Source organism: Cololabis saira, chromosome 4 (assembly GCF_033807715.1).
Source record: "Cololabis saira isolate AMF1-May2022 chromosome 4, fColSai1.1, whole genome shotgun sequence".
Lineage (NCBI taxonomy): Eukaryota > Metazoa > Chordata > Actinopteri > Beloniformes > Belonidae > Cololabis > Cololabis saira.
Genome location: NC_084590.1, coordinates 29,184,173 through 29,300,472, shown reverse-complemented (window position 1 = coordinate 29,300,472; position 116,300 = coordinate 29,184,173). Strand labels below are relative to the sequence as shown.

Here is a 116,300-nt window from a genome sequence, read left to right as displayed (position 1 = left end):
ATCCCCCTGGGGTGCAAAACCAAAAACTAGCTGGAATGCGGTGACTCTTTCTGGTGATGAACAAGTTGCTGTTGATAAAATCTGCCTGTTTCATTGAGAAGAAAGTTTGACCACTTCTATAAAAGCTGAATTTCTTGTAGCTTGCTAGTTTGAATCATTCAGGAATGTGAACATGATGCCAAGGAAACAACAGCAGCTATCTCAGAAAAACAACTGCTCACTGTGAGAATCTGGGCAGTAAAGCAATTTTCATACAATGTGGAGTCCATCATTTTGCAGCCCATCTAGTATTACTTATTATTCAAAGACAGTTATCAATCTTCCCAGGACTGGGTGTCCCAACATGTTCACTCCAAGGTGAACATGTTCATATATGCATGTCCCATCATGGAAATGAACGTACACGACATGATTAGACAACTGTTGCCAAGAGACAGTCTCTTCTCTCCCAAAAAATGACATTTGTCCTTTATCACCACAAACAACTCATACTAAATGAGAAGCACAGTAGCAGAGGGGTGATAATAGGGTTTGTTTTGGTGCCGTGGGATTTGTCCGCTGGTTAAAGTTTGCTGAAACTACGTGCAACCAGCATTATACTCACAAAAGAACATAGAAAAAATCTGAAAAGTTTAAACTGAAGAGATATAGTGTGTGATCCTGCATAAAAATCCTAAAGAATTTATGATTTCTGGGCTGATATTAAAGTTGCTTTCGTCAACGAACCTTTATCACTTGAGCAAAACGAGACGAGACGCTATGAAAATGCTGGTCATGTGATGAAAACGATAATTAAATATATAGTGCAATATCGTAGATGAATAAAAACAAGACTGAAATGTAGATTGCAAAATAAAAACTTTGCTAAAATGTGTCTTCATTTTCGTTGACCAAAACGAGACGAGACGAAATGTTATAACATTTACTTACTTAATATACATTTTTTAAGGTGTTTCCTCTCGTTTAGTCGCTACTGCTGGGTGACGACACTTCCTCAATCCCAGTGGGGGCCCGCGGGGAATTAGATCCAGAAGACGCAGCTGCAGTGTTAGATACTGATGCCATTAACGTAGAGCTCTAGGTTCACGTCAATTAAAAAAAAAAGTTAAATAGAGAAAGGGACCGATGGCCGGCCACGCAGGTATCTTCTCTGGGGCTGGGAGAAAAAAAGAGACGATCTTTGGATACACTTTCGCTATATAGACGTGGAAAAGAAAACCAAATGTGTCATTGAAAAAGAAAAGGATGGGGAGAAATGTGGCCACAAAATCACAGGAAAAATATATATGTTGTAAACTCAAATTAGAGTTTCTTCTGTATCTGAAATTAATGTATTCTTGAGTCTATAAGGCAACAATAATATAATTAAAGCTGCAAGCAGCAATGAACGGGCCCTCGCACTCATGACCACCGTCCCCCATAAGCATATCAGACATGACACCACCCACGACTTTCTATGTCAAATCAGTCAAAAGTTATAGCAGAAAATAGGGCCAACCAATCAGAAGAAGGGGCGGGACTAATTCAGTCCAACGAAGGTTAAGGACTCAATACAGAGTCTGATGACACCACCCACGACTCTCTATGTCAAACCATTCAAAAGTTATAGCAGAAAATAGGGACAACCAATCAGAAGAAGGGGCGGGGCTAATTTTCACCAATTATGGACAAGGACTCAATACCGAGTCCGATGACACCACCCACGACTCTTTATGTCAAACCATTCAAAAGTTATGGCAGAGAGTATTATTCTAGGGGGCGCTGTTGAGCCATTTTGCCACGCCCATTCATGCAAACCATGAAATATCAAATTTATCGCCAGGCCTGGCTTGCATGCAAAATTTGGTGACTTTTGGGGAACTATCAAATATGGACCAATCAGATGAAGGGGAGGCGCGCGTTTTGGCGTCTAGCGTCGCCACGGTAACACTTTTGAAAGAGAAAAGTAATGCGCGCAGTTGCAGGATGGCGACGCCTATTTTGATGTATAACACACCTGGGTGCACGTTACGGTTCGGCCGTATTAACTGTCGAAGGAATGGCATAAATTGCTCCAAAATTACGCGATTAATTCAGAATGTTCAAAATGGCCGACTTCCTGTTTGGTTTCGGCCATGGCGCCAAGAGACTTTTCTTTAAGTTGCGACATGATACAGGTGTGTATCGATTTTCGTTTATGTACGTCAAACCGTATTATGGGGCTTGGGGCACAAAGTTTTTTCTGTCTGAAGAAATCAGATGAAGGGTGGGCGCGCTTTTTGACATCTAGCGTCGCCACGGTAACGCTTTTGAAAGAGAAAAGTAATGCGTGTTGTCGCAGGATGGAGACGCACATTCTGATGTATAACACACCTGGGTGCACGTTACGGTTCGGGCCGTATTAACTCCCGAAGGAATGGCATAAATTCCCCCAAAATGACACGATTAATTCAAAATGGCCGACTTCCTGTTCGGTTTCGGCCATGTCGCCAAGAGACTTTTCTTTAAGTTGCGCCATGATACAAGTGTGTCGCGATTTTCGTGCATGTACGTCAAACCGTATTGTGGGGCTTGAGGCACAAAGTTTTCCGGGGGGCGCTGTTGGGCCATTTTGCCACGCCCATTAATGTAAACCATTAAATATCAAATTTTTCGCCAGGCCTGACTTGCATGCAAAATTTGGTGACTTTTTGGGCACGTTTAGGGGGGCAAAAAGGCCCTCCTTTCGTCAGAAGAAAAAAAAAGAAAGAAAGAAAAAAAAAATCCTACAGATACAATAGGGCCTCGCACTGTAAGTGCTCGGGCCCTAATAATAAGATAACCTTGTTTGAATTGTTCGAAGAGTTTCTAACACTGGTGGGTTTCTCTTTATATGCAAAGTAACCTCGTATTCAGCAGGACAGCTGCTTTCATCTAGTCACGGAGTCAGCCTCTGTTTCGGCTAGACTACTTTAGATGTAGGGGTTGGATACAAATACACATACCATTTGTTGAGAGAAGACAATGGGAAGAAACAGATGTTTTAGCATTGGGGGGGTCTTATCTGTGATCTGGGTTGACACCCCAGGTGTGAGACCATCAAAGGAGATTTGGGGTTGGAGGTGTGACATGTTGGATGTCTTTCCCGCAGCTGGCTCCACCAATGGGATTCAGGTACAGAGAACACCTCCCTTTTTTAGTATAAATTCAACTGGACTGATGAAAACGTGCATTTCTCTCCTACCTTGTGGTCTGAAAGAATTGTACCTCCGGCTGGAAAAACATTGTGCTTGATATATTAAAAGCTTGTATTAACTTTGATTCTTTTCCACTAATTTTCTTATGGTTCGCCAGACAAACGAACACAGGATCTTTCACTACACTAAAATGCTCATGGACAATTCTGACTAAAATAAGACTAAAATGCTCAGACTTTTAGTTGACTGAAACTTGACATGAATAAAAGGAGTATGAACGCGACTAAAACTAATAAAAACTAAAATGATAGCTAGACCCAAAGACTAGACTAAAACTAAAATTGAAACAGGCTGCCAAAAACAACACTTGCTGAAAGTGCAATTTCATAAAATGTATACAGGAAAACGAATTAAAATATAACTAATTAAGGGTAAATCAATTGTGGGGGAAAAAAATCAACTCTTGAATTTGATGAAGCCCATTTCAAAAAAGATTTGATTGTTTAAAACTGTGCAACTGTCTAAAATCCCCTCTTCTTTAAAAAACAGTCCATACGTGTGAGAACCCTTGCAGAAGAATATTGTTTCATTCTTGTCTAATAAAGAATATGAGCTGCTCAATGCTGGTTCTTGTCTGATGTTTTTTTTTAGTTTTTTTAATGATGGACTAAAATGTTTTCTATTGGTGAAAGGACCGGACTGCAGGCATGTCAGCACCCAGATTCCGCAATCATCAAGCCATGCTTGCTGAAAGTTGCAGGTGGCCAGGGCTTAATAAGATTTCTGTTCATGCCTGGCGTTAAATGTGCACCCAAAATACATGTTCAGTGACTGGATCAGACCTTCCTGTTCCAAAAGCAAAAATAAACAAATACATTGCAGGTAATTTTTGCAGTATGATTTTTAATCAACAAAGGCAGCTGTTGAAAATAATTAAATTCACATCACAGGGGGGAAAAAAAGACCGGAAACAATAAGAGGATGTTCCTCAAAGCTTTTTCCAAACATTTTCAGCAAAGGATGTGTTCAGTACAATCCACCGAAGGGCTACGACAACGAAAACAAAAGCTTTGTTGAGTTGCCATTCACTTTAAAATCAAATGAGTAAACATCTAAGCAGATGGTGTCCCGGACCACATCCAGATACATCATGAGTGACTGGATTTAAACCAGCCGTGGAATGCTTTCAGACTTTGTCTTGACATTGACTAACCGTGAGTAGATTTCCTGGATGGGATGTATTTCAATGCAAATGTTATCTGAGATTCCTGCATTATATTATTGCCATGGTTTGGTTTTCTAGGACCCAAGTGCAGGAGACAGATGGAGGCCAGAGGCAGGAGTTATCAAAAACAAAAGGGATTTATTCCACAAAAAGGCAAAAACAAGGCTCTGCAGAGCAGGATCAAAAACCACAAGTAACAAGGAACAAAGCTTGGAGCACATGGAGGAGGGAACAGTACGGACCGACAGGGGACAAAGGAATGACAAGACAAGATATACTGAGGGGATAACGAGACATGACGAGACACAGGTGCGGACACAATCAGGGCAGATGGGACACAGGCGGGGCAAGACAGAAACTGAAGGCAGGGGGGAATGTCAACCTTGACAATTATATTCTGTAGATCAGTTGTTCTCAAAGTGTAATATGTATGCAAGCTCTCTCTAGTGGTACGTAATTGCTAGGATTTTATTTGTATTTTTTAATAAATATGAAGCAATCATAAATATATGTTTGTTTTGTATTGAGCCAATAAGGTCACTACCTGATTGGAGCATCAATACTGAAGATTGTTTTAATGCAGCACATTTGACCTTATTCATGATTGCATGACTGCAGTGTTGTATATTTGCATTCTTTAGTTAAATAAAGTAGGGTGAATAATAAATAATATTCATATTAGCAACATGAATATCTCATGTGTAAACTATAAGTGTCAGGATCTGAGTGTTTGTGTTTGAATCGGAGTCCCTATCCTGATTGGCCCCCTGCTGTGAGCAGCCCTGAGTGGAGCTCACCTGCTGGGTCATCAGCTGAGAAGATTTAAGGAGCTGCCGGATGATTACTCCACAAGGTCCTCAGCTGCACTCATATTTGGGAACAAGGAACTGGACCACCGCCCTGCGATGGCCTGGCGACCTGTCCAGGGTGAACCCCTGCCTAGCCTGTAATAAGCTGGGATAGGCTCCAGCAGACCCCTGTGACCCTGCAAAAGATAAAGCGGGTATAGAAAATGGATGGATGGATGGATCTGGACCACCTCACCCGGTTCAGCTCCTACACCTCATCTGCCTGTTCGCTCCAGCTTCAGGTTCAGCTTTTCTGGATCAACTGTAAGAGATAGTCTTATAGTCCTCTGATTGTCTCCGCCCGGATCCTTCTTACCCCACCGTCCCTCTGCAAACCCTCCAAGGAACTGTTAAGGGGCTTTCACATAGAGGGCGCACGCCGCCGGCTTTCCCATTCATTGTGTATGTGTTTGCGCGGCGGCAAAGTGCGCAAGAGACGCAGGCTGCCGCTGCGAATTGAAAATTTTTTAATTTCACCGTGCGCCATGTGAGGACATGTCGGCGGTGTCCAATAGGAGAGAAGGTGGTAGAGGGTGAAAAAATACTTGCAGGTTGTAGATCAGCAACGATCAACATGGAGGAAAGAATGATCTTCGCTGTGAGTCTGTGTGAGGAGCGGTGGAATACAAAACTGCAGGCCTATCGTGACATCAATAAAAGGGACAAAAGTGGAGAGAAATCTCCCAGAATTTGGACATACCTGGTGTGTTTAAAAGTGGTAGAAATGTGACATTCTTTTGCTCTTTTAACAATAAAATATTAGTTTAAAATAAAATATAGCATTTCCATGCCTCATATCAGGATCAATTGAATCATTTATCAATATATGGTTATGAAAAGACCACGTGTCAATACTTTTGTAAACTGAAGCACATACTTTACTACATGTCCAACTCATAAATCTAGATGACTGACATGAGCTAAAAAACAACAACATAGTTCAGAAAGGTTTTTTAATAAAATATGTTTTTAACTATTTACAGTGGATGACTTGAAGAAAAAATGGAAGAACTTGAGGGACAGATATATAAAAGAGAGGAAGGGAGGCCAGGCGTGCAGTTGCAGTGATGAAGCCTGAAGTTGGTTGATCCTGCTGAGGCTCCAACTCTCCCCAACAGGCTGTCAAACTGCTCCCTGTTCAGCCTGAAGTAGAAGCTCATCATGGAGCTGTAGCTCCCGAACGAGCCTGTATTCCCCCAAATTCTGTCATGAGGATTTCATGGACCCAGACACTCCTTGCTGCTGCTGCTCCTCTCCTCCTCCAAAGAAGAAGAACTAAAGCCAGGGCTTTTCTTTGAAGTAGGGACAGATGCATTTTGCAAACTGAGCTGTAGGCTACTGTACTGTACGCAGAGCCGAATTAAATAAATGGACTACACTAGGCAGACTGTGATTTTTGGGCCCCCCTCCATCGATGTTATTAGGGCCCGAGCACTTGCAGTGCGAAGGCCCTATTGTATCTGTAGGAATTTTTCTTTTTTCTTTCTTTATTTCTTCTGACGAAAGGAGGGCCTTTTTGCCCCCCTAAACGTCCCCAAAAAGTCACCAAATTTTGCATGCAAGTCAGGCCTGGCGAAAAATTTGATATTTAATGGTTTGCATTAATGGGCGTGGCAAAATGGCTCAACAGCGCCCCCTTGAAAACTTTGTGCCTCAAGCCTCACGATACGGTTTGACATACATGCACGAAAATCGGTACACACCTGTATCATGGGACAACTTAAACAAAATTCTCTTGGCGTCATGCCCGAAACCGAACAGGAAGTCGGCCATTTTGAATTAATCGTGTCACTTTGGCGCAATTTATGCCATTCCTTCGGCAGTTAATTCAGCCCGAACCGTAACGTGCACCCAGGTGTGTTATACATCAAAATGTGCGTCTCCCTCCTGCGACACCACACATTACTTTTCTCTTTCAAAAGCGTTACCGTGGAGACGCTAGACGCCAAAAAGCGCGCCCACCCTTCATCTGGTTGGTTCAGACAGAAAAAACTTCGCGCCTCAAGCCCCATAATACGGTTTGACGTACATGAACGAAAATCGGTACACTTCTGTATCATGTCGCATCTAAAAGAAAAGTCTCTTGGCGCCATGGCCGAAACCGAACAGGAAGTCGGCCATTTTGAACATTCTGAATTAATCGCGTAATTTTGGAGCAATATATGCCATTCCTTCAAGAGTTAATTCAGCCCGAACCGTATCGTGAACCCAGATGTGTTATACATCAAAATGTGCGTCTCCATCCTGCGACTACGTGCATTACTTTTCTCTTTCAAAAGTGTTACCGTGGCGACGCTAGACGCCAACAAGCGCACCCCCCCTTCATCTGATTGGTCCATATTTGATAGTTCCCCAAAAGGCACCAAATTTGGCATGCAAGCCAGGCCTGGCGATAAATTTGATATTTCATGGTTTGCATTAATGGGCGTGGCAAAATGGCTCAACAGCACCCCCCGGAAAACTTTGTGCCTCAAACCCCACAATACGGTTTGACGTACATGCACGAAAATCGCTACACACCTGTATCATGGCACAACTTAAAGAAAAGTCTCTTGGAGCCATGGCCGAAACCGAACATGATGTCGGCCATTTTGAATTAATCGTGTCATTTTGGTGAAATTTATGCCATTCCTTCGGCAGTTAATTCAGCCCGAACGGTAACGTGCACCCAGGTGTGTTATACATCAAAATGTGCGTCTCCATCCTGCGACACCACGCATTACTTTTCTCTTTCAGAAGTGTTACCGTGGCGACGCTAGACGCCAAAAGGCGCGCCCGCCCTTCATGTGATTGGTCCATATTTGATAGTTCTCCAAAAGTCACCAAATTTTGCACGCAGGCCAGACTTGGCGATAAATTTGATATTTCATGGTTTGCATTAATGGGCGTGGCCTAACGGCTCAACAGCGCCCCCTAGAATACTTTTATCTGCCATAACTTTTGAATGGTTTGACATAGGAAGTTGTGGGTGGTGTCATGGGACTCTGTAATGAGTCCTTAAGCTTCGTTGGCCTTAATTAGCCCCGCCCCTTCTTCTGATTGGTTGTCCCGATTTTCTGCTATAACTTTGGAATGGTTTGACATAGAGAGTCGTGGGTGGTGTCATCAGATTCTTTATGGAGTCCTTGACCTTCATTGGCCAGAATTAGCCCCGCCTCTTCTTCTGATTGGTTGTCCCTTTTTTCTGCTATAACTTTTTAATGGTTTGACATAGGAAGTCGTGGGTGGTGTCATGGGAATTTGTACTGAGTCCTTAAGCTTCGTTGGCCTTAATTAGCCCCGCCCCTTCTTCTGATTGGTTGTCCCGATTTTCTGCTATAACTTTGGAATGGTTTGACATAGAGAGTCGTGGGTGGTGTCATCAGATTCTGTATGGAGTCCTTGACCTTCATTGGCCTGAATTAGCCCCGCCCCTTCTTGTCATTGGTTGTCCCTTTTTTCTGCTATAACATTTTAATTGTTTGACATAGGAAGTCGTGGGTGGTGTCATGGGACTTTGTAATGAGTCCTTAAGCTTAGTTGGCCTTAATTAGCCCCGCCCCTTCTTCTGATTGGTTGTCCCGATTTTCTGCTATAACTTTTGAATGGTTTTGACATAGGAAGTCGTGGGTGGTGTCTTTTCTGAAATGCTTATGGGGGGCGGTGGCCGTGAGTGCGAGGGCCCGTTCATCGCTGCTTGCAGCTTTAATTTATGAATTGAAATCTTAAACTTACCAAAGTTACTAATAAAAGTTAATTCACATTTTACATAGCATAGTCATAGTCAAGTTGGTTCTTTGTATTCCAAAATAAGTCATGTGTTGTATATTAAACAGTCTATCAGACAATTTTGGGGTTTTTCGGGTCGGATCGGGTGTCTATATGCGCAATTTAAACTCTCCAATTAGCAAACTACTGGATACCTTTCCCTGCCTCATCATCTGGGCTTGCCTCGACGCGGGGCCCCACGGCTGCTTGAGACCCGGTCGGATCGGTGATTTTTGTAACAAATTTATCAAACGAGCCTTTCAGAGAGGCAATAAACTCTTCCATTCTCTTTCGTTTTTTTCTTTTTTCATCCCCTGATGGAAATTTCCTGAATCTGTCTCGTTCTCTCGACGTTGTGTGACAGTTTGTTCCACACTCCCCCCGTCTGGATCAGAGCAGCTTGTGTCTGCGCTTGGTCTGACGCAGTTGTATTGAACAACAGACACGCGCATCATTGCACATATATTTATTGATATGCACAGACTAGTACACATTTAGGTCTGTAATGGAACGTTACGTGACTGTTGATATTTATAAGGGAAAAAAGAAAAAAAAAAAACGGCCCATAGCGCGAGGCCCCTTGGGGCGCACGGTTCGCACACCCCTTGCAGCGGCCCTGTGCGTATTTATGCGTATATATATATGTATGTATACTAAATATAGTAATAATGCACATATATATGCCTTAGGTTTTTACCGGCATGATATCAACCATTAATATGTGTGCAAACAAAAAAAAAAAAAAATGTTTTTTTTTGTCCCTCTGTCTGGGCCCCTCCCCTGTCAATCGGGCCCTAGGCACATGCCTAGTTTGCCTTTGCATTAATCCGGCTCTCTGTACATCCAAACGAGTGAGAAAACGGCGCCAGACTGGAAAAACTTTTTTTCAGTCGCCAAGCAACTTGCAACAAATATGTACGCGATGCGCACATGCACGCCCTGCTCTGCGCCGAGTCTGTGCACACCCGGCGGTGTGCGCGGCGCAAACCGTGTTCTATGTGAAAGCCTCTTTAGCCCATTTTCCCCTGCCAAAACATTCTATACAATCACACTCATCTCAGTCCAGCCGTTAACCTGCCTCTCCTTTTGGATGAATCCCGGACCAGACTCAGACGGATAGCATCAAAAGTATTCTCATTTTAGTACATACTGAACATAAATTCCTTAATTTTCGTTCGTTCGTTTTTATTTATTTCGAACATGTATAAAAAAAAAATCAAGAAAAAAAGATAAGAGAAACAAATACAGGTGGGCATTCCACCACATAAAGAAAAAAAAATCCTTAATTTACCTCTGTCTCTGAGTGTGATTCTGCACATGAGTCAGATACATGTCAGGCGGAATCCCTACGCTGATTTCAACTCTGGCTGTAATGTGATACTTGGGAAGTCCTATATTTTCTACAGTGGGACCCATTGTAAAGGGGTTGACAACCACTGCTGTAGAGGAAGAAATGTTCAAAATGTTCTTACACTGAAGAACACTTTTTCACAAACTCGAGAGCCTCTGCCCGTCTTACACTTTTCCAGATGCTCTTTCACGGAAAAATAAGGGAAATCATAAAAATATTTAAAACACTTTACATGTTTGATTGTGAATAAACTATGAGATGTCTAATTCACTGCTTTCTGTTTCTATTTACACTTTATACAGAAATTTTGGGAGAAAAATAAAAGATTTCAGATGTTTCGTTTGCCCCTTCAAAATCTTGACTTCAGCTTGATTGAAATGTTGGGACCTTAAAAGAGCTGTATAGAAATGACAGCTTACAGTACTCCATACACTGAAACAGCACTGTAATAAAGACAGACTGATAACATCATTACATCCCAATCGGTTCAAATTATTCCTCCTGGAGTGGGTTCTGCAAGCTTTTGAATCATTCTGAGTACTTGTAGCCCCCAGGGCTCTGGAAGGATTGGCACTGGGAGCAGGCGGACAACATTTTCCTGATAAAGTCAGAAATTAAATCAGAAACATGGTGCTGAGGGATCATAACCTAAACAATACAAAAGGAGGGGGGCAAAGGAAATAGCACAAGAAGATTACATTTTAATTTCAGCTCCATTGTATTGTGAAGAATAACCACTTAACAGGCTTATGTTTAAATCCTCTATGTGGGGCCGTGGCTGTGTGCTTGCTTACAGTACATTTGTTAGTCTCAACTGCTGGATTTAAGCCTTAAATCATTGCATTTTCACAAAAAATATTCATTAAGTGAGATGGGATCCTGATGTTAAATCCTCAGTGAATATTTATGTAGTTTTATGTTGTGGTTATGTTCCCCACAAAAACGTTATAAAACAGTTAAATAAAGGACATCCAGCATTGAAAAAAAAGTAACACAATGCATTGATTTGGGCAAACTAAGCAACCAGGGAATAAAGAGAATTCATAATTGATAAGACTTAATCAGTATTTTAACTGATGAAAATTGGATTATATAGTAAGTAACTGAAAATGACATAATGTTAGAGACCATAATGTTAGGTCCATAAAAATGATATGTTTAACACCTACACTTTATTTATAACTTTATAGGGATATATTAGCCACAGATACATCTCATTGGCTGCTTTACAAGAGATAGTTGTTTTCTTTGTTTCTCAGCTTAAAAGAATGTGTCATGGCCTCCCAATAGCGGCCTCACTCTGATATTGTTTGCCAGAGGGCAAATGAAATCCAAAAGTCCTTTGAGAGGGTGGGTCCATCAGGCTGTGTCTCTGGGAATACCACATTCTTCAGCCATGGCCTGAAGGGACATGGTTAAACTGGCAAAACAACCTTTTTGCAGATTCTGTTGGTATTCGACAAAGACAAGAGGAAATTAAGTGATAAGAAAAAAAGAGAAAGAAAAATAAATCTTCTGAGCTTCTGTTAGGAACCTATTTGTATTCCTGTATTGGCTTATTTTTTAATGCATGAATGAAAATGCAAGTTTAGCTGAGTGATAAGAAGCACAAGCATACATTTGTGATTTTTTTTAGTATTGTAATCCGCATAAGCACTAAACTTGCATCAACCATAGCTTACATTAACATTTAATCACGATGTTTTGGTTTTGACTTTTTTATAGAGCATATAAAGCATTATAGAGAAAATATAGAGAAATATAGAGCATATTTTATGAACTGATTTTAAAGATATGTAATAGTAAACAATTGCCATATCCTCTACAAACAAAGGAGACCACCTTGTCAATAACAACTAATATTTCTATTCTACACTAAGTTGGCAGGAACCGTACAATAGACTATTTGACTAATTTGCCTCCCAAACTCAAAAATATGATAAGTTGTAAAAGTTCTTCAACATGTACTTCAAGTAGGAGACAGATCTAGACTGTAGGGAAGCTGGTGACATAGGCAGACTGTCAATGAAGCAATGCTGCTGTAAGTCATCCAGAATGAGGGATTGCCTTGTCTTGCTCCTCTAACGATGTACTTCCTGGAGATTGACATTGTTTTGGTAGCAGCATATACCTCTCAAAGAGCAGCTGTGCATCAATGATACCCTCACAGCAAGCCACCGAGGTCATGTTCAGTGGGGTTTTCCCATACTGTCACGGATGGGTGCTCTTTCACCCTCCACTGATACCAACTGGGATGGTCATTCTCATCTTTTCCACACAGAACCCGAAGCCAATATTTCCCAACACTAACTGATCTGACCACAAAATCATTTTGTGGAACTACATAGATTCCTCCTTGAATGGTACATTTTCAGGTTGCATTTCTCAGTTTCTGAGTTAATTCAGTCGTCATGGTTTCTCAAGGTACTTCCAAGCCTGTGTACTAAAGCGACAAAGTAACTCTTAAGGCAGCTACTTTTTTTCTCTTTCTCTATTTTTTTGTATTTTGTGCATTGAAGATACAAAGAAAAAAATGTTGAAAAAGAAATATGTAATTTCCAATTTCAACATAGATTGTGTTAACTAAACAATGTGTGAGCTTGACTGTGACATTACTGCTCACACCGCAACAGAGACTCTGGCTTTGGAAGTTATAACATCAAACCAAACAAATCAATGACGGACAAAAATGTTCCAAAGTATAAACACAATAGTGATCAGTTTAATCAACCAACTGCTGCTACCCTGGACAAAGAATATGTATTATGTCATGTGTTCAGTAAAATGGGTTTTTTTTTGTCTTAAAGTCAATTTAGTTTACTCACCTATTGTAAAGTCACATCAGTACTATCTGGAGGCACTTCACAGCAAAAGTTATGAAGTTCAATATTAGACAAAATGTTTACAGTACAATTCATCCTGCATTTTGATTCAGTTGGAAGTTTTTCAGACATTTTGAAACAGCGCAATCTTGAAGTGACAAATGCCTTGCTGCATCGCTCCAAGACAGCAACAAGATATATCAACCTCAAATATGTCACATGGCCAATATACCATCCATAGCGATCATATGATTGGTCTATTTGTCAATTGAATTTTGAAGCACAAATGCAGATCATTTCTAATATTTGTCTTTCTTTTCCCATGGCAGCGTTTTTGAGCTTTAAGGCTTTCTTGATCATATCAAGTATAAAGGGCTCCTCATTAAGTAAGCATACGATGAAAATGTTTACATGCGCCCATGTACACCCACTGAAATATTAATATGGCACTTAACACTGTATTGTAACTTCATTTATTGGAGATCTTTTGATATATATATATATATATATATATATATATATATATATATATATATATATATATATATATATATATATATATATATATATATATATATAAATATTTTATTTTTTACATACATTTCATAAAAACTCAAACAAGAGCAGCATGCATCACATTTCCATTGCAAGCATATAATCACAGTTAATATGTCAAGAAAACCTATGTACAGTACAACAAATAATGATAATAGCAATTAGAATAATATTGATGTAGATTTAATCATTTATAAAACTGAAAAATGCAGATATTGGCATTGCCACATTGTACAACAATTAAATCCTTTCTTTGACAGACATTCCGATCATTGATAGATAGATTTCAAGAATAAGAGCTGACGCTTCAGTTTTAACACTGCATCGAACACTGTATCTTTAACATTTTCTGAATCATCAAAACATAAAACACACACACAATAAATAGCAGTTTGCAGCTTCCGTGTGTGGTATTCACAGATGGTACTTTATGTAACAAGCACAATGATTTTAGAGAACAATGTTATTACTGTTTTTTTTCCCTCTCCACTGGTACAGACTTTTCTTGTTTTACATTCAATGATTTGGATAATAGTAATCCACAACAAATCACATACAGAGCCAACATGCCTTTTAAAGAAGACAATGTCAGTTTTTCAGTCACTTTACTCCGTAGCTCCGAGAAGCAGATTGCAGTTTCCCCATGTGGTGCATTTTTCCTTAACAGGATGAGGTATTTGCCGAAGACGGCCCAACCCTTTATTCCTCACTTCTCCCTCAGTCTGATCAGCGAGGGAGCTGTCCGCTTAGCAGTGCAAGATCTTAATGAAAGCTTTCCTGAACTCGATGTTAAAAGTGGTGTATATGATGGGATTTATAGCACTATTCACGTAGCCCAGCCAAGTGAAGGCGTTATACATCTCGGCAGGAACCTTGCATTTGGTGCAATGGGTGTTCAAGATATGTGTGATGAAAAATGGCAGCCAACATATGATGAACACACCTGAAAATATAAGAGAAAAAAATTGTATATTAGAGAAAGAAGAAGTGAGGAAAAGGGAAAAATAAATATACTGTGTATCAAACCCCCAATATGGGATGCAAATGAAGGAGCTGGCTCAACAATGAGAGTGATTTCTGTTTGTTGCATCACTGTCTGCTTTGCTTTTTAATCTCTATGCCGAGTCCTTCCGAAATATTTGAGCTGGAGATAAAAAGCACACGCACAGGCAACCAATTACCTGATTGGAGCATGCAAAATAAAGAAAGAATTGTTCATGACATGAATCCTTTGTGGTTAATTGAAACAGAAATAATTGCTTGGTTTTGATTGGATTGAACGAGGTTTGCTCCTGGTGGGATATTTTGATCACTGTATGTGTTTGTGCAAGCTGATAGGCTCTCATTTCAACTTTGCATATTCACTGAACAGCATCAAAATCAGAATCAGAACTTTCTTTTTTGCCAAGTTTTCTGCAGTTCTAATAAACAGAGAGATAAGTTTGAAGGGAAAAACATGTAAGAGGTCAGAAAATGTAAACAGAAATTTGCACAGGTGAAAAGCTACAATAGAAGAGGAATTTTAGTTGGTTTCTGAAATAATGCAAGTAATAAGATCCAACATACCAAGGACAATGGCTAACATCTGAGTCGCTTTCTTCTCCTTCTGCTGAGAGATCTTTCTCTTGCTCAGGGATTTCACTGAAGTCTGAGTCTTGCCATTAGGTAAGGCCTGTGTCTGAAAGGCTCTAGCTACGGCGGGTGCTGGATTAGCCAGGCTCTCCTTGGGATCTCCATTCCTTTCAGCTTTCTGGCCCTCCTCAGGGGGTGTAGGAGGTGTGGAAGTGGGGCTGGCGTTGGCCTTGTTAGGCATCAGCTGCTGGTGGCTGGTGGCCGGAGTGTCTCCAAGAGCACTCTGCATCTGTTGCCTTTGCTTCTGGCTGCTGCCACTGTTGTTCAGCTCATCCAGCTCCAGATCTTCCCCTTCATTGGCCACTTCTTTGATGAAAATCTGAGCGAGGTCAAGATGAGCAGCAAAACAGAGGTTCAGTTCATCATTTCTTGTTTGGATTAAAGGGTGTGATTTAAAATAACAAGTGATAAACATCCTACAAATTCTGATCCTTTAATTTATTTTCCTTCTAAATATTCAAACAGAAGCAAAAGGAAACATTTCAAGATATAGTTTCACACAGAAAATAATGAGATCTTTTTGAGAAAAACAAACACATTTTTTTTTTAGAAAAAAGAGCAAACAGACCACTTTCTTCTTGTTGACAGGAAAATTCCCATTAGATTTTACAATCATGGTGCACAACTTCACATCCTCTGGATGAGTACACTTATCCTGAAATGGAAACAGCTGTGTCAGGCAACGAGAGGGTACAATGTCAAAGTACCTGACAAATATAATGTCTAAGCACAGAAGCACAGGTCCCACTGCTCATGAGGTCAGATGAGATGACATACTGTAAATCTCAGGAACAGAAGGCTGTTTCCTAACAATATGAACTGCGGCTTCATACAAAACCCTGATCTGTTTAGCTGTATTATTGTTATTGTTATATTATTATGTGTATTATTTCACCAAAATGACTGTATAAGTATAACTGTATAGGTCTTTCACAGAAAGTACAATCACGGGCTGCTCGGTGGAGCAGTGGGTTAAGCAAAGTGGCTCATATACTGAAGCTACAGTCCTCCTGCAGCGGTCCTCCTGCAGCGGTCGCAGGTTCGAATCCCGGCCTGTGACCCTTTGCTGCATGTCATCCCCATTCTCTCTCTCCACCCCCTTCCTGTCTGTATACTTTGAATAGAGGGCCACTAGAGCCCAAAAAAATCTTTAAAAAAAAATATACAATTGCGTTGGTGAAATAATCTTAATAAATTACAACCTTTTTGGTTATATTGGAATTCTCCATAAAGATTCTGCTAACAATCTGTCAAAATACTGGGAGTGAAACCACTGTGATAGATGATACATTAACATGACTCATCTATGGCGCTTGATCATGAGGCCCCCCCACACACACACACACACACATCCATTGCCACTTGAGTTTCTCAATGACTGGAAAATCAATATCCCTTGAAGTAAAAGGTCATTTGGGCTTCATAATTTATGCAGCATGACAACGTTTGAGAGAAATATGTACTAGTTAATGTACTTTAAGATTAAGCAGTTCATCAACGTATGCACAAAAACACTGTCTAATAGTCTAAAGGTGTCAGTGAGAGCTGCACTTTCACTCTATGGTCTTGAATTATATATACTGTGTGTTTTAAAGAAAATCAATTCTCTCCTTTTTGTTTCCATTTTTTCTGTTATGTTCTTTTGCAGTGTAATATAATGGCTGTTAAAATACCATGCTTTCAGATTAATTCACTTCAAGGTTTGGATGTTAAGACTTACAAGTATGCTGACAAAACTTTACTCCAAAATGATGAAATACTACAAAAAAAAACAAAAAAACCCACGTACACACACAGCTTCCAGTACAACAAAGGGATAGATTGATTCTAGTATTGAATTGAATCCATAAAAGGGCTGGCTGTTAAACAACACCTGTATTGCAACAAATGCTCACCTTCAGTGAAGTGACCAAGTCAGTGTCAGCAGCCTGACGGACATGCTGCTTTGGTTTTGTGTTTACGCGCTTCCGTCGCTTCCTCAGGACCACATAAATCTGCACATAAACCAGCAGGGTAATGATGAAGGGCACGTAGAAGGACACAATGGAGGAGTATACCACAAAGGCTGGATTGGCGATCACACAGAGGGACTCATCACGAGTAGCTGCAAAGATAAGCAAAGAATGAATAAAAACTTCTGACTGCATGTTCCGTCCCAGCCACGTGAGGAACTCTTGTCTGGCTTGAACCAAGCCCTGGTCTTTGCAGTCCATCACTTGGAACGCAACCAGAATTGTAAACATATTTTTTTATTCCCCAACCTTGGAGGGCATTCATGCGATTTTCCTTTTTCATACCTCTTATCCTGTGAAATCCCATAAGCAAGCGTATGCTTATCTTATTGCTTATCCAGAAAATTGCATTATGGATTATATTTGGTGCCGAATGTGGAGATAATGGCCCGGTTTCCCAGATCAGTTAAGTAGCTCTTAACAGCGAAAGACTTCTTTCACAGGCTCTTTAAGAAGGTTTGAAAGAAGTCTTTCGCTGTTAAGAGCTACTTAACTGATCTGGGAAACCGGGCCAATATCATTCTAATTTTTACCCTCTGCATTGGGGCTTGACCTGATTATTGCACTATTTGGATATTTGTTTGTCTGCTAAATACATAGGAAATCAGGACACAATGGCTTTTGTTGGTGCAGTTTTCACCCGTGGGATTTAAATCAGTATTTAAAATGATCAAAACTATTGACTATTTCAAAATAAAGAGCATAAGATTAATTAAAAGGCTAAATCTACATGCTGAATCTCTGAACAAATCATTTAACTCAAATGCAAATGCGGTAACTCTGGTCTAGTCTTCCATAATGCTACATAATGTACATCTAGTCTATACACATGCACCAAAAATATGTGGTTATGTCTGTTAGAGCAAATTTGTTGGACTAATTTGACAAAACTCCAGACTTGCAGGATGTGGCTGCAGTGATTGATCATTCCATGCTTCCTGTATCATACACAGGGTACATTTTCAGCTATTGCTTGTTTGACAAGTCTAAAGACGAGATAAATCAATGTTACATTGAGTGACAGGATTCAGATTCAGATTCAGATTCAGAAAACTTTATTCATCCCCGAGGGGCAATTGCAGGACAACTGAGCAGCAAGACGTTGAAAATCTCAAATAGAACAAGAAATAAAATAGAATAAAAATGAACAGGGCATGTCTCCTTATATGTGAGCTACAGGAGCCGTTATGACACTCAGGCATTTTCTAGAAACCTCTGCATCAGAGCTGCTTTAACATTGATCCTCAACTTACATTCCTGTTTGTGGCACTAACAAGCTGAAGCCCAAACACAGTCAGTTTGATCCAGTTTGAAGCAGTAGTTTCTTGGCAGTTATCATCCCAATCACAACAACCAGTCTCCCATTTTTGTTCTTTTGTTTTTTTTGGCCACATATAAGGTTGGCAACGTAGCTTGTGTCTCCAACACATAAAATCTCGTTTTGGCATCTAGTAATTAGTGAAAATTACATTTTGATGAAATATAGTATTACAGTTTATGTTTTAACACCAAAGCCATAGTGTCTCCTGATGACACTAGGCCGATTGACTCACTTTTTAACTGTATTTTAGATATTAAGGCCTGGATGTCACAGAATTTTTTACAGCTAAACCAGGACAAGACTGAAGTACTAATCGTCCCAGAGAGATAAACCGGCCTCTAAACTAAATATATATGGAGTAAACCCGAGCAAAGAGGCAAGAAATCTAAGAGTCATACTTGACTCTGATTTTAATTTCAAATCACATGTACGCTGTGTCACAAAAACAGCATTTTATCATTTAAAAAATATTTCTAAGTTGAGGCCGTTTCTCTCTCTGAGCAACACGGAGAGACTAATGCACTAATGCCTTCATAACTAGCAGGATAGATTAATGCTCTTCTTACTGGTCTACCCAAGAATACCATAAATCAGCTGCAACTGGTTCAAAACGCTGCAGCACGACTTCTGACTCAGACCAGAAGGAGAGCACACATTAGGCCCATTTTAAAATCTTTACACTGGCTACGTGTTAGTTTTCGTGTCGATTTTAAAGTTCTTTTATTAGTTTATAAAGCGCTACATGGGCTTGCACCAGAGTATATTTCAGAGATGTTTTTATTCTATGAACCAGGAAGGCCCCTCAGATCCTCTGGCTCTTCCTTTTTAGCTGTTCCACAGAGTAGAACTAAAACATTTGGGGATGCTGCTTTTAGCCACTATGCTCCAAAACTGTGGAACAGCCTGCCGGAGGATCTGAGAGGAGCTGGAAATGTGGACATTTTTAAACGTAGACTAAAAACTCATCTCTTTGGTCTGGCTTTTATGTAGCATCAAATCTTATAGTTTTATTCTGTTTAACATTTTTTAGAGGTATTTGTTTTATTTATTTATCTATTTCTTGTAATGTTTTTATTATTATATTTTATTGTTGTGGACTGATTATTTTTTAGCCTTAATCCTTAAACTTTTATCATTGTTTCATTTTAATTAACTACCGTATATTGTATGTCAGTGTGCATTGGTCTCCCAGTTTTTATTTTTGTTTTTATTATGCTTATTTTTCAGTCAAAATGTCAAAGCACTTTGTATTTCATGTACCTGGATGAAAGGTGCTATACAAATAAAATTTGATTGATTGATTGATTGATTGAAAGTCCCCTGTGCGGTTTTTAATAACTGACTTAAACCAAGAAGTTTGCAATGTATAAACAGTGAAAAAACAACAAGTGGATCCAAAAATGGCATTTGAAAAGTCAGGGGTTTGAGCAGGAGTCCAGCTTAGTTTGACGGAAGTGTCTGTGTTTGCCATCCACGCCTCTGCCATCTGGATGTGATGTAACATGTGTGATGTGACATGTTTCATTATCAAGTTATTTGTCTTTTTCTCTTATGTAAAAAATACCCCAAGACTGTAGACATGAATGAGTTTAGTTTTTCTCAACTACTGTAAAGATAAAAAGGCATCATGTATGGACTAATCCAACAAAAAGAGTGGTATACTAATATTATAAAAAATGACTTGCTTCAGGGACTACTGTCGTAGATTGTTGGTAGGAAACAGAGCTGTAGACTGTGTATTTAACTCTTTCTTACCTGTGTTATTAAGGCCAAACAACAGGGGGCAGGATATGGCAAAAGACAGGACCCACACCACAGAGATCATGACTGTGACTCTTCTCTTGGAACTGTAGCGCGTGTTGTACAGCATTGGCATCGCGACTGCTGTGTATCTGGATGGGATCAAGAAGATAGAAAACATGCGTAATCTAAGACACCTGTCTGAAGATATCAGAGCTATTAGGTAAACTTTTTTTAATTATTCTTTTCTTCTTTCATGTCTTGATTTGACTCATCTTTGATTTTGATTCATAATAGTAATATCAAATGTATCTCTAACCTCTCTTTCAGTCTCTAAGTAGTTTAAACTACATCACAGTACAAAGCATGAAGCCTACGAATGTGTTAAACCAGAAATATTCTGTGTCCTTTGTGGTCAGGTCCTATTAGGTGTTGGACTGGCCCTTTGGAAGCAGTTATATGCTGCAGACTTACACCAAAATGAGATTTCGTAAATCGAGGGCGTATTATTTCCCCAGGTCTCTTGCTTGAAAGACCTTATCATTTAACCTTGCTACATTGCTTGACCTCATTAGTAGTTTGGCTGTATACCAGGGAATGCACAGATTTGTCCTGTATTGCATTCAGTAATTTCTGTGTTCTTCTCCTTGAAAAATATCCAACATAAAGTCATAGGTTGAGCTTTAGGCTATTTTGAAAGGATTCAGTCTTTAAAAAAGACGAAAAGGAAATCAGGATATAGTGATGGTGTTTTTTTTTTATGTTGTCATTGATTGTGCAACAGTTCTTGTTGCATATTAGGCTCTTCTTGCGCTCATCTGAAACAAGTAACAGGAACAAGAAATAAGGTGGGTTGAGGTTGCTGAAATATGTCAGGCATTTTTCTAAAATCTTGCAGCAGAATGAGAGAAGGCAGTACAGTTTCTTAGACTGCACTAAAAGCACATATTCGGAAAATTTGTGGACAGTTAGTATCGGGAAAATGTGTTTGAAATGTTGGGAGATGAAATGCAGTGAAAGCAGCTCCATTATGTGTAAATACCATTCATACCTACCTGCCTACCATCACACCTTCTGAAAATAACAGCAAATTGCTCTTTACTTAACTGCACACACATTGCACACAGATTGGCCCGACATTATCGGCTATTTTGCACTTTATATACCAGATGTCAGTCCACACTAGCCTTTCCTTTTTTAACTGTTTATTTATTTTTTTATTAACTTGAAGTACTGCATCTTTTAAGATTCTTGACCGTAGTAAATGCTGATGAATGACATGATAAGATTTGCTAGCCTGTAGCACGCTATAGAATGACAGGATGATTTTAACCGAGGTGAAGTCCAATTATTTCAACCATATTATGTATATACATTATGTATTGTGTTACATTTTTATTCCATTCATTTAACATAATTCAACATGATGTACGATTAATAACACATTTTTTGGAATTTCTATGAACTGTATTTGTCTCTTGCATGTTTGTAATACCTTCTGCAAAAGCGAAGTTTTGTTGTATGCACAACCAGGTTAAAATGCCAGTGTTGCATGTGCATCGAATAGGCACAACCTGATGATTTGTATTTTGGCTTATATGTTAACTGACTAGAGCATCTGAACCAGCTGGGTGACGTGCACAACATCCCATCTAGAGTTTTCAGTCTGTGGCCTGTTTTTCAAAGTAAAACATCAAGGAAGTGGTTCTCGTCAAAATGGAGTTAAAATAAAGTTTAAACATTTTCTCAGCAACAAAACACCTTTCATCCTTCATCAGTCTCGTGACTGATAGTCCATGTAGCCTATTACATATATCAAAGTTGGTTGGCACAGCATGACACAGTACTTTGAAGTATAAATGATGAAGCCTCAGAGAGCTGTGGATCAGATAAAAGGAGGCAGATTTATCTGTGAATGTTATCTGAAGTTTTACAAATCAGTCTCATATGGGTGGACAGTGAAATGTATTCAATCCAAGGAAAGCAATTCAAGATTCATTCACACTCGACCCTCTTGTGAATAGAAATCACAAGTACGCAGCAAGCTGCAACAAATCAGATGAATACTATCTAAATATAAATGTGGATGCCATCTCTCTCCTGCATGCTTGAAACATTAAAATATGCACAGAGTAGTCTGTAAGATTATTCATATTAACAGGATTTGCTCCAAATGCAAGACTCACATACGTTCTATCTCAAATCATATCAATAAAAATATCAATAAGAGCTCTAATTGCGTCAATACGTGGCCATGGTGGGCATTATATGGATTGAAATGGAAAATGCAACCAAGCAGAAATGTGTGTAGATTAAATGTGAGAGTTATATTCACGGAAAATATGGAAGATGTGATGTTTTTGGAATGATGTTGCATATTTTAGAAGTTAGAATCAAGTGATGAGTTTTAATACATGTAATGATGAAAGCTTCAGCTCTTTGTACTCCTCATGACTAAACAACTTCCCAATGTTTTTTTCTTCAATTCAATCCATCCATCCATCCATCCATCCATCCATCCATCCATCCATCCATCCATCCATCCATCCATCCATCCATCCATCCATCCATCCATCCATCCATCCATCCATCCATCCATCCATCCATCCATCCATCCATCCTTTGCAGGGTCACAGGGTTCTTGCGGAGCCTATTCCAGCTAATTACTAGCGAAAGGCAGGGTTTCACCCTGGACAGGTCGCCAGTCTGATGCAGGGCCACATATACAAACAGACAACCGTACACACTCGCACCTACGGAAAATTTAGAATAATCCATTAACATAGTTTGCATGTCTTTGGACTGTGGGAGGAAGCCGGAGTACCCGGAGGAAACCCACACAGGCACGGGGAGAACATGCAAACTCCACACAGAAAGACTCCAGCTGGGCCAGGGAGTAGAACCAGGAACTTTCTTGCTGTGAAGCCACCGTGCTGTCCAATTCAATTCCAATTAAATCAATTCAATTCAATTCAATTCAATTCAATTCAATTCTCTATAACCACTTATTCCTATTTTAGGGTCTTGGGGGTCAGCTGGAGGCTATCTCAGCTCTCCTTGGGCAAAAGGCAGGGCTACGCCCTGGACAGCTCGCCAGTCCATCACAGGAACAGAAGTAAACAATCGCATATACTCCCAGTCAATTTAGAATCATGAAGTACAAATCAAAATAAATATATTTTATTAATCATGAAGAGGAATCATATTGTGACAGCAATGTGTTGGTAAATCAGTAATCTAAATCTAAAGTCACAATTGGCTCTTTAGAAGTTTATACTGTATGTGTTGCAAGGAATAGCCTCCAGCGGTAGTCTGTATTGCAGCAAACCTGAATACGCCTGAATTATTTCTGCTGTTTTGTTGTTGTCTACCCACTACTCTGTTGCGAGGAGAATGTCCACTTTTGTCCATTACATTTGTCTTAAGCAACACTCTTCTTTGGATAAATGAGCTGTAGGGGCTAAAGCCCGGTCCCCAGCAAGGGGCACCGGTCTTTATACGTTTGTTTTATGTTTTGTCTTTGCTTTTTTCACTCACTGGCTCTGATACTCCTGCTTTAACAGATGGTTGCTGATGAAATTGCACTCTCTACCACAGACTAATAATAGATGTGCATCATCTCGCGGCAAACACTGAAAGAGCCTCCTCAAGAAAAATACCTTCTGTCATGCCTTTTATTGTAGACAGCCTAATTGCTGCATTTCCATTTGAGTCTATTGTTTAAGTGAGAACAAAGATATTTATAGTTTACCACCTCCACTCCTTCCTAGGAAGAAAACAGTCTTTGGCTTTTTTCTGGGTCCTCCCAAGCTCCAATTAGCCCACATCATGACCACAAAATGGTCCTCCAGTTCTCTCGACTCAGCATCCTATGAACCTCTCACATGCCATCACATTCAACAAAGTCATCTGAGTATCTCTGCAGATGACAGGACTCTGACTCGTACTGGAAGTCTGATGTGGGAAGAGTGAAGAGATTGCAGTACCCTGTGGTGCTCCTGTGCTTCTCACCACCCAGTTAAACATACAACCATTCAGTCACATAAACAGTAGTGTCTTCAGGTAGTCTTTTATCCGGGCAGTTGTCTTGGCATTGCTCTAGTATTTCCCACACATCAGTGCAGACTAAATAATCATAAATGCATTGAAGAAATCAAAGAACATGGTACCTAAAACATAATGCTTTTTCCAGATGACAGACTGAAATAGGTAGATGATTAACTCCAGCTCCAAAGGCCCCATAGGTAAACATAGGGTAAACCATAGGGTCCTGGAAGGTGTTTGTTAACTTATTTAGGTGGGGCATTAACAATCTCTTCTTGACTTCGGCAATTGTTCTGTCAACTGGTCGTTATGCATCAAGGACAGATGAATTTGATTTTTCTAGGTACTTAAACAAGCCTAATTGCTCCATTTAAGTCTATTGTTGGTGTCTCCCACAGCATTAGAACCTTCTCCTGTGTTAAGTTAAGGTTCAAGATGTGTTTTAGAAATCCCACAGCTGCAGCGAGCAGGCCTCTGGGACTGACAGTATCTGGACCTACGGCCTTGTTACAAATCAGTATCTCCAGCTGCTCCTTTATCTGACTGCTGGAGAAAAATGTACAGGATTACAATTCATGACTGAGGTGGAAGATTAAACTGTTGAGTTGTGACAGGGAAGCTGTAGGTCCAGGCGGGGAGGGTGGGAGGTCTGTGTGTGGGAAGGGGGAGGTGAGGCGGATGCAATGCTTCCTCCTAATGAAAAACACGTTTGGTTCATTGGCTCTGTGCAGACTTTCATCATTCTCATGCCTCTTCTTGAGGCCATGATCTACAGTGGGGAGAACAAGTATTTGATACACTGCCGATTTTGCAGGTTTTCCCACTTGCAAAGCATGTAGAAGTCTGTAATTTTTATCATAGGTACTCTTCAACTTTGAGTGACAGAATCTAAAAAAAAATCCAGAAAATCACATTGTATGAATTTTAAGTAATTAATTTGCATTTTATTGCATGACATAAGTATTTGATCACCAGTCAACCAGTAAGACTTCCGGCTCTCACAGACCTGTTAGTTCTTCTTTAAGAAGCCCTCCTGTTCTCCACTCATTACCTGTATTAACTGCATCTGTTTGAACTCGTTACCTGTATAAAAGACACCTGTCCACACACTCAATCAAACAAACTCCAACCTCTCCACAATGGCCAAGACCAGAGAGCTGTGTAAGGACATCAGGGATAAAATTGTAGACCTGCACAAGGCTGGGATGGGCTACAGGACAATAGGCAAGCAGCTTGGTGAGAAGGCAACAACTGTTGGCGCAATTATTAGAAAATGGAAGAAGTTCAAGATGACGGTCAATCTCCCTCAGTCTGGGGCTCCATGCAAAATCTCACCTGGTGGGGCATCAATGATCATGAGGAAGGTGAGGGATCAGCCCAGAACTACACGGCAGGACCTGGTCAATGACCTGAAGAGAGCTGGGACCACAGTCTCAAAGAAAACCATTAATAACACACTACGCCATCATGGATTAAAATCCTGCAGCGCACGCAAGGTCCCCCTGCTCAAGCCAGTGCATGTCAAGGCCCGTCTGAAGTTTGCCAATGACCATCTGGATGATCCAGAGGAGGAATGGGAGAAGGTCATGTGGTCTGATGAGACTAAAATAGAGCTTTTTGGTCTAAACTCCATTCGCCGTGTTTGGAGGAAGAAGAAGGATGAGTACAACCCCAAGAACACCATCCCAACCGTGAAGCATGGAGGTGGAAACATCATTCTTTGGGGATGCTTTTCTGCAAAGGGGACAGGACGACTGCACCGTATTGAGGGGAGGATCGATGGGGCCATGTATCGCGAGATCTTGGCCAACAACCTCCTTCCCTCAGTAAGAGCATTGAAGATGGGTCGTGGCTGGGTCTTCCAGCATGACAACGACCCGAAACACACAGCCAGGGCAACTAAGGAGTGGCTCCGTAAGAAGCATTTCAAGGTCCTGGAGTGGCCTAGCCAGTCTCCAGACCTGAACCCAATAGAAAATCTTTGGAGGGAGCTGAAAGTCCGTATTGCCCAGCGACAGCCCCGAAACCTGAAGGATCTGGAGAAGATCTGTATGGAGGAGTGGGCCAAAATCCCTGCTGCAGTGTGTGCAAACCTGGTCAAGAACTACAGGAAACGTCTGATCTCTGTAATTGCAAACAAAGGTTTCTGTACCAAATATTATGTTCTGTTTTTCTGATGTATCAAATACTTATGTCATGCAATAAAATGCAAATTAATTACTTAGAAATCATACAATGTGATTTTCTGGATTTTTTTTTAGATTCTGTCACTCACAGTTGAAGAGTACCTATGATAAAAATTACAGACTTCTACATGCTTTTCAAGTGGGAAAACCTGCAAAATCGGCAGTGTATCAAATACTTGTTCTCCCCACTGTATTTCAACATGACCCACACGTTATTCTGCTCGAGCTTGATCCAGCTCCTGCTTGGTGTGCAGTCTATTAACTTGACTTCAAACTATTTCAACCCCAATCCACACTCCCCTCTCACACTCTTTGTTTTTAACAGTTCTTTCACATCACTGGTGATCAAAAGATGGTATTATTACCATCTTTTGTTATTGATTCTCTCCAACTGCTTCTTGCAGCTGTGGTCTGATCACAGTCATGAATCTATGCTGTTCTAATAAATATGCCAATATTTGACAATTAGGAAACAAGCAACATCTGATTTTTAAACTTGCACATGTTAATTACATATTGATTTGATGGATCTTAAAAACAAAGATAAAATAAATTCAATTACAGTCCATGTGTAAAGTGTCACCTGTAGTGATGAAACAAATTCAACTTCCAACTGTATGTTTTTCAGATGCCTGAAAACCCCCCTGGCACTCATACTAGTCCAGCAAGACAAAGCAGTCATTAGGCTGCCAAAATATAATTACTTACAGGAGAAACATATCATCTCAACGTATTGGTTAGATTTATGGATTGTGGCGTGAATTAAAATACCAGACAATATTAATCCAATGAATTGGACAATAATGGCATAATGCTGTATTAAACAAGCAGATTATACCAAATTACAGTGCTTGTATAGTCAAAGCTTCCCAACAAGTGACTCTGAGAGTCACATTTGGTTTGAGTGAGTGTGAGTGAAAACAAGACAAGATTTAACAAACAACAGAGATCATATTGATTGTTTGAAGGTATTTATCCAAAGTTGTGTTGCAGTTTTCGATTAAATGTGGTGTTGCCAAGCATGTCATTTACTGTAACTCTATACTTACTTTGGAGCATATAAGACCCTCGTATGGAGTAGTTGTTTGCAATGTTGTAAAATAAATAATTACTGCTGAAAGTGTAATAGCAATTAAAGTCTAGACTGGACCACCTAGACAGTATTACAGACAGTGTATGTTATTTACCCCCTCAGCTTTTAGCAAATCAAACTGACTGTTTATTGACTTTATGTACCATACCAAAGTCGTGCCTCTGTAATAATGTTGATCCACAGTGCAAAAGGTTGTAGCATCCTAGAAAATGATCAAAAATTGAACTATAGCTACAATATCTTTCTTTTATTTTTTCATTCTAGTAACACTTGGAAATCTCAATTATGAGGAAAAGTAAAGAGTGGTAGAATTGGATTTGTCTTTTTCTGTTGAAAATGTTCAGTTAGCCAACAGAGGACTCAGTAATAAATTATGTTTGAATATATGAAGTTAAAGGAGCATGGGGCAGGATTGAGGCAGGATTTATGAAAAAAATTCGTATACGTTTTAAGTTTTCTAGTAATAATATCAGATGAAGCGTTCCAAACCAAAAAGAATGAGCCCTCTAGTGTATCTCTCCGTTGCCTTGAACAGGCTGTGTGCTGCAAAATGTGCTGCAATTCGGACTCCGAATTTCCCGCGCTGGGCTGCGGATGTGACGTCACATGACGCTGCATGTGCGTTCTCCCCGTTCTCCCGTGCCGGCGTCGCTGTTGGCTGCAGTACCCCCGACGGCCGTCGTGGTGAAGGGTGGCGCTAGAGAGTCTCATTTCTTATGAAGCTTATATGATGAAGCTTATATATGGAGATTAAGATTCTTTGCAGTGAGTTTCTATTCCCTGAGACTTGTCAAGATCTTCAGGCCAAACCTTTGACACGTATTAATAGTTTATATTCAACCAAGGTACCAAAAGCTATGAATACAAATTAATATCAGCTTGACAAGAGTCTACAATTATATGTTGGGAATTATCTTTTATCAGTCGCCAGTGGCACTGAATTTATAAGACACAGCCTTTTTTTGCAAGACAGTTGAGCTACTGCTAGTACTCACATATTAGTTTACTGCACAACCAGGTTATTAAATGAAACATCAGTGGCCCCAGGTCACATTATAGTGGTGAACAACAGATGTTCCTAACACTGGCGATTTGAAAGTTTGGAATCATCTAACGTGTTTTGTAGATTTTATTAAATTATCTTTTTCTCTGTGGTATGTACACAACATATTCACTTCTTTTCAAAAGGAAAAGGCTTTGGCACTTGAATGTTTTTAAGGATATATTTTATATCATTCTGTCAACCTTAAGGTTATAAATACTTTATAGCTCTTAGAATGGTTTGTTTTACTTTGACTCCTCAATGACTGAATGTGCAATCATTTTATGTTTTTTGTGTGTGTCTTTTCCTTTTCTTATTGGCTTGTGAAGACAATGTTTTAATGTACTGATTTTTTACATGCATAACTAAAATGTTAAAGCTAACACAGACATCACATTCCAGCATAATGTTAGGACTGGTCTTTTTTCTGGTGTATGTCTTTATCATTAGATAATTCACACTTTTTTTGTTTCAAAGCTGCTGAAGTTTGTTTTGTGGAGTTGTTTTGTAGAGTTCATGTTACCGTCCAACATCTGGTGGCCACTAATTAGGACATGTGTTTCCAGAATTCCAGATTACACACGATGCGAAATCTATTTCTGAAAATGTGATTTAGCCTGTAAAAAGACAGGTGGGCTTTGGTGTTCTCAACTGAAAACACAGCAATTCTCTGCTTATAAGAGGCAACCAGTTGCCATTTATTTCCATGCAGAAAGTGCAACAGACCAGATGGAAGCATCTGTGCTGAGGCAAACTCACCGGTCAATACTGATGGCACAAAGATTAAGGATGCTGGCTGTACACATCATCACATCGAGAGTGACAAAAATGTCACAGTGGATCTTGCTGAAACGCCACTCTCCCACAACCTGGAGGAAAAAACATGAGCAAATTGTTTACAGCAGCAATCAACAAAACAAAGTCACTATGTTTGTGTAGAAAAGCCAGCTTCTTGGCAACAAAGAGATCAATAACTGTCTTGAACTCATTGCATTATTGTGTTGTATCATGTCCATCCTGGTAAGGCAAGAAACAGGAAAAAACACTGAAAAACAACCATCTGAGGACGATACTGTATATAAGACCTGAAACTTAAAAAAAAACAAGAACCAAAAAAAAGAGTGTACAGGAAATATTTATTGCTAGAAAGGAATTGAAAGGGGAAAAAATAATTTAATTCAAACAACTGACAGGTGTCAACAGGTGATTTGGCACAAAATGCAGCATCCAGGAAAGGCTGACTCTTGAGGAGCAGAGATGGGCAGAAGATTTCCACTTTTGTTTAAAGATAATGCATAATTGATTTGCATATTTCTCCTTTATTTTATGACATTATTAAACAATTCAAGGAATCTGAAGGAATGCCAATGTGTATAGGGGAAGGATGCAAGTCTAAGATGGACAGAAGTGCTCCTCGCTTCCTCAGATGCCACTGCATCAATAACTGCTATTCATCAACAGCTGATATAACCACATGGACAAGTGCTTACTATAAGAAATCTTTCTTGAGTACTACAATAAATTCAAACACCTCTCTTGAAATGTTACTGTGCTTAAAAACCTAAAAAAAAACTCAAAACATCATGAAACAGTGGAAACATATACTGTAGTTAGGTTAATCAATTTTCCAGGTGTTGTCAAGAGGAAATCGGTATTGTGTGCTCCAGATGAAAAGGAACATCCGGATTATCAGCAACAAGACCAAATGCCATGGCATGGGATTGTATCAACCCACCGTATTTGACAAAGGTCATTTACACTTCTCTGATGTCAGCATTCATGTGGAGCATCATGTGCTGTCTGCAGAACAACATCTTTCTCAACGATGTTGAGAAGTTTTTCAGTTTTTGGCAAGTGCAGCTGACTCACAGCTAGAAGGTCCGGGATTCAATTCTCGCCGTGGGCGCTGAAGGCGTGTTTACTTCTCCCATGACTTCAGCGCCCACACCCTGGGTGGGGTTGGCGAAAGGGCCTTTCTGTGTGGAGTTTGCATGTTCTCCCCGTGTTCCCTTGGGTAGCTAATGTGAGCTACCCTCACAAAAACATGCACACAGTCCTGGGCTATACATGCCCCCTCTGGCCAGACGGGGTGCCAGATGGGGTGGGGGGGATCTGGCTGGAATAACGTGATCCTTCCACACGCTATATCCGGCCAGAGAAGCTCCACCCTGTCTGGTGAAAAGAAGCAGCCTGCTCACTCCTCAACTTGAATTGAGAATTGAGCTCAGTGTAGGGCCCTCTCGGGGTCGCCAGAGGTGAACAATGCCCAGGACTGACTTAGGTAGTAGCACTGGGTGAAAAAATATATATAAAAGAGAAAAAGAGTTTAAATTCACGTTCTTCACTCATGACACATGCATGGCTGTGGAAGAAAGCTATGGACATGGGACTCGTCTGTCTGCGGTCCTGCCATGTCACCAGTGGGACAAAGCTACAACAGCCTTGCGGAACTTAAGCCAATATTTTTCATAAACTTTCGGATAGAGGTAGGTTTTCTTTCATGAACCACTCACTTCAGAACCTTGTACCATATTTCTTCTAATGTCAGGGCTTTTCTTGGCTATTACAAAAGCATGAATTTAATTCTTCTTTAACCGTTCTCTGGTAGTGAACTCCAGGTCACTGTGCTGCTACATGACCCACTTGCTCTTGCGATGACATTTTCCTTTAAAATTCACTGGTGTAATTGAGAATCTACTATTGTAAAAATATTACGGTTATATCTGTTTTGAAATATAAAAATACTTTTACTATTGTAAAGACTATACACTTAATTAGGGTTTGAGAGAAAATGATTCATTAACATGCACACAGATCTGTAGCTCTAGACGACCTTCATCCAACTACGTGATTATAATTTATTTACATTGATATCTCAGTTGTTCCCTGTGGTTTGGTCAAGTCCCATGGTGAAAAAAAACATCATTAACTCTGACAGGTCTGATCAACTTGGTGGACACCAAATCCTACCTGCCTCCTACCCACAGCCATGTAAAGGTTAAGGGAGATTTGTGTGTCTCCTGCCTGTCTGAAGCTGATTAAACTTTGTCCCTGGGCTGTGCCTTCATGAAATTACGCTGGGTCATTGATGAGCTGCATAACCTGGTTGGTTTTGTTAACACTCCAGTGATTCTCCTCCACCTCACTGTAAGTTCACTGTTTTTCTACACTTTTGCAAATGTTATCGTCTTGTCAAGTCAATGTGATTGTACTGTTTTCAACACTAATTTTGTTTATTTCTATGAATTGTACTTATCAGCCTGTATATGAGAAGATACACTTAGCCCCTCTAGTGCAAGCATTTATTCTGAAAGTCGTCATGAGTGATGCAAGTTTAAAACAGCTTGGACATTGAAATATCAAGAAGCTAACGAAAACCTTAACGGCTGCACAACACAAATACAGACATAACAGTGCAAAGACATTTAAATAATATTAACCTTCTTTTTACCACATCTTGTTACACAGAAAATATTTATGCAAAAAAAAAAAGGACGACTCTGAAAGGTTGGCAGCACCCAATAAACATTTTGAATTGAGTGCGAAGCTCAAATTTTATGCCCAGGAAATGGTGGCTCAGGATGTAATTTGCAAAGCTGTTATCAGAACTACGGTAAGAATGACTGAGAGGCTTTAGAAAGTGGGAACTTGAAATCACAAGAAAATTACTCAAAACCAGCCAGCTCCTTCACACATCTGTCTTCTAGGTAATATGGTTAGAATTCATTGCATTCATGCAAAAAGTCAGAAAAATATAAAGCAACTGAACAATCAATCTTAACAAAGATACAATGTTTTTTTTCTCATTATGTAAAATGATGAATATGATTCATCCTGATATTCACTGCTATTTAGAGGAAATGACTATATTTCACCATAAACCTACAAAAATTAGTTTTACATTCACAGCTATACAGAACTTGACCTAAGCGGCCAGTGAATCAACACTAATGACAAATAGTGAATAAAATCACACCATTCTGTGTCAAATCTCTCTTTTCTGAAACATTAATTCCAAGAAGGGTTTCCGCCATTCATACGGCTGAATTATGGACTCGTCAAGTACAATAGAAAAGTACAAAATAGACAAATTTAAGGATATGACCAGGGAAAAATAAACTAACATAATGGAGGATAGGACATAGGTGGAGACACCTAAGACAGAAATCACTGACAGGGGGTGGGGTCAGGAAATTAGGCTCAAGGCGAAACAGAAGGGTTTAATAATCCCTCAGCTAAACGTTCAGAGTTTTCTTAAAGCCCGTTATTTTATTGAGTATCGTCTCATGTTGCTGCACTGGAGTTGTTAATAGTTAAAGGGGACCTATATGGCATCTAATCCCTATTTTAAACAGGCCTTGAATGTCTTAAAAACAAGCTTTTGATTGTTTTAGCTAAATAAATGAGAAATTCAGTCTCTGAGCCATGTCTTTATCATCACAGTCTCTAACCTCCTTCTCTATGCAGGATTCTGAGTGGGCGGGGCTATGATAATGAGGCACTGTGGTGATTGGCTGCCTGAATGACGCGATACACCGCTACGAAAAAATGGTGGAAGCTCCGGTCGGCGGAGTAAAGCCGGAATTATGGTTCTGCGTTAAATCGACGCAGAGCCTACGCCGTAGGGTACGCCGTAGGGTACGTGCTGTAGGCTCTGCGTTGGTGTAATGTGGAACCATAAATCAGCCTTTACACCGTGTCACTGCATGCGATGCAAGCGAGCGTCAACGACAAAATCAATTCCATTGCTTTATTTTATATTGGACTGTCCTAACTGGCTGCAGCAACGCAGCACTGCGCAGCACAATGCGGGGCACAGTTTTGAGCTGAACATTTGTCGGATGCAGGCTTCTATTTTCTTCCTGCCGCTCGCGTTGAAGCCGGAGACCACTTTATATATGTTAAAGCAAGAAAAAACGTGTTTTTCATCAGGAAAAACATATCAATTGGTTCAGCTGAAATTGAGGAATGTTCCTCAGAATCTTTTTCCTCCTGTTCTTCATCGCTTACCTCTTCAGTATCTGTCCCTTTTTATTAACCTGATACCCTCTTGTCTTCATCCTTCACACCACTTCTTGTTTCTAGTTTGTGTTCTTCCTCACTTGCTGCTCTGTTCCTCCCTCATTGGCCCTCCCTACATCTGAACCTTCTGAATTCTCCCCTGTTCTCTCTTCTTCATTATTATCCCTTTCTTCTGTTTGCTTCCCCTGGTTGCACCTTCCTTTTTTGCTACAATAACTTGTGATATTTCTGTTTTCAAATGTTGTCTTACAAGGAATGAAGCGCTTGAGGCCTAAACTCAGACCTCACCCGGCAACCAAAAATTTTTTTCTGATTGGCCGACAGGTTGGTAACTCAAGACAGCTGCTCTGATCTGTATGAGCGCTCAGCAGCACCACAGCCTGTACTGCCTTTGACTCGTTAGTGTAGATCCGCTTAATCCTGTACAGGTCTGCTGGAGCCTATCCCAGATCATGACAGGCAGAATGCAGAGATACACCCTGGACAGATCTCCAGTCTATCACAGGGCCACATACTGTAACCCTAACCCTTCTCTAAACCTGCATCAACTAAACCCAAGCTGTTGATTCCACAACCTCAACTATGATTGAGGTTAATCATCTCTGTATTAGTTACCTCAGGGCTGAAGTCCTTTTAATGGACCTCACAGCACAGACCATTTTTCTTTTTAGGCAAAAGGATGTAGCAACAAATATAAAAGATATGTGAAAAAAAAACCTTCATGGAGTTTGGCCAGTTTTTGTATTCCAGTCATTTCCTCCCTCAACAACCTAAAGATGGCAGGATCTGTGCAATAGCAGGGAGGCACTATTTCAATCCCACCACACTGTGTCCTCAGTTGATGATCAATAGAGGACAATCTGATGCTTAACAGGATTCTTGAGGCCCTCCACACCACCAACCTCTTAAGATACCAGCACACTAGTGCGATGTACGAATACATGCTCAAGACAAGCACCTACAGGCAAGTGTTTACCTTGCAAACATTCTCTGCATCATCAGCACTTTAAACATAAAGATAAAATTAAAGCTGCAAGCAGCGATGAACGGGCCCTCGCACCCTTGTGCACGTTCAGGCGTGCTGCAGTGGAAGCGCTTGTATGACTTGCAAATGTCCAGGCCTGGACATTTAGCGGATGACACTAGCCACGACTCTCTATATCAAACGATTCAAAAGTCATGGCAGAAAGTAGGAACTATCAGATATCGACCAATCAGATGAAGGGGCGGGGATAATTTGAACCAATTATGTTCAAGGACTCAAAACCATGTCCGATGACACCACCCACGACTCTGTATGTCATACCATTTAAAAGTTATGGCAGAAAGTAGAAACTATCAAATATCGACCAATCAGCTTTTTGGCGTCTATTGTCGCCACGGTAACGCTTTTGACTGAGAAAAGTAATGCGCATCGTCGCAGGATCGAGACGCACATTTTTCACGTTACGGTTCGGGCGAAGAAGCGGCTGAAGAAATGGCATAAATTGCACCAAAATTACGCGATTAATTCAAAATGGCCGACTTCTTGTTCGGTTTCGACCATGGCACCAAGAGACTTTTCTTTAAGTTGCGACATGATACGACTTTCGTGCATGTACGTCAAACCGTATGGTGGGGCTTGAGGCACAAAGTTTTCTACGGGGCGCTGTTGAGCCATTAGGCCACGCCCATTAATGCAAACCATTAAATATCACATTTTTCGCCAGGCCTGGCTTGCATGCAAAATTTGGTGACTTTTGGGGCACGTTTAGGGGGGCAAAAAGGCCCTAATTTCGTCGGAAGAAGGAGGAAAAAGAAAACAAGGAAAAAAAAAATCCTACAGATACAATAGGGCCTTCGCACCGCAAAGGCTGGATTATGGTTCTGCAACAAATCGACACCGAGCGGGCGCCGCAGCCCACGCCGTGCCTGACATGCACCTCCCACAAATTGTAACTATGTGGCTGTGGTTTGCTTGGTAGCAACACATTTCCGGTTCCGGTTCGTGAAGCAGTCGTGAACTTTCAGCGCTCTTTTCTTCGTGTATGTGTGATTTTTTTTGTTTTGTTTTTTTGCACAATAGTTATCCTTATCTCTTTGATTTACTGTGACAGGAAAAGTTGGATAAACCATTCAGGAAAAGATTGCACCCCCCTAGCGCTCGCGGGGGGTATTGCACCGCGGCAAAATGGAGTGTTGGAAAAATCCGGAGGGTTCACGACGGCGTCACGGCAGCGGCGTGTGCTCTGCGTTGGTGTAGCGCAGAACCATAATCCAGCCTTTAGTGTTCGGGCCCTAAATAAAGAGTGTTTGCAGAAATGCAGGATAGATGGATTTTGTATGTCACACCGTAACGACCATCTTTTATCTAATGCTAAAGCTTGGTTTTACGTCACTCTCTCCCCTTTTGTTTTGCTTTGTCTTTTTACAACTCTTGTAAAGTCTTTGTAGTAGCATAAAGGTGCACCCCAGCACCCTGTTCTAGGGAGTTTAGTTCTTATTTAGTTTTTATTTCATATAATATGGTGGAAGGACCTTTTCATCTTTGTTTTATTAGTATAATCGGAGACATACTACTATGTGACTCAACTGTTATTTTTGAGATGAGTGCATGACAATTGTGAACTGTCTGGATGAGGCACATGTTAACCACAAAAAACATAATAAAAAGAGAATAAAAAAAGATATAATATAAAGATCTTAAACTCAATAAAGACATAGTAAAAAATTGAAAAGGTGAGATAACAAATACACCTGTTCTATTTCACCCTTCTGTTTGTGAAACAAATTATTTGTCCATCTGGATCTTTGCATTGACCCTCAAAAAAGGATGTCATTGCATGACTGTGACCAAGCCGAAGACTTGGACTACTCAACATAACCTGGATAAAACCTGATTACTGAGTACTATGGGCTTCTTTGGAAAGTCAAATTACAAAATAAACACTGAGTAAGAACCTGGAAAATAAAAATCAATTCAGTTCGATGTCAGAAGAATCTGGAAGATCTAGCTTAGACTCATACCCTTGCCCTTTAAACAATGACATTTTTCTGGATTTACTGATTTAATGATATTATGCACACATGTTTTGTGTTTTTAAACATCACTTTAAATCTCAATCATTTTCTCTCACATGTGATGACACACTGGAAATAATTTTGGTCTTCAGAGAATTATGCACATCCCCAATCAGTTTTAATATCTTAACAAATAATGATTCCTCAACCAACAACCACTTTGAAATATTATTATTAGGGTCCGAGCACTGGCCCTATTGTATCTGTAGGAATTTTTTTCCTCCTTCTTCCGACGAAATGAGGGCCTTTTTGCCCCGCTAAACGTGCCCCAAAAGTCACCAAATTTTGCACGCAAGCCCTGGCGAAAAATTTGATTTTTTTTTTTTCCCCCATTTTATCACCCAGTGCTCCTACCTAACAGTCCTGGGCATTGCCATCCTCTACCAACCCCGGGAGGGCCCTGCACTGAGCTCAGGTCTCCTCCTTACCCTGCATTCACACTGAAAGCGCCACGGGCGTCATAGGCGTCTAGCTGCCATTCATTGTCTATGAAAAACGGGCGTCGAGAGGCGGCGGGGGCGGCTGGACCGGCGGGACAGGCGGGACCGGCGGGCGGCGGGCGCGGCGCGTCAATTTAAAAGTTGAAAAATCTGAACTTTATGCAAATGAGCAGCGGCGACGCCGAGGCGTCGTCCAATCACAGAACGGGATTCCCGAAGCGAGAACTCTCAATGCAGATTGTACTTTCAACGTACACTCATTCACATGCGTACAGGAGCAGAGCTGTGCACTAACAAACTTATTTTATCAGGAATTAATATATTTCATCCAGCAAAATGACATTTTGCTGGTTTGACTGCCGTTTTACCTGAACTGATCACGTGAAACATGTATCTGATGGGTGAGGAGCTGGATGGTCCCAACGATTTTATTTGCTACATTGATCCAACGAAAAATAATTAAAACCCGTGCTTATTAATCACAAAACACAGGTTAAACATCATGACCGCTCCGACCCGGTGTGTCAGTGATCAGCACAGACAGACTGCAGCTTCGCCTGAATTATGGTTCCGCGTTAAATCGACGGCGTAGCCGACGGCGTAGGGACGCGGTGCGGTGTGCGTCGCCGCGTACCCTACGCCGTCGGTTCTACGTTGGTGTGACGCGGAACCATAAATCAGCCTTCACCGGGAGCAAGTGCTCGCTGGGTTGATGTTGATCCGCGGACCAAACTTGTTAAGGAGCATCAAACTCACTCTTATCTGCGCGAAAATAACGCTAAAATATAAAGAAGGCGTCCCAAAGTGTGATCTATGGTGAAATAGGAAAATTAAGATGTGTACGCTATATGTGTAGGCTGTTCCCACTGTTCCCTTCAGTTCTGCAGCGCAGCTTGAAACCCCGCCCACCCCCGCCCCGCTGCAGGCACTGACGCTTTGTGTGTGAATGCACCAAGCGGCGAGATGCTGGCGTCGGGACGCCCGTGACGCTTTCAGTGTGAACGAGGGGTTAACCTGAGGAGTGAGCAGGCCGCATCTTTTCACCAGACAGGGTGAGGCTTCTCCGGCCGGACGTAGCGTGTGGAAAGAACACGTTATTCCGGCCGGATCCTCCCCACCGCATCTGGCACCCCAGTTGGCCAGAGTCGGCATGTATAGCCCAGGACTGTTGCATGTTTTTGTGAGGGTAGCTCACATTGCTACCCAAGGGAACACGGGGAGAACATGCAAACTCCACACAGAAAGGCCCTTTCGCCAACCCCACCCAGGGTGTGGGCACTGAAGTCATGGGGGAACTAACACGCACTTCAGCGCCCACAGCGTCCCCGGTGGGAAAAAAATTTGACATTTAATGGTTTGCATTAATGCAGTTTCTCAGTCAAAAGTGTTACTTTCTGCCATAACTTTTGAATGGTTTGACATAAAGACTCATGGGTGGTGTCATCGGACTCGGTTTTGGGTCGTTGAACATAATTGGTGCAAATTAGCCCCACCTCTTCTTCTGATTGGTCAATATTTGATAGTCCCTATTTTCAGCCATAACTTTTTAATGGTTTGAAATAGAGTCATGGGTGGTGTCACCTGACTCGGTTTTGACTCCTTCAGCTTAATTGGTGCAAATTAGCCCATCCCCTTCTTCTGATTGGTCGATATGTGATAGATCCTATTTTTTGCCATAACTTTTGAATGGTTTGATATAATAATAATAATGACTTGGATTTATATAGCGCCCTTCTAGGCACCCAGAGCGCTTTACAGAAATCATTATTCATCCATACACATTCTCTCTGGTGATGGTAAGCTACGTTTGTAGCCACAGCTGCCCTGGGGCAGACTGACGGAAGCGTGGCTGCCATATCGCGCCTAACGGCCCCTCCGACCACCACCAACATTCATACACATTCACACACATTCACACGAGGCAAGGTGGGTAAGGTGTCTTGCCCAAGGACACTACGGCAGCAAACTGGGACAGAGCGGGATTTGAACCGCTGACCTTCGGATCATTGGACGACCCGCTCTACCACCTGAGCTACTGCCGCCGAGAGTCGTGGCTGCTGTTATCGGTTAAATGTCCAGGCCTGAAGACATCTACATGCAAGTCATACAAGCGCTTCCACGGCAGCACGCCCGAACGTGCACAAGGGTGCGAGGGCCCGTTCATCTCCCTTCTCTCCTATTGGACGTGCCGAGATGTTGTCACAGTGCAGCAGGGTGAAATAAAAAAAATTTCGGGGCAGACACCACTGAGCTCGGCGGCAGAGCGGTCTGCTCTTGCGCCGTGGTAGCACATACACAATGAATGGGATCAGCGGCGGCGGTCTGCGCTTTGCGCCCTCTCTGTGAAAGGGGTTATAACCATTGTTGTTTTTCCCGGGATACGGAAGAGGAAACTCCTTTTGCGTTCATTTCTGACCAATGAGAGAACAGTTGGTTCGCGCATGGCATTTATTAACAGCTTAGAACCGCTACAGACGGTTGCCTTGTGAACACAAACGCCACAATCGATTATCGATTTAGCCCCTGAATTGGAACAAAACAAATGGGCCACAGGTCTGAAAGCACCCTAAGTATTATTGATCTTCCACACAAAATCATGACGGGGGACTTTCTGAGATAATCTTCCAGAATAATCACCAACATAACAGTAGAATATTTTTCTTTTTTTTTATTCATCCCGATGAATTCTCCCTAGCAACGGTCTCCTGGTCCCCAGCAGAGACTTTGGCCTCTTGACAGCAGTTACCAATATTTCTGAGGTAACTTTAAACACTGTAAATGTGGGAGCTGTCTTGCAATAAAAGAGTTGTTTACTTTTGAAGTTTGTACAAAAACTCTTAGTCCTCATAAAATCTAACTTTGACCAGATCACTGGAACCTACAGGCAATTATGCACTCTGAGTTAAGAGGCAGGCTGAAGCTTTGAGATAATGAGCATGTTCCACTCATTAAACTTGTGATCCATGCAGGCACAGCTCAGCCATTTAGTCTTGGCTGATTTTTTAGAGACCTGGGGCCTCATTTATAAAAGAGTGCATAGGATTCATACTAAAAGCGCTCAAAAGCCGAAAATGGCGTGCGCACAAAAAAATCCTGATTTATAAAACCGTGTGCACGCACATCTGCACGCAATGTTCGCTTTATAAATCACAGTCCAGCTGGAAGGTTGCGCACGTGAATTTGCCTCATATCCCGCCCTCTACACGCCCACTTAATACCCTAAATGGGCAATGCAAAGTACTTAATGACTGTATTTGCATATGAATGAGCCTGCCGATCAATGGTGTTTTGCATTCAAAAATCATGGAAGGGAAGACCAGAAACTGAAATTTCACGGAGACTGAGATCGAGGTGCTCGTGGATGAGGTGGAGGCCAGGAAAACAACATTTGGTGGTCACAGTAGTGGCGTCACTAATAAAAAGAAAGAGAGTGCGTGGCAGCACGTCGTTGCTGCTGTAAACGCTGTGAGTGTCACAGACAGATCTGTGGCAGAAATAAAAAAAAGAAGTGGTCCGATTTGAAGGTGGAGGCCAAGAGGAGAGTGGCCCGGCACCGTCAGAGCGTGTCTGCGACAGGTGGGGGCCAGTGCACACCGGAGCCCACATTGCTGGACACCAGAATAGCCTCCATCCTTGGGACGGCCAGCGTGTGTGGTGTAGTGTCGGAGAGACACTGATTTGGCGGAGACCACAGAGGAGAGCGGTAAGTACAGTTTTATCTGTTTATTAATATACATTTCAACAACAACTTGGGAAAAGGCACATTGGACTTATTTGTTATGTCCAGTTGGAAGCGGTGCGTGACGAGGAGGTTCCCGGCACGGCGTGTCCTGCACCGCGGCTGCAGCACCAGCAGCACCAGAGCGTCCTAAGCACATGGGGCACCTGGAAGTGGCCGACTGACTGATGCTGTGCTTCAAACACAGAGGGACACTGTTACGAAACCCCTGGTCAGGCCATGTACAGGTGTTGAGACCAAGGGTCACATAGCATCACATTTAAACCAAAAAGGAACCCAAGCATTAAAAGATGCAAATAATGGAGACAACACAGGGTTTTTAACTGGTGTGCTTGATTTTACTTACACTCCAGCAAGATATTTACAATATTTACAAGTGTACAAAGTAACAAAACAAAAGTATGGCACTGCCAGGGGACGTGGATGTTGCCAAAATAACAAATTAAGCAGCTAAGGATAAACACAGTTCTATCTAACTGTCTAATAAGGAAACAAAAGCCTGTCTGCCTAACTACACTAACCAGTGGGACAAAAATACAGTAGTGGCAACCATCCCTTACCTAATGTGACTAAACATAGATTCTACCTACGTGATGCCTGTGTATAGGGGCCCCCGTCTTACCTGTCCCAAGGCAGGGCATATACACCAGACTATGTAGCAGAACAATAACAGCAGGGTGTGCTTCTGGACTCTAGCAAGCAACCATCAACTTGCTGTGAGAGAGAGCCCGAAGGAACTGGCAATCAGCCCTTTTATAGGGCACAGGTGGAGTTGATTGGAGGAGGGTACAGATGGAGATGATTGGTGGAGGGTACAGGTGGAGATGATTGGTGGAGGGCAGACACAGGGAATCAGAGGCTGGCCAATGGGAGATGGGTGGTGAATGACTGCTTGTTATGGACCTCAGACCTGCAGAGAATGAGTGGTAGGGAGGGGAGGAGAAGGTGGAAGAGAAAGGCAGAGCCACAGAGAACCCTACCTCTGTGGCACGTAACACGCCCACAGACAACAACAAACTTACTCTTAAGTTTGTTCACGCGTATACAGTAGCCCTAACCACAAGCAAAACAAAAACTATTGTGACACTTAGACGCGGGACAACGCATCCGCCATCACGTTGTCTAAACCTTTCTTATGTCTTATGTCCAGGTTGTAGTTCTGGACGATGAGAGCCCATCGCATTAAGCGCTGGTTCTGATTATACATTCTGGACAAGAATGTTAGTGGGTTATGATCGGTGAATACGACGACAGGTACAGAGCTCGAGCCAACATAAACTTCAAAATGTTGCAAAGCCAGCATCAAGGCCAGGGCTTCCTTCTCAATGGTGGAATAATTAAGCTGTGGCTTAGTAAATTTTCGAGAGAAGAAACAGACGGGGTGATCAATTCCATCAGCATCCTCCTGAAGCAAAACAGCCCAAGCTCCCAAAGCACTTGCGTCTACCTCTAACTTGAAGGGCAGAGTAAAGTCTGGAGCAGCAAGCACTGGGGCACTGCAAAGCAAAGCCTTGGCCTTCTCAAAGGCCTGCTGACAATCTGAAGTCCAAGCAAACTGTTTAGCATCACTGAGCAAACTAGTTAGAGGAGCTATGATGGAGGAAAAGTTATGGCAGAACGAGCGATAGTAGCCAGCCATCCCAATAAAACGTTGCAGCTCACGTTTGTTCATTGGGGCTGGATAACCAACAATAGCCATAACCTTAGCATGCACAGTCCATACCTTTCCCAAGCCAACCTCCTTGCCCAAGTAAGTAATTGTTGCTTTTCCAAATTCACATTTGGCCAGGTTTGGTTTTCCTGTGATCTGACAGTGATGACAGGTTTTGCAAAACTGCGCAACAGAAGATCGTAACTTAGGCCAAAAGACTCATTAGCAAGTCATTTTCCACAAAATAGGCTATGGGTTTGCCCCTTGCAGCCACTGGGGAAACAGCCAATGCAAAGCAATGAGCTAAAGAGGGGTCAGTTTTCTGGGCAGCAATTATCTCGTTGCGAGTAACTGGAAGTTTAATGGAAGGCATATGGACAGACTGTGATTTTACCTTCGCTTGTGCCAGTTGAATGCTGGGGAAAAAGGTCAGTAGCAAGTGGAGTGGCCAAAATGGAGTCTGACAAGTTAACCGCCCCACTCTCCTTGCGTGCCTGAGCTTGTGTAAGCACACAGGCTGGAAATATACCTGGGTGGACATCTGAGCCACATGGCATAGCCATGGCATTGGGGTGTTCAACAATCTCCAGCCCCGGGCAAACCTTGTCACCTGCAATGTCGTTCCCCATAATGAGGTCTATACCAGGAACAGGCAAAGCAGGGCACACAGCTACCTTAAAGCAGCCAGAAACCATTTTTGTGTCAAGAAACACATTGTGTAGTGGAACTTTAATGAAACTCATATCAATTCCTAGAGCAATGCTGTGTGCACCAGAAAATGTTGCATCCGACAGAGGCAGCACATCATTTAACAGGAAGGACTGAGCCGCCCCAGTGTCTCTCAAAATATGAATCGGCTTCTTACTACCGGGGTCACCAACCAAGAACCCCTGCCCTCAAATGTGAAAGGCTTGAAGCCGTCACAGCATGTAGGAACCACACTGGTTGGAGTCTGCTCAGACACTGTCCTGACACAACCCATCGGTTTAGCATTAGCAGGTTTAGAGGAACCAGAATTATTTTTCTTCAACTGAAAACAATCCTTCTGGACATGGCCCTTAGTGTGGCAATAATAGCATTCCCTCTCCTCCTTAGCACCGGCAGGAGGGGCGGAGTTAGCCACACCAAAACCCTTACCTCGAGGCACCCCAAACACCTCCTTATGGGTCAACATGTACTCATCAGCAAAAATAGAGGCTTCATGAAGCTGAGAGACCTTCTTCTCATTCAAATAAACAACAAACAAACTCCTCTAAGAGTATTAGCTCTCGAAGTCCAGCAAAATCAGTGAGTTTGCTAGCAGCACACCACTTATCAAACCGTTCGCCCTTCTCTCTAGCAAACTCTACAAAAGTTTGAGTGGGACTTTTTTTGAAGTTTCGGAATTGCTGCCTGTAGGCTTCGGGTACAAGCTTGTAGGCTCTGAGTACAGCACACTTACACACATCATAATCAAGACTATCGGCAAGAGGCAATGAGGCTATTACATGTTGTGCTTTACCGGTTAGCTTGCATTGCAGCAGAGTGGACCAGTTCTCTTTTGGCCAATTAAGAACAGTCGCAAAGCGTTCAAAAGTATGAAAAAAAACATCCACTTCTGTTTCTCGGAAGGGAGGAAGTTCTATGTACCGAAATAAATCATATCTACCAGGTGGTGTTGGCGAGGCAGTGGAGGCGAGTGGACCATGGGTGCCAATTGAAGAGGCAGGCGCCGCCACAGTGGACGGAGAGACGAAGGCGGAGAAGGTGGATGGTGCCACAGGTTGGGGAGAGGACTCCAGTTCCAACTTACGCAGCCTTATGGCTGTCTCCAGTTGGAATTCCAGCTCTAGCCTGCGGATGGCAAGCTGTTGGTCATGTTCAGCTCTCTGAGCTCTTTCCGCAGCTTCTCAGAGTTCCTTTTTTCTCCTCCCGCTCTCTGTCGAGGCGAGCCAGACGCAACTTGAGCTTAGCGCCATCCAGGGACCCCGCTGGGGACGGTGAGTAAGCGTTAGGGCCCCCCTTTGGCAAGGTCGGCGGCGACCTTACCCTCTCCACTGTTTCCGGGGAGGCTGCACCAACCAGCCTAGCCTCCAGAGGGCCACCCAGAACACCCCTGTCCACTAACCCCTCCAGCACGACTGGTTTTAACTCCCTTTTAAGGGCTCCACTGTCAGTCACAATACCATAATGTTTGGCCACCGAAATCAGGGGACACTTCTCAAATGAATCACGGGAAGGGTTTGAGATGATTGGTGGAGGGTAGACACAGGGAATCAGAGGCTGGCCAATGGGAGATGGGTGGTGAATGACTGCTTGTTATGGACCTCAGACCTGCAGAGAATGAGTGGTAGGGAGGGGAGGAGAAGGTGGAAGAGAAAGGCAGAGCCACAGAGAACCCTACCTCTGTGGCACGTAACAGACGCGATCAACGCTATCAACAATGTGAAAAATGAACTGCAACAAATGCGTGCTGTGATGAAGCCCATGTGTGACGTAATGTCTTGACATTGCCGGCTCAATTAAAGAACATGTGAAGAAAATGTAACATACTTGTCTTCTTACAAATGCTGCATGACACCTCCACCTGCTTTTTAGAAGGCCGCTCCACAATAAAGCGCCCACGAGCTTGGGTGTACATGGATTTATAAGTCTGATATGTGATGACATTAAAAGTATGACATGAATCTGGCTTCATTTTACCACCTCACCGTCTGCGTCGCCAGTTCCCCATTTCTTCAAAATGTTCGTGCGCTAGGATCAAGGTTTGCGTAAAGATACGCACATTTTCCTGTTTTTTTTTTTTTTTAATTCCAACCTTTGCGTAGAAGGTGGCGTGCGCATCTTTCAAGCCCTGTTTTGTGCACACGCAAGCTTTATAAATGAGGCCCCTGTTCTGTGGAATTAATGTAAAGATTTGGAGCACCATAATGATACTTAAAATATGAACGCAAATATGTTTTTTTCTCCTTTTTTAAAGAAATCACCAGACAACTGCTTTAAAGTTCAAACATATGTGCTGCAACAGGCCAGATAAACAATGCCCCCTTCTTTAAATGTAATTTTCTTGCATGAGCTCTTTGAATCAATCACATTTTGCAAAATGCAAAACCTGTAGTAATTGATGGAAATGTAGCATTTAATCATAAAGGGCAAGGGCAGTGCTCTGCCTACTCCCTGTGGTTAAGTTTTGAACAGTAGTCTGTGCTTTAACATCAACACAAGAAGCTCAATTACAGACTTGGTCAGTGATACCACACAACAATAATAGTAAGTACAAAAATAGAGACTACATTTTTGCCAAACTGAAATGATTGTAGTTGCTTTCATTATTTAAAGATAGACACATTTGATATATGTCTCTGATCAATGAATTGTAATTTGTGGACTGTAAATAAAACGCCAAAAAAGTCACTATACTATTCAGATTATTTTAAAACTTGTAAATGTAATGATCCCAATTTTGTAACAATCTGAGACATCTTCATTGCCACTTTCACCATATCCTTTCAGATTGCAGGGATTTAAATCATCCCAGTTTCCTCTGTCTCCATTTGTTCCATTCAATATTATTGGAGGCCAGGCAGCATAAGATGGACACGCCACATTAGCGCCCCGCTCTTAATTCATGCTTGATAATCCAGTTTGACTGTGACAAACAGCTTGTGCGTAGATCACAGAAAAACGTTTTTAAGAAAACGTCCCTCCACCAGATTGTTGTCACTGGCCTGCTCAATTAAAAAAGATCAACACTGGAAGATTGCTCATTGCACAAAACGCTTAAATGAGAATGATTTCTGTTTAATTTTGGAGAATCAAGCACAGTGTGCCAGCAGACACGACAGCACAAGCATCTGCTTAGGCAAACAGTCCTCTCTTGACCTGAAAGGAGACATGTCTCATCCGTATGACCTCACTGCCAAAGCAAGTCACTGTGGGTAAATGCCACATTCATTAATCATCTTAGTTGCTTCAAAATGGGGTCCAAGTCCATAATAATGGTCAAATAATAAAAAGGCACCTTCTATGTCTTTTCCTAACCCTTTTCCTTGACGTCAGATTAAGACATCATGAAGACAGAAAACAACAGTGGCTGCAACAATCAGTCGGTCTGCCATGGTGAAGGTATGGTCCAGGGTATTTCATGTTCAAGAAAATATTAATGAAAGGATTGAAGCCAACTCGGTATTCAGTGTTGAATCAACTCTCAGTATGGCAGATATAGATATCTCTTTTGCAAAAAAACAAAGGACCAAAACATTTGATATAAACAATATGATTGAACTTGAGTGATTTTGTGTTCATTGTAACCTACGTTGAAATATGGAGAAAATAGTTTACACGCTTTTAACACTGCTTGATTCAGTGAATGAAGTGGTGGTGCATAAAGGCTCAGAAAGACAAAACAATTTTGACCAAATGTCTACAAGGACTGAGGCACATAGTATATAACAAAACAACAAATTAACAGACAAAGGGGCATAGAAAACCTGCCTGCCTCCGAGGTGATAAAGAGCACTTTTGTGCTCTATTGCTATGTGTGTATGTGTACAGCCATCAATGCAAAAATACAGAAAACACACCTGTCAAATTTATAGCCAGACTCAACTTTTTTTCTCATAGTATTTGAGAAAGAGTCCAGAATTCACCACGCTATAAATACGCCATATTTCAGCAGTTAAACCGTTAAATACTAACTCTTCTGCTATCAAACTAGGTTTCATGCTCCAGTTTGTGGCTTTGATACGTGCCTGATTACAATTCAGCTCCCACTTTTACAATATACTTTGATGTGCTCCCCCTCTGTGAATCCCTGCTGCCCACATAAACAGAGCGAGTATAGTTAGAAACAAACGCAGGATAAAAGTTGCATACTTCACAGATAAACAAGGTTAAGCCTGATAATAAATGCCTTTTTATTGCAAAGTTGTATCCATTTGTCTCTGTCTTTGCACACATATAACCAGTCATTTATTATTCTCAGCACACTTTGGGAGCCCTTTAATATCATTGCTGTAATATTAATGAATCAGTTAATCAGGCGTAATATGGCTTATCTTATGACAACAGCAGTCCCTAATAGCAGACTGACCTCCCTCACTAAGACATAGCTCTCCGTCACATCATAAACTGCACAGAAACACCAGCAGATTTGTCATCATGAAACATATTAAAGCATGTTATTGTTTTTTTTTTAAATATTTTTATCCTGATTTTTTCCCCATTTTATCACCCAGTGCTCCTACCTAAGTCACTTCTGGGCATTGCCATCCTTTACCAACCCTGGGAGGGCTCTACACTGAACTCAGGTCTCCTCCTTAACCTGAGCAGGCCGCTTCTTTTCACCAGACAGGGTGGGTCTTCTCCGGCCGGACGTAACGCGTGGAAGGATCACGTTATTCTGGCCAGATCCTCCCCACCCCATCTGGCGCCCCGGTTGGCCAGAGGGGGCATGTATAGCCCAGGACTGTTGCACGTGTTTGTGAAGGTAGCTCACATTAGCTACCTAAGGGAACATGGGGAGAACATGCAAACATGAGAATAAGCATGTTATTGTTTACTGTGTTTCATGACTTTTCTCTTTTTATTTCAAAAGAACTCTAGTGTGTTAGAGTCAGTAGTCATAGTTGCAGCTATAGAACAAGACTATAATAGTTAGTCTCAAATATAGCTTTGCGGTAGATATGCTGCTATAGGCTTATGCTGCAGGGGGGCACCGACATGATCCGCTGGGCGGTGCCTCTCACCCTTCTTCTCCTCTCATTTTCCCTTCCTCTCTTCTCCATTACCATTTTTATTTATTATAAATATCTCATAGCTATTATTTTTATCCATCGCTCCTGTAGTTTCTTGTGCCGGCCCCCCTTTTTTCTTTTTTGTGCATGTTTGCAGGCCGGAGCCTCGGGAGCTGCGTTCTGGCCTGCGGTCCCGGTCCCTCCCCCCATCCCCGGTCAGTCCATTGCTGCTTCCACCTGCCTACGTGGATGTCTGCTGTGTGCTGCTGACGCCCCCCCCCCCTCTGGTCATCCCGCTGCTGCTTCCACATGCCTGCCGTGTGCTGCTGACGTCCCCGACTCCCCCACTCTGGCCTTCGCAGGAGGGTCCCCCCTTATGAGCCTGGTCCTGCTCAAGGTTTCTTCCCTCCTAATGGGGAGTTTTTCCTTGCCACTGTTTGGCTTAAGGCTTTTCTTCCACTATGGGAGTTTTTACCTGCCATTGTTTATATAATAATTGCTCAGGGGTTTATGTTTATGTTTATGTTCATTTTCTGGATCTCTGGAAAGCGTCTAGAGACAACGGCCCAGTTTCCCAGATCAGTTAAGTAGCTCTTAACAGCGAAACACCTTTTTGCCCCCCTAAACGTGCCCCAAAAGTCACCAAATCTTGCACACAAACCAAGCCTGGCGAAAAATGTGATATTTAATGGTTTGAATTAATGGGCGTGGCCTAATGGCTCAACAGCGCCCCCTAGAAAACTTCGTGCCTCAAGCCCCACAATACGGTTTGACGTACCTGCACGGAAATCGGTACACACCTGTATCATTTCGCAACTTAAAGAAAAGTCTCTTGGCGCCATGGCTGAAACTAAACAGGAAGTCGGCCATTTTTAATTAACCGTGTAATTTTGGCGCAATTTATGCCACTTCTTCGGCCACTTCTTCGCCCGAACCGTAACGTGCACCCAGGTGTGTTATACATCAAAATGTGCGTCTCGATCCTGCGACGATGCGCATTACTTTTCTCAATCAAAAGCATTACCGTGACGATAGACGCCAAAAAGTGCGCCCCCCCCTTCATCTGATTGGTCCATATTTGATAGTCCCTACTTTGTGCAATAACTTTTGAATGGTTTGACATAAAGAGTCGTGGGTGGTGTCATCTGACTCAGTTTTGACTCCTTCACCTTAATTGGTGCAAATTAGCCCCGCCTCTTCTTCTGATTGGTCGATATGTGATAGTTCCTACTTTCTGAAGCCTGCCTGAAGACATCTACATGCAAGTCATACAAGCGCTTCCACTGCAGCACGCCTGAACGTGCACAAGGGTGTGAGGGCCCGTTCATCGCTGCTTGCAGCTTTAATTCATCTTTTAATTGGTCATTTTTTACATCTTATTTTTTCAACATTGTTAATGAACAGAGATGGATAACATGTGTGCTGCTAAAGGCTTATCAGGTTATTTATTTCTCTTCATACGTAGAAGACAAGTGCATTCAGATATTTACCTCTAAGTAGACGACCCAGGGCATAACCAGTGTGGCAACTAAAAGGTCAGCGACAGCCAAGCTGACAATCAAGTAGTTGGTGGTGGTCTGCAAAGCCTTTTCCCTGGACACAGCCATGCACACCAGCACATTGCCAAAGACGATGACAAAGATGAGCAGAGTAAGAAGCATGGCGTAGTAGTTGTAAGTGTGCCTCTGCTCTTGTTCTGTTTTGTTGAGGGTCCATGTTCCATTATCGTAGAAACTGTCATTGTAGGCATACTGGGTAAAGACATCCATTAGCTGTGAGGGATGGAGGCCAAGAAGGGGCCCTGCGAAACAGGCAAGACAGAAGACAGCATTTCAATGTTGTTGTATCTAATGACATTTTTACAAAAAGAAAAAGAAAAAAATATGACAGGATATTGCTTTGGGATAATGTATAATCCTGCAGTAATTGCTCACTAGAAGCAGCTTGTCAGTTGATCTCTTAAACCCTGCCCTATTGAGTAATTTGTAAAGTCTTTATTTCAAATTATAGTGCAGATAAACATGACAACCCAACCATCGTCAAAGAACTTAACAGAAAAATTAAAACATTAAAAGATAAAAAAATCATTTCTATTGTGATTGTTGGTAAGTTTGCATCACAGTAGCGTACTGAAGAAAGTTTTTCAGAACATCCATGCTTCTTTATGTGAATACAAAAGGCACAAAATGTACTATATTTTCTCATGTGTGGGTTACAATTTTCATCAGAAATAAACAACTGTGATCTTAAAACTTTAGCACTTTCAAACAAACACACACTCTGGAAACAGTTTGGGCATGAAGTGCTATTATTTAGCATTCCCCTTGAAAGTGCTTTCAGTAGAGAAAGAGAGAGATAGAGGAAAAAAATAAATCCAGCAACCTTGCGTGTATATTCTTCAAGGATTTATGTTGCCTCAGATTTGTCTCCTCATGTAATCTCAGACTGACAGATTTATGTTAAGCACAGGCTATGGAGGGGAGGGGGCAAACCATCTTTCCCAGGATTATTTTCCATCTTGTCACTGTATATTTGGTGTTGTTGCGCTGATGAATAAATGTGGGTCTGATCGGATGCGTTTTTGTCATGGATGTCAGGTGGGCTCTTTATTGTGCTCCTCAAGGCAGATGTCGTATTGGAGATGGCATTTTGTTTAGTTTGTCAATATTTGTCAAAGAAACCTCCTCATGAATGTCAAGACGTAAGGATTCCCAGCAGAGCGTTGCAATGTAATGGGACAATCAATATTTTCACTTCCCCTGTCAGTGGTTTTAATGTCGAGGCTGATCGGTGTATATTGACTCACTGCTTCTATCAGATCGCTGTGTGCCTGGGGGTTGTTTTTCTTCAAGGACCCATGTGTAAGATAGGCAGGTAGACATTACCAGGTCTCACACACAATAAATGAATCAACAACAATCAAGGATTAGTTTCAGTCCCTGTTCTCTGAACAACAAACAAACAAACAAACAAACAGGAAGCTATGATCACTTGGCAACTTTTGATCAAATAAAAGCATAAAGTATCTGAACTAAAATGAACTATAATGAGCTTGACTGGAAGCTTTAAACCTATCAAAGACTAATATTGACAGAAGTGCAGATAATATTGACAATATCATTTTTACGGCCGGCAGAGAACCCAAAAGCAGCACACAGAGCACAAAGTGGTAGTAGTCTGGTTCACTTTATTTCTCAACAGGAGCGAAGAGCAGGCAGGAATGCAGGACCGGGATCATGTAGGAATCAGCGTCAGGTTTGGAAGACAAGGTCAGGCACCGGGGAGCAGGAGACAAGGCAGAGTCCAGGAACAGGCAGGGATTGGCAACGGAAGGTCAGGGCAGAGAACGCTGGAGAGTCTTGCATGGCAAAGAAACAATCTGGCAGTTGGCAAAGAGGAGAGTGGAGCTTATATACCTTCTTGATTGCTGAGGAGTTGCAGCTAGGAGAGTAGGTGACTGGAGTGAGTGACGAGGTGGACGTGGCTGGCAGATGGGGTGAGCAGGAGAGAGGGGAGTGGAAAACCACTGAAGGCAGGTCAGAGCGGAGGACTGACCATGACAGAACCCCCCTCAAGGGACGTCCCAAAAAGCAACACCAAGCCAGGCAGGAGGAGGGGGCCAAGAGGAGGGCCTAATACTCCTCAGAGCCAGACCAGTCCATCATCTCAGCCGGGTGAGCGGAGGGGGTCAGGGGGAGGGAACTCTCGTTGTCCGAGGATGAGTCCTCGGAGGAGGAAGAGACCCCCTCCACCTCCGAGACGACCGACATGTAAGGGCACGATGGCCCAGGACGAGTAGCCCTAGCAGACGAGGTCGACCTGGAGGGTTGGTCAGGGTGTTCCCGATGGAAGTCTGCAATGAGACGAGGGCAGAGGATGCGACCAGAAGGGACCCATGACCTCTCCTCCGGACCATAGCCTTACCAGTCGACGAGGTATTGGAGCCCCCGGCTATGGCGGCGGGAGCGCAGCAGGCGATGAACAGTGTATGCTTGTCCTCCATCGATGAGTTGAGGAGGCGGTGGAGGAGGAGTGGCGGGCACCAGTGGGCTCCCCAAAACTGGCTTGACCTGAGAGACATGGAAGGTGGGGTGGATGTGCATGGTCCGGGGGAGTTGAAGTCTCACTGCGGCTGGGTTAATGACCTTCAGAATGGGGAAAGGGCCGATGAACCTGGGAGCCAACTTCCTGGATTCCACCCGGAGAGGGAGGTCCCCGGTGGAGAGCCAGACCTTCTGGCCAACCTGGTAGGTCGGTGCTTGAGTGCGACGCCGGTTGGCCGACAAGCAGTAGCGGTCCGAGGCTCGGAGAAGGGCTGCTCGGGCTTGGGTCCAGGTGCAGCAACAGCGATGGATGAAGGCACGGACAGAGGGGCAGATAATCTCTACCACAAGTGCCGGGAAGAGTGGGGGTTGGTACCCGTAGCAGCATTGAAAGGGGGAGAGACCGGTGGCTGAGTTGGTGATGGAGTTGTGGGCGTACTCGACCCACAGGAGTTGCTGGGACCAAGAAGAGTGGTTCCGTGACACCACACAGCGTAGTGCCGTCTCCATTTCTTGGTTCATGCGCTCCGTTTGGCCATTGGATTGGTGGTGAAACCCAGAGGACAGGCTAGCGGAGGCCCCAAGCTGAGCGCAGAACTCCCACCAGAAGATTGAGGTTACTGCGGACCCCGGTCGGAGACCACATCTATGGGAAGACCATGGAGACGGAAGATGTGGAGCAGGACCAGCTGAGAAGTCTCCTTGGCAGAGGGGAGTTTGGGAAGAGGAATGAAGTGTGCAATCTTGCAGAACCAGTCAACAACTGTGAGGATGACAGTGTTACCCCCAGAAGGGGGAAGACCAGTGACAAAGTCCAGGGAGATGTGGAACCACGGGCGCCGAGGCACCGGGGGAGCGGATGCAGAAGCCCAGAAGGGGACTGAAGAGAGGGCTTGTTCTGGTTGCAGACAGGACAGACATTGATGTACTCGCGAGTGTCCTCCTCCAGCATGGCCCACCAGAAGCGTTGCAGAACATCGCAAGTCCTCCGGATTCCAGGATGACAGGAAAGCTTGGAAGCGTGAGCCCACTGGAGGACATCTGATCTCAGACCTGGAGGAACAAAGAGACGGTTAGGGGGACAGGCGCTGGGACCAGGTGGGTTCTCTACGGCAGTTCTCACTCTCTCTCTTCCACCTCCCAGGTCAGGGAAGCAATCACACAGGGGGAAGGGAGGTTGGGGTCGGCCTCTTCCCTACACTCCTCCTCCCCAGGAACTGCCGCGACAAAGCATAAGCCTTGACATTCCGGGACCCGGGAGAGGGAGAAGTTGAAGAAAAGGTGAAGAAAAGGGACCATCGGGCCTGGCGGGAGTTTAGTCTCTTGGCGGTCCGGATGTACTCCAAATTTTTGTGCTCGGTCCACACCAGGAACAGTAGTTGGGTCTCCTCCAGCCAATGGCACCACTCCTCCAGGGCCAGCTTGACAACCAGCAGCTCCCGGTTGCCGATGTCGTAGTTCCTCTCAGCAGGGGACAGTTGTCCGGAGAAGAAGGCACAGGGATGGAGCTTCTGATCTGAAGCTGAGACAGGACGGCTCCCACGCCGATATCGGAGGCATCCACTTCCACAACGTACTGGCGGTCAGGATCAGGAACCTGAAGGATGGGCGCCGACGTGAAGAATGCCTTGAGGGTCTGGAAGGCCTCGTCAGCCGCAGGGGTCCAGCGGAAAGGCACCTTGGTGGATGTGAGGGCTGTGAGGGGGGCGGCAACAGTGCTGTAGTTGCGGATGAAGCGGCGGTAGAAATTGGCAAACCCCAGGTAATGTTGCAGGTGCTTGCGGGAGTCAGGGATGGGCCAGGACGTGACTGCCGAAAACTTGGACGGGTCCATCTGCAGGCTTCCCGGACCCACGATGTAACCCAAGAAGGAGACAGATGAGGCGTGAAATTCGCATTTCTCGGCTTTAACGTGGAGGGAGTTCTCGAGGAGGCGCTGGAGAACCACCTGAACATGATTGACGTGCTCCTCACGGGACTTGTAGAAGATAAGAATGTCGTCTAAGTACACGAATACAAAGCGGTTGAGCATGTCTCGGAGCACGTCATTAACCGGGGCTTGGAAGATGGGGGGGCGTTGGTGAGACCGAAGGGCATCACCAGGTATTCGTGGTGGGGGTGTTGAAGGCAGTCTTCCACTCGTCACCTTCCCGGATGCGGACCAGATGGTAGGCGTTGCGAAGATCCAGCTTGGTGAAGATGGTGGCCCCTTGGAGGAGCTCGAAGGCTGAGGAGACGAGGGGGAGTGGGTAGCGATTCTTGATGGTAATGTCGTTGAGACCCCGATAATCGATGCATGGCCTCAGTGTCTTGTCTTTCTTTTCGACAAAAAAGAAGCCTGCCCCCACAGGAGATGAAGAGGGCCGGATGATGCCTGCTGTCAGAGAGTCATTAATGTACAGTAGGCTTCCATATCTTCTTTTTCAGGGCGGGACAGAGAGTAGAGGCAGCCCTTGGGTGGCGTGGTGCCAGGCTGCAGGTCAATGGCACAGTCATATGGGCGATGAGGAGGCAGGGATGTGGCCTTGGCCTTGCTGAACACCCCTTGAAAGTCATGGTATTCGGAGGGAACCCCGGTCAGAGTAGGCGTGGTGCTGGAGCAGGCTGAGTGCTGGGGAACGCCGGTGTGTCTCAGGCAGATCTGGTGACAGGAAGGGCTCCACCCCAGTATGGTCCCCGCAGCCCAGTCAATGTGGGGGTTATGATGGCGGAGCCAGGGGTACCCCAGAAACAGAGGAATGCGGGGAGAGGACAGAACGTGGAATTGTATAGTCTCATGGTGGTTGCCTGAGAGTAGCATGGGTACCGGGATGGTCTGATGGGAAACTGATGGGAGTCCCCAGGAGGTGTCCATCGAGGGTGCGAGCAGGGACCGGACGAGGCAGGGGAATGTGTTCTATCCCCAACTGAAGTGCTAGCTCCTCATCAATGATGTTGGCATCAGCCTCAGAGTCGATGAATGTAGCTAAGGGATGGGACCTGTCAGAGAGGAGGAGACTGGAATGAAACACAGGTCTTTGATGGGGGACAGTCTTAGAAGAAGTTTGGCTCACCAGCATGTCCCCCCCTACTGATGAGCCCAGGCTTTTGCCGGACAGCGAGGGATGAAATGGCCGGCCCGACCACAGTATAGGCAGAGTTTAGCCTGTTGGCGTCGTTCCTTTTCCTCTGGGGAGAGACTGGTGCGACCCAGTTGCATGGGTTCAGGTTCCTCCACCCGGGCTCCAGCAAAGGAGGCGGCACCAGCAGCTGAGGTGGTTTCCCGTAGTCGTGCGGGAGGTTTCCCACTGACTGTTCCCCGTCTCCTCTCACGAAGTTGAGCCTGGATACGGAGGTCCACTCGGATGGCCAGCTCGATCAGTCTGTCAAGAGTTGGAGGGAAATTGTTAGACACTAGTTCGTCTTTAATGTAGTCAGCCAGACTGTGGAGGAAGGAGTCACGGAGGGCCGACTCATTCCAGCCACTCCGGTGGGCTCGAGTGCGAAAGTCAATGGAGAAGTCAGCCACCGTCTGATTCCCCTGTTGAAGGCTCAGCAGGTCACGAGCTGCGTCCGACCCAGAAGCTCCCAAACCTTGCGAAGCTCCTCGGACAATGCCTGGAAAGTGGCACAAGCCGGAGTCTGCCTCTCCCACTCCGCAGTCCCCCAGAGACGGGCACAGCCCGTGAGGTGATTGATGGTTCACTCTGGCTGCCTCAGTGGAGAACGTGAGGGGCTGGAGAGCGAACAGAATAGAGCAGTTCATGAAGAAGGGGTTACAGCCATCAGGATCCCCACCGTAACGCTTGGGTGCACCGACCCGAGGTTCGAGGACGAGTTCGGAAGGAGGTGGTGGTGTCGGAGGTTCAGGAGGTCCCGGCGTTGAAGCTGCCTGGGAAAGGGTGGATGACAGCTGCTGGATCTGGGTGAGGACGGCTGCCATCATGCCTTTGTGCCGCTGGAGATCCTTCTTGATCTTCTCAAAGCGGTCCCGTGGAGTCGGGGGGTGCGCTGGGTCCATGTCTGGCCAGATTGTTCTGTTACGGCCGGCAGAGAACCCAAAAGCAGCACACAGAGCACAAAGTGGTAGTAGTCTGGTTCACATTATTTCTCAACAAGGAGCGAAGAGCAGACAGGAATGCAGGACCGGGATCAAGCAGGAATCAGTGTCAGGTTCGGAAAACAAGGTCAGGCACCAGGGAGCAGGAGACAAGGCAGAGTCCAGGAACAGGCAGGGTCGGCAACGGGAGGTCAGGGCAGAGAACGCTGGAGAGCCTTGCATGGCAAAGAAACAATCTGGCAGTTGGCAAAGAGGAGAGTGGAGCTTATATACCTTCTTGATTGCTGAGGTGTTGCAGGTGGGAGAGTAGGTGACTGGAGTGAGTGACGAGGTGAGCGTGGCTGGCAGATGGGGTGAGCAGGAGAGAGGGGAGTGGAAAACCACTGAAGGCAGGTGTGAGCGGAGGACTGACAAGACAGTAATGCATGAAAGGTATGACAGTCTCTTTGTTTTGGGGGGCAAATAAACAGTGGTGATGTCTTCCCTTGACTGGCAGATCCTATTAGGAATGCCTATTTAGCGGTTTTGCACTGGGAAGAAAACACAAGAAAACAGGGCAGCTGAGAGGAAATATAGAAAAAACCACTATCCACTATGATATCTACAAAGATGCTTTAACTACCTACAACAAAACCATCCGCTTAGCAAGGAAGGATTACTTTTCTAAAATTCTCACAGAAAATTCAGGAAATTCCAGAGTTCTCTTCTCTACCATCGATAAACTGCTCAACACTGCCCCCAAGCCTCCACAGTCTTCAACAATTAAATGTGAAGAACTTGCACAGTTTTTTAACAACAAAATAACCTCCATCAGAACCAGCATTACTCATGATGGAAATAAAGCTGATTCTGGCAAACCGTGCAATGCAAACATGGGAAGGTTCACATGTATCACATTAGATTAGATCTGCAAAACTGTCTCTGAATGTAACTCCTCTCAGGCATTGATCCTGTTCCTACAGCATTCCTTAAGCGAGTGTTTAATAGTGTTTCAAGCCCTGTCCTAAACATCATAAACATATTCCTTAAGACTGGTGTCTTCCCAGATGCTTTTAAAACAGCAGTTGTAAAACCCTTGTTAAAAAAACCTAACTTGGATAGTGAGGTACTGGCAAACTATAGACCGATTTCCAACCTTCCTTTCATCAATAAGGTACTTGAAATGATAGTTTCAACTCAAATAAATGATTTTCTAGAAGAAAACAACATCCTAGAGGAATTTCAATCAGGGTTCAGAAAATATCACAGCACTGAAACCGCTCCCACTAAAATAATCAGCGACCTCAGACTGAACTCTGATGAGAATAAGGTCTCCATCCATGAGGTCTCCTGCTAGATCTCAGTGCAGCATTCGATACAATTGATCATGACATTCTAATCAATCGTCTTGAAAAGCTTGTTGGTCTCTCGGACATTGTGCTGAACTGGTTCAAAACGTACATCAGAGGGAGCAAATGCTATGTTAGACTAGGAGGCCATATGTCTGAGAAATATGACAACTACTATGGAGTTGCACAAGGAAGTTGCCTAGGTCCATTACTTTTTTCCCTTTACATGTTACCTCTGGGTGATATTATAAGAGAACACCATGTAGGTTTCCATAGCTATGCGGATGATACACAACTGTACATATCCACCGAACCAAATGATACAGCAGCTACAAACTCCATTACTAACTGCCTATCGGCAATACATAAATGGATGAGTAATAACTTCCTGAAACTAAATCAGAACAAAACTGAAATTCTAATCGCCCTCAAAACAAAAAGAGAAACATTAATTAAAAACCTAGGTGGATTAACTCCTTGGATTAAATCTGAGGTCACACGTCTTGGTGTTATCATAGACTCAGAATTGAATTTCAACTTCCATATAAACAAGGTGAGCAAAACTTCCTTCTTTCATCTCAGGAACATAGCAAAGGTAAAACCTTTTATAAATCAAAATGATGCTTAGAAGCTAATTCACGCCATCATATCTAGCTTACTATAATAACTGTAATGCACTTTTCACAGGTCTCAATAAGAAAATCACAGGGAGACTTCAGCTCATCCAAAACTCAACAAAACCAAAAAGAGAGAGCACATTAGTTCAGTCTTAGCTACCCTGCACTGGCTCCCTGTAACATTTAGAATTGACTTTAAGGTCCTGCTCCTTACATACAAAGCCCTAAATGGACACGGACCAAGCTACATCTCCAACATCCTAACAAAGTATGTTCCAAAAAGAACCCTGCGGTCATCAGCTGCTGGGTTATTAGAAGCTCCCAGAAACGGGGACCATCACATTTCATCGCGTCCATCGCCTGGGAGGAAGAAAACCAGAAGGCCAACGACCTAGACCTATCGTTGCAAAATTCGAACACTACAAGCAGAAGGAGCAGGTGAGGAACCGGGGACCCCAGCTACGCGGACCACCGTTTTTCGTGAACGACCAGTTCCCCCGGGTGATCCTGGACCGTCGCCGGGTCCTGTTCCCGATCCGGAGGAAGCTCATGGCGGAGGGAGCACGGGCAGTCATCACCGTGGACAAACTGTACATGAACGGACAACTGTAGCGCGACCCCAACACCACTCCCTGGCTCTTCTAAATAGCAATACAAATTTTCTTTTTTTCTTTCTCTCACTGATTGGTGGTTAGATTAGATATAGCTCCATAAACACTTTCGGCTCATATTAAATTAATAATCACTGCACTGTTCGTCTTGATAATTCACAGCACACACTGGTGATCATTTCTTTTCTTTTTATGATTAGAATTATTTCCCACCCCCCCACCTCACCCCCTTTTCCCATTTCTATCTTAAATTTTCCTTTTTTTCTTTTTCCCTATGTCCCATCCTCCTGCACTTTCTGTTAAACTGGTATGAATACACATGCCACACATATAGAATAACATGGCACGCACATATGCAACAATATATGTTGCATATGTGCGGGCTTCTTTTCCTCTCCTGCTCAAATTATTTGTCCTTGTATGATAAAATTACTGTGTTATCATTGTGCAAATAAATAAATAAAAAAATAAATAAATAAAAAAAAAATTGTCTAATTACAGGAGACTCATTTAGTTAAAGCTTCAATCGATACACTTGCAACGGCACAGCTTCCGCATGTGTTTTCGGCCTGTTACAACTCCAGACAAAGAGGGGTAGCAATTCTCATTAATAAGAGGGTCAATTTTACTGTAAAGGACACACACATTGACTCAGAGGGTAGATATATAATATTAGCTTTGCATATTCAAAATATGAATTTATGTATTTCTAATGTATATGGTCCAAATGTTGATGACTCCTCGTTTTTTCCTTCTTTTTTCACTTCACTTTCTGGTCACCTTCACCTTCACAGTCATCATCGGAGGAGACCTCAACTTGGTGTTGGACTCTGGAGTGGACAGGCTCAGTAACGCAGGCAGTCACAGGAGTTGGCAGTCCGCAAGTATTGTTAAGCGATATATGAATGATCTGGGTCTTTGCGATACATGGCGTTCTCTCCACCCAACTCTCAGGGATTATACTTTTTTCTCAGCTGTTCATCACTCATATTCTAGGTTAGATTATTTTTTAGTCAGTAGCTCTCTGATGAGAGATATTTCAGAATCCCAAATCCACCCAATTATTATTAGCGATCACGCACCAGTTTCTTTCACTCTGGGGAAGAGGGGGAGCGTATCATCCTCCAAAAATTGGAGATTTAATACATCATTGCTTAAGGACCCCGACTTTATTAATTTTTTCAAAAAAGAAGGGGACATACTTTTGCAAAATAACGATCAGCCGGAAATATCAGCGAGTGTTCTATGGGAAGCAGGAAAAGCAGTAATGCGAGGTAAAATAATTTCCTTTTCTTCAAGTAAGAAAAAGAAAGATAATTAAAAAAAAGGAATTAGAATGCGAAATTAAAACGTTAGAGGAGGCCTTCCAGACCTCTGCAGATGAACATATCCTTAATAGAATAAGGAAAACTAAGTAGAATTAAATAAAATAATTTACGCAAAAACGCAGTTTCTAGTACAAAGGCTTCGCCTGGAAATCTTTGCACACGCTAACAGATCGGGGAAATATTTAGCCAATCAATTAAAAGTAAACAAGGACAAATCAGGGGAAATTACACATGATCCCTGTTTAATAAATTCAGTTTTTAGAGACTTTTACTGCAAACTATATTCATCACAAATCGAACCATCTGACCAATCCATCGATCAGTTTCTGATCGATCGGAAAAATGAATCTGCCGAAGTTACACCAGGAGCAGGTTATGAATTTAGATTTGCCGCTTTAAATAGGAGAACTCCATGAAGCTCTTCAGCATATGCCTAATAATAAAGCTCCAGGCCCAGATGGCTTTCCAGCCGAATTCTATAAGGAATTATGGAGCATATTAGCACCAACATTTTATAAAATGACCCTAAATGTTAGCGAGAATAAAAGCTTACCCTTAAATATGAATTCTGCTAATATTAGTCTCTTATTAAAACCGGATAAGGATCCTTTGCTCCCATCGAGCTACCGCCCGATATCGTTGATAAATGTAGATGTTAAAATAATCAGCAAAGCTCTTACCAAACGTCTGAAAAGAATCACCCCTTCTATTATACATCCGGATCAAACGGGTTTCATTAAAGGTAGACATTCTTCTACTAACACTCGTAGATTACTTAATATTATAGATCAGTTGAGTATCAATAAACAGGAAACTACTATTATATCTTTAGACGGAGAAAAAGCATTCGATCGGGTAAATTAGAAATTTCTATTGGCAACTTTACACAAATCTGGTTTTGGCAAATCTTTTATTGACTGGATAAAGATATCATATAGCTCGCCCAAGGCACGTGTAAGGACAAATGATCAAATCTCAACAAGCTTTAACTTGCAAAGAGGTACCAGACAGGGTTGTCCTCTTTCTCCTTCCCTATTTGCAATATTTATTGAGCCTTTAGCCGCAGCTATTAGACAAAATCAAAATATTAAAGGTATACAATGCGAAACATTAGAGCACAAAATAAGTCTTTATGCGGATGACGTACTACTCTTCCTCCAGAATTCACAAACTTCACTATCACAGACAATTGCACTTATAGAGGGATTTTCATCTCTGTCTGACTATTCTATTAATTCGTCTAAATCCACAGTTTTGTTTGTTAACTGCAATTTTAGGAATACAGCCAATACTAAATTACAATCAGGGAACATTAGATATTTAGGCATAAATATCTCCCCTAGGCTGTCAGAGTTAATACAATTAAATTATGTTCAGCTTTTAAAGAAAATAGAAGATGATCTTTCCAGATGGAACTCTCTTCCCATTTCACTCATGGGAAGAATAGTCACCATCAAAATGATGGTTTTACCGAAAGTAAACTATTTTTTCTCAATGATACCATCCAAACCCCCTCCTTCTTGGTTTAAGTCATTGGATTCATATGTGTCAAAATGTCTGTGGAAGAATAAAACACCACGTATTAGCTTGAACACATTACAAAAATCCAAAGAATGTGGAGGTTTAGAGTTACCTAATTTCCAGTATTACTTCCTAGCGAATAAACTCCAGTATATTTTAAAATGGTCGAAAAATCATTCTTTAGATAGTCAATGGCTGGACTCAGAGCAAGTGTTTTGCAATGATCTGGAAATCTCGGAGTTACCATTTATTAGTCAAAGCATTAAACATCATAAATGTTTTAAAAGCATTAATATTAGCACAACTCTGACAGCCTGGTGGGAATTCTTTAAAGTAGCTAAAGTCTTACTTTTTCCATGTGACCGCACACCCATATGGAACAACCCAGATATCCTGAAAAATGATAAAAAGATGGTAAACTTTGCTCAATGGAGAGACCAAGGAATACGGTATCTGCAGCATGTAATCATAGGTGGACAGTTTGTACCTTTTGATACAATCACTGTTCAATATGGAATTAGCAGTAATACATTTTTAGAATACCAACAACTTAAGGCCATAAACTTTACAGGTTAGTGTCCAAAATAGACAACTCAGTCTCTCTGAGTGGGCGTGGGCGCCTTTCCAGGGCCAGCTTTGCTGGCCCTGCTTCCTGGCTTCGGCCTCCGCTCCCCCTCCTGCCCCCCCTACACGACTCATACGCACATAGGCGAAGGGGCGGGGGGTCCGGAGCATGGGGGACATTGTCCCGTGTGGCCTGGTACTCCCCGCCCCACGGTTTTAATAACACTGTAGACACTGCACATTAAACATTTAATAAATACATTTAACGATACTTAGCGTTTTGGAGGGGAGAGTCATTGTCAGTATGATACCCTGACCCCCCCCTCCCTGTTTACACACACACACACACACACACACACATAGCCACATATACATATACACGCACACCCACACATAGCCACTCAGACATATACATATACACACGCACATACACACACATAGCCACACATACACATACACACACAGCCACAGACATATACATGCACACATGCACACACACATACACACACATACACACACATAGCCACACATACATATACACACATACACACATACACATACCCACACAGACATATACATACACGCACGCACACACATAGACATACACATTGGCTTGTTCACCTGCATGCTTTATGTAAGTTAATCGCGGTAGCTTAGCTCAGATTGTGATTGGATCTCAAAATTTAGGACGGTTGCTGCTCAGGTTTTGGCCGGTTCCGTGTCGGTTTCGTGTTTCGTTTGTGGTTTTTGTTGCAGATTTCCAGTGCTCGACGTGTGCCTCCATGTGTTCTTGCTTCCTGGTTTAGCAGCGGATGTCACCCCCCTCCCCCCCCCCCCCCCCCCCCCAAAAAAAAAAACTGGGTTTGTATGTGTATATATATGTATGTGTATGCGTATGTATGCGTATACATATATATATATGTATATATATTAAATATAGTAACAATGCACATATATATGCGTTTTTACCAGCATGGTAAATAATGTGTGCAGACAAAGTAGCAAAAATAAAAAAAAGAAGCTACCAGAAACAGTCAAAAGAAGATCAGTGATGCAGCCTTTGTCAACTACGCCCCAAAACTATGAAACACACTGCCCAAAAACATCCTCTCCTCCTCCCTTCCTCTCTTCTCCGTTTCCATTTTTATTTATTATAAGTATCTCATAGCTATAATTTTTGTCCATCGTTCTTGTAGTTTCTTGTGCTGGCCCCCCTTTTTTCTCTTTTGTGCATGTTTGCAGGCCGGAGCTTCGGGAGCTGCGTGCTGGCCTGCGGAATTGAGTTGGTAGATATCTTCAAAAGACAACTTAAAACCTATCTCTTCACTCAAGCATTTAAGCATGAGATATCCGGGTGACAAACCACGCCTTAGTTGCCACTTTCCTTTTATCTATATATCATTGATTTTTACTTTCTGCATTACTTTTATACTTTTAAATGTTTTTATATGATCATTTCTATCTTGTACTCTTATTTTTATCTTTTTATTTTTCATTTGCCTACGACTCAGTGCAGTATTTTTACCTTTTTATATTCAATATTGCTTTTATCCTATCTTAGTAGTTGTTCTGTGGTGGAATTTGGAACTGAATTTTGCCAGGGTTATGTATTATATCACTGAACTTAAATATTTGTGTTTTTTGTTTTATTTGCTGTTGTTTGTTTCTCTATTTAGGGCCCGAGCACTTACAGTGCGAAGGCCCTTTGTATCTGTAGGAAGGAATTCTTTATTATTATTCTTCTGACGAAAGGAGGGCCTTTTTCCCCCCCTAAATTTGCCCCGAAAGTCACCAAATTTTGAATGCAAGCCAGTGCGTGTGAAACAAAAACGTACTGGTTATTACTTTGAGGTGAGGTCAAAAACAATATGGTATAGCCAAATTATGTTCAACAAAATTTAATTTTTTTGTTTTTTCTCTAGTAGTAGTAGATTTCTGAATTGTTTCATTGGTGAATGTCTTTTTTAAGGAGGGTTTTTCATAACTTTTTTTTTCATTAGATACCTGGGGTGCATGATAAGCATCACTTGAACTGACCCGCAGAAGCAATGCTGTTAACTCTTAACTTGCAAAAGCAACCACTTCTTCTTTTTTCATTAATACTTGTGTGGCCTTTGCAGCAACATACCTTTCATAAATAAAAATATTTATGAAAGCCTTGATTTTCTTTCTTTTTTGGGTTGTGGCTGTATACATCTAACTCAGAGTATATTTGGATGTCACATAAAGGAATGTTTTATACTTTGAAAGGGTTTTCATGCTTAATCTTTTATGAATGAGGACTATGCAATCCTGCATGTATACACATTTATCCAACCTACATGTCTCCCATTTTCTCTTTTTATTGCCCAGTACTTTGTGAAAATACCAAGAAACATTACTAACTGAAGGCAGAACAAAGTCTCAGAGCTGGGGTGCACTGAAGAAGGATTAAGTGTGAAGTACTAAAAGAAGAAGGAGAGGGAATCAGAGCGAGAGGAGCATGTTCCTGGTAAGATATGTAAGCATTGCTCTCAGGCACCAGTCTGCGTGTGCGCCCTGCAGATGCCCTATGCTGTCTAATCGTATTTTCTTACCCAATCTACTTCCTAATTTAGATTATTTGAAATGGTTCTCCCTGCTGACCTGGTAACTCGGTTATGATAAAAAGAAAGAAGAAGAAAATAATAACAAAGAATGTAAACCCTAGTGCTTGAGTATTTTTCTTCACATTTAGTGATCTGTGACCTGTATCTGGCCAACCTGGTTTATGATTATCAGATAGGTAAATCCGAAGTTGAAGTCAATGACCATTAAGTCCATGAATGTCTTTGGTACCAGGCAGGAAATTGACTGGTATTTATATGCTTTGTCACTTCTCCTTGCAGTGGTATGTACTGTTTCTAATTTACTGTTAAGAATTATTGGAGGGCTGAAAATGTGTTACACTTTGTGTGTAATTCAGAACAATCAACGTAAAACGTGCTTGTTCTACGTCTTTATCTTTGATATGATAAATAAATGCTAGTTGGTGAGGCAGGTAGACTTGGCTTTAGTTGCCTTGATCAATACCTTATAATTGCATGTGGTAATGGTATTGATTTGTATCAAATTTTTAGTATTATTGAAATTCACAATCACACACTTGAAGACATCTATATAGTAGATATACAGAACTTGAGGTGAATGGCAATCAGAAGTGCTCCCTTTCTGATTGCTGAACAATGCCACAGCTGCCCCATTCAGGCCAATCTTCACTCATGTCTAAAAAATGGCTTTTGTAGTGTTTGTTGTTCTAAGAGCTCAGAACATCAGAAAACAGTCCAGAAGCCAGAAATGAAACAAACCAAACGTTTTTCTAAGTTGTTACAAAATGACTGACTGAATTTTAGGCTCTAAAACTGGTGAAAGAAGATTTAAAAAACCCAGAAAAATTAGCAACTGGGGGCAAAAGAAAGTCGTTCATGCTGTTCTTTCAAGAAAAAGGTTTACTTTATCCAGTGTCCCCTGTGTTGCTTATGCAAGCATTGCGAGCGTGTGACAAACTTTGGTGTTTGTAGTTGTTTATCTTTAGATTGCCTTGATAGTAAAAGAAAAAAATGGAAAAGAAGCTGGAAGGTTAAGCTGCAAAGCCACATAGGCTTTGCACATTGCAAACATTTCCAAGAATATGTTAAAACAATCCTCTGGATAATCGCTAAATTGCCTGCTTTAAAGTGGCTATTTCGACATGCCAAAATGGCTGAAAATTCAGAATGCAAGTGGCTGCATACATCAGTCACCGACAGCCTAAGACAGAGCACTAAATCAAGTTTTCAGTCCGAATATCATGTCCTTGTCGACAGAGAACAGGGATTAGTGCGACTTCAGCCCCGGGATTAAGATCAAAAAGATATCATGCACATCATTTTGTAAAGGCAAACATATGGAGGTACTCAGTTTAAAGAGGGAAGTAAAATACACCCGAATTGTGTTGTAGGAAATGTGTATGATGCCAAGTGAGTTGACAGATGTCTAAAACTATAATTACAGTATAAGGTCTTGGTAGAGTTTTGGAGACAGCCTTGTGTTCATTTCCATGCAGCACATGCCTGCCACATGATTATTGTTTTTCTTTAAAGACTGTTTCCATTGTTCCCTTCAACAGACTGTTGACGGAGTGGAAACTGCGTTTCACCTGAGCAGAGCTGGGATAAGCTCCAGCAGGGCCCTGTGACCCTGCAAAGGAAGAAGTGGATATAGAGGCTGGATGGATGGATGGATGGATGGATGGATGGATGGACGGACGGACGGATCTTCTTGTATAGTTCACCTTATATTTATTTATCTATTTAGTTTCCCTGTTTTTTTCAGGCAATTTGAATACACACGAAATTGAAATGCAAATATAATCTGGTCCCAAGAGCAAAACTCTCAGACCAGGTATACTACAGCACGTGGCCCTCTGTCCAGTCTGGTATCATATATTTTGGTGTATTAGTTGTTTGTAACTCTGGGGCAGGAATAAAGGCTTAAAACAGAAACTTCAAGTACACATTATATCTTAGAAGTTGATGGATCACATCTATAGTGTCCACTATATTGAGAAAAAGTACATTCTTTCTGCATAAACAGAGGAAGCGCAGATAGCACCCTGCACGGTGGGTAATGCAAGATGTTAGAATGCACAGTATTATTTTACTTCTGCTCAATAAATAATATTTTAGATAAAAAGGTTTACATTCGTGTCTTTCTGAAATTTTCCATGGAAGACGATTGTATATACCATTCACGTTATCTGAGATCAGATAAAGATTTGATAGATGAAATAAACTTTATTAACATTGTACACAAAACAATATTGTCAGGGTGTAAATAAATTGGAGGCCTACTCTCCCAGAGCACAAATTGGCCTTTCCATATCTGCAAAGGTGATGATCAATACCAGTTTATCTGTAATTGTTTTTGCAGTACACCTATTTCCTGCTTTCAGAAAACACCTCTATGTCATTGTTGGCTGATTTCCAACAATCATAATTGCTTTGTGATGGTCGAACCGAAAAAATGGTGCCTGGAAAAAAAAGCAAATAACATCGCAGCACATTATTTTTGTCTTTGACCTTTCCTGCCTTTTTGCTGCTTCTTCTTGTTTGACTCTTAAATTTGTCTTTTTTTTTTAATCCTCTCTTTTAGGTCATAGTAAACAGCACCAGGCACCCATCATATTGCAATCCTCTGTACTATTACACTCCTAACTCCAACACTGCTCTGTGTCCTGTGGAGCATAAACAACAACAGTCAGTTAGCATTTGGTGAGAAAACTATATGAAAAAAAAGAAAAGAAAGAAGAAACGGAAATGTCCTTGAGGCATTCTTCACGTGCTTTCGCTCAAATAAATAAAGAAAATGTGAAGAGAATCATTTGAAAGCAGATCATTGTTGATTTAATTGTAAGAAAAAGATTGCATTATTATCATTAGAAGTCCAAAGTGTGATTCCACTTTAACTTCAGGACATTTCAGGCACTGTGTGTTTCCACGTTGGACATCAGTGCTGCCAGGAGAGCACTTTCACTTCACATCCTGTGCAATGAATATAAATGCCCACAGAAATACAATGAAATGCACATGCATGAACTGAAAATAGCATAATTGAAGTTCGTCTGTCGTAGCCGGTCTATCTTCATCTTGGTCTGCGGGTTTTGCTGTTTAAATTTGTGCCTCTCGTGTTTTCCTTTCAACACCAAAGTCACACATTAAAACAGAAACAAACCAAATCTTGCAGCATCAACAACTCAAATCCCACAGGATAAAAGCATTTTTCAAAGGTGTCTGGTGGTTGTAAAGAAGGACATCTTCTGTGCAACATACAGAGATCAGTGGGAGATGATGTTCTGAAAGTAGCTAACCTGCTCTTGTAGTTGCTACGGTTTCATGTTAATTTTTTTTCCTTTTCTGCAACAAAAATTCAGATGGTTTTGTCAGCCTTGTACATCTTTGCAAAGGGCTGACTTCTGTGCTCACAAGTACTATATTTAAGCACAAGTGAAATATAATTATAGTTTCTCCTTCAAAGATATATATATATATATATATATATATATATATATATATATATATATATGTGTGTGTGTGTATATATATATATATATATATATATATATATATATATGTATGTGTGTATATATATATATATGTATATATATATATATATATATATATATACATATATATATATATATATATATATATATATATATATATATATATATATATATATATATATATATACATACATATATATATATATATATATATATATATATATATAAGATGATCACCAGGTAGAATTTGTAAGCTCGAATACCATGTATGAGCTGGAATAAAGAGCGGATGGACAACATACCAGGCACATATGAACCTGCCATGAAAATGCCATGAAGGGGAAGCTTTAAAGCCAACAGACTCTCTCTTGTTTACTGCACACTAATAAGCTCTTTCTGTCTGACTGGTTGACATCTCCAGTCTCCTCTGCAAAGGAAAAACCAAAAACACGGGAGTGATAAAAAGAACTCCAACTGAAATACATGAACTAAAAAGCTATGTCATAAAATTAATCTTCACAGATGCTTGCATGCTCCACAGAGAAACTTGGTTACATAAAAAAAGGGGACAAAAATTCATGCTGTTAACTGACAACACAAAATGCAATTAAAAAGTAAGGCACTTGAAAATGATATGCCTGCTTTAAAAGGGCTCTCTTGGTTGCAAAACATTCACATACCATCCACAGAAAATAGAGATAACACACTCTCATTTACGCTGCCTTTTCTGGCTCTCTGTGCCGGCGAGTGTTAGAGCACAGTGGAGTAAAACTGTTCTTTAGAATCCCACATAGACGTCTTCATAAATATATTGGTTTCTATTTGTGTCCTTAAAGATTTACATTCTTTCTAGGCTTTAATCAAACACCTTGTGTGTTATTCCTCTCTGGTGAATTCATGAAATTCACACTGTGCCCAGATATTTGTTTTCAAAACACTTTTTGTTGTTTAATTTCTTTCAATCCAGGTGTCATTGTCATCTATTTCCATACAGCCTAACAACTTACAGTGATGCTTGATTTACAATGGTACATCATCACATAACTACTTCTGCTTTGGAGCTTTACAATAGTTGTACATTACCAAATGTGCAATGGTACAATTGTATCATCCATCTAATGTTTTGTCACCACATGGATACAGAGTTGTCCATCTACACATCACAATGAGTCTTAGAATCGAAGAAAGCAAACAGGTCAATATAAATATATAAATATATAAAATAAATAAGTAAGAAAATGCACAAAGGGAAATATAATTACAAACAAATGATTGTGTACAGCACACATGCAGAAAAGTATTGCTCTTCTCATTCAATATTTTGAGGGCATTTGATTTTTTAAGAACAAAACTTTTGATTTATGTGCCGCCTGCTCGCTGGCATAGTTGGCTCTTTAGTATTCAAATTGAAAAACAAGTCCAATTATGTCTAAAAGGCAACACTCAACTCTCAATCAAATCTGAAGCGCATATGGGCTCCAGTGTGGATCAATGAACACCGAAAAGACGCACAGATGCCCCAAAACTATTTTGTATTCAAGTCTTGCATGATTTTGATTCCTTTATATTCAGGCATAATATGGTGAAATGGCTCTATCACCCACTGAGTTAAACCTTCTCAAACCGACACCTGACACTATTGTATTCTGGTTAAATCTGACCAATTTTAAGTTTTTGCACTCTAAAATGCAGGTACAGTAAATTAAACTGTTTTAACGTTCCATGGCTTTGTTTACACCATTGCGGGGTTGGGGGCAGCTAGCACTGGCATGCCTGCCAGGGGATCTGAGGCAACCTGAGATGATGGAGTAGGATGGTGTAGTGCTGATGGTGATAGTCTCCATCTACTTTTAGTATTATTATGACCAATATTCTTGTTATTATTGTCAATGTTTTCATTGTTATTTTTGTTGTTGCGTTTTTATCATCACATTTTAGGTTGGTACACACCTGGTGTGTGTATTAATACTGTGTATGCACTACTACTGCTATAAATATGTAAGGGATAATGCCCGACAAAGTGTACATTAACATAAATATATGGACGATGCCGGGGCGCGAACCGTCCTCCGCTTTGCGTCAGTACCACGGCCCTTACCAAAAAACATAAATATTAAATCAGTTATTCATGCTTTAATGTATTTTCAGTTGAAATCATTAGTTTTATAACAAGCCACAGCTGAGCGGCTGATCGGACTACTTAATCTCTCGTCTGCAGCCATTGTAACCTGGTAAGTTACAAAGTTTTTTAACAAGCCATAACTCCTTGGTAACCTTGGTAACACCTGAGGGTTTGACTAATACCTGGAACAATCACTACCGTCCCATAAGGTCCTTATGCAATGGACATAGTGTTGACTTCTCCAGTAACTAGGACGGACCTGAGACGACTTAGCAGCGGGAGATATTCTAGTCTGCTCAGCTCCGCTTGGCTATTTTCTTTTCTCTCCTCTTCTGCATCCCAGTCATCAAAATTGTTAAATTCACCAAATAAATTAAAAGAAATGACAAAATCACTCATGTTGCCGTCTCGCGGTAGCCAGCTCTTCTTCTCTGACTCTCCGTTACCTGGCAGTTGATCCAGCGCAATGATATAAAGGGGCTTTCACATAGAGGGGGCAAAGCGGCAGCCACCGCCGGCTTTCCCATTCATTGTGTATGTGCTGCCGCCGCCCTTGCGCGGCAGGCAAGGGCGCAGCCGGCCGCAGCAAATTGAACATTTGTTAATTTCAACGTGCGCCCTGTGACGACATCTCAGCGGTGTCCAATAGGAGAGAAGGTGGTGGATGGTGAAAAAAAACTTGCAGGTTGTAGATCAGAGATGATCAACATGGAGGAAAGAATGATCTTGGCTGTGTGTCTGTGTGAGGAGCTGTGGAATACAAGAATGCAGGCCTATCGTGACATCAATAAAAAGGGACAAAAGTGGAGAGAAATCTCCCAAAATTTGGGCATATCAGGGCCTCATTTATAAAGCTTGCTTGCGCACAAAACAGGGCCTGAAAATGCGCAAGCCACCTTCTACGCAAAGGTTGGGATTTAAAAAGAAAAAACTAACCGAAAAATCTGCGTATCCCTACGCCAACCCTGGCCCTCCCGTAGGAACTTACTTAAGATATGGGGAACTGGCGACGCAGGCGGTGAGGTGGTGAAATGAAGCCAGATTCATGTCATACTCTTAATAATGTCATCACAAATCAGACTTTTTATCCAGATTTTACAGAACACTCCTGCAGAGATTTTACCAGCACCCTGTGATTTTACCGTTGACAATTTTAACAAAATACTCAAAACAACGCTGGACTCAGTGGCTCCGATTTTAACCAAAAGAATTAGCATAAAACCTACACCCCCATGGAGAACTGAGGAAATAAAGAAACTAAAAAGAAACTGCAGGAGTGCCGAAAGAAGAATTAAACAGTTTAACAGAAAATTAACAGTTCATCATGACATTTTTTGCCAACACCTTAAGTATTACAATAACAGTATTAAAAAAGCAAGAACCGCCCATTTCAAAAACCTAATTTTAAATAACAAAAACAATTCCAAATTCCTTTTCTCCACAATAGATTTTCTAACAAATGGAGTTTTGCCTTGGTTGATGCAGGGACACTTTGTAGAGTTTTCTCCAAGGTAAAGCCCACAACCTGCCTTTTAGACCCCATTCCCACACCGTTTTTTAAAACACTCTATGGATTCTTTGAGGAACAGCTTTTGTATTTGATCAACTGCTCTCTTCAGACGGGTGTCTTCCCCGCCGCCTTTAAAACGGCGGTGGTGAAGCCCCTTCTGAAGAAGAGACCCCAATGTTTTAAATAACTACCGGCCTGTATCCAACTTACCGTTTTTAAGTAAAATTTTAGAAAAACTTGTTTTTAATCAAGTGAATGAATTTTTAAACTCAACACACATTTTAGAGGCTCATCAGTCCGGTTTTAGGATGAACCACAGTACAGAGACAGCACTTTTAAAGATTTTAAATGACATCAGGTGCAATTTAGATAACCAAAAACTCACAGTCTTGGTTCTGCTGGATCTAACCGCCGCCTTCGATACAGTAGACCATCACATTTTATTAAACAGACTGAAGCACCTGGTCGGCCTCTCTGGTACTGTTCTTAAATGGTTCACGTCCTACCTCACTGATCGTAGTTTCTTTGTAAGTATGGATACATGTTCCTCAGGAACCTATAAGATAAGGTGTGGGGTTCCCCAAGGGTCAATTTTAGGTCCAACTCTTTTTAATCTGTACATGCTGCCCCTTGGGGATGTCATCAGGAGACACGGCATCAGCTTCCATAGTTACGCTGACGATACACAACTGTACATCGCCGTGTCTCCTGATGACACTGGGCCAATTGATGCCCTTTTTAACTGTATATTAGATATCAAGTCATGGATGGCAGCAAACTTCCTACAGCTCAACCAGGGCAAAACAGAGGTTTTACTCATCGGTCCCGAAGGACAGAGAGAGAAACTTTTACCAAAGTTACAGGATTTTAAACCCTCAAAATCAGTTAAAAATCTGGGCGTGATTTTTGACTCTGAGCTCACTTTTATTCCACATATTAAAAACATAACAAAGATCGGTTTTTACCATCTTAAGAACATAGCCAGGGTCCGCCCGTTTCTCTCTCAGGCTAGTACGGAGGTGCTAATGCATGCTTTTATCTCATGTCGTTTAGATTATTGTAACGCCCTGCTCTCTGGTCTTCCCAAAAAGAACATGTATAACCTACAATTATTACAGAACTCAGCCGCACGCGTGCTGACGAGGACCAGAGGGCGGAAGCACATTACACCTGTTTTAAAATTGCTGCATTGGCTCCCCGTGCACTTCAGGATCGATTCTAAGGTCCTTTTACTAGTTATTAAGTGTCTTAATGGTCTTGGGCCTTCTTATTTGTCTGCACTACTTTTACCCTATCGACCCTCACGGACCCTGAGGTCCTCCGGTGCCGGCCTTTTAACCATACCAAAAGTTAGAACCAGGACACACGGGGAGGCGGCATTCAGTTTTTATGGTCCCCGATTGTGGAACAGCCTCCCGGAGAACCTCAGGGCCGCAGAGACTGTTGATGTTTTTAAAAAGAGGCTCAAGACCCATCTCTTTAATCAGGCTTTTAACTGACTCATTTAACTCTTTTAAATTTCTTATGCTCACCCTTATTTTTATGGATCTTACTGCTCCGTTTTATATTTAGTTTATCCTTTTTTATCATATTGTATTTTTGTTTAATCTCATGTTTTATCTTAATATTTTAGTCGTTATTTATGGTCTATTTTAAACATTTTACTGTCTTATTCTTTTAGTTTTTAATGTCTTGCTTTCTAGACATACTTTTAGGATTTTATGTTATGTTATACTTTTTTAAACTCTTTTACTGTATTTTATCCTGCTTTCTTGCAGCTTTTAGCTCCAGTGTTTCCTCATGGGGAGCCTCCATGCTGGGAGTGACTCTGGCCTGCAGGGGGGTCGTCCTGGGGTTGGTTCTGGCCTGGATGGTTGTGGAGCTCTGCACCACGGCTTCATCACTGTGGTGTGGACTCCTCTATCCGTCCGGGCCGGGATGGTCTCTGTGCCCCCCCCCCCTTGTAGCTGCGGGCTATGAGACCTCCTGGCGTGGACGGCTCCCTGTTACCGTTTCCTCACCTGGATCCTCTGTGCCTAGCCATGTCTGCACCGTGTGTCTGTGTGTGTGTCTGTGTGTATAACCTAGGTGAATTGTAGTGTGCTTGTGTCTGCGGGGAGGGGGGCAGGGCATTAATAGGTTTTATGTTTATTTGTTTTTTGTTAAGCACTTTGTGTTGCATTATTTGTATGAGAAGTGCTATATAAATAAAGTTTGATTTGATTTGATGAGAAGAATATGAAATCATTCTCAAGAATCTTTTCTGAATTAAAAATAATTGGTGAAGGTACGAAGAATAAGAAGAGCCCCAAACAATGTTGCAATACGTCAAGTATGGATTAATTAGACTATAATATAATATCATGAGACAGGACTGATTAACTAAGAAAGAAACTCTTCTAATAATACCATAGGATTTCATAATTTTTTTGCATACATACTCAATATGTTTTCCCCAGGTCAATCTTTCATCCACTAGTACACCAAGAAATTTTACACCTGTGGTCTCTGTGAGCATCTCACCCTGTTAACAACTACTTTTATTGGAAATTAATGAGGTTAAGTCTACATGAAAAGTCATTAATCTCTTAATCTCATTTCTTCACCCATATATCTGTGGACATACACAGTATTTTAAAACAACAGAATTGCTAAAGTTTTTTTTTTTCCTTACTTTCCATTGTCAGACGATAAAACAAATGTGAAATACTGGATAAAGCGCAGCCCATTGAAGATTACCTGTTCACTATAATCAGCTCCAGCTCTGCTGAAATCAGAGTTGCATCCACTGCACACAGATAATTCAGTAAACGACACGCCCAATACAGCTCTCCGCCTGTCACTCAACACAGGACAGGGAGGAGCTTGTAACCATGGGAGCAAAAACCCTTACATCTAACAACACTTTTCAACTTTCAGTCGCTAGTTTTGTCCCTAAGCGTTTAGTCCTTAACTTCTGAAAAGTCGCTAAATATAGCTACAATCAACTGGAACCACTGTGTTGGAGAACCACCCTAAGCAGAAGAGGAGATTTGATTGGCTGGTATTAATGTTGCTCAGGTGTCCGTTTCACAAAGCAGGTTTGGTCTGTTAACCCTGAAATGAGGGAAACTCTGAGTTTTCCGTTTCATAAAGGGAGGTAAATTAAACCAGAGAGAGAGGGGTAACTCTAGCCTGTTTCACAAAGAGAGGTAACTTAAGCTCTCGGTCAGTTACCGTAGTAACAGGCTCTCTGAACCTAACCTGGTCGGGACCAGGTTTTCTTCAATAAAGCCTGAGTTTCTCTCTGTCTCCTCCCTCAGTGGCATCAATTCAGCCAATGGGCCTTTACGCGATACGCATCCGTTTTCTGCACCACGGACAGCAAGCGGCAGAGTTATTAAGAACAGAAAAAGCTTATCTGACAAACCCAATTTAACTCATTCGGTTCACTTTATTCACTATGTCAGTGCAACAATATCACAGGGACATCCGAGTTTAACTTCGAACAGTTAAAGTCCAAATGCAAAAAGGAGAGGGAGGGCGCAGAAGACAGAAAGAGAGAGAGTAAAAAAAGTCAAATATTTCCCTTAAACAGATTTATAAGAGGGTAGGGTGATTTGATATCTTACCTTAAAATGAACTTGCATAATTAATCAATCAGTGGCTAACAGCCTCGTTAATATCATCTGCTGCTGGGGCAACATTGGCCTTCTTTCTTTTTTTTTGTAACTTGCGTGGTTGTCTGCTTCCTTTTCATTTTTGTAAGTTAGTAACACTGCAGAGCGCGTTAAAAACGAGATTGATAGCGACCACTGTCTTCAGGGATGCTGGGACATCATATTTCAAGACACGAGGGGGGGATACAAGTGTTGGGAAAGATAATACCTAGTGAAATCCATCATGTTGTTCTGATATGCATTTGTAGTTATTTTATATGTATTAAGTAATAGGATAAATCAATACAAATAGACACAGAGTAATTCCATAAATGTATTAAAAAAAAAAACATTTACATTTTTCCCTGAAGCCGAGGTGTGTCAGCTGCCGTACCCAATTGACGGCCCTGATCTAAATGACAATAAAATTTCATTCAATACCATTCAACCACTGCTTTCATCTGTAATAATATAAGACAGTGTGCTTAAATGTTAAATGAATGCTGCATTCAAACTTACACATTGACTGCAGCAACTTTCTCCCACGCCAATTTTGCTGCTGCAGCTGTGGGTTTTTTTCCGAAATATGCTCTCATACTTGCCATACGCACGTATTAACACTTCTAACTCCAGTGGCGTGAAGTATGTGGATCTTCAGATGCAAACTAATGCTTCCTCAAAGGGATTTTTTAAATTGAAATGTTAAATAAAGTTTAATAAAAAGAAAAAAGTATGTGGATCTTATGTTGTCGCCGGTTGCCATGGTGAATCGTCGAATCGGGGCTCAATTGATGCTGGCTTTTTATAGTTGTGGCGCACGCGCTTAACTCCAGGTGAAACTACTTAGAGTTGAGTAAATTAACTCTAAACCGCTGTTCTGGAACCGAAAACTCTGAGTTTCCGATCTCAGAGTAGATCAACTAAGAGTTCGGGATTAGACTCAGAGTTTGTTTAACCTGCTTTGTGAAACGGACCCCTTATATGCTGACAACAGATGTACATACGCAAAACTTTTAACCCGTTTACATTCACTAACAAGGTAGGGGGAGGATAATGTTCCAGGACAACTTAACTGTTTCCAGGACATTTGACTTTTTTTTCCTTCACATTTCCATATGTTTTGTAGGACTAGAAAATGTACCAATCGTTTTTCCAGGTTTTCCAGGACGCATGTGAACCTTGAGTTAATCATAATCATAATCAGGTTTATTGGCCAAGTCAGATCAAACATGACGGGGAATTTGACTCGGTTATTTTCGCTCACTGTACAGTAAACAGACAAATGGCTCAACATATATACAATTTAAAAAAAAGTGAAAGGTGCAGGAGTATGAGGTAGACATGATTATTGAAAGGTGCATTGTTACAGCATATGATTGTGGTTATTATTATTAGGGCCCGAGCACTTACAGTGCGAAGGCCCTATTGTATCTGTAGGAATTGTTGTTTTTCTCGAGACTCATTAGCGCCACCTTCGCCACGACGGCCGTCGGGGGTACTGCAGCCAACAGCGAAGCCGGCACGGGAGAACGCGCATGCAGCGTCATTCGTCACACATCCGCAGGATAACGTGGGAAATTCGGGCCCGGAATTGCAGCACATTTTGCAGCACACAGCCTGTTCAGGGCAACGGAGAGATACGCTAGAGAGCTCATTCTTTTTGGTTTGGAACGCTACATCTGACATTATTACTAGAAAACTTAAAATGAATACACATTTTTTTCATAAATTCTGCCTCAATCCTGCCTCATGCTCCTTTAGTGGTTTGCATTAATGGGCGTGGCGCCCCCTAGAAAACTTTGTGCCTCAAGCCCCACAATGCGGTTTGACGTACACACACGAAAATCGGTACACACCTGTATCATGTCGCAACTTAAAGAAAAGTCTCTTGGCGCCATGGCCGAAACCGAACAGGAAGTCGGCCATTTTGAATTAATTGTGTAATTTTGGCGCAATTTATGCCATTTCTTCGGCCGCTTCTTCTCCCGAACTGTAACGTGCACCCAGGTGTGTTGTACATCAAAATATGCGTCCCGATCCTGCGACGATGGGCATTACTTTTTTCAGTCAAAAGCGTTACCATGGCGACCCTAGACCCGAAAAAGCGCGCCCCCAATTCATCTGATTGGTCCATATTTTCTAGTTCCTACCTTCTGCCATAACTTTTGAATGGTTTGACATAAAGAGTCGTGGGTGGTGTGATCTGACTCGGTGTTGAGTACCTGAACATAATTGGTGCAAATTAGCCCCGCCCCTTGTTCTCATTGGTCGATATTTGATAGTCCTTATTTTCTGCCATAACTTTTGAATGAATGGATGGGCAGCACGGTGGCTTAGTGGTTAGCACTGTTGCCTCACAGCAAGAAGGTCCCCGGTTCGACTCCCAGGCCCGGCAGGGGCCTTTCTGTGTGGAGTTTGCATGTTCTCCCCGTGCTTGCGTGGGTTTTCTCCGGGTACTCCGGCTTCCTCCCACAGTCCAAAAACATGCAGGTTAGGTTAATTGATGATTCTAAAAAATTGCCCGTAGGTGTGATTGTGAGCATGGTTTGTGTGTCTATTTGTGGCCCTGCGATGGACTGGTGACCTGTCCAGGGTGTAACCCCTGCCTCTCACCTAAAATGAGCTGGGATAGGCTCCAGCAGACCCCCGTGACCCCGCAAGGGATAAAGCGGGTAAGATAATGAATGAATGAATGAATGAATGAACTTTTGAATGGTTTGACAGAGTCGTGGGTGGTGTCATCTGACTCGGTTTTGAGTACTTGACCTTCATTGGCATGAATTAGCCCCGCCCCTTCTTCTGATTGGTCGATATTTGATAGATCCTATTTTCTGCCATAACTTTTGAATGGTTTGACATACAGTCGTGGGTGGTGTCATCGGACTTGGTTTTGACTCCTTCACCTTAATTGGTGCAAATTAGCCCCGCTCCTTTATCTGATTGGCCGATATTTGATAGTTTTCTGCCATAACTTTGGAATTGTTTGATATAGAGAGTCGTGGGTGGTGTCATCGGACTCGGTTTTGAGTCCTTGGCCACATTTGATGCAAATTAGCCCTGCCCTTTCCTCTGATCGGTCGATATTTGATAGTTCCTATTTTCTGCCATAACTTTTGAATGGTTTGACATAAAGAGTCATGGGTGGTGTCATTAGGGCCCGAGCACTTGCAGTGCGAAGGCCCTATTGTATTTGCAGGAATTCTTTGTATTATTATTTTTTTTTTTCATTATTATTATTATTTTTCTGACAAAAGGAAGGCCTTTTTGCCCCCCTAAACGTGCCCAAAAAGTCACCAAATTTTGCACGCAAACCAGGCCTGGCGAAAAATTTGATATTTTATGGTTTGCATTAATGGGAGTGGCAAAATGGCTCAACAGCGCCCCCCGGAAAACTTTGTGCCTCAAGCCCCACGATACGGTTTGTCGTACATGCACGAAAATCGGGACACACCTGTATCATGGGGCAACTTAAAGAAAAGTCTCTTGGCGTCATGCCCGAAACCGAACAGGAAGTCGGCCATTTTGAATTAATCGTGTCACTTTGGCGCAATTCATGCCATTCCTTCGGCAGTTAATACGGCCCGAACCATAACGTGCCCCCAAGTGTGTTATACATCAAAATGTGCGTCTCCATCCTGCGACAACACGCATTACTTTTCTCTTTTAAAAGCGTTACCGTGGCGACGCTAGATGCCAAAAAGCGCGCCCACCCTTCATCTGGTTGGTTCAGACCGAAAAAACTTTGCGCCTCAAGCCCCAGAATACGGTGTGACGTACATGAACGAAAATCGGTACACACCTGTATCATGTCGCAACTTAAAGAAAAGTCTCTTGGCGCCATGGCTGAAACCGAACAGAAAGTCGGCCATTTTGAACATTCTGAATTAATCACGTAATTTTGGAGCAATATATGCCATTCCTTCGAGAATTAATACGGCCCGAACCGTATCGTGAACCCAGATGTGTTATACGTACAAATGTGCGTCTCCATCCTGCGACTACACGCATTACTCTTCTCTTTCAAAAGTGTTACCGTGGCGACGCTAGACGCCAAAAAGCGTGCCCCCCCTTCATCTGATTGGTCCATATTTGATAGTTCCCCAAAAGGCACCAAAATTGGCATGCAAGCCAGGCCTGGCGATAAATTTGATATTTCATGGTTTGCATTAATGGGCGTGGCAAAATGGCTCAACAGCGCCCCCCGGGAAAACTTTGTGCCTCAAGCCCTACAATAGGGTTTGACGTACATGCACGAAAATCGCTACACACCTGTATCATGGCACAACTTAAAGAAAAGTCTCTTGGAGCCATGGCCGAAACCGAACAGGAAGTCGGCCATTTTGAAATCTGATTGGTCCATATTTGATAGTTCTCCAAAAGTCACCAAATTTGGCATGCAATACAGACTTGGCGATAAATTTGATATTTCATGGTTTGCATTAATGGGCGTGGCCTAACGGCTCAACAGCGCCCCCTAGAATACTTTTCTCTGCCATAACTTTTGAATGGTTTGACATAGGAAGTTGTGGGTGGTGTCATGGGACTCTGTATGGAGTCTTTGAGCTTCGTTGGCCTTAATTAGCCCCGCCCCTTCTTCTGATTGGTTGTCCCGATTTTCTGCTATAACTTTTGAATGGTTTGACATAGAGAGTCGTGGGTGGTGTCATCAGATTCTGTATGGAGTCCTTGAGCTTGGTTGGCCTTAATTAGCCCCGCCCCTTCTTCTGATTGGTTGTCCCGATTTTCTGCTATAACTTTGGAATGGTTTGACATAGAGAGTCGTGTCTGGTGTCATCAGATTCTTTATGGAGTCCTTGACCTTCATTGGCCTGAATTAGCCCCGCCCCTTCTTCTGATTGGTTGTCCCTTTTTTCTGCTATAACTTTTTAATGGTTTGACATAGGAAGTCGTGGGTGGTGTCATGGGACTCTGTAATGAGTTCTTAAGCTTCATTGGCCTGAATTAGCCCCGCCCCTTCTTCTGATTGGTTGTCCCTTTTTTCTGCTATAACTTTTGAATGGTTTGACATAGGAAGTCGTGGGTGGTGTCATTTCTGATATGCTTATGGGGGGCGGTGGCCGTGAGTGCGAGGGCCCGTTCATCGCTGCTTGCAGCTTTAATTGGACTTAGTTTTGTGTCCTTGACTGCAGCGCCGTCCAGAGAGGAGGAGTTCAAACAGACTGTGTCCTGGGTGTGAGGGGTCTGCAGAGATGTTACCTGCCCGTTTCCTGGTCCTGGACAGGTACAAGTCCTGGATAGGTGGGAGGTTAGTCCCAATTATCCTCTCTGCAGACCTAATTGTCCGTTGCAGTCTGTGTCTGTCTAGTTTGGTGGCCGATCCGAACCAGACAGTGATGGACGTGCAGAGGACAGACTGTATGATGGCAATGTAGGAGGTGGTCAGCAGCTGCTGTGGTTAGTTAACTCTAGGATAACTAACCACAGATGGATATTTGACAAACATTCACTACGGATCCGAGGCGGTCTCCCTTAGGGACTCAATAATACCAACTGAATGAAATGATGCAGTTTTCTTTTCAACAGCCTCCATACCATCTGACCAAGTCAAACTACACCTTCATTTTTTTAAATATATTTTAAATATATTTTTAATAACGTTTGATATTTATTTTCCAGGTTGTTTTGTTTTTATAACCATGAGACCTAGACATTTCAAATTTATTCCAAATTGTAGGATTTAGAAGTATGAGATGCTCCTCTTTATTTTGTGTTTGAACACTTCTTATATTTTATATTAATTTTTGCATTGAAAAAACAAACAAAACAAAACAAGTGTGGACATTGTTTTTCTTTGGTTTCTAGAGGATTATGTCCCGTTAAATACAAAAATAAAGCAGCAGAAACTCTGATCTGCAGGAAAGTGATCTGTAGTGGAAAGGTGATTTTGATTTGTTGACAGTGAAAGTAAGAAGTTATATAAGAAGTGAACACAGAATTGATAAAAAATATAAAGCTGACTTAAAGACAAAATAGACTATTGATGTTTAAACAAGGTTTATGGTTCCTGTTTTCCTTTAACATTGATCCTTATTGGTTTTCTTTTTTGTCAGAAGACAGTGAGGATGAGCTGGATAAAAACAGAGCTTGAGACAAGAAAAGCAGAAACACAAAGTTACAGTAAGCCTTTCATGTTCAAAATTATATAAAAAGATAGAAAAAATTTTGGAACTGAAACATTATTTCACCTCTGATCATCAAAATCCAAATAAATCGTCAAGATTTCTAAATTTGTAAAATTACTCTCAAGTCTTGGTCAATTAAAATGTACACGGATTTCAGACTGGACTGTCAGATCAGTGAAGTGGGGAAATCTAGCTTTTTCCAACTGAGAAAATGTGCGCAGTTTAGAAATAATCTATCAAAGGATAACTTTAAAATAGTGGTCCATGCTGTGGTGAGTCGGCTGGATTACTGTAATTGTTTGTATGTAGGTTTTACCCTACCCTGTCCTCCCTGTCTCTTCTTCAACTGCGTGTCCTTAAACTGGCACACAGAAGAGAGAGTACATTACTCCTGTTTTATTCTCGCTCCCCTTGGTGCCTGTCTATTTTAGAGTTCATCTTAAAATTCTTTTATTTGTTTTTAAATCTTTAAATGGTCTTGATGCCACCTCACTGAGCTGCAGCTGGGCATACACTGTGCGATATTTTAAATAGTTTGAGACTGCCCCATCTCACACTGCACGACTAGATCGCGGAGTTCAAAAGTTCACAGCCCACGATTTATGGTCTCACACTGTACGACCCGATGCTCGGATGTGACCCGTCTGCTCACACTATACGATCATAATCCTCCTCTCTGTACTGGAACTCGAGGCCGGTTTTGGGGCAGGGGTGGGCTGTGTCCACCCAAACGTGCGTCCTGCCCACCCGATCAAAGGTTATGGGGATCCTTTTTTTTATATATATATTAAAAAAATCCCCAAATATCTGTACTGTTTCTGATTGGGTGGGCACTGCGCATCATTTTTAGACACAACAATGAACGCATACCGCAAAAGTTGTGTCTCGGCGGAGGGAAGTGTTCAGAACAGCCCAGAGCGCACACTAAAGGCTGATTTATGGTTCCGCGTTACACCAACGCAGAGCCTAAGGCGTAGGGTACGCCGTAAGGCTGATTTATGGTTCTGCGTTACACCAACGCAGAGCCTATGGCGTAGAGTACGCGGCGACCCGCACCGTACGTGGAAATGCGGTCTTTTTTTCTGCTATTAAAACATGATTTGCAATGTGAATTTGCAACACTTAAACTAAAAATAATAGTTTTTGACGTGACATCAGAGATTGCGCATGCTCTCTGCGAAAGGATGAGGCAAATGGGGTCGTAGCTGCTTCAACTGTGCGATTCCTTCACGAGGAGCGACCAGGATTTCAAACATGCTTGATTTTCTTGCAACCTCACGATTCGTGATCGGGAGGTCGTCGTGAGGTGTTAATCTCTCGTCGTTACCCCACGTATACTGCTCGAGGCACGAGCAACGATTGGGTCAAAATCCGTCCCGATCCAAAAAATAGTCGCACGACTGGAAAATCGGCTCAAAACGAGCCGATAATCGCACAGTGTATGCCCGGCTTAAGCCAGCTGCAAATCATAAGTTATAAATCTAAGGCAAGTTGAAAGGTTGTGAACAAGCACCAACCGTCTAACTTCCAGGTTGAAGCTCATGAAGAACTAAGTTTTGTTGCAGTTCCTCAACTGGCCGATAGAAGCTGGTTGCAAAAGAGAGTCAATATCCGTTGACTCCCATGTTAAAATGTCCAACTTTAAAGCAGAAGTAACAATAGTTCCAGCCTGGTTCAAAAAACATTTTTTGATGTCCATTGTTTCATTTCACACCCTTGACAACTCTGAGGATGGTTAATGTGTTGTACCACGCCATGAGACTTTATATAAAACATTACATTCTTCTCTAACATGACGGTTTGACTGTTGGCTCAGCCAGTGGCTCAGCCAGTTGCTCAGCCAGTGGGTAGCCGTTATCATGTCCTCATCTGTAATAGTCTTGCTACCATGCTTCGTGAAAAAAACAGCTGTTTGTATTAACCCAGCATCAGATAAACATTACGGTCATTTTTGATTTCGCCGTTGAGTCGAAATGCTTAACAGTATATCCTGCTGTACACGTCTGATAGCAGCTCTGCAGATATTTCGGCTGCATGAAGGAAATCTGGCTTCAAAAATGCTCTTCGGTCATGTAACCTTCGTCCATTTCAATATACAGTTAATGGTTGAAAAGTACAGTAAGATTTAAAGATTTAGCCTTTTAGGGTATAGCCTGTATGAAACAAAGTGCTCTATTTTCTCTTGAATTTTATAGATTTTTTAATTGCATTAGCCCAAATGAGGTAAGAATATGAACAAATCAATTGTGTAGGGTGCATCGCCCTGTGTTACCAATATGAATAAGACCCTGGTTAAAATGTACCTCTATCAGGATTAAATAAACCCAAGATAAGAGACCTAGTGATGTGACAGAAAGAAGGTTGGAGATCATCAGGTGCCAACGACAGTGTAACAGGTTTTAAGATCCCATGACTTTCTTATGTGACACAGGAGTTTAACATAACCCGCAACCACCTCCTAGCTAAGTTAGCCACTAGTGCTTTTGAACAGGTTGTGATAAAGACATGTGGGTGGTGTCCTCGGACTCGGTTTTGAGTCCTTGACCATAATTGGTGCAAATTAGCCCCGCCCTTTCTTCTGATTGGTCGATATTTGATAGGTCCTATTTTCTGCCATAACTTTTGAATGGTTTGACATAAAGAGTTATGGGTGGTGTCATCGGACTTAGTTTTGAGTCCTTGACCTTAATTGGTGAAAATTGCACGCGCGAGGGCCCGTTCATCGCTGCTTGCAGCTTTAATTGCAATTATTATTGTCTCGTCCACGAGGGACAAGGGGGGCCTCCGCCATAGGTGCTCCCACATCGCTGTTGTGCTGGTCTGGTATGCCAATTCCAAAATTCCAAAATGCTTTTGGGACTAAATTTAAAGTATTCCCATACCTTTGATGACTTAGGGCTAGGTAAGTAGCTGTGAGGTCGCAGTTTCAGTCTCCATTCTGCAAAGTGCAAACTGTTTGTTTTGGGTGACCCAAGTGTGCGTGGCGATGCGTCAGCGACAAAATATGGCGTTGACGATATTTTTTAAGTCAACGCTGCATCGCTGCAGGCTTATTAGCCACAATCGTCCCCTAATTGCGGCCAGGATGGGTGCAGATGACCGAAACAAGTAGTGTGAGATCACATACACTGCAAATATGCTGTTATTAAGCCAGCCTTATAAGTAATAATGTGTAACTGTGAATTAGCATGCAATCTGTATTGTAGGTGCATTACTGCCTCAGCTAAACTCAAGCACATCAACAAACACTTAAAGAGAGCTTGTACAAATGTAGGAGACAAATAAAGTTATTATGTCTCCAAGAACATAGCGGCTGGGTCAAACTGGAGTGAACTGAACTTGTATATTTATTTGCAGTATATACTTTAAAATGTTGAAAATGCCCTCTTTTTCTTCACACACATTGACTATTGAGCACCATACACAGAGACCAGAATAAATTAAATATAACAAGTTAACGTAGCTGTTCTTTCCATGAAGTGTTCCTTCTTACACAATCTTGATCACATGTAGGTTTTACATTCTTAAACACTGCAGAGCAGAAGCTACGGTGAATCCACTTTTAATCATTAAAAAGGTTAAATGGCACTATAAGCAACAAGGTGGCCTCTGAATTGTGAGCAATTGACCTTTCCTGGATGTAATCCTTAAATAGCTTGACCTCGCTTTCTACCCACAATCCCTCTCCCTCACATCTATCTGCATTTTCTTATTCTCAGTCGACCCCAGCACTGATCTATGAGAGCAGGAGGTATTATCAGGTTATAGTGAATTTCCACAGTGAGGACAAAGCTTTCCCTGCACACTGGCACGCACCAGCAAAGATAAAAGAAACAAAACAGATAAGCACAAGTGAGGACATTTGTCTCAAACTCAGTTATCACATATCGTCCATGTAAAGTCTCATTGTATTCCATTATATAAAAGGAAAAATATAACTCTGAGAAGAATTGGTTAACAACTGCACAATCTCAAAAGATATAAACAGAATTTGAGGTTTATCAACATGGATTTCACACTATATAAAAAAGTGGATATTATGTTCTACAACTTCCTTTTTCTATAATATTGGGGCATAATTACTGCAATTATTTAGGTACAGTGGACCCAAAGAAGTGTTTAATTAATGCAAGTCATTATGAATATCCCTTGACCAGCGATAATCTTGACCAACATACTGTTATTGTGGTCAGTTGGTCTAGACCGGGGGTCGGCAACCCGTGGCTCTAGAGCCGCATGCGGCTCTTTAGCGCTGCCCTAGTGGCTCCCTGGAGCTTTTTCAAAAATGTTTGACCTTTTTTTTCCTTTTTTTCTCTTTTTTTCTTCTTTTTTCTTTCCTTTTTAATCTCGACATTTTGACTTTTTTCACGAAATTCTGACTTTTTTCTCGACATTTTGACTTTTTTCTCAACATTTTGACTTTTTTCTCAACATTTCGACTTTTTTCTCAAGATTGTATCTCAACATTAATCTTGACATTTTGGCTTTTTTCTAGACATTTCGACTTTTTTCTGGACATTTTGACTTTTTTCTCAACATTTCGACTTTTTTCTCAAAATACAGAATGAAAAAAAAATCTCCCTCCAGTTATAACTAATATAGACACATCCAGCATGTGTTGCCTTCATTCTAAGGCTTATACAAGATCGGCCCCTGTTCCTGTTCCTGCGGTGGTCCGGGGCGCATCGGCCCCTCCTCCTGTTCCGGACACACCGCCCCATGTTTCCCTGCTGAGACCCGTGGGCTCGGGCGGGCTCAGCCCTCCGGCTGTTGCCCCGCCTCCCACCCGACTCATCGTTGGTCGCCCCGCCTGCTCCTTTTCCCAGACGGGCCGGGTGGAATGCCGAGGGGCGTTCGTTGAGGGAGGGTGCCGGTGCCGAGGACCCGGTGTCCCCCGATGCTGGCCCCTCGTATACTTAGTCCCCGAAGCCGGCCCCTCGTATCCTTAGTCCCCCGAAGCCGGCCCCTCGTATCCTTAGTCCCCCGAAGCCGGCCCCTCGTATCCTTAGTCCCCCGAAGCCGGCCCCTCGTATCCTTAGTCCCCCGAAGCCGGCCCCTCGTATCCTTAGTCCCCCGAAGCCGGCCCCTCGGATTCTTAGTCCCCCGAAGCCGGCCCCTCGGATTCTTAGTCCCCCGAAGCCGGCCCCTCGGATTCTTAGTCCCCCGAAGCCAGTCCCTCGGGTTCCCTCTGATCCGTCTGCTCAGTCCCGAGACCGTCCCCGCCTGCTCAGTCCCAAGACCGTCCCCGCCTGCTCAGTCCCAAGACCGTCCCCGTCTGCTCAGTCACAAGACCGTCCCTCTGATCCGTCTGCTCAGTCCTGAGACCGTCTCTCTGATCTGTCTGCTCAGTCCTGAGACCGTCTCTCTGATCTGTCTGCTCAGTCCTGAGACCGTCTCTCTGATCTGTCCGCTCAGTCTCGAGACCGTCCCTCTGATCTGTCCGCTCAGTCCCGAGACCGTCCCTCTGATCTGTTCGCTCAGTCTCGAGACCGTCTCTCTGATCTGTCTGCTCAGTCTCGAGACCGTCCCTCTGACCTGTCCGCTCAGTCCCGAGAACGGCCGTCCGCTCACTCCCGTCAGGCCGGTCTGCCAGGCCCCGAGGACGATCCCCTGAACTTTGACTGTGTGTTGGCCTGGCCTCAGTCCGTAACACCTACATGTTTTTATCTTTAAAATTTGTGTATTTTGTTTCTCAACCCATCAAGAGCATTTCTAATTTCCATTGTCAGACAGAGGGAAAACTTAACCCCAAATGCATATCACTACATTCAATTATGTATTTGATTTTCCACTGCAATAACGTTTATCCTAATTCGTTTTCAATCAGCCAGAACCATTTCAGTGCTAGGCTGAATAATGGATGCTGGCAAAGCCAGTGACTATATTGTGAAATCCTTCTCTGAAGAAAATAGTTCAATTTTCTTGGAGAAAAGTGTGTGGAAAAACAAACCATTGAAAATGTGAAGCCTGCGTCTATTGGCTGGCTATGTAGGTGGTGGCAGCTTTGACTTTTACAGTTCTGAAAATAATCTGGCTCCTTCAAAGCAACAATTACTGTGTCATTATCTTGCCATTGAAGTTATGCCCCTTTCTCTCTGCAGTTATCATTACTAAAGTTTCCCTTGTAGCATCCATGAGGGGGTATTTGGTTTCATTTGCGACTGTTTTGTTTGCCGAAAAAAGGACAAATAGAAACCTGTTATTGATAATGATAAATAATATTTTAATAGGGTCTGAATTCTCTTCTGTTTTCACCGAGATAAACCAATGACAGATGAAAAGTTTGTTTTGAAGCAATAATAATTATGAAGATGAATGAAAATCATATTTCTATACAAAAAATAATCCAATTATACTTTATATCATATTTAAATAATATTAGAACATTCAACATTTCTAAGCATCACTTTATAAAAGTATGAAAGAGCACTTAATTTAGACAATTTGAGGCAAATGGTTTGACACTTTCATTAAAAGGTATAACAGCAAATGCTGTACAACAAGTACATTTTAGCTCTGAAAGGGGAGCTCTCACTGTGAAGATGCTGTTAGAGGTGAGTGAAAACAAATATTAACTACCTGACACCGTGCAGGACATATCAAGGAAAGTAACAGAACAACAGGGGAATACAGAAATAAAGAGCTGATTACAATAAATTAATAAACAGAAGTTATTGTGGTGATAGTTCTAGCCATTACCTACTCAGATCAAGCCATAAGAGTAAAAAGGGAAGTAGATTCACCCTCTTGAGAGATGGGATAGGGCGGTTAGTAACAAGCCTCCATCGACCTCATTAGATTTTAGAGATGCTCCGACCTGACAACTGGGTTTGTCTCTTGTGAGGTTGCACACAAACCACACACACACACACGCATACATAAATCACTTGCCAGTTTTCCATTGCACACCATTGCACACAAAGCAGGGACAGCAATGGATTCATGTGGATGCACAAGAACATCCACACACAGTAGCCCATCCTCTGCTTCCTTCTGATACACCTTGCGTTATCCAAGAGGTCCTTAAGCCTCAGGTTAATTTAGTTGGTGCTGTAGTTCTCACTATCCGTCTCCAACAGCCATCTTGGTAATAGAATAAGTGAGAAACAGAAAGAAAAGGCAGTAGTCTACCTGAGGCCAGGTGGCACGACAAAGGTACAATTAATTCGGAGAAATTGAGCCAAGGGAATTAAACCATGAAAAAAAACAACCGTGAACAGACTTTCAGAATGAAACCGGAAGTAACTCAAATAGGACTTAAACTGGAGAACCAAGAGAAGCCACAATAAAAGAAATCCAAGCCATACAGAAACCCTATATACCTATGACATCATGTTGGTAAAATTAAAATTTGAGCAGTTGCTTCTGAAGCACACTTAAAATCAGACTTACGATTCAACAAGTGTGAACTGGCATCAACAAATCCTCCCACTTGCTGTATAAGAAAAAAAAAACCTATCATAGCAGACACCGACTAATTTGCAGGCTGCGCAAGGAAACCCCTGAGACTATCCACATTCAAACCAGCAGGGTGTACGATAAAAACTGGGTTAGTACACAGTAAGAGGCAGAACTGAGTAGCTTGGACCGAGTGACGGAACGTGATTATGACTTGAAAGTCCCCAAGTCCCGACAGGACAGCATAAATTGGATGAAAACAACTGAGCTAAAATCCAAGGAGATTCTCAGTTCCGGACTGACAAGTAGCTGCTGGGTGGCCAGCGAGACATAGCAGTGGTTGACAAAGAGTAAAAGACAGTTGTGACAGCTGTGGCAATCCAAGGTGACAATGACAGCGGCACTAAATATAAACAGAGACAGAACCCCAAATAAAGGTTTATTTGAATTATCATTTAAATATTAAAACATAGAGTATAAATATTTTTGAAGAAAATATCAAGATGCTTTTTCAACCTTCTCAGGAGGCTGTTGTTACCATGGATTTTCTGCTCGTCCATGCTTGAAGGGAGGTTAATCTGGGAAACCACAAAGGAATCTCTACCACACTCACAAATCAGTGAGTTTAAAGTTGCAGAAAGCATGATACCACAGCGTTGTTTTTTTTTTTTACCCCAGTGAAATTGCAACCGGATACAATACAGTTATGTGGAAAGGTTAATATTGTTTCTTTTTATCTGAGGTTAAATTTTGTATAAAGCGTAATCAAAATTCATCTGACCATAGTGGATATTCATATTAGGCATGCAACCTCAAGCTAACAACAGCTTATGAGTTTTTTCACTGTGCCAATATTTATAAAACAAAAAAATCAGAATAGAGAGAAAGACAAATCAGCTGTGCAATATTAAGTATCCACTTAATTAATACTTTCATTGGATTTGAGAGGGTAAGTTGCAGCCAGGTGCTGTTGGTCGCCGGCCCTTGATTAATTGATCATCCGCAGCTGTGTGGACACCAAAAGCATTTGGGGCAGGTTGATGGGATGGAGCCTTCAGGTGTGTATTAACATAATATCAAGAGGGGAACATAAGCAATGTTCTTAGATAAGTCATTTGGAATGGAGTACATACACATTTAAAAGCAATTTGGAGTTCAGTTTTGTTTACAGTAAGAAAGACTATTCATGAGTTGAATGCATTTAAGACAGTTCTCAATCCTCCCAAGAGCCAATTTACTCTTCTCCTGGGAAGTTGTTTTTCCACAAGAACAGACTTAATCTGAAAGTCAGTCCTTGCAATGATCAGAGAAATACAAAAAAAAACAGCTCCAAGAGTTAAATCTCAGCTGTACAGGTCTCACTGAGCATTATGAATGTTAAAGTCCATGACTGCACAAGTAAAAGAAAACTGAACAGGAAGGCTACAGTTTGTTTGACAGGGTTGTCAGGCAAAAGTGTCTTCTGTATAAAAGGACCATGGAAATGAAGACTGTGGGCAATGAACGGAGGAAACCAAAATTGAGTTGTCTGGCATTGACACTCAACGCCATGGTCGGGGAAAAGCAAACATAACAGGTCAGCAGGAACACCTCAAACCCAAACTCAAACACAGTGGTGGAGGACTGATGATTTTGTATCTGCAGTGGCAGATCTCAAGAGAACTGTGCATAAATGAATGACCAAAATCTTCAATGAACTGATGCAGTGTTGAAAATAAAAAAGGGCTAAAATTCCCCCACAACCATGTGAGAATCTTAGAGTCACACTGTAGGACTGATACATTTTACAACAAGATATTGTTGTAAATAGTTAATCTACACATTTTTGAATCATCAGAGAGCTTATCATTGCCGCATGACAAAGGTCAGATAGGATCTTGTTTGTTTTAGTGGATAATGTGGAGAAACCTGCCATTTAAAGACTTGAATTTATTTGGCACCAGGCATGAAAATGAATTGCAAGTGATAGATGAGTCATGCTGCCCTGAAATCTGAAAACACTTTAAACAGAACATTTTTTAACTTTTGGTGGCTTATATACTGTACATATGCCAAAGAGGAGCTTTTTAATGATATATGTGAATAATTCTTCTTTAAACACAATTTTGAGGGTGTGTGAATATCTTGCTCATAACTATTGTTACTAATTCAACGTCTTCAGGGATATACCATTGAATAGGGGTGTAACGGTACACAAAAATCTCGGTTCGGTACGTACCTCAGTTTGGAGGTCACGGTTCGGTTTATTTTCAGTACAGTAAGAAAACAAAATGCAAAATATAAACGTGCCAGTTGTTTATTACACACACACAAAATAACATTGGCTCTACGTGTGCCGGCGCTAGGACCCCGCGGACGCATGGTGTGTCGTCGGGCGGTGTTTTCCTTCATGCTTCCCTGCAGCGTCACATGCAAACACAAACACACGTACCTGGCAGAAACATTTCTTTATATCATGTTGTCTGTCGCCCGCCATATTTTTTCTTTTTTTGGCCGGCGCCATAGTTGGCTGGCTACAAACTCTATACATCCCATAATGTATAATAATATGCCCGCGCTCTCAGCAGCGGTCCTGCATCGTTAAGGCTGATTTATGGTTCCACGTTACACCAACGCAGAGCCTACGGCGTAGGGTACGCAGCGAGCGGCCGTACGGTGCACGTCACTGCGTACCCTACGGCGTAGGCTCTACGTCGATTTAACGCCGAACCATAATTCAGGCTTTACTAGGCAACGAAGCAGGTTGACTCACGTTGCAGAACAGCGCTGCAGAGGCGCTCATTAACGTAAATGATCATTGTTTTTTTTTTTTTAGGCCTAGCCAGGCCCCACCAGGCCTAAACAATGGTAGGGGAAACACTGGACTTGTCACAATTATGTGCTTAGCTCTTTAGTTCTTCATTAGTTAGTGCTTTTTTCTTTAATCTTAATACTTTCTCGGTGTGAGCGCAACTGCAGCAGCGCTCTGCTCCACAACGTGCGGTCCTCTACTTAATATGTCCGTGTGGAAACTCGTTCGGTACGCCTCCGTTCCGAACCGAACACGCTATACCGAACGGTTCAATACAAATACATGTACCGTTACACCCCTACCATTAAATAAATGATGTATACGACTTTCAGGCTATTCAGAGCAAACACAGCAGGAAAACTGGGAAGAAGTTGCATTTCTCCTGGGAATACCTGTTCTTTCTTTGCTCTTAATCCTCATTCCTTTCCTGCTATTTAATCATCATGTTAGTCAGTCGATGCATTGTGTATCCTCTCTTATTGGTCCACATTTATTCAAGGAATTCCCCTGTGGCGGCTTGGAAGAGGTGTTTAAGGCATTTACCTCTACAGCCAATTAGGAGATTCTCAGTCCAGTGATTTTCATTGGGTGTGTATGTTCGGCACTCATGTGCATATGTTGTTGTAGAAGCAGGTGCCTAATTCCTTCTGAAACTGCATCACAGCTGTAATTAAAACACACCTTTACTGAATTCTGTGCCAGTATAAGTCAATTGTCCATCAGTTTAGGACAAAGCTATTTAAAGTTTACTACAGTAGGTACTTCAAAATAAAATGTATGTAACAGCCACTATCCAAAAAACAGAATATTCAAAGAAACAAAATATTAGTCCTATACACTCAAAATGCACCAGATTGTCTATATCTGACAATTTTGCGACATAGCACAAACAGAGCAACAAACTAATTTGACTTTATCAGCTTACACCAGCAACCTTAAGTATAACCGGCTCATAATAGATCTCCCACTGGCTTTTGGACCTAATTGGCCCCTCTGTCCTTATCTGTGATTGTCCCCAGAGCTTTGACGTACTTGGTGTGCCAGAGAACGGCCTTCAGGAGCTAGGGGGATGTAGCCTAAGATACATTCACAGTAAATGTACAATTACATGCTTAAATTGTCAAAACACAGTGGGGCCACTTCAGCCACGTAACCACACTGCACATCCTATGAGACATGGAAAAAGAACTGCTTTGTTGGAATAGGTGAATGTCACATTTGACTCATGGATTATTACTGACATACTGGAAGTCTGCAAAGCTGCTTAGACGGATATTTGTTTACAGTACAAAAGCCACAGTTCTGAGGCCAGTTTGAGCATCCAGCGAGTACAATAAATGTGTGTCCAAACCATTTATTTTTCATCCGTGTTTGCTTATGTTTCAGGCACAACCACACGCAAAGGTTGTTGAAATTCCTGCTTCAGAACCTTATAACTATGATACATGTTATCCATGCAGTTAGGAATATGGTAATATGGTAAAACCTCTGTCATACTTCAAACACTATATATATATATACACCACATAAAAAAATATTCTGTGTTTTAAGGTGAGATTTGATGAATAGACATAATCAATTTCCCTCTCCACAGTGTATTTCATTTCTGAATATGCTTTGCCTTATAACTAAATGACTTTCACGTTCACACATCGCAGGGGAATGTTAGGTGTGTGTCCTAAAAGAGATATGGGCCATAGAAAAGGAAATGAAAAATGCTTTATTTGTTGAATGCAATCAGTTCTCATTCCAGGGGTGATGCATACTGTTATTTTGTCAAAGCCATGCCTTCTTTGAGATAGTATATGCACAAGGTGAGCTTTGCCATTGGTGTGTGAAGGCAAATATCAAGTTGCATTTGATTGCAGCTGGGAATTGGGATTTTCCTATCTCTCTCTGTAGGCAAAATAAAATAATAATAAATAAATGAATAATAGCGACAAAAAGATTTTCTATTCTGCAAATAAAACTATTATTCTAATAAATTTGAATGAAATATAACATTAGACGAAGTACATCCGTTCATATCTGATTTGTTAAAGTGTAATTTATAGCTGCTGATTCATATTTTATGGATCAGCAGCTATATATTGATGTTACTACAACAAGTTGTTTGAAACAAAGGAAGCACCAAGCCAAGAGGCAGCCAAGTTGTTTACATGTTGTGTATTAAAGGGAGCTGACCTGAACTCAAATTCTGACTTCCCACTTTTGACTTGAACAGACCATTAGACCGAGGCAGAAAACCAAGCAAATGTCATTCTTGTCTTTCAAGAATTAATGACAAATATAATAGAATAGCTCAGTACTGAAGAGCGTGCTATTGTATCTCATGCTGCTTCTGTCAGCTGAAAAACAAACGGTCTCAGAGTACATGGTTGATTTGTTCTAGCACATCTGGCCCGTATTAGGTTCAAACAGGTTCCTATTTTGGGCTGTTCAGGTACTCGTGGTACTTTCTGGTATTAAGGGGGGGTGTTACTGTTATAATACTGTGTATACACACTTACATGCTCTCTTAACTGCACTTACAATTTGCCATGGTTACTGTGGTTTCGTTGTTTTTGTCAGTTGTAAGTTGCTTTGGATAAAGGGTTTGCCACATGTAATGAAATATGATGTAACACATAGAAGCACCGGTGAAGTTCATCATTCAGGCTCTATCCCACATTTATATGTATATGTATATATATATATATATATATATATATATATATATATATATATATATATATATATATATATGTATATATATATATATATATATATATATATATATGTGTATATATATATATATATATATATATATATATATATATATATATATTATAAATCTGATTTGTTGCAGGTCCATATGCTGTTGTGTCCAAAGGCCTTTCCAAGGTAAATTGAAAATGTATTTCTTTAAGCACTTGAAATGTAGGAAGATTCAGGCTAATATTCAGTTGTCTAGTGAAGTCAGGCAAGTCTTTTGGATACGTATGTCTGTAAAGTAATATTTCTCAAAACTGGTTCCACAAATTGTATCTATAAAATATGTCAATTATGTTATGAATTTCACATGTTGAAACTTAAAACCCCTAAATTCATATAAAATGTTGCTGGTGAAAACTTTTAAACATGGTTTGCTTAAGAAAAGCAGCACTGGTATAATAGATCAAACAACAGAACAACCCTGCAACACAAAATAACACGAAACACTCTTTAGGTTATATAAAATAAGATTTAAATGTGCAAGCCATTTGAGAACAATGTGTTGAATTTAAATGTATGTATTGACTGAAACCGCTGCGTCAGGTGGCTAGGCACTAAAAACCCCTGAGATACTGTGCAAATAATGTGTTGTATTCCAGGTTTGTGTGCCAGCTTTATGCAAATATGCTCTTGGCAGGAACATTGAAACAGTTTCAAGCAATAGCAGAGACTAAATTCAACCAGCAGTGGGGGTTGAGTCCTGGGGGTTGAGCGTCTATTTCCGATGAAAATTAAAATAATCAATAATCAGATAAATGGATTTTAAGTAGAAATCTGCTATGAGGTAGCCCTGTTGACACGCGTTTTCTCACAATAACAGATCAGACATAAGGTTCAGAATAATGTGTCTTGACAATTCTCTGGATAGACACCATATAGACCCTCATTCAGTCTCAGCTGAGACCAGCTGATCAATTCATGTTATTAAGAAATCCCTTACAAAGGTAATTCTACCCAAACAGTGTTGACAAGCCCAATTTATTTAATAAAATAAAGTCTGACAGTGTCACTTTTACTGCACCACTGTGCCAAGCAGGTGCTGTTACCACATGACCTGCCCAGACGCTCATGTCGCTGCTGGCTTAGAAAACAGCTGCTGACCAAATGTCAGAGTAGTTTGTTGTTAAATAAGGGTTTTTTTTTTCTCTCCTCCCTGGTCGTCAAACGTTTTTTTTCTTTCTCTCTCTCTCTCTTCTGATCGGTTTCTACTGAATGAAAAAGCCATTTTCAAACAAATTTGATTCACCATCATCATCATTTTCCTGTGATTCATCTAAAAACTGTAGCCCTACAACAAGTCTAATGTTGCATGGAAATCCTAAGAAGGGTAAAATGTCTGTAAATCTGTATTGAAGTGTGAGGAATTTGAGGAATGGGCTTCATGCAGCATCACTACACATATCTTTAGGGAATTAAAAACCACTGTTTCTGATCTTGTACTACAGCATAATTCAGTCATTTAACTACTGTATTTGCACGTATGGATTGCACACATCTTTATATTATTTTTTTCTAGATTATTGTTTAACTTTTTTCCCCCCTTTCTGCTTGGTTTTTTTTTCATTCATTTTCAATGGAAAAGTTGTTTCAAATTGAACGATGTGTCCAATGATAATGATGGAGGCAATTCTTATTCCATAAAAAAATAAAATGGTCTGTGCATTATTTGAACCCTCAACATATAACAATAACACGCAGATTAATTAAGAGGGCAGCAGATAGATCCTCTCCTTGTGAAAGCTCCTTTAAATTGCCTTCCGTTGTGAACTTGTTAAAGCTGCATTGAGGCTAATTTATGGTTCCGCGTTACACCAACGCAGAGCCTACGGCGTAAGGTACGCGGCGACACGCACCGTACGCGCGCGTCGCCGCGTGCTCTACGCCGTAGGCTCTGCGTTGATTTAACGCAGAACCATAATTGAGGCTTCAGACTCAGCCAGCGTCGGGGCAGGTTGTGCAGCCAGAACAGCTCACCTGCCCGACGGGAAAGCGGCGTCGAGGACCTGCACTGCCTCCAGAGAATCCGGCGCAGATGGAAAGCACAAGATGGGAATTTGGGTGGGGGAGATCAGCTCCACGCACGCAGATTGCCACTCATAAAGAATTAAACTATAGTCAAATGTTATAGAGCGCTATACCTGGGCTGGGTTACGATGGAGACTTGTCTAAATGACTGTTTTCAGATGTTCTGAGTCACATTTAACGGGGATTATTAATACAAACAGCCCCCTCGTACAAATAAACCTTTCCTATAAGCTTGTGGCATCTAGACCCCTCGTGCGCTTAATTGCGCAAATCCTCCTTCACAAAAAGGGCATGCCACCTACTCCGCACAAAGCTTGCAGGATCTGATCGAAGTTATACAATTCTCATTCTTGTTCTGTCTCTTTGTTATTTTCAAAGTTAACCATTGATTTTTTAGTACATAACACATAATAAAAACAAATAAATAACACTGCCTTACCTTCACGCCATAAGTTTGACTGAATCCTTGTGTTTCAGGCAATTAAATCCAGTGTCCACATTTAGCTCCCACTATATCCTTTATGTGCTTTGCACATTGTTTACTCTTCATACATGAACCGGGGTCGTTATACGGCAACTCTGGCGCAAGGCATCAGTACAAGATGGTACGAAAAAAGACGCGCGACTAAGAAACGGAATATTGCCTACATAAAAATTTAAAATGCAGCCAAAATGATTTAATTGTATTTTTTCCGCTTTGCTATTTAAATCAAAGGTAATCTGAGCTCTGGTTCCTTTCAGCTTCGCTCTTTACAGAAGTGCACCAGAATGGGAAAGTGTGCGGTGTCCTCATGGTGTCCAGGAGCTTTACGCACGCAGCGGAGTTACCTTCAGCACTGATGCAGGCAGGAGACGGCGAGGGCAAAGTACTGTGAAATTCTAGGCGGGGTTACATCTGTTAAATCCAATGCAGTCAGTTATCCTTCATTTAAAATTTTAAGCATTGGACACTCATTATTCCACGATGCTTACTTCAGACGTGTCAGCTGCAAACACTTTGCAAATGAGTGATTTTATTATTACAGCTTTTGATGGTGCTGTGCACAAGACGCAACAGAGTAGGGTATACTGTTGGTAATCTGGAGATATATTCATTTCAGGCTTCACACTTAATCCATCAATTCTACACCTGGATAAGGATTGAATTAAATAAACAGGTGGTCTACACAGCATTTTGACCACATTCATCCAGTACGCATACAAACACACACACTCACACACCACTCATCCATCAATTTGTTTTGAAAAGATACAATGCTCCATCTCATACTTTTCTTTGTTAGAAAATGCTTATTTTTTATTGTTGCCACATGTTCAGGGGCACAGACACACAGATGCTTTTTAAATGTAATTAAGTCACTGGAGTGACACAAAACCAGCAGAATTGTGCAAGTACCACTGGCGAGAAAAACAAACAAAGGATTGTCCCTAGATTTCACGATATGGGCTCAAGACAAATTAGAAAAAGTCCCACAGCCTCACTGCGCTGATGTTATATATTGTATGCCTCAGGCTCCACCACCAGCTCAAGTCCTGCTTTGCTTTCACTCCCTTCACAGCCCTTAATCAGGGAGTATTTTTAAATGCAGGAAGGTATTCTCCACTTTTGTCTGATTATCCTCCTGCTACGGTGCCATATGGGTATCCTTTAACTTGTGCTGAATCCTATAATCAGGAAATTGAGTTGACAGAAAATTCTCGAAGCTACACTTTCACCAGATCAAAAATGAAAAACCAGACTCCCATTTTGTATAGAATTGATGAGTGTCTGTGTTCATCCAAGCGTAACAGTTTTCATTATTATCATGCTGCCCCATGATCACTCCAGTAGATAAACACTGTATAGGCTGTACTTTATCAGAAATTTCACACTCACTCCTCTTCCATGTATTACATGGTTGATGAACTTCCTTAATCACAAGGTAAATGCTTCCTCCTGATTTCTAACCAAAACATTTTAGCTGCCACTTAGATGAACACCTTATGTATCTTATGTAAAACAAATAAACAAACTAAAAAAATCTGGGCCTCGTACACGGGGCATGTTTTCTTGGCGATCAATATAAGAAGGGGAAGGGAGGAGCTAGCTCTCTGTGTTTTGTTTACGTTTTATTCAAATATCAACACACACGATTTCATTCAGATATTTCTAACACCAGCTTTAAGAAGTACACATCTTGTATTCTTTTTCATTGCAAATTTCAACACATTATTCAACGGATACGTAACCTCTGACTTTTGTGAACCTTTTAAATAGAGTACGTTGCAAACTGACCCTCAATAAAAGATGCAGGCATTCCTCTTAAAGAGCTCATTGTCTGACCTTTGTATGATTTTTGTCACTCTGTCTATTATTACTTTTATTTCCTGCTTCTGTGAATTTCTCTTGTCCTTCGGTTTCTCAGGGAAAAGAAAAACTCATGTCAATGACTTAAATAAAAGGAAAAATGAAGCTAAGAACAAACTGACATCAAAAGCAGCAGTCATGATTGTACTAATCTTGCACCAAAATCTACGTCACATTGTAATCATGCTGCTTTGTCAGGAGTTAGAGGCCAAATGTGTTTTATGAGGATGTCAGAAAAACTTAATTATATTAAAAGTAGAGTTTCTGTGAGTTTCTGTAGAGTTTCTGTAGAAGCTTATGAATGCTCATGAATGTTGCATTTCGGTCAATAAGTGTCATCTACACAGGATTTATGTTGGTTTTACGTAAACTTTTCAACTTATAGCATGTGAGACTCAGATTCTTAGTAAAATCAAATTCACTCATATGTGCATATATCTTATTAGATATTGAAATGAAATATTAATTGCAGACTGTAGGCACTGAAGTCCATTAACTGAGAGTAACTATAATCAAAATAAGCTTACAGGAACTTAAATCACATTTTTCAAATAGTATTTAAATAAATAAATCATTATATACTTTCACTTTAGAGGTCTTAAGTGGCTGCAGGTTAGTGCTATCTCATCATAAATCTATAATGCAGACATGTCCATTTGAATAATTTTGTATGTCTTGCTTTTAATCATATGCTGTATATAGAAGACGGATATAACATCACTCTCTAACCCCCCTCCCTCGTGATTTGTCATTTTGCTATTGCTCTTTTTGTATTTGGCCGGAGAAAGGATGTGCTTCAGATGGATTTCACCCAAAAAAGTAACAACATGCAGAAAATGGACAGGGTCCATGATGCCCTTCACCACACAGCCTCAATAAACATAACTCAAAGCTGCAGGATGACAGATTTAGGGGGAAACAGTGGCAGAAATGTAACAGAACGCATAGTACATCTGTTTGGATTAATGCAGGATCACGTGTGAGCACAGTGGGTAGAGTAGGTTGTCCTCCAATCCAAAGTTCAACGCTACATCCCCCGGCCCTGTCTGTTTTTTTTTCTCCTTTGTGTGGGGCTGAGGAGAGGGCACTGACTGGGATGTTTGTCCATGGCACCACGTAGGCTGGAATCAACTGTATGTTTCCTTTAATTTAAAAAGAGAAATTTACATCTTCTGAAAGGATGGATTCTCTTCCTCAAAATCAATTATTTTTGCACAGCTGTTGGAAGATAGACGTGCTTTGGAAAAACCAAACAAGCTCTCTAGAGAAGAGTTTTATCTTTATTTCTTTTTGAATGTTTTCATAGGGCAGGATTAGCAGGGAGGTCTTCATGTAAATAAACTATAGAGGTCAAATGGCTTCAATTTAGCAACAAGGTTCACTTGAAACTATATAATATGTTTGACATATTATATAACATAACAGGACAAAGGCTCAAAAATTTACAATGTATTTTAACACTTTCTAGGATCCAAAATATTCCTACTTTTTGACATTGTAAAATGCCTAGATTTTGCGATTAAACCTGTGATGAACGATCAAAGATTAACTAAGACTTGAGAAACATTACTTGTCCCCATCTTAATTTACAAATTTTAGATCACATTGAGCTGCTGCACACAATATTTTGCACATCTTTAACATGTTCAAAAATGTATTTATAGAGCGAGAAGGAAGAGGAAGGTGTTTTTACAAAGTTCAGCTAATTTCAAGACCCATCTGAATCTGTACTGTCCAAATAATTAGTGCTTTCAATTTTCACCAAATTCACAAAGTGTGTTCAGGTTATGCATAAAAACGTGGTTGGTACTAGTTATGGAGTTATGGACACAACATATGGTTTACCCTAAACAGTAATCACATGAATTCTTCTCTATCGAAGCCAAGAGGCAAAAAAGGTTTCTATCCCTCAGTTTATTTTTATATCACCAGAACATTAATTCTCTTAAAGGAGATATTATATTCTCTTCCCTGTATTCTGATATGTACAGTATAGTAGTGTTTTATTTAGTTATCTTCTCAGGGTAGCAATACACCAGAGATTTTTCAGCCCACTTTGAATCCGATTTTCCCCGACAATGATTGTGGAAATGTGGATTGATACTGTAAGTGATTATTTTTTTAAGTGATTATTTTTTTAAATAATCCTAATATGCGGTGTCAATCTTTTTTTTTTCCCCCACAGATCCCAACAGTTTTGGAGCCTCTCAGTCTTGAATGTTTGATGTTTTCAATTCTTTCCTACTACTGTATACCACAGGAGCCAATAAGAGCAAGAAGATGGGGTAGCATCACTAACCAGATGTTGTGTACTTTAATAACAAACTGAATACAACACAACACAACCTGAGACGAATCAAATGTACAAAAAGAAGACATATCTGTAGGACTGTGTCTAAAACACAAACACCTTCATAACATGTTTGGCAAGTATACAACTACAGTAAAAAAAAACATTTCCTTGGAAGTCACATTTCCTTTTTAATTAAGTATCTCATAACCATCATTGTTGTTCATTGTTCTTGTAGTTTGTTGTGCTGGTCTGTCTCCTCCTTCTGTGCATGTTTGCAGGCCAGAGCTTCAGGAGCTGCATGCTGACCTGCAGTCCCACCCTCTGATCATCCCACTGCTTGCTTGTACTTGTCTGTATGGATGTCTGGTAGATGCCTGCTGACACCCTGACCTGCAGTCCCGCCCTCTGACCACCTCAGTGTCTGCTTATTTAATCATCCCTGTAGTGCACCAGTTAGCCATTGTGTCTGTGTCTCTCCTTTCTATTTTTCAATCTCTCTATCTCTGTTCTGTTTTCCTACTCTGCCCAGCTCGCCTCCGGCAGGAGGATCCCCCCTTATGAGCCAAGTCCTGCTCAAGGTTTCTTCCCTCCTAAGGGGAGTTTTTCTTGCCACCGTTTAGCTTTAGGTTTTTTTACCTGTCATTGTTTATGTTTATGTAATAATTGCTCGGGGCTCATGTTCTGCGTCTCTGGAAAGTGCCTATAACTTCTGTTGTAATAGATTGCTATATAAATAAAATCAAATTGACTTGAATTTCATTGTGCTAGTTTATGCGATATGTCTCATGTCTGTAGAGACTAGCCACTGTGAAATCCTTACTACAAGCATTACCCTGTGGTCCCACAGTTCTAATGTGTGTGTGCATTCAGAGGAATGAAATATAAAAAAAATGATTGAAATTGTTCTTTTGCATCTCATGTTTTTAAAATTAAAAAAATAAAATAATATACATGAACTGTTATAGTATTCATATGCACAAAATACCCAATTTTCAGATAAATGAGAACTCATCTTTCTGGACTGTTTTATTTCATTTTAACCATCATTGGATCTCCATATTCTGCAGGGAGGGCATATCAAAAAGAACAATCAGTTTCTGGGGTTATTTAAAAATCTTTTACAAGTCCATAGCAAGGATCAAGTGTGTTTTTTTTATCCCAATGGATCTGCTCATACTTTCTACTGAGCTTTTTGCTCTGGTTTCCAAGATTTCTCAAAAAACATCAGTTTATGGCAGTGAGGGAAAGTTGCCCAACCATGTGTCGGGTGGACACTATTTTTCAGCAAAATAGTATTTTTATTTTTTTTTTCTGCAGCACTTCATGGATGAGTGTCAGGTAACGTCCAGTACACTACTGCATGTATACTAAAACTGAAACTTGGTGACGTTCCAGAGCTAAAAGCAGATGAGTCTGAACTACAGTAAAAATAAATAAATTATTCTATGTATTGCTCATTCTTTGATTTGTCTCTTTAATAATCTAATCACAAAGGATAAAAGGTTTTTCGTTTGCAAATGGAAATGAAAAAAATGGAGAAACAAAATCCAAAAAAGTTGCCGATTTGCATGATTACCTATTTGAAAATCAAAAAGACGATTATAGATTAAAGAGATAAAAAAATAAAAGCCATTCATGGCGCTATATGTTGGTAACGCAACCACACACCCAACCCACACCGCTACCACTGAGTGCCTACTCTTGTAAATTAATCAATAAATAGATGAATAAGAACTTAGCGGCAAACTTTTATAGAGTGGTGTCCCACGTTGCTCAGGTATGACTGCGAGAAGGTTCTGCATAGAGTGGAAGGAATCATGTTTCCATCATGGAAATGAAAATATGATTTATGAAAACAACTGGCAGTGTTTTCTACTGAAAAACAATCTTTTTACCCATGTGCTTACCAGTTATTACACATTGAACTCATACACCACCTTTTTTTCCTAATATTCATGAAGTTAACAAAACACGTTGCTGTTGTTGAAACATGTTCTCTAGACTAATTAGGAAAGACTGAAAAAAGAGAGACTTGACTCTGACGTGGACTGAACCTAATTTACTTTCTTTGCATGCGAGGAGGTCACATATTTAAAGTAAGGCTGAGGACAGGAAAGTGACCAGCAAGACAATATGGCATGAGTGATTCCACAGTGAGGAGTGAGGTTACAGCAGGTTCTGGAAAAGTAACAAGATAATGTCTGATTGACACATAACATGGTCTTGTCCATCTGAAAAACATCTCATCTCCTCTCAGGCTGGAGCCTGAAAACTAATTGTCTGTCGTGAAGAATATTAATCGCATCATATCTAGTATTTTGATTTCACTCACAAAACTTTCAGTAACTTAAGTAGTAATGTAAAATAAGATGTATGCACTTAGTAATACATTTAAGAATTAGTAAGGAAAGCAGGCTAAAAATAAAGATAAGTAAGAACAGTCAAAATCTTTACCACTGTTGCAATATCAAAGATTAGTAACACATCTATAGCACTGAAAACTGCCTCCGTTGGAAACAGCCTTCGCACGGAGCAGCTCTTCTCACATCTACTCCTGTGGGGAAATCCAGGCAGATAGCCAAATTATAATTTAGATTTTTGACCTTTTCATTAATAAACACATTCTCAGATGCCCAGGTGCTCAGAGCACCAACACTCCCCAGGGGGTTGAAACTGTGAAATAGTAAAACATCTTGTATGATTGTTCGTAAGGAACAGAAGTCATCCAGAGGTCAGGGGGTGCCTTGATACAAACACAAGATAAATAGATCATGCCAGGATTTCATCTTCAGAAGGGCTTTAGCAATTTTGGGTGGGACGAAACTGAGCAGTCAAATAACGTTAATATATCAATGCATATAGTAACTACAAGTACAGAATTGAACAATACCCGATTTTTTACTTCTTCCCCCTTCTGTGGATTGTAAAGACGGGAGCGAGAGAGGATTTGGTAAATCCGTTTGACATTGGAGCGACGGGCTCATTAGGCCATTAATTCCTTGACCGTCTCAGTCAAAACTAAGACACCCTTCTAACTTTTTTAAGATATTTGAAAATCAATGGCTTATGTGCCATATAATCGAACTAAAAGAAGCACAGGCTGCAACTCGGAGTCACTTTTAAAGTAAAGTTTATTTTCTGGCCATTTATTTTTGTATTGAATGGTCATCAAACCGTGATGTACTTTATGAAGCTGGGCAGGTATTGATGAATATAACATGACCTTCTGTGACTGATCAGAACTTTTTATTTGTGCCCCATTGTGCAACTGGGTGGGTCCAGACCGGTTAGGCCCACCCATAACGCCGCAGCTGATGTAAGGGTTAATTTAATGAATTGCTTTCAGGCTCACATTATGTCAATAAAACATTTATTTGTACTCCCCAAATTTCCTGAAGGAAACAAACATTAATATGTAAAATCCATATTCGAGTGGGTATGAACTGATGTCACGTCAGCAACTAGCAGTCAGACTTGGCTTTAAAGATAGACAGTAGCAAAAAGCCACCTCGAGTGAGCCAATGCTGACTTTAGTTATTGTACAGAAAACACAGACCTGGCATGAAAGAGGGCCCTACTATGATGTAAGCGGATGTCATTACTTCTTTTACTCACATGAATATTTACAGCACAAACACACTCTAGTCACTGCTCCTAGAAGTAAATCTTATTTCACGCAACAACAGTCAATGCATTAAAGTCTGCCTCATGCTATGAAGAATTTATGAAATCACAACACTTTAGCACCAAATATGTATCTTGCTTGACATCTTGACCTTGACACTGAGGCTTGCTCTCTGGCTAGCATGTATACTGTAACATGATTAGCAAAATACAGTGTGCTGAGGGAGATGGAGAAATGAAGAGGCAGAGAGAGTTTTGACAAGACTGTCTGTTTGGAGGACAGTTGTGACCGCAGCTGCCCCACTGAAAGGACTTCAGGAAGTGAAATGATAAGGAAGATGGAGATGAGATCCAGCCAGGAGAGGTGTGTTCACAGCTTTCTCTATGCCCTAGAGAGGGATTGTTTGAAGGGTAAAGCAACATATGCATATGTATAAGTAACAATAAACTGCTGTCCACACATTAAAATACATACATTGCTGAATCACATCAGCTTTACCGCCACATCAATTTATCAACAAATATCTGTGTTGCATATTTACTACTTTAATTCCACGGGCAGTTTGTTCTGTTTGTTATACCTCGCCTTGCTGTGCTGAATGGACTGCATGGAAGCAGAAAATTGTTTTGCGGTTATGTCTACGTTCAACATTTAAAGATATGTAACAATAGTGCAACAGACTGTCGTCAGAAGCAGAGGAAGAGTTTTCCACAAACACCAGCAGCAACTGTGAAACTGACCCCAGCAGCACTGCTGTGTGTCCCACTGGAACAGCCCGGCAGGAATATATTCATTTATGCTAGCATTTATTCAGCGCTGACTGAATAAAGGGACCCGAGGCACAGGGGCTTGTTGATGGCCAATGACTGTGAAGATGCAGAAAGGAACGCTACATAGACTGTGGAACATTATAATGCTTTCTGAAAGCACACACTAGGGAGGCATTGATGTGCTTTCATAGGATCACTGTTAATCCACAGCTGGAGAGTGGAGGTGTAAAAAAGAGGTGCTCTCCAGTGCATTTTTAGACGGCATCTCTCCATTAATAGTAAAGGGACCGGTTTCTTATTACTTGTGTTTGTCACTATTTATGTGTGATATATTCCTCCAATTTGATGAACATTAGCAAATAATTAGCTTTTCGGGCACTTATAAAGCAATCATGAAGTTCTTTACAGGCATTCAGGCTGCCAAAGAATGAAGCTTAATTATTTGGTAATCCACTAAAACTTAATCATTACCAATAAACAGGAAAAAATTAGGTATGTATGATTAGGTATGTGAGTAAATGGGGCGTTAATGTACAGAGTGCTTTGCAAACACAGGGCTTATCATTTAGGTCCTAATAGTGAAAAATAGGAAATTGCAGTCATAGACATTCATCCAGTAACTTATTAAACAACTACATAGCTCATAAATATCTTTTATTTTCAGTTTTTGGAGCTGCTTGCCCTGGAAAAAAACTGCTCATCCAGTCATTAGAAAAAGAAACTACTCATACACCCTCTAACCGTGGTGTGGTGCTTAACGCTGTCACCTCAAAGCAAGGAGATTCTGTTTGAATCTTGGCTGTGGTTTGTCTGTGCAGAGTTTGCATGCATGCATGGGTTTTCTACGGGTAATTCAGCTTCCTCCCAGAGTCCAAAAACATTTGTGTACACTTGGTGAATTTAACTTGCACAGTGGGTGCAAGCTGCATGGATGTTTGACTTGTTTTTGTCTGTGTGTGGGCTCTACTTTTGACAGTTTAGAAAAACTCCAGCCCCCGATGAGACTAAATTTCATCAAGTGGGTCTAGAAAATGAGTCAATGAATGTGTAGTGTTCTCGTGCAGTGTGTTGAAACTCTGACTAAACATCAAGTTAAACCATAGCTAATGAAGACAGAGTCGTAGTAAGGTTGAGCGTTTACTGTCACACTTCTTCATTAACATCGTGGTGAAAACTGTGAATAAAACAATACAAAATATTCAGTTTTTAACTAAATATTGCATTGTACATGAATTTAAACATGAATTTACATCACTCTATGCACTTTAAGTAGAAATTAAAATGTTTTTTAACTTGTAAATAAATGTAAATAGACTTCCTTTTTTAACCGTTCATCAAATGTAATTTTTTAACAAAGTCTTAGGATTTCATGAAATTGTTAAGAGTTCAAAGAGTTTCTAACACTGGTGGGTTTTCTCTTTATATGCAAAGTAACCTCGTATTCAGCAGGACAGCTGCTTTCATCTAGTCACGGAGTCAACCTGTGGGGTTAAATACAATACACATATATTTGTTGAGAGGAGACAATGGGGAGAAACAGATGTTTTAGCATTGGGGGGTCTTATCTCTGATCTGGGTTGACACCCCAGGTGGGAGATTTGGGGCTGGAGGTGAGACACGTTCGGGTTTCTTTCCCGCAGCTGGCTCCACCAATGGGATTCAGGTACAGAGAACACCTCCCTTTTTTAGTATAAATTCAACTGGACTCATAAAAACGTTGTGAATTTCTCTCCTACCTCTGTGGTTTCAGAGAAATGTACCTCCGGCTGGAAAATATTGTGCTTGACATATTAAAAGCTTGTATTAACTTTTCATTCTATTTCACTGGTTTTCTTATGTTTCGCCAGACAAACGAACACAGGATCTTTCAAAAGCATTACTATTTATGTTTTTTAACATCCTAAACATTAAATATATAAACTTACGGCATTGCCTCTATGATGTTTCCTAGCAGAAGGATGCGGATTACATTCAGAGCATGCTACACATGTCTGCCACCATTTTCTCAAGAACAGGAAGTGACCTAACAGGAAGTGATGTCATCAGTGACTAAATATCAAAATACATTTTTCTTATAAACAAGTTAAACTTATAGCAGACGAATACATCAATTCAAACTGAAATGAATACCAACTAATTATTTAAAAGACAAATAAATAAAAAACAAAGGAATGCCTTAGAGGCAGCACAGAATGAATGAATGAATGAATGAATGAATGAATGATTGAATGAATGAATGAATGAATGAATGAATGAATGAATGAATGAATGAATGAATGAATTAATTAATTAATTAATTAATTAATTAATTAATACATCTAAGTCAAAAGGCAATAGCAGCATGTAGAAAATGAAACCCCTATTGCTTCTGCTAGGAATTAATAACCAAATACACCCCATGATTAGATAATCATCGGATGGAAGCACCTCTATAAAAACACAAGTTGTGGCAGTTTGTTTGATTGAATCATTAAGATAGTCAACAGAAATCCAGTGATGATCTCCAAGAAACAACTTTTCTTGTCAGTCAATCTATGAAGGGTTATCATGAGTCCACCATTCTGACAAGGATTATGCACAAATCAGAAAACACTGAAGACAGCTTTTACCAGAAGTAGACGTGGCAATAAATTCCCCAGAAAGAGAGTTACACACTAACAAAAGGCCAACAGACTTCAAACTGTAGCAAATTGTAGAGAAAGGTGGAACAAAACATAACACTAAATTAATTTCATATACGGTAGCTGTTTGATAAAACTTTCATTTTCAATCTGTAATTGATCTTTGCTCATTATATTTGACTACAGCTTTGCAGAAATCTGGCATTTCTCCATCTTTTTTTCTTTGCAACTTTTTCTTCAAATGCCACTGCACAGCAGGTGTTGGAATTAAAAGGGGAGAGAAAGTGATGCTCTGAACATCACATCATTGACAGGAAATAATCTTTAAGGCAAGTGATTTATGATGAAATTTAAAAATCAAATTGACCCACTTTGCATTGCCTTGAGATGACCAGGGTCTCCATCTTTTTCCATGACAGATATGGACAGAAAGTGCAGTTCTGTCAGAAAAGAGAGAGAGAATGGGTCTAGTTGCACCACAAAGAAAAATGAAAAACTGCCTTTTCATTTTAGCTCAAGGTCAAACATTGCTGAATTTGTCAAGATTGTATTGTTGGTAAACTGGATTTGCCTGTGTATTCAAAGACAAGCTTGTTAGCTTTCTGGCCAGAGAGAATACAAAGACCTGACTATTTTCCTGAGATCCTTTCATGTTTCCTCTTCCGTCTGTTTGAAACTGATTGCTGATGGATTTAAAATTAAAAAAGGCTTTTTCTTGGATGAGTTTGACGTGATATGCCAAACTCAGATGCCAAGTGGAAATGTAGCAGATTGTTTGATTAAATCTAAATCACACTTTTACCTTTGATTGCACTCACCATATTCAGAGTGCAGTTCACGCCTTTATTCCTTTAGATATGAGGCATGCTGAATATAAAATTCTCAGGTGGTCAAACAAACAGATCCTAGTCTACAGATAAATAGCAGATAAAAAGAGAAGTAAAAGTATCACAAAAGAACCCCAGCATATTTTCCTTCATATCAGAATTAATGACAGCAGTGCCGTGGCGTGTGTGACATACTTTATTGGTTGTATTGTGCCGCTGATTGCGGCGCTGATTCCTCCAGTGGACTGAATTGTTGTTTAAATGAGCTCTATGTTGGCACAATTACAAAGAGACGCATGCCATGCAACATTAGCTTCATCTTCTTTGCTTTTATTAGCTCACTGACAGAAGGGTGAGATGAATACTTATTGATTTGTTATATAAATCCTAAAAAAGTTATATTAATTCAGAAAACACATGGAAAAAAATCCCCATTATTGTCTCAGTGATGTTATACAAGGACTAAACCATGAGTTTAGCTTGCTTTACAGGATGGAGGAAAGCAAATAGCTAGAAGGACTTCAACATCTCCAGGTAGTTCTCTTGGTTGATAGTCTTGCATCTGTCAAGCTAGCTGCATCTTAATTGAGCGAGAATTGTTATAAGATACGAAAAAACTACAACTAAAACTGAAACTAACAGTGAAAAACAATTTTGTTAACTGAAATAAAAATAAAAATAAAGATTTTCATAAAGCCAAAACTGATTTACAAAAAAAAAATCTACAATGCAAAATTAAGTGAAACCAAACTGCAAGTAAAATTAAATTTGTTTTCAGATTTGTTTTGTGCCTTTTTTTATGTTTTTCTCTCCTTGTTTATTAGTTATGAATTCTATTGTAATTACTCACAGGAAAGACTAAAGGACTTTTGCACAGTATGGCATTGTTAATTGATACTTTCATTATCAATTATTGTGTCAATATCTGTAAGTCAACTAAGACTAAAATGAAACTAAAACCAAACTAAAAGAACCAATTTTTCCAACCTAAAACTAATATGTGCACTTGTTAAACTACTGTACTAAAACTAAACAGAAATAATCAATCAAACTAAAAAACTAAATAAAAAGTTCTTAAAAAATTCATCCATCCATCCATCCATTTTCTACCGCTTATCCGTTCGGCAGCAGTCTCAACAGGGATGCCCAGACTTCCTTCAGCCCAGACATTTCCTCCAGCTCTTCTGAGGGGAGTCCGAGACGTTCCCAGGCCAGCCGAGAGACACAGTCTCTCCAGCGTGTTCTGGGTCTTCCCCGAGGTCTCCTCCCGGTGGGACATGCCTCTCTAGGAAGGCGTCCAGGAGGCATCCGATACAGATGCCCAAGCCACCTCAGCTGACTCCTCTCAATGTGAAGGAGCAGCGGTTCGACCCCGAGCTCCTTCCGGGTGACCAAACTCCTCACCCTATCTCTAAGGGAGTGTCCAGCCACCCTGCGGAGGAAACTCATCTCGGCCGCTTGTATCCGCGATCTTATCCTTTCGGTCACTACCCAAAGTTCATGACCATAGGTGAGGGTGAGGGTGCGTAGATTGACCAGTAAATCAAGAGCTTCACCTTTCAACTCAGCTTCTTCTTCACAACGATGGTCCGGTATACCGACCACATAACTGCGAACGCTGCACTGATCTGTCTGTCAATCTCACGCTCCATCGTTCCCTCACTTGTGAACAAGACCCTGAGATACTTGACTTCTCCCCCCACCCGGAGAAGGCACGCCACACTTTCCCGGTGGAGAACCATGGCCTCGGTTTTGGCGGTGCTGATTCTCATCCCTGCTGTGTCGCACTCGGCCTCAAACCGCCCCAGCACATGCTGACGGTCCCGGTCCGATGAAGCCAACAGGACAACATCATCCGCAAAAAGCAGAGATGAAATCGTGTGGTTCCCAAACCGGATCCCCTCCGGCCCCTGGCTATGCCTAGAAATCCTGCCCATAAAAATTATACAGGACCGGTGACAAAGGGAAGCCCTGCCAGAATCCAACATGCACCGGGAACAAGTCTGACCTACTGTCAGCAATGCGAACCAGACTCCTGCTCCGATCATATAGAGACTGGACAGCCCTTAATAGAGGGACCCGGACTCCATACTCACTGAGAGCCCCCCACAGAATGGCACAAGCCTGAACATGGTGTTCGTTATGGACAAACCATGGCTAGCACAGAAGTCCAACAACAAAGCACCACTTGGGTTCAGATCAGGGAGGCCGTTCCTCCCAATCACGCCTCTCCAGATATCACTGTCATTGCCCACGTGAGCGTTGAAATCCCCCAGGAGAACAATGGAGTCTCCAGTTGGAGCACCATCAAGTACCCCTCCCAGGGACTCCAAGAAGGCCGGGTACTCCTCACTGCTGTTCAGCCCATAGGCACAAACAACAGTGAGAGACCCTTTCCCGACCCAAAGGCGCAGGGAAGCGACCCTCTCGTTCACCGGGGTGATCTCCAACACATTGCGACTGTTGAGGCACTGTGACACCGTTGCTGACGTGAAGCCCCAGCTTCCTACCCCCTACAGGGCCCACACCTTCGAACTGGCCTCACCACAGACTTGAACCACGAGAATGCCATATGACGAAGTTCCTGACTGACTGACATGTTAATACCAACTCATTTGGCCACAGACTTGAATAACGAGAACACCCTATGGGGTACTTTCCAACTGAATGATATTCATGCCGAATGCCCGAGAACGGCATTTGGCCACAGATCACATCTGACTGTAAATACCCTTTAATTGCTTTTTGTCTTTCACCTTTGGCTTGTTGATTCTTGCCTTTTGTGCTTTGAACTTACTGTATAAAAAGTCATGATTTCAGCCATTCTGCGTCAGCACACCAACCCAGACTCGATCTGTGTGGGTCTGCTCACCGCCGGCTTACTGAATAAAACTCACTACACCACAGCAGACTTCTGAACTGGATTTTATATTATTCTTCAACACGACTGAGCTGAGGGGCTATAAACAAGCCCACACCAGCTCGCCGCCTCCTACCCTGGGCAACTCCAGAGTAGTGGAGGGTCCAGCCCCTTTCAAGGAGCTGGGTTCAAGAGCCCAAGCTATGTGTGGAGGTGAGCCCGACTATCTCTAGTCCGAATCTCTCAACCTCACACACAAGCTCTGGCTCCTTCCCCCCCAGCGAGGTGACATTCCATGTCCCTACTGAGAGGGTTTTGGTCCAGGGATTGGGTCATCGGGGCACCCCACCACGACTGTTACCCAGTCCACAATGCACCAGCTTATCTCGGCCCTTCCTGCGGGTGGTGGGCCTACAGGAAGGCAGGCCCACGTCGCCATTTCGGGCCCCATGGGCAAAGACCCGGCCACCAGGCACTCGCCTTCGAGCCCCAACCCCAGTCCTGGCTCCAGGGAGGGGTCCCGGTGACGCCGATCCGGGCGACGTGACGGTCCTCGATTTCCTCCTCATCATGATTGGCTTTGTGAATTAATTCAAAACTATTATAATTGTGAACTGAGCAAGAGGTGCCTGCTCATCATTTAAACAAATCACACACCTACTCCACTTTTGTGGTGTAAAAGAAAATGTGTTTTCTTTAACAGGATCTGGTACTTCAAATGATGAAAGATAACCATGAAAACAGTGCATCGCTGAAGACCTGACCCACCAACATGCTTTACTGTCATCTCATTCATTTGACTATATAGGCCTTGCCCTTCTTCCACCTCGACCTGCTCCACTGATATAAGTCACTCAGTCACTTTTTTATCACTTTCTTTGATTAAAGTCCGGACCAAGACTTTTCTGGTCTCAAGACTGTTTCATTAAAAAGAAGTAATGTAACTAACAAACAGTGGTACAATGAAAATGACAGACCACCAAAAGGGATTCATAGAAGAAAAACTAATGAAGGCATCCAACGTGTAAGAAAACAATGTGTTTTTTGCTCCGTGGTGTTGGTATTTACTGAGGGCACTGAGTGAATGATTTCAGACATGTTGCCTATATTAGATATTTTATTTCCTTCAAGCTGCAGACACTATGAATTTTGCAATGTGTGTTCTGGGATATACTTGATAAAAAATTCCCTTTAATGCTACTTATCTGTTACAGCTGTTGCAATTTTACTTTATTGGTTAAAATTAGGCAATGAAACTGGCTAGATTTAGGCTCTAATATTATTTGGATTGGTGACAATAATATGATTGTTTGGCTCATAATACTGTGAGCTCCTGGTTGAAAGAAATTTAGACTGAAAATGTTTGTGGTTTCTAGAGATATAGAATCAAATTGCATTACTCTTCCAACTTGGCTGCTCTACGGAAAGAAAGAATTAGATGGAAGCTCACTTTACTTACTTTTCATTTTAAATCATGCTATGTATTTTCTCCTATGTGATGAGTTTTTGAATGTCTCTGTAAAGCAGTTTGAATCAACTTGTTGTTGAGTTGTGTTATATTAATAAACTTGCCTTGCCTAACAGTAAGACATGTCAGAGGTGGAAACTATTCAAAAACAGTGCCATCCAGGATGGCTGCTGCCCCTCCAATCAAAAAGCAGTGGTTCTCATAGAAGTAAATCAAATCATCTATGTGAGATCAAGCAGTGGGCAGCTCAGGATGCTCCTCAGTCTTAGGATTGTACACAAACAAGAGGCCATTGCCCATCTGTTGATATGTTTTGGTGAAGGCAGCAGCTTGATGGATGTCTAAAAGCAGATCAAATTCGAATGTGTCGTTTTCATAGTCTATTAAATTCACTTTTTGGATGGGCTGTGTAGCTTTACCACCACAGCAAATCATCTGTCAATCACATGAAATATCTCATAATCCTTTGCTACATTAAATACTTATTTCTCCTTTGGGGATAGGCTTGGACTACCACAGGTTCATGGTAGAGGGATTGTATTACTTCTTGATCTCAAGTGGACAAGACAGATATGGTAGCTGTTACTGTATATTACACTGAGCGCACTTGACAATGGTTTTCCTCACTTAAAACTATTTGTGATGGTTTAACACAACCCTTCCACAAAATCATCACAAAAGCACTTGTGAATTCTTATACAGCTTGATACATTGCCATTTATATCTAACTCGAGCGGCATTTGCCCTTTAATGCTGCCTTTCTCTAATTAACTCCACTGGATCCACATCTCCAGCAAAATTTTTTATCTAGTAATTAAGGTCATGTTGAAGCCAGGTATAAAGGGTTAGGTAGGAAAACGTTATAACTTATGCTTGCAATTATCAAATCCACGCAGTTGCGAAAAAAATAATGAAGAGAAAGAACTCTGTGCACAGACGCCTGTGGACCTCATCACAAACACATGACAGATGTGCAACTCAAACCTGACTGATGTCCCTTTGCCATCCTCTTTTCCCTTTGCATTTTTGGACTTTGGGTTTCTGAATACCCTGATCCATACAGCGTTTTGATTATTAGACAGGGTTTATTACGCCTGTGTCCTGGCCTCTGGGCTCCTATACACCAATCCTGACAGCAGGATTCAGATCTCCTTCTTTTTACTTATATGATGTTGCAAAATATAAAAACACATTTTTGATCATTCCCATAAACTACATGAAATATAAAAGTAAAAAGCATCTTATGAAAATTTAAAAAATAAAAAGTATGTTGAAAATTAGCTGGTAAAAGTATAAGACTTTCAGAAAAAAATGCATAAACTTTTACGCAAGAACAGAAAAAGTATTTGTTCTACGTTACTTCCAAATCCTGGATTGCATGTACAATATCCTTCTTTTTTTTGTCTGCATACCTGTATATGATAGTGGTTAGTACCATGATTTGGTATAAACCTTTGAACGATGCCATACACATATACATATACATATATATATATATATATATATATATATATATATATATATATATATGCATGTTGTTGTGCTGTGGTTGTTGAGGACCCGTGTGCAGGAGAGCAGGAGCCAGGAGTTGCAACAAAAAAGGGTTTATTTTAATAAAGGCAAAAACAAAGCACTGCTGGGCAGGATCAAGACAAAAACCAGGAACAGGAAAAACGCCGAGGAGACATGGAGGAAGAACCAGTACGGACCGACAGGGAACCAAGGAATGACAAGACAAGATATACCGAGGGGATAACGAGACATGACGAGACACAGGTGCAGACACAATCAGGGCAGATGGGACACAGGCGGGGCAAGACAGAAACTGAAGGCTGGTGGGAATGTCAACCTTGACACATGTTAATCTCACAGCCCATGTTAATCCCACGTGCTATTAGTCACGTGTGAGCAGGAAGACTTTCCTGTCCATTCATCATATTGATCTCCACCTTCGGGAGAAACGATCATCAAGAAACCGCCAGAAGCTGAGATCTGTATTAGCATAAAAGATGTGGACCAGGAAAGAGTCCCCTTGCCCAGGGCGTGCTGGCCTTCTCAACTGCTGTCTCCTCTGACTTCAGATACACATCCTCAGGGATCCTATGTACTCAGTGTTTTCATAGGCTGTCAACTTCAAAATTATCATGTGCCCTCTTCCTTCATCACAGTCCTTATCTTTATTGTCTTTATGATGAGCTCTAATATCTCATTTCTTTTTCTTAGTTTATTTATTTAGTTTAGTTTAGTTTCTGGTTCCTCAACTGACACCTTCAACTTTGTACAAAAATGCATCCTTTTTGTGTTTTGTTCTTTACTTCCACACCCTTCTTGATATTTTGCATTGCACCTGACTGATCCAACTGTTAATATATGAGTATGGTCCTATCAAGAGCAATTCTGCTTGTCATTTGCTTGTATGAAAACAATCCTCTTCCTTCAGAAGCCGTTTGTTAATACTTGCAGCTTGAGAATTAATGATTCTTTTGTGTTCTTTATGATGAGACCCAATAGCCACGGTTCTGCCACCGTGCTACAAAGCAGGAGATGATGGGGAAAAGATGCAGAAAGGGTATTCAAAGAGTTGGGAGGGGAAGTAA

General features: G+C 41.5%; 1 protein-coding gene across 2 annotated transcripts; it reads right to left on the bottom strand.

The window, feature by feature from the left end:
* Window positions 1-13,787: 13,787 nt before the first annotated feature.
* On the bottom strand, window positions 13,788-97,709 carry drd2a (dopamine receptor D2a). Of its 2 annotated transcripts, none has more exons than XM_061720320.1 (8): window positions 97,332-97,709; window positions 49,890-50,200; window positions 29,533-29,642; window positions 20,424-20,560; window positions 17,231-17,439; window positions 15,904-15,990; window positions 15,270-15,654; window positions 13,788-14,646 (listed from the first exon to the last, which is right to left on the bottom strand). In XM_061720320.1, exons 2-8 carry the CDS (start codon window positions 50,166-50,168, stop codon window positions 14,450-14,452), a joined length of 1,404 nt encoding a protein of 467 aa, XP_061576304.1. In that variant the 5' UTR covers window positions 50,169-50,200; window positions 97,332-97,709; the 3' UTR covers window positions 13,788-14,449. The 2 variants fall into 2 exon arrangements, with proteins under 2 accessions (XP_061576304.1, XP_061576305.1); XM_061720321.1 differs by lacking the exon at window positions 97,332-97,709 and adding an exon at window positions 51,816-51,936.
* Between the last annotated feature and the right edge of the window lie 18,591 nt (window positions 97,710-116,300).

What these genes read in the sequence shown, in the direction of transcription:
- drd2a (XM_061720320.1), bottom strand. Translation starts at nt 50,168, where the DNA reads ATGGATGTCTTTACCCAGTATGCCTACAATGACAGTTTCTACGATAAT. An exon ending in TGTGCCATCAGTATTGACCG is followed by an intron (nt 20,561 to 29,532) that starts GTGAGTTTGCCT and finishes GATCCCATCCAG; the next exon opens with ATACACAGCAGTCGCGATGC. An exon ending in GTTTGGCCTTAATAACACAG is followed by an intron (nt 17,440 to 20,423) that starts GTAAGAAAGAGT and finishes TTATCTTTGCAG; the next exon opens with CTACTCGTGATGAGTCCCTC.